The 144179-nt window shown below is 34.8% G+C and overlaps 2 protein-coding genes across 2 annotated transcripts; one reads left to right on the forward strand and one right to left on the reverse strand.

The window, feature by feature from the left end:
• Positions 1-17333: 17333 nt before the first annotated feature.
• Positions 17334-115143, forward strand: LOC132548965 (acetylcholine receptor subunit alpha-1-A-like). The gene is made up of 5 exons (XM_060212867.1): positions 17334-17516; positions 67039-67083; positions 103703-103812; positions 104956-105491; positions 114626-115143. The coding sequence occupies exons 1-5, from the start codon at positions 17334-17336 to the stop codon at positions 115141-115143; spliced, it is 1392 nt and encodes a 463-aa protein (XP_060068850.1).
• Positions 115144-131754: 16611 nt separating this feature from the next.
• On the reverse strand, positions 131755-142189 carry LOC132548966 (location of vulva defective 1-like). Its single transcript, XM_060212868.1, has 6 exons — positions 142061-142189; positions 141708-141874; positions 141106-141226; positions 140811-140977; positions 138373-139563; positions 131755-131875 (listed from the first exon to the last, which is right to left on the reverse strand). Exons 1-6 carry the CDS (start codon positions 142187-142189, stop codon positions 131755-131757), a joined length of 1896 nt encoding a protein of 631 aa, XP_060068851.1.
• Between the last annotated feature and the right edge of the window lie 1990 nt (positions 142190-144179).

The raw sequence follows: 144179 nt of genomic DNA on the forward strand, positions 1-144179 counted from the left end.
TTTTATAAATATTTATATAATGATGCTATTCTACAACAACTGATCTGAGAACATCTTGTCTAAATTAGATTTTCTAACCAGACGGGGATACTGTACAAAGTTTACTTGACAAAATATACGTTATTTAATTCAATTTTTAAGACGTCAGCTCTCTAAGGCCCGCGATTATTTTAACAAAGAGCTTGAAGTATTTGGTTCATTACTTGATTATTACGTGATAACTGGCTACTTTTCCTTCTTAATTATGGATGAAGGGTTCAAACCTCAGCAGAAACACTTTTTTTATTTTTATTTTTTTTCACGAGTCTAATATCAATATTTATCTCCAATTAATTTGTAATGTCAATAAAAAAAAAAGAAACACGGAAAAAAACATGCCTCCAACTTCGTTTGAGTGACTTAATAAGTATAATAATTCAAATCCGAATTAAGATTCTTCATTCCTTTGACGTTTCGGCCAATCAGATTTTACATACAACATGATGTTTATTCATTACTGATAAAACATTGTGGTGAGTATCAACATATTACATGAATGACGCATTACTTATAGTGAAAGAGTCAGTAAATATAATATTGACTCATACTATAAATACAAATGTATACATGTAAGTATACTGTAAGCATCAACGGCAGTAACAAGAATATATACACATATATATATATATATATATAAGTAACGAAGTTAGTATCCCGTCAGTTTTAAGCCAGAAGTAGATATTTTCCCGAATCGTTTAATCCGAATACATCAGCAGAAAAAAAAGAAATGAATGTAAGAGTTAAATCGTGTGTTCAATTGTTCCTTTTTCTGTAATAGGGTTTTTGTATTTTGTGTACACTTGGTGTTTTTTTGTTATAGGGTTCGAGTAATTTTTGTTAAATATCTAAGTAATGCGAAGGGATAATCATAAAGGGGTATTCATCTTTGATCTCCAGATTGGTACATTTGCCCACATCTCACACAGTATTTTTGAGTCGGCCACTTTCTGTATTGAGAATAAACAATGACATTCTAATTCTGTAAATGTTCTTTGACATGTACTGTCACTTCTTTCATCATGTCATTTTGTAAATTAAACACATTTGTTAAGGAAAATATGACATTTTGGAGATGACGTCATAGTTTCTTGACATTTATGTTAAAAGATATCATATAATTTATTTTTATCAAATCAAATTAAATAATGTCGCCAATATTTCACCCCTACATCTGTCGGGGCCAAACTTATTTAATTCTTGTCTAACATTCAATTACTACATATCGTCGTTCTCTAACATATCATAATATCATTTTATAATGCAATTGTCTGCATGCCTCATTTTGTTCCAATATTTAAAAATTACTTATAGATTTAGTTGTGGCATGTACTTTTTAACACCAACTTTTCTTTTACAAAAAACTGATATGATATTTCTCAAAGTCGGAGTCTTCAGAGAATTCCCAAATTTCAGAAGCAGACTTTACAACGCTTCTTACAAATGTGTCAAAAACAGATAATTGGGTTTCAATATTAAGACTGTTAACTGTACATACTTAAGAAACAGAACACAAGGCTTTCCTACCTTGATCCGCGACCTTTTCTGGATTTATCTCAATCTAACATTATAATTCATAAGAAAACTTAAGTTATCGAACTCATTTACGATTTCCATTCTCCGTCATTCTTTCTCCTTTAGAATTTCTATCAAAATGAAACTTATCGATATTGACCGTTAACGCCCACTTATGTGTGTAATTTGATTGATATTCTGATAAGTTCTGTAGATCTCCTGGAGATTCAGCTAAACTAACAGAATCAACAGCGTACATAAGGAGAAATATGTTTATTTCTTGTCGTTCTCATTAATAAAAAAGCATTTCCAAATCGTTAATATGTAAAGAGCATAAAATCGAGGGACACAATTTCTCACTGAAATGATTCGTTCAAAACCTTAATTCAACCCATAGCATTTTACACAGCTGACTTTTGCCTATAATTCTATGATAATTGTTAACATTTTCTCTTCTTTGATTAATTATAGCAATAGACTTTGTTTATTAATGAGGTCGAAACCTTTCCTATAATCAATAAAGCAGCAATACAGTTTTTTTCTCAATTTTCAGTGTTCTGATAATTAAAATTTGTAACGCGAAAATAGCATCATCAGTAGACAAGTCTTTCCGGAATCCAAACTGTGCGTCTTTATAATACTATATTTCTATGGGATGTTTATAAACGACGGTTTAATATCGATGTCAAACTTTTACTAAGGCAGCTTACTGATGTAATTCATCTAAAAGTATTAGTATCATCAATATTACCTCTTTTATAGACTTACACTATATATCCAACTGGTCAGATGCATTGACAATATTCAGGGTTAAGACATTGTTAAAAAGTGTCTGTAGATACGCAGCTAAAACCTCCATGAAATTAATTATATATGTAATTATTTACAACTATTATTTTTTCATTGACTTATGACAGTCGATTTTTATAATTAAATTTCCACATGTTTAATGACATTAGAGTTTGTTTGTAGTTTTGAGATTAGTCTTCTACATACGCTGTTAAACCAAGAGTTATCTCCCTTGTCAGGCTTTGTTTACCGGTTGACGCATTAACAAGTGGCAAAGGAAACAATCAAGACATTAAGGTATTACAAAATTCTTCGACACATAGACTGGTGTTATCTATCACTAATATCAGTACAGTGACAGAGATCACTCAATATGTTAATATGTTATCTTCAATCCATTTCTACCCAATGGTGGTATTGTCAGTGTTATCAGACAAGGCCAGGAAATCGGATCGGGGCTCTTATGTACATTTATCAAGTTTCATAGAGAAAGATACTGAAGACATTTGGTAACGCTGGGGTGTTGAAGCAACACTAGCGAGCAAGGATGCAACAGCAGAGGTAGTGCAGGAAATCGATTTCAGTGTAAACAAACCTTAACTACCTTTTTCGCGTTTTAATTTTCTGCACCCTTCCGGTCACGGTAGACAATGTCAGCCAGACAATGTGTCTACCGTTTATACCATGTACTGTCTTAACGTTTGTTTATACAACAGTTGTCGCCCTTGGAGTTGAATAACACTCACCTGGTTTGGTAGAAATTTGAAATCTACACTGTTTGCAGAGCATTAACACTTATTACGTAACAATTTGTTACTGCACGCGTCTAATATGGCTTAATGAGCTGTGATAAGCTGAAGGTTTCAATCATGTTCAGTGTAAAGTGATACATTGTGTCATCCTCCCACCATATGGGAATGCATTTTCACCAAATGAAGAGAAAAAGAATGTGAATACCGACAATTTAGATTTTGTGTCAGTCTATTAAAATGCTGTTTTCTCAAATATTTACGAATGTATTTAAATTATGTCATAAACAGAATCGCACAATCATTTTCACTTCCTGTGAAATCTATTAAACGCGTCACGAAATTTTCATATAATCTCCCCAGACGCTCGTCAAGATGAGACAAATACCAGGCACATTTCACGAATCTTTAACGGATGATAACTCATGATATTTACAGCATAATTTGTGCAACACGGTTGATAATGTCATGTACTTTTTATATTCCGGAAAGGTGAACCGTCTTCCAATGGGTTTGTAACATTGTCTACACTGTTCGGTGTAATTAATACAAGAACGATGGGCAAGTTGTCGACGTTCTAATCAACCCCATGACTGTGTACATACTGGTCCTAGTCTAAATGGTTACAACTTAATGGTGTTAATAAGCAGTACATGCTCAACATAGCTTACAGATGAGGAAATCGAGATAATCTACTTTTACACATCGTATTGTAATTAAAACTAATGTTAGGATAACGTATTTCATCAAATAAAAACACATTTTATTCGGTTTGTTTGGTATTTTAACCGAAATGTGAATTGGCCATATTTTTTTTATTAAGGTTTAAATGCTCTTGATTAACATGGGAATTTACACGTACATAGAATTGAACGTACTAGAATACTCAAATGTGTATGCCTATCTTTGATTTTCCAGGGGTTATGGTCACTTCGTATCAAATGCTCAGGGTTTGCAAATACATCCTGTTCAAGACTAATATGTCCTATGTCAGTTTTTAATGGCGGATAGCTCAAAATCCTACTACGTTTTCATTTTGAGGCTGGGGTATGGAAATGTCTCATGTGTTGACCTCATGTTACAATATTGTACAGTTATGTAAAGTACCATGCTATGACTAAATTCTATTTTTATAACGTTTGTCGAAGGTGTGATGGATATAGGAAGCTTGTGAGTCCTTTTTGTTTCATCTTTATACAATATATAGATACAGAATATTTTACATCAATTTTTTAAATCTGAAATTAATTTTCCATTTACTTAGAGTAGTATAGTTCTCAAACTTATACAGATTTGATGGTTTCGACTCTTAAGATACTTGGTTGATACGGGTAGCCAACGATTGCCGGAATGTAAATGTTTTGGATGCACCAAACACGCAAACAACAACTGCTTACATCAAATGGGCCTATAGCAATCTCTGGGGAGGGCTTGTATGGTGTACAATAACTGGTAAAGAGAAAATCACTCGCCGCAGAACAGTCTTCGGTATTCCGCCAAATACTTGTCGATTTTCACATCGTTGGCACAGACACTATTCAAGGGACGATTTGATTGGTCAATAAATGAAATCGACCAATCAGATTCATCATTTAAGGGGAGAACTTGTTCCGTTCCTTTCTTGGTTAATTGAGGAACGCTAGCTATGCGAATGATCTCCGGAGAATTAAGTACTACACGAAAAAGAGGCCTGTTTTCTGAGATTATTTTTTATTTGGACACTTGACAACCATTTTCTAGTTTGTGTACCTATACATGTATATATGACAAAATATATCACCTTAAAGTGATTTAAACACATCCCAACGGCGGTTTCATTGGATACCAGCCTTATTTGACATAGCTACATCGGGGAATACGGCCGTCTTTCAGAAAATGGTTGAGTGAGACTTTGCTGAGTTTTGTTTCTTGTTTAAAGCCCATACAATAATGATTCGTAACACATATGGATAGTTAAGCAAATATGCTGAATTTCCGTCCTATACGACGATAAATACGATAAAAAGTTTAAAATCGTCTCACATTACATATTTTGCTGAAGCACACTTCACAACAAAAATGGCTTTAGAATTACATTTCTGTCAGTTTACCCTGATTTCCCAACCATAAAAAATTACAGTTACCTTTGCCAAACTCTATTTCATTTCAAACAAGTACACCTATCAGACAAACAAATCTACCTGTGGACATCACACAGGCCACACCAATAATATATTAATTAGCCAAACCGAATTTCACATTCAACAAGCCTTACATGTACAAATTACATTTCCATTAGCCAAACCGAATTTCACACCCATCAAAAGCCATTCAAGTACAAATACTTCACCCAAACGACAAACCCAACTACATACCATACAGGCAATGCAAACTGCAAATCAGTCAGTCCCACCGGAATTCATGTCAAACAAGGCTTACAGTCTCACAATTTACATATCAAACAAGCCATGTAAACTGCTAATCAGTCAGCCCCAACTCAAGTCAAACAAACCTTTCAAGTTACATATCAAACAAGCGAAATAAAATACACACGTAGCAGCCAAACAGGACCAGATAGCAAACAAGCAATGCAGATTACATAATGCCTCATGATTAATTCGAAATCGATTCGTAATGAAGCTGTTGCTTCAACAAACGATCGAAATTATCGATACATTTCCATAACCTCTTGCTTTTTCATTATAATATATTATCCCTTTTCGGCACATTTATTTGGCAGTTAAGTCAATATATGTTTTTACACGGGACGATTTACTTCAACAATAAACATCGTGTGATTACCAGTGCCACGTTAGGTGTTTTATATAGCCATAAACACGTCCCTTTAGATTTGGCCTAAATCGATTTGTCTGGTGCTGCCGTCTACTGGGAAACGTTAAAGACTTGCCACTTACACTACCTGGTTACATTAAAGATGCCCCCCTCCCTTCGTTTCAGATTAACAAAGGACATAGAGGAAGTTTATCATATAAAAAAACTACAATATACACAATGTAGACAAGTGCATACATTTGGCTTACAGAGTCTTTCAGGACGTTAGATAAAGCTCATCGGATAATTATGGCAGATTTATTTCGGAGAGGCATGATCCGCAATCATAGTATTAAAAAAACTAGGACGATACAAATGTGATTACCTTAATGATTTTCGGTACTGATATTTAGGTGTTTGTTCGTTGAGGCAGCCGATTGACATCATTATTTTTGACAATATATTAGAATTGGAGTTGGTAAATGAATGCTATTGGAAGTGATATTTTGATACATTTCTAGTTGGTAATTTGGTACTGCTTGAGGTGATGATTTGTTACTTCGTACCAGGTCAATTGGTACATTTTGAATTCGTGATTTGGTATATTGTATCAAGGGAGATTTGGTAGTTTGAATTCGCGATTTGTTACAGTTTGGGGTGGTACATGTAAATTGGTATACTGTATCAAGATGAATTGGCACAGTTTGAATTCGTGATTTGGTACAGTTTGGAGTGGTAAGTTGGTATATTGTATCAAGGTGAATTGGCACAGTTTGGGGTGGTAAGTTGGTATATTGTATCAAGGTGAATTGGCACAGCTTGGGGTGGTAAGTTGGTATATAGTATCAAGGTGAATTGGCACAGCTTTGGGTGGTAAGTTGGTATATTGTATCAAGGTGAATTGGCACAGCTTGGGGTGGTAAGTTGGTATATTGTATCGATGGAGATTTAGTTTAGTTTGGGGTGGTAAGTTGGTATATAGTAATAAGGGATATTTGGTACAGTTTGGGCTGGTAAGTTATTGTATCATACTGATTTGGTACATCTTGAGTTTGTGCATGTAATTTGGTACAGTTTGGTATATTTTCAGTGGGTAGATTGGTACAGAAATCTGAGGAGGTAGGTCTGACTAGACATGTTGCTTGTAAACCCCACAGCAGAATAATCCGTAGGTTAGTACAACATCCTGTAACGGGACTTACAATGTAGATTGGAGGAACATTTGATTAGGTAAGTGAAAAGGCCGATTAACATTTTGCGGTTGGTTTGGAGCGGTTTGATTGGAAATTGTACATTTTTATTGGAAGGTTGGATAAGTCACTGTACAACTGATGGTTGGAAAACATATCAATATAAATCAAAACGAGACTGTGATCATAACGTTTCAAAGGCTTTCAACTGATCTACAAGCTCTATAAAGGAAACAAATATATTAGCAATACACATTTATATTGGATAATGCGTAGTATCTTGTATTTTTATTCCACAAGTTTCTGTAGTAAACATCTAGTGGTGTGCTACCTAATTTGCAGGAAGAGTATACCTTCGAGATTCTCTGCTGAAATATCGATGCATGGCTTATCAATAATTCCACGAAAAAAAATTGAACGGCTGCATTGCTGCACTAGTTACATATTACCTAATTTGGTTATGAATAAGTAAAACATCATACTTTCTCAGAAGGGTAGGAATCCTACTAAAGGTGGGATTACATCGATTTCCTCAGGAATAATGATCTGTAAGTGCTAATTCGTGTAGAGTCAGGTGGGGGGGGGGGGGGGGGGGGGGGGGGGGGGGGGGGGAGTGGGGGCTCGTATCAACATATATGCATACATATTTTGTTGTGAATTCTCAATTATGTGTATGATTCAAGGTCTAGAATTGTGTCCGATTGAATAAACAGGACACGTAAACACCATCGGTTGTGTGTTGGTTCCTTTGTTCTATACAACATTGTTCTTATTTGTAAATTCCATTTATTGATATTTTGCCCTAGTGTCATTGAATTTAAATTTGGATTTTGATAATGATGCACATTGTTATTTTCTTGTTGTTTATACCAGTATTTCAAGCGACAGTGAATATTTAGAATCAGTAAAGACAGTCGTGCTTTTGGTTGTTGATCCAGTGATTCATTGGAAAGATCTTGATTTATGTGCGTTCCGTATAAAACGTGAACCCATTGGTCAGTGTTGTCCAGCATGATATCGGGTTTGATTTTCCCTTTCCTTTCTCGATACATCTTCATATATTGTATCATTTCTAAGCGTTCGTAGTTAAAGAAAGGCAAATTGTTTCTAGTTCGAATCAAGACATATTCATTGCAAACTTTACATGGTGTTTATAACGTTGTCCATAATAGAAATCATCACGTTTATCATTCAGCTTGGTGGCAATCTGTTGGTTGATTTCGTTGTTGTTCAATTGAAAACGTGACATTACTTACTTGGATTGACCAAGGAATACATGGCGAATGTCGTTGTGAAGCTGCAGACGTTCACGCCTTGTAATTTTGCACTAGTAACCGTGTAAATCTTTCTTTTGTTCAAAGTTTTACTATAGTTGTATGGAATTTGTGTTTGGATTACGATTATGTTGAAATGCTGATATTTCCTTGGTGTCATTTGTAGAAAAAGATCGAGATAAGCGGCTTATGTTATCAACCAGAAACTCAATCAGTTTTATAATTTCGTCTTCCATACATTTCTCCCTCGATCTGGACGAGATATACTACTATGTAGTGCACAACCTTTTATTTGTATTAACACTCACTTTTCTTGGAAAAGAAAGCTCCTATAACAAGAGAAGAAATGTTTTCCTTCAGTTTAGAATTGGTGGTGTACAGAGTAAAAAATGTCAGGTGCTCTTGTAGAAGTAATCGATTTGAAAGAGCGTCAAATATTAGCTTACATGGCTTTTTGTGAAGTTTCTAAATCCAATATAAATGGGGGAGGTCCGTATCCTTATCATGAATAGTAAATTTTAATTATCGTAATACTGCAACATGATTAGCCTAGTTTTGCTCTATTATATCTAACTCCGTATTTGTATTAAAAGGTGTTATTCACTTATGTGTCTCTTGTACAATCTCAGTCTCTGCTTTTTACTAATGTGACCTTGAGGCTTGCAGATATTTCTATTGCAATAGTGGTAATATTCACCAAGAAGTTGGTGAGATGTCTTGTACATGGCATATTGTTTAATCAATGATGATCACGATTGGCAGCTTTTAATACATTTCATTGATGTACATGTAGGTGTTCTGCGGGGAGGAAACGCTTTAGTAAAAGCGTCTTTGTGATAGGGGGCAAAGGTACTACAGGTTAAGTTTTGTTACGTGCGCACCATGCATAAAAAGCGCTTACTAATGCAAACTTTATTTCCTAAAGCGGAATCTGTATAAAATGGTACCAATAATATCTGTCCCCATGCTGAGCAGAGCCCTCATAAAAAGTAAAATGTCTTCAGCTCTTAAAATCTGGGAATATTGTCAGGATGCTTGCGGCAGAAACTGTTAAAATGTGGTATGGCGAGAGAGAAGGCAATAACTGCTTCTCGGCTTGTCTAATAATTGTCCTGGTCTTCTGAAAATGTAGAAAATGTCATCTAGGAGAAAGAAAATTACACAAAAATGCAATATAATCGAGCTTCGTATGTCTAATGATACACAGAAAGGTAGTTATCAAAGGAATAGAGTAGATCACCGTAGTGGGAATGTCTGCTACCAGGGAACAATGTCCTGATCAAATCTTGTAATCTTCCAACAATATTTCAATTTCATGTATACTCGCGGAAAAGTTTATTTTTGATAGTTATTATTTTTACATGACTCATTAGCTCATTGTTTGGGTTTCCCGATTAGTTTATCATTACTTAATATATTTTGATGATTTTTGTTGACGAAGTTGGCGTGAATGGCGTTTAAAGAAGGGTACCATACGCCGTTTCCGATCCACATCAGACGCATGTCTGCCTACCCTTGGCTTCAGTCGTTGATCTTACTCTCCTTTAAATTGACCCCATCAAGGTATTTATCGTTCTTTTAGGGATAGTATTCCACTTCTGAATAAGGGCCTGCGTGAGTTGAACGACGTTATATGGGACGTTACGACAAATTCTATCAACATAGGGCCTTGCGTTGCCCTGCTGCAACGAGATATGTTAGAAACACATCACTGATTGCGTACTTGTTCGTAATAAACCCCATACCAAATAAATATTCTAGTGTTTTGCTATTCGATGACATTTTAATTAATATCTGATGGGCTTTTCCTTCATTAACTTTCCCGTTTGATGAGCTGTGTTTTCGTCCACCAGGGGTTGCATTTCTGTTTTAAGGTTTCCTTGTGGTTTTGGATGCAATATTGACATGTGTCTGATTGAGGTTTTCTGTGTATTTGTCGATATCTGTTTTGCATGTTCTTTAAGAAAATATTTCTGCAGATTCTTTAAACAAACGCAACCAATACGCTAAGTAACGAGCATCAAACCTGTCCAGCTTCATATTGTACAAAGAAACACAATATTTCTCAATTAAATTATTATGACGACCATCTCCATAATGTTTATCAACTTGCATTTCCTTAAATTTGAAATTTGTCAGTTGACAAAACCGTGAATAGCGGATCACTTGCGATATGTGTGTAATCTATCGGTTAGGGATCTAGGTGGTTGCTATCCAGAAATATAAAATTTTTAATTTTAGGGAATTTTAAATCGTCATGCAGCTTTGTCGATGTTGGCTTCGTTGTATGAAAATGTCTTTTTTGTTATGTACCTTCCTATCCTTTTGGGTATGTACAATGGACGTGGTGATTACATCTCTTGTTATTGAAAGACGTAAATAATAAATCTGAAAGTGAAATTGAAAGACCTTGCAAGGTCTTTGTGACTTGTCCTCATAAGCTCTTCGATAAATTGAACAAAAGCATGCTAGCCTATAAAGAAACACAGTAAGTTCCCATAGTATGGTAATAGTTTGGTACATCTTATCAACTAAACTCTGTCCTTTAGGGAGACTAGACTGTGGTGGGTATTTTTTTCTATTTGAGAAGACTGCGTTTCTAACTTGAATTGACCAAGAATTAAAAAGCAGTCGTTATCAATTTAGCAGAAGACGCCTATCTTTCCGGAACGTATTGTTGAAATGCCACTGAACTTATCGAATGGTCTCCGTGTACTTATTATTGTTATTACTGTATTTGAATTACGATTTTGTTAATTTTTCAACGCTTTCTTATTATTCCAATGACTTGTTGCGCTGTTGTTGTTGTTCTTTAACTCAAAGAGTGATACCTGATGTCTACAGGTGCGCCGAGGTACAAATTGGATGTAGTCACTGCACAGTTCTTTATACTAAATTCAGTGCAATTATGTCTATTGTGTAAATCGCTAGAAGATACATTATAGTTCTCATTATGTTACCGCCTAAAAACATAATTTGAATGTCATCTTTAGTGGAGGATTTTTGTAAATATATTATACATTGGAATCGTATTTAAGATAAACGTCATTTATTTAAATGCAGAGCCTGTCAATAAATTAATTAGATACGCTATGTTGCTGAAATATTGAGAAATAATTCAATAAGTGGGCCATCTAACAATAAATATCAATAAAAGCTGCTAAGGAAACAAAACTGTAATCTTATATCACGATATATAATGAGTTTCTTCTGATGTACGATATTACTGGGGGTTGTATTCAGTGTATTAATATATAACTATCTCTTAACTGTAATAATATTAAGGATTGAGCACCGCTGCCATTTACTCCATAATTCGTTCTTGTGTCATATTTTATTTTCAATGAATATGCTGTTTTATCATTTCAATTTTCATTTTATTCTGTTGTATTCTGTAATGACATATCTGTTTTCTAACATATTTTCTTGATAAGGAATACTTTAAAATTTGCTTTCTATTGTCATAGACATTCTATACAAATACACACGGCAAAATCAATTAACAATACTGCAGACATATCAGAACACGTAAAGTACAGTTAGTGTTTTCCCTCTCAAATACCTACCAATTTACCATGGTAGGAAAACTACTAATTTGTTTATCGTAAAAAATCAATTAGCAGAGAACCATAACGATGTTTCTAAAATATTGAATTAAGGAAGGTTTGATGGATGAGTTCTTTTGACGTTCGTGTCTCCAATACCAACTTCAACCCTATGTCACGAAAATACTTGTTGGTTTATTATGCTTGTTCAACACAGTTCTTCCCTTGGTTGGTTATGTATCTGTTTAGCGAAATATTTTCAATTTGGTGAGCTTATCTGTGGACTTGTATTTGGCCTCATTGTTATATCGAGAAGAAAGTTAAATTACATTTGAAAATTGCATTATGGGATGTGATGTAAGATTTATAAATGAGGATCATCAGACTTGGAATGGTAAATAAAAACAAGCATTTCATAAGTATGCATCTATACATGTGCTGCTATACTATTATATATGATAGTGTAAATAATGATGATAGACAGATTGTTCACTTTCTGTACATATATTGATATCGAGATAAATTCCACACGTAAATACAGTAATGCTTCATCACGAATGAAAAATTATCATCTGATTGATTGACCATAAAGGTGTGACATCCTTATAAAACTTCGCTTCTGTTACAATGGTACAATGATGCCGATAAATCTTAGCTTAATACGTTTTCATCAACACCAGTCATTGTCAGAAGCGGGCAGATAAATAGGGGGAGATAAATTCAAAATTGATGTGATCCTAGAGTCACATGTAACTATAACCTGTAACAAGATACTTATATCAACACCGAAGACGTTGCTTTCAGATAAACAATTTTATTTATTATCAAAAGAAATGTCAATCTAAGAAAATGAAATGGAAGACTTGGCAAGGTATTCCTTTCAAATGTAGATAAGTTCTTTGATAACTGAAATCTCGTATGAAAACAAGCAGGCAAGAGTGGGGTACATTTAGTTAGCAGGAACATTATAGCTGTCTGTTGTAAGGACTGTTTCAGCTATTCCAACAGGTGGACTGCAATCTCCATTCCTTTCTCTTTGTATCTTAATATAAATGTTATGAGGAAATTCCATTATTTTATTTTCACAATACTGAAGAGGTACGGCCGGGTATGGTAACTTTCAAGCAAGGGCATACGATAAATTAGACCTTAGTGTGAGGAAGAACACACCGCAGACAAGAATGTGATATAAATACATGCAAAATGGTGTTAAAGCGATTGTTGTTGTACCAAGAACTAAACTGTATATATCTATATAATAAAACTAATAGGTTTAAGAAAAGCAGAACTAATATCCGTCTCATTGATTTCTGGCTTGAAAGACACGTAACTTAACAGATAAAATATACACGTGGCTGTGTAACTATTTGTGTTCTATACAAAACTGAACGTTTATCAGAAGCTTGGTCTATTCCTTTAATGTGACCTTTTCATGATGTCCTTTAATTTGAAAACAAGAGATTGTTGAATTGATACCAACCATTGTATATCTCACCAGAAGATGGAATGAAAGTCGAATCCAATTTTTGTCTCATCAACTACACTGTACAACTCAATCAGAGGAGGCAGCTTCCGCTAGGCTGTTTAAGTGATATAACGATTTCAGTGGTACACTGAGCGTTGATATCGACAGCTAATGGGTAAACATACAACCTTAGGTATCGAGATCTGCATGTTGAAGATGACGATGGTGAACTTTCATGTCCGCAAAAATGATTGACTTAGGAGAAAAGGTTATTCCCAGCGCGAGATGAAGTCAAACGTAAATCTAGTAGTTTCATTATGGAACTACCTCATTGGTTAGTTCAAAGTTTGTTAAAAGTAAAATATTTATACTGTAGAATGTACCGCCATTTAATACAAACAAGTAACTGTCGTCGACATTTGATGGCTGCTGATTCTATTTGAAAACTCAGTTCGTTGGCATCATCATCATCATCATCATCCGTGAATTTTAAGATACAAAATATAAATAAACGGAATACTACAGATATGTTTTCTTTAGGGTTTGAAGTAGAGTAACCCTAACACCCAAGGAGGATTGCCCTGTATTGATCTAATATCGATCCGAAGTTGCGAAAGCCTTTTTCAAATGATATTTGAAGACCATGTGTCGGCTGGCATGCTGTATAATCTTGTGATATTGTTCGGCACACCTGTTGTCCAAATACCATAGACGTGTAATGTGAGCATAATGCACATGAGAAAGCAAGATCAGACAACGATTGTATATTAAATCTGGTGAATATAGAAAGGTTTTGATTAAAGTGCCTTATAAACGTCTTGTTTTAGACCATTCATATGATGGGAGAGACATTGCTATGGCTTGATGAAGACAATAATACGCCGACATATTTTCACTAACCGTTTTTTTTTTAGATACATTGCACTTCTAGGAACCCATCCCTTGCTCGCCAATCAGAACTTGATAACGAATCATGTCTACCTTTTTATAAATATTTTACGGTATTGTATTACAAATATATATTTCATTGTTTTTAAGGATACATTAATAATACATTACAGTTGTAAAGTAGGCTTATTTTGTTAAGGAACTATATAACAAATATCGTATTTGTTTTGTAGTTACTAGGGTGCTTGATTACATATATATTATCAGAGTTGTTTTGTAATTACCAGTATAATTATAATTACATATTAGATTTGTTTTAGTTACTAGGATAAACTATCACAGTTACAATGTACAATATCGGACTGCTTTTTACCAGTATAATTACAATTACATATTAGATTTGTTTTAGTTACTAGGGTAGTCTATTACATTACAATATGACTGCTTTTTACCAGTATAATTACAATTACATATTAGATTTGGTTTAGTTACTAGGGTAAACTATTACAGTTACAATGTACAATATCGGACTGCTTTTTACCAGTATAATTACAATTACATATTAGATTTGGTTTAGTTACTAGGGTAAACTATTACAGTTACAATGTACAATATCGGACTGCTTTTTACCAGTATAATTACAATTACATATTAGATTTGTTTTAGTTACTAGGGTAAACTATTACAGTTACAATGTACAATATCGGATTTTTTGTTGTTATCAGTTTAGTTTTTCCTGTTACGGAGGTACTATATTATATGCACTACTAATTGTTTAGTAATTGCTGGTATAATCACAGTTACTTGTAAGATTTGTTTTCTGTTACGAAGGTACTATATTATATGCACTACTAAACTTCTGTAATTGCTGCTATGATTACGTGTAATATTTGTTTTCTGTTACGGGGGTACTATATTACGTATAAGATATGGATTTTGCTTTGTAGTTACTACTATAATTAGTTACGTATATGATTTGTCGTTGGTAACTTATACAATTACAGTTACATAACACATTTGATTTGTAGTAACCAGGGTAATATATTACAATTATAATGTAAGATTTGTATTGTAGTTGCTAGTATAATTGAAGTTAGATATCAGATTTATCGGTGAACAGGGTAATACACTACAGTTTGGAATCGTTTATAGTTAGGAAGAAGCTTGGAATGATGCTTCTGTCGTCTGTTTATTAGATAATTTCTTATCTACATCTAAGGTTCATTCTTTGTTAGATTACAGGACAAGCAACGTCAACGCGATAAAACACATTTGATTGTTATTCTTTTACTCAACCTATCGCTGCTTCCGTTTGGTGATATTAGTTTTGACGATATCAGGTTTGTTAAAAAATATCAAATCATAGCTCTGCTTCAGATTGGTTTAGTATATATGCTAGACGACACATGAAGTTCTGTATACGATTAGGTTCATATGTATACTAGGTTATAGGTAAACTGATGATAGAATGTAATGTTATCAGGGAGATAAGTCTGTGTATATAGACTGAAAAACAGGACGGTATAACATAAATTCTGCAATAAGATGGAAGATATCTCGACATCTATGTTGGGTGTCCTGAGATACAGAGGGGTTTTAAAAGTTTTACCCTAACCCTACCTGATCTATGTAAGGATATTGTGCAAATTGGAAGCTATTGGAGACTGCAGTGGCATGTGCCCTACTATCAGTATATGATTGTATCAGAATGGTTGTATATTGACGTCCGCACCAGGGGACGTGATAGCGTGTATATCGACACATTATACTTATAACAGTCTTACCCTTCATTAGTATGTGGTATTTACGTGACAGCTGAAATCTAGACATAGTCATCTGAAAAAAAAATAGTGAAATGCATTTTTATAGTATTATTTTTCTAGGCAAATGTAACCATATACAACACGTGATTGTTATCCATGCACAATATAGCTCACATGAAGGAAATGAAATATGATTTGTTGCACAGACACGATATGCAAGCACTGTCCATGAGGAAGTATGTAATAATTTCCTCATACGCAATGCAGTTCCAAATATCCAGCAATAGGTATTGGCCTTTTCGAATCGATCCTTGCTCCACCGATATCACGGAATCAGATTACATAATCTTGTGTACATTTATATATATAAGACATATTAGATGTTGATTGCTTCGGTGATGACCGTTTCAATGGTTCCCCAATTTTAACCTACAGTAGACGCTTTTTTCCTCTCCAATGAACAATAGGTAATTTTCAATTCACCATTACTAAGCCTTGTCCTCGCCGTATTACTAGAATGGATACAGCCTATCGCGTGGCTGAAAGGCGCGCGCGGGAGAGCCGTATGTTGGGTAGTATTATGTGTCGCCGAGCTCTCTGGTGATGAAGGTGTAATTCTTAGGTCTTCTGTGAGATGGCAGAAGTCGAGATTGAAAACACGAGGAGCGGTATATCAGCGATAGTGTTAATTTGAACCCGGGATAGATAAACACACTGCTTGATTTGTAAAAGAAATCGATAGCATATCGCATGTGTGTTTTCTAATATATAACCATCAAACTATTTTATAGTTTTGTCAAGTTTTAAACATTCTTGGCAAATTCTCTTTTTTTCTGTTTCGTGTAGACACTACCTACTCTTAAGAGACGATCTGATTGGCCATTAAGACTCGCTCTAACTAGTGACCACGTGCTGAGCCCACTTGCTAAAATCTCTACTGAGACAAGCAGCTGTCTATCAAATATTGGTAACAAGTATCAAAGATAAATCTGTTCGTGTGCTGCTTCTGGTGGTGCCGTTATACAATACGGGTTTTTATACTATGGAATATACGTGAATGAAGTCCAAGGAGGTGTTTCATATTCTGAATGGAATATAAAAACACCCACGTGTAAAATGGGTTCATTGCCGCGCTATTAGTATACGTATCGTCAGGTTGCTCACACACAACGAAGCTGGCTTTAACACGGAGAGGCCTTGTGTGAAGTTGTCCTTTATTAATAACAACGTGTTTTGAGCGGAATCTAGTGTATACATTGTGCAATGGTTCGTAGTTAGTACTATACGGATGTGTAATTCTGGCTGTTTTTTTCACTAAAACAATGGAAGTTATTTAGTCAATAGGAATGAATGCATCTTTACTTGAAAATGCCTCTCCTGGCTATTCTGGCGATTTTCCTAGGAATTGAAATTCTTGCCCTTCCAACAGACGAACAAAGACTCTTGGAGACTGTTTTATATGATTACAATCAAGCATCTAGACCAGTATTTAATGCCGCTAAAACGGTTGTTGTTAAGTTTGGGATTACCCTCACCCAGATTTCTGATATGGTAAGTAAATTACTTATTAATGCAAGTCTTATGTTTGTTTCTGATTGTAGTTTCGTCCAAAAAGAACAATCACAGACTGCCAGATGAGCATCGTTTATTACAGAATATTCTTGCTCACTACGATACGGCTGCGAGACCTGTTTACAATGCCTCGCATAATGTCACAGTACAATTCGGATATACCCTTACTCAAATCGCTGATATGGTGAGTTCTTTCTTATTTTACTAGTACCGACACCCGAGACAGGTTAACACAAGGACCCCGCAATTCATATCATGCATTTTTATACACTTTATTCACTTGTGGCACTTCATTTAAATATTCACTTTTGTAAATGAAATAATAATAATATAATTATGATAAACATATTTTTTCTTGTAATAATCTTTGACTTCAGACTTAATGTTTCTTTCTCAAATCCTTTCATGTAGAATTTATCAAACTCACAGTTTTTGAAAATGAGAATCATAATCTTTGATTTCTTCTTTTTCTCAGATATTTTTTAAATATGTCCAAAAACTGAAAACTATTAGAACAAAATTGTATTTCTTAATGGGCAACGAGACGTATTTAAGATCCAGTTAGAGTCGGAGATAAAATAGTAAAAAAACATTAGCTAAGTTTCCATTGGCTCTCTATGTACAGTATCTGGTTTCATCGTCATAAGAATGTAGACGACACTTTATGCTAGATTGTATCCCTAATTACCAGACATCGTGATATTATAGGATATAGATATTTGCGGGAAGGAAGGATTGTGTAGTCCCAGCTTACATCTGTGTCTGTATAAAACAATGCAATATCAATGGACTAATAGCTACATTCAAATAAAGAATTCCGGTGCTTTGAGATTAAACAATGACAAAAGCAAATTGCCGAAAACAAAATTTATGGCGAACAGTTGTAAATAATGCACGGAAAAAACCGCTTCAACATTGTATAATTTATCACTGATAAACATTAATGAATGCTTCAACATTGTATAGTTTACCAGTGGTAAACATTTATAAACGTTTCAACATTGTATAATTTACCTGATAAACTGATAAACATTAATGAATGTTTCAACATTGTATAATTTATCACTGATAAACATTAAAAAATGCTTCAACATTGTATAGTTTATCACTGATAAACATTAATGAATGCTTCAACATTGTATAGTTTACCAGTGGTAAACATTTATAAACGTTTCAACATTGTATAATTTATCACTGATAAACATTAATGAATGCTTCAACATTGTATAATTTATCACTGATAAACATTAATGAATGCTTCAACATTGTATAATTTATCACTGATAAACATTAATGAATGCTTCAACATTGTATAATTTATCACTGATAAACATTAATAAACGTTTCAACATTGTACAATTTATCACTGATAAACATTTATAAACGTTTCAACATTGTATATTTTATCACTGATAAACATTAATGAATGCTTCAACATTGTATAATTTATCACTGATAAACATTAATGAATGCTTCAACATTGTATAGTTTACCACTGATAAACATTAATAAACGCTTCAACATTGTATAGTTTACCACTGATAAACATTAATGAATGCTTCAACATTGTATAATTTATCACTGATAAACATTAATATGTCTTTAAACGTGTACAGTTTACCACTGATAAATGTTAATACACTTCTACAGCGATGATTTACCACCTGTAACCATAAATAAACGCTTCAACATTGTAAAGTTTACCAGTGGTAAACATTAATAAACGCTTCGACATTGTATAACTTACCACTGGTAAACATTAATGTAAGGCTTCAAAAGTGAACAGTTTACCACTAACAAATATTAACACACTTTAACAGCGATAGATTACCACTTTGAATCATAGATAAATGCTTTAACAGTGTATAGTTTACCGATGATACATGTTAATAGAAACTTCTAAAGTTAAATGCATTGGTCTGGAATGTTATCAAACAATTGAGCGGTAAATTACTTAGAAGCAACACAATAAAAGATAATAAATGCAAGATGTTCGCCGTTATAAAGAAATGTAACTAAACAATACAATTGAGCGGTGTATAGTCATATTATTACATAAAACAAAATTTTGATACAAGACAAATTTTCACAATAGAATATATGCCGTTATGTAAAAATGTAACTTAAGAAAACTGCATTGTTTGGTGTAAACATGAAGATCAGAAACTCTGAGATAGCCTTCAGCGTCGATAAGAAACTAAACCATGCGAATTGCGTTTGTTTAGTTTTTTTCCTATATATACATACACGATACATTGTAAAGATAAACGTGTTTGCTTCGATAATAGTTAATACGCAATTTTGATTTTAGTTTTTGAACATTATGGTGTAAAAAAAAAGAATAGTTCTTGTATTTCTATAAAATGAATTTGTAATCAGAAAAAACGTGATTTCCAGCGTTGTTTGTTGAATGTTAGCGTGGCATTTTGACGGATACTTGCAACTCACACACACACAGAAACAATGTCGCATGCAACACGCAGAGAATTAGAACGCAAAGCTGCAAGAACAGGTGGGAAGCCAAACATCCATAAGATTTATTAGGTCATCGACATCAAGATAGTGAAACAGCGCCACATACATGTATGTATTACACGGCGTACCATGCAGTGATTGTATATCAATAATATATTTAAAAGTGAAGCAGAATATTAAATAATACATAAATGATGAGATTTGTATTTAGATTCTATTATATCACAGCCGTTAAGAGGCTAAATAGATAGTAGTAACCTACAGGGATACATCTACCGTTAACTATCCAGTGCAGATGGGGGAACAGCAAAGACTGCAGGTACGATTACCTACTGTGTCCAAGGCTACCTACATCATTACATATGTCATACTGGGATTAAAACTACCAACATGTAGGTTGTGATGTGCTTTACACTGAGACTATAAATACACGTACCTACATGTAGGCTGTTATTTCTTTTACACTGAGACTATAAATACACGTACCTACATGTAGGCTGTTATTTCTTTTACACTGAGACTATAAATACACGTACCTACATGTAGGCTGTTATTTCTTTTACACTGAGACTATAAATACACGTACCTACATGTAGGCTGTTATTTCTTTTACACTGAGACTATAAATACACGTACCTACATGTAGGTTGTTATCTGTTTACACTGAGACTATAAATACACGTACCTACAAGTAGGTTCTGTTTTACACTGAGACTATCAATACATGTACCTACATGTAGGTTGTTATTTCTTTTACAATGAGACTATAAATACACGTACCTACATGTAGGTTGTTATCTGTTTACACTGAGACTATAAATACACGTACCTACATGTAGGTTGTGATGTGTTTTACACTGAGAGTATAAATACACGTACCTACATGTAGGTTGTGATGTGTTTTACACTGAGACTATAAATACACGTACCTACATGTAGGTTGTTATCTGTTTACACTGAGACTATAAATACACGTACCTACATGTAGGGTGTTATCTGTTTTATACTGAGACTATAAATACACGTACCTACATGTAGGCTGTTATTTCTTTTACACTGAGACTATAAATACACGTACCTACATGTAGGTTGTTATCTGTTTTACACTGAGACTATAAATACACGTACCTACATGTAGTCTGTTATTTCTTTTACACTGAGACTATAAATACACGTGCCTACATGTAGGCTGTTATTTCTTTTACACTGAGACTATAAATACACGTACCTACATGTAGGTTGTTATCTGTTTTACACTGAGACTATAAATAACATACCTACATGTAGGTTGTTACCTGTTTTACACTGAGACTATAATACTACCTACATGTAGGTTGTTACTTGTGTCACACTGGGACTATAAATACATTACTTAGATGTAGGTCGTTACTTGTGTCACACTGGGATTTAAACTACCTACATATGGTCGTTACTTGTGTCACACTGGGACCATTACTACCTACATGTAGGTCGTTACTTGTGTCACACTGGGACCATTACTACCTACATGTAGGTCGTTACTTGTGTCACACTGGGACATTACTACCTACATGTAGGTCGGTACTTGTGTAACACTGGGAACATTACTACCTACTTGTAGGTCGTTACTTGTGTCACACTGGGACCATTACTACCTACATGTAGGTCGTTACGTGTGTCACACTTGGACCATATCTACCTATTGGTAGGTCGTTACTTGTGTCACACTGGGACCATTACTACCTTCATGTTGGTTGTTACTTGTGTCACACTTGGACTATATTAGCTCATGTATTTAATTCTGCCACTTTGCAATTATGATACATTGTGGATTTTTACATTTGTTACATTAGGACAATAACCTCCTACATGTATATATGGAACTTCTGTCACCATGATGATGAGACTACCTTGGTAGTTATACCTATATCGCACTGACACAGAATGACTACCCAGGTCGTTATCCTTTTTTTGTCACACTGACATAGTGACTACATAGGTCGTTATACGTTTGTCACACTGACATAGTGACAACATAGGTCGTTATACGTTTGTCATACTGACATAGTGACAGCATAGGTCGTTATACGTTTGTCACACTGACATAGTGACTAGCTAGGTCGTTATACGTTTGTCACACTGACATAGTTACAACATAGGTCGTTATACGTTTGTCACACTGACATAGTGACAACATGGGTCGTTATACGGTTGTCACACTGACATATTGACTACATAGGTCGTTATACGTTTGTCACCCTGACATAGTGACAACATAGGTCGTTATACGGTTGTCACACTGACATAGTGACAACATAGGTCGTTATACGTTTGTCACACAGACGCAGTGACTAGCTAGGTCGTTATGCTGTCGTCACACAGACGCAGTGACTAGCTAGGCCGTTACGCTAGCACAATGAAAGTGAACATTTTGAGTATTGATATATTGGAGCTGATAATGTGATTTTTCACAAAGGCGGTGAAAAATACAACATACACATGTGTGTCTCCGTATTACATGTCCAAGTAAAGTTAAACGTATTATCGGTGGTAAATATCATCCAAGTTAAAATACATGTATTATCAGTGGTAAATTACATCCAAGTAAAAATACATGTATTATCAGTGGTAAATTACATCCTGTAAAAATACATGTATTATCAGTGGTAAATTACATCCTGTAAAAATACATGTATTAACAGTGGTGAATACCATCCTGTAAAAATACATGTATTATCAGTGGTAAAGAACATCCTGTAAAAATACATGTATTAACAGTGGTAAATAACATCCTGTAAAAATACATGTATTATCAGTGGTAAAGAACATCCTGTAAAAATACATGTATTATCAGTGGTAAATTACATCCTGTAAAAATACATGTATTAACAGTGGTGAATACCATCCTGTAAAAATACATGTATTATCAGTGGTAAATTACATCCTGTAAAAATACATGTATTATCAGTGGTAAAGAACATCCTGTAAAAATACATGTATTATCAGTGGTAAATTACATCCTGTAAAAATACATGTATTAACAGTGGTGAATACCATCCTGTAAAAATACATGTATTATCAGTGGTAAACAACTTCAAAGTAAAAATAGATGTATCCTCAGTGGAAATAACGTACCACGGTACTGCAGATCATTTAAAGTACACATGTATTACAAACACAGGTACATATACACTATTAACGAGAACACGTGGGTGATCTAAATTAGAATATTTTGAATACACCAATAAATGAGATTCCATTTTCAATTTGATTGAGAAACTTATCATCAACGGAAAATAATTATTCAACCAAAATATGATGTAACATATTGTCGAATGAAAATTCCGTTGCTAGTTTACATTTAAAACAGTTTGTGATCCATTAGCTGGACTACCTATTTCAATTTGGGTGAAATATTTATCAGTTTTTGAAGTCTCGCTTAATTACAATGCATTCAACATTTTACACTGTAGAAAATGTAGTCAATTAATGTTCTACCACTAAATGTATACGTGTAGAACTAGGCATCATCTGGCTTCAACGGGACTTATCAAGAGTTCAGACATTGACCAACAGAAAAAAAATATCGACTTAACTGTTAGGTCTTCCCGATTGGATGACAATAACTGAAACATAAAATTGCTACAGCACTTTTAAGTCCATAGAAATGTGTTGAAAGGCTAGTACCTGAGGGAAAGGCTCCTTATATCGCCCCCACATGTCTCTTCGGCCGGAAATGTCAGACCAATATAGTGGCTCTTAGTAGCGTTGTTAAGACGGAAATCTACATACGATTGTCCAATTGTCAAACAGAATTTACTTAATTCCTTTTGTCATTCGTGCGCTGCTGACTGTCTTATTAACACAATCATCTTCGGTTGGAATTGTAAAAAAAAATACAAATCCAGAACCAGGCTTGAACTCCTTGATCAGTTCTTTCATTCTAGGGGAAATGATAATTAAAGCGTGAAACAAGTGTAGATTATTAAAACAGTTATTAATCTGAACAGTTCTTGTAGTGTTACAACTCAAAAGCTTAATACATGTCCACATTTCGTCAAAGATGTTCCAAGAATCTGAACGGTGACAACAAGATAAATTTACTAAAACCAATGTAGTGAACTACTCCGTGGAACCAGGCAAATACAAACTGCCAATAAGATGGTTTAAAAGCCAGAACTGAAAAAAAAGATATATATGAATATTACAAATTTGTGAATGAATATTTTAACATTTGAAATCGTATGTGAATATGTTGTAAATGATATATAAAAATGTTCAAGAGAAAATTCGGAATAGTAGAATGCCAAATAATAAAGGTTACAACATGACGTATACAACACAAATGGCAAGCGCTCGATATGTAAAACATCACCTGAGTTCTCCAAGGAGATCTGGCCATGTCTCCCCAGACAGCTGTACCAATTACAGTGTGTGTTCCACGGTTCGATCTCTTTTGTTTTATCATTGGTTATCTCCTGACCACGCTTTCCCTGTAACCTCGCGAATCATGTCATTACAAATAAGTTAAGTGCATATTGAAACTTTGATGTTTTCACTCATGCGTTGTTATGCTTAAAGTGACAAGAAATATTCGATGAATATAAAGTGTTACAACGTTCCTGCTGTTCATTCATGTCAGTTTAAGTTGTCTAATCTTTCGCTTTCGTTTGCATGCTCTGTTAAGATTAACCGCCAGATAATCCACATGTACAAATCCTCAAATAATTTCTTACAAAACGAACGATTACAACAAGCGTAACATTTCGATGAGTAAACTGAAAATGGTCAGAATTAAGCGTACATGAAAAAATGTCTCCCAGCTCGTATACATCCGGTAATAATACAAGGCTGAGGTGTCATGGAAGCACTGCGGATGGTCAAAACATTGGAAGTATCAAAATGTATTTAATCAACTCAGTAACATTATGTTATATGTATCAAAAGCGTAAGATTTTATTTCTTCCACTATTTTCTGTATATATTGATATTCATTTCTAGATATTTGATTTCCAATAAGACCATCAGGGTTGAAGAACACTGGTTTCAGATCTTAAGAAATATGTTGTCTTCTTATAGGAGAGTTTGCATACATCAGTCACCCTCCATTCCATTTATATAACTATTATGTATATAAATCACGACGCATTGTACCCGAACAAAGTCTTCTTAGTGTTCCAAGAGAATTCCTACACTTACCGACAGGTCGAGGAGAAAGCTAATCAGTTATATTCAATACTCATAAATTAAAGTAATGTTGCATTATTTAGAAATATTATGAATATACGAATAGATATCTACATATATGAAAGCTCTGCTGAATTCGGAATGACTGTCTATCATGCTTTGTGTTTAGTAGTTTCAATGTTCTTCATGTAAAGTGTATATTCGCCATCGATATTTTGTAATTCCTTTCGAAAACAAGAGGATGGCAATAGCTTTGCCATCATAGATGATATCTATGTCTTTATAAGATCACTCAGCTGATTACTTTACTTGTGTGGCTCTCACGGAAGATTCGAAAGCTTCCAAACAGGAAAAAAAATGTTAGGAAGATAAATTGAGTCTGTTTGCCTTTCTCCGGGATTTAATATTACAAATAAGCACTGTAATGTGCAACACCACGATATTCAATGAATTCATTTAACAAGGCACAGTTAAAACAAGCACGGCAACTAAGGAGTTGAATTTAAGAAACATTAATATTGTGCTACATGTATTTGTACTTTTCTCTTGGTCCAACTCAATTACCGGAAACATTGAATGAATACGTGATGACAGTCTCATGTAAATATGATAATAAAGAACATAACATACACTTCCGGTCTAAATGTGAATGGAGCTTCAACACTTCCCGTCACGAACGAATGTTTTACCATCATCGGAAGTCATCCTAGCAACATCGAAGGCATTGGATGGTGAAATAATGGATACAATTTCTCATTCTTTAATGCAGCGATAACTTCGTATTCACGTGCTATCTATTGTACCCTAGACGATAAAACCTCTTGACTTCATTGACAGTTCTGCATGCACGATTTCAGTATTGTTTCCATTGTTTAACGACACTTGTTAGTATGATGTATGTAGCTTAGACAGGGTTGGGATTAACTGCACACCCAAGTCATTCATTACACTCTAACATACAATCGCTAAGGATCGATCATGCACGAGTCATGGAGATCAAACCTCCCAATCATTGTAAGTAGGAAACAAATTATTTGGACTTATTTAACACAAGTAAATAAAAATATTTCTTCACATTCAAATTTCACTTTTCACACCCGGATAAGCAAAATTCAAGCTTATATTTGCACTTTAGTTTAAATTTATCTTAAATCAAAGCCAAGGTATGGGACGATCAATATTCACAGCATCATTTGACAAATGCTTCTGTAACATTCGGCAAAATGTTTACTTTTTGTAGAACGTTTTGCCGATATCTGATGTGAAAATATAATTCCATTACAAGATGACATTCGCTGTCAGTAAGGTGCATGGCTGGCTGTATGGGGAATAATTTGAAATGACACATCGATCACAAAATTAAATGATAAAACGGTCGTCAGTAGTCTGAATAAATCATTTGACGATGGTGAATTATCTCAGCAAAATTCTGTCTTCTCTTTTGGACGGTTTGGCAGAACGCGATTTGTTTTCTTGTCCATGATGTCACAATAACTTTGATTGGTGTTTATTTGAAATGCACGTAGCAGCTAACAAGTTCAACCAATTAGACTGCTCGTCTTATTGAATCAGATTCGTTGCACGCTATTGGCGTAGGCGGAAAAAACTTCTACATGAGTGAAGACGAAAAACGGGAAACTGGAGAAGGGGACTCCCACACGAAATGCTTGGCTGTGTTGGAATGGCTGATGTTAGTTATCTTGCAATAGTAGAGTTCCCTACGGGAAAATAGAAACTGAAAATGTCCATAAAAATGTACTAGTAAATCAGAACAACTTTATCTACTAAATTGATTTATTGTCAAACTAAAAAGAAAGCCAGAGAAATAACTGTTCTGCATAGGGAACGTTTACACCTAGGTCCCGCCAGCTAGGTCTCTAACCAGACCAATTAATCTCTCTCTTCCGGTCTTATACTTTCCGAACCCCTATCCATATCACATGTTCACACATTATAGCATGTACACATATTCCATTCATTTTCATGAATATTTATTGCATTTTCGTAAGTATAACAATTGATGTCTGGGTCGGTCGTCATTGTTCCATAACTTTCAATGCTGTGATTAAATTTACAGTAACTGGCATTCATTGTATTATTATGTAGTAACTGACACGTCTCGAATATTGCTGAACGAACATTTCTCGGTAAATCGTTTTGACAATATGACTAGCAATGATAACGTATTATCCATCAAAAACTGATTACTTCCTTATATCATATCGTTGTGTATTAAATATTTGTGTAATTAATATTTTCAATAAACTTTGGAGCATGTATTATAGACTATATAACATGAAACTATAAGTGTACTAATGTAGCCAGCAATACCCCCATCCCAGCCCACCAAACAAAACAAAGAACAGATAAAATAATAATAATGATGATAATGATAATGAAATGATATAAAATGAAACAAATGATAATAAAATAAATTTTAAAAACAATGGATTGTTGAGGTCGCCTAGTGATGGTGATGATTCCCCAGTCACATATTAGCAACACATCCCTTGGTACATGGCGAATTCCCTTAAGATGCACATCATATTCAAAGGAGTTATGAGAAATAATATATTTTCTGATACAATGTGCAGCTGAACGTGTTTGAAGCTCGTTAGTTTGCTTGTTGGTTTCGTTGCTGTTTGCTATTTTTCGGATGTCACGCTACTTATTTATTTAGACCAGCATTTACGTACCACTAACCCTTCAAAAACACCTGCTCCTTTTCTCCCTTTACTTTTTCTCGATTTTTCGAGTAGGTCTTCCTTTTGTCCTAGTTCCATCGAATTTATGTTTGAACTAAGACTTCCCATGTCGGTACTGTCTTGTTTTTGTACCTAAACGAACCGCTTTTGTAGTTAATGGAAAAACATATTTTATTTCCCATATAAAGTAAATAAATTTAAATAAATTCAATGAAAACGCATGTTGTTGAAAAGAGAACGGACTGACAAATCGAAGTCCTTGACATCCGTCACTGTTTGTTATCAAAAGTCAACATCAAGCCAGAAATAGATCATGCATATGTCAAACTCCGGGTATTTCCGTACGCATAATAATAAACGTAGCTATTTTGTTACATTGAGCTCTAACAATTTAAAACTGACAATTAAACATCCATGCAGGATATTGTCTCAGTCCTCTCTCCTGGGTCAGTAATGTGTATACGTACAAAGTGAAAAAAGACAGTTAGCGACATCTTGCGGAATTGTTCCATCCATCACCCCGTATGGCTTTGACTAAAAGATTAAGGGTCTTGATGACCCCGATTGTTCCTTGATTAATCTCAGTGTCAACAGCGCTTTGCAGCCTGATGAGAACGTGATGATCGCCGAGTGTGGTATTCTATTTATTTCCTGATTATCTACATCTGTACTTAATAGTGTAATTGGTCTGTTTAAGGCTATAACTGCACGGTCGTATGGGACGGGTGTTTACAGAGGCCTAAATACCACTAATTTTCTATTCAACACTATCATTTATTTGCATGTGGAATCGATGTTTAACGAGCCAAGGTTATCACAAGAAATAGCAAAGCCCCTGTTGCTGTGTTACGGTGCGGAGTGTTGATTATCGTTAGCTTCGAAAAGACTTTCCAATAGATAGGTTGAGCTGTAAATATATTGATTTTCCTCTCTTATTGAAGGGCTGATCGAATAATACTGACGCAAATAATTTATAAACACCAGACGGATTTCGTAAAACTGGTTTCGTAGGGCAAGAGTGGGGGCATTTTCGATAAACTTGCTTGTGGCCTTGAACTGCAAATTTGATTTCGATAAGGATACGTCTGAGTCTTGACTTCTTCTCGGGTCTTTGTTACATCACATACGGCCCCAGTGTAAATGACAGACTTCTCGGCACATTTTTATAATCGAATGCCCGTTACGATGTCCAATTTAGTGTCTCGGCGACTGGAATTGGAATCCTCTACGTCAAAACGGTTTCATGGAACGGGTTGTCAGCATGGACGATTTTCGTGTGATTCCTCGTCTGCCGTCCATTTTGCGGTTTTTTTGCTCTCTGTGTCTTGCGATTAGAGTAAACTTATCTTTATGATCAGTGTTGAGCGCTGCAATCTGCAATATGTCAATGATTTCTATCCCCAAAATGGCATATCACTGACATTTTGAAAGGATTACATTTCTCAAACAAGTTATTTAATCCTGATGTATACGTCTTACATACCGTTAGCCTATGTAATAACTTAGTTAAGTGTTCATAGATATGAAATCAGCATGTATGTGTTTCTTCTTTGCGCTATTTTTCTTTCGGGGGGATAGAGGCGGGTTTGGATGGGTAATGATTGGGTGATACAGTAGTTTACTAGACAATGAGCTACTACGTTGGGTTGGAATATGAATTCGTTGACATAACGTCCAATACAAATTTTGTTACTTCCCAGGCAAATGTATCTATCATCTATTATGTAACTATCTGGGAAATTTTGGCTTCTGATATTTGCCTCGTAAAATGTCATGGTGTCTTTGTTTTCTTTTCAACTGGCATGGTGTTGCGCACGCAGGTGTTTTTTTTTTTTTTTTTTTATTTTCCTTAAAGCTGACTTTTAAACGCTGCCCTTTTTGCATCTTCTTTTCTTGTCATAATGTAAGGTGTTTGTTTTAATTTTTTCTTTAATACTCGCAAGAATTAATTTATAGATGTATGTGATATATTTCTTTTATCACATATATTACGTTTTACGTCTAAAATTGTTGATATGTAGGTCCATGCATATCTTTGATTTCTGACCTTTTGATGTTTTTGTATCTATCTAAGCTTGTAAACAAACGTTTCCATACTTATCAATGACATCTGACACGAATTCTGAGTGATTGGTTCAACTTCCATTCTTATTGGAGACAGTTTCCTTGTTTTTGTGAAGGTGCATATTCAAGCATTGTTTGTGCCTGTTCTGAACCTTTCTGCCTATCCCCTCCCATTACTATCACTGTTTAAATCATACGCAACTTTCTGTAGTCGTCATGCTGTCTTGTATATAACGCTTCTTACGATACGGAGTAACTGTAAAAAGGTAAATAATGCGTTGTCATCGGCGAAATGATATCTTTAAGCACGATCATTGTATGGAACTATTTGATAAAGAATGTTGTCTTCGTGTATTGTTTTGGCATCTGAATCGAGTTTCGATAGAGCGCATCATATCTTCTACAAAGTGCATTACATTGATGAATTGTTTTGAATAAACATTTTTTCATGGTTCTGAAACACTTCGCTACAAAGGAGCCAAACCATTTTCAAACACAAAGGATGCCTGGGACCTAGATCAAATTGTTCCTATTCAGCTGCGGAAAATGACACAGAACCAGATTATTAGAGGGATTGGTTTGCTTAGACACTGAACAAAAGGGATGCTTGGCTTTAAGTGAAGTGCCAGATCCAGCTTTTAAGTCACATCTAGGTTTTAATATTATTTTCCCTCTTCTGAACAGAACGTAATCGGTTAGTCGCTTTGTCAATACTTTCACAACAAAAGTAGCTGACTACTAGCTGTTTACCATCACATCGAAAGTACATTTAAGTACATATACAGACTGTTGGGCAGATTTACATTCATTTGTACGTGCCATACGCCATATTTCATGATGCGTTTTAATGTTTTTTTTTTTTGTTTTGTTTTTTTGTTTCGTTTATGTTTTTGTTTTTCTTTGGTAAAAAATATACCGCTGTTATCTCTTAGTAATGGTCTATGTCCCAAGGACTTTGTAGATCAAAATGTAAACTAAAAACACAGGTCAACGTTCCTCAATCCTGATGTTAAACCTACACTTCAAGATTTACATGACAGGCATGTTAATATGACTACAGATAAGGCGTGTAATAACTTGATCCTTGTCTGCAAACATTACTTCATGCCCTGTATACCAGAAGATCGAGGTTTGCTCGATAACGAGGAAAACCCCATCTGTATATTATGCAATATTGCTAAAGAAATAATAAAAGGAAATTATAATTCATAATTAGAATGATTTTAAGTAACTTCACAAAAAGCCATGTAAATAACGTTGTATTGCTGGCCCGTCTAAACTACTCACTACTAATCTTATTACTATTTAATCTGGTTACTACGGAAGCGTATTCCGACCACGTTGTATTTTATTTTTAGTTAGTAATCCGAAATTTTGAGAAATTAAACCGAAATTTCGAAATAGCAACTCAAAATTTTCAGTTAGTAACTCGAAATTTCGAGTTAGTAATCCGAAATTTTGAGTTATTAAGTCGAAATTTCGAGTTGCTATCTCAAAATGTTGCGTTGCTATCTCGATATTTCGGGTAAATATCTCGAAATTTCGGATTACTAACTCGAAATTTTGAGTTACTTTCGAGTCCCGTTTTTAAGCTGATTTGTTTTTTGTTTTCATGCGAGGCTGAATTTATCGAAGAGTGTATCAAAACAGGTTACAAAGACATTGTTAAGACGTTTAATTTCACTTTCATATATATTGATAACATCTTGTACTTAAATTACAAGAACATCATTGACAACGTCAATCGTATATACTTATCATAATCAGAAATTTAGGACACAACAAAATCTTCTACATCAGCAGCTTATCTCGAACTTTTCATACAATGACACCTAGATACAAAGATAGCATTCATTAAGCTGTATGATAAAAATAAGTATTTTAATTTCCCAATTGCAATTTTCCATTCCTGCAAAACAACAGCCATACATTCCCAACTTACAGTATCTACATTATACAGTTTATTCGATAATCATGGGCATGTTTCTATTATCACTATTTCGTACAAGAAGTCAACTAACGTAACAGATGGTTTTAAATGTTGAGGGATAATGACAAATATGGAGTTCTACAGTCATTATTATTCGAAAAAGTGACATTACCTACTTGGATTGACCTAGATTTCCATATCTGGTGCCTTCGATGAAGCAGAAGACGCTTACTCCTCTGAAATACCCTGTATTATACTTAGTGCATATTTTCAGGAGCCTACTTGTAAATCTTTGTTTTGTTCATATTTTGCTTTAGCGTTATTTTATCCGAGTTTGAATTATGATTATGTTGACATGTTGGTACTTTCTTATTTTAAGGAAGATTAGTGATATCAAAAATAGCATTTATCTTTTTTAAAAAACACACACAATCGCATGGGTTTGTCAACTTTTGTTTACTATGGATTTTTTATAAAGGGAGATGCAGTGTGATATGCCTATTCATAATTTGACGTTTAGGCCATTAGGGAACGCGCCTATATGATATAACTCGGAAGATAGGACCATGTCATTTTGGTGTATCATTCAAACCAAGGCAGCCCTAAGGCATAATCAAGAAATCTGAACAGGCCTGTACGTCTAAGCAGGCACATAATCAATTTAAATAATCCCGTTTTTGACAGAAAACGAATGAATAAACAGCGATAGAACATGGCTGTTCTCAAAGGAAGGGACAATTGAATTGTGTAGAATATAATGGTCTGGGTATTGGACATGTACGTAACAACACATCTTTACCGACGCTTGCTTTTTATAAGTAACAACCGACAGAGGTCTCTAGGTCACCTTAGCCATACTTCAAGGACAGAAATTGTTTAACAACGTGGAGAGGTGAATTTAGAGTACTTACGTATTTTCATAGTTTCAACGCAAGCGATATGATATATTTTTGGTACTCTTCTAAACATTATTACAAAGAATAATGTCAAAAGTCTAGAAAAGCGTGGAAGATACTGCAAGCGACATTAAAATATTTAAATTTAAACAAGACGAGACACTGACTGCATTGCAACGATATTGCGAGAGAATAAGACACCCAACCAGACACACTAAAAAAGAACAACTACGTGTATTTAGATGCCAGAACACTAGAGGTTTGGAGAGTAAACTATATGAAACATAATTATATTACAGTGAAAGTTGCGTGGGAAATAATTACCTATATTAGATTGCCAGTACCAGATGAGTCAGGTAACATCAACAACAAGTCAGAAAGAAGAGACATTAAACATATCACAGTGGTCATATGTTTTACAATGACAATACTAGATGTGACACCGATCTATTACAATGACAATACTAGATGTGACACCGATCTATTACAATGACAATACTAGATGTGACACCGATCTATTACAATGACAATACTAGATGTTACACCGATCTATTACAATGACAATACTAGATGTGACACCGATCTATTACAATGACAATACTAGATGTGACACCGATCTATGACAGTGACAATACTAGATGTGACACCGATCTATTACAATGACAATACTAGATGTTACACCGATCTATTACAGTGACAATAATAGATGTTACACCGATCTATTACAGTGACAATAATAGATGTTACACCGATCTATTACAATGACAATACTAGATGTGACACCGATCTATTACAATGACAATACTAGATGTTACACTGATATATTACAGTGACAATACTAGATGTGACACCGATCTATTACAATGACAATACTAGATGTGACACCGATCTATTACAGTGACAATACTAGATGTGACACCGATCTATTACAGTGACAAAACTGGATGTGACACCGATCTATTACAGTGACAATACTAGATGTGACACCGATCTATTACAATGACAATACTAGATGTTACACCGATATATTACAATGGCAATAATAGATGCGACACCGATATGTTACAATGACAGTACTAGCAGAGACATGCAGTTAGATGAAACACACAAGGATCAAATTATATGATAAATCCTATTCGACACAGTAATACATTTACCTATGTCACAATGCTAATATACCCTATCTTTTGCCTCGACCTTATCATAAAATTCATATGAAATGAAAATTCTCGGTCTTTTCCTACAGCGACAGGAACATCAAGATTTATGATAGGCATACTTTCCATTTCCTAGTTTTTAATGTCCCATTTCCGAATTACAAAATTTCTCTGCATCCCCAATCTGTTGTGTTTACATGTTGCATTTTATAGTAATCTAGGGCCTGTTCCCTTTATCAAGATTTTTGTACAATAAGTCGTCAACTGAGGGACAAACTTTTAACACAGAGATCAAAAGATGCAGATGGCTGAAAATTATGGAGAAATTCGTCAGAATGATCTTATTAAGGAACATTATATTTTGATTAGCTATACATCTGGATGTGTTTGATGCTCGTTTAGCAGTTGGTTTCATTGTTGTATGGTTTGTTCTCATTTAAGAACGTTACATAACTTACTTGAATTAACCAAGGTTTATATCGCGGGTGTCGTCGATGAAATGAAAGTCGCTTACTCTTCCGGTATTCCTGGATATATTCTCCTTGTACTTTTCTGGAGTCTCTTTTAAACATTCTAGGATTATGATTATGTTGACATATTTGTATTTTTTTATCTATTTATTTTCGTAAATAATCTCTATTTCGTCCTTATAGGACTCATCATTTATTGCTATGACAACAGAATTAAAATATGGAAAAGCATATTGGGAACAAATAAAGATATATTTCACTAAAATATTTAACAACTTTTAATGTATATATATATATACATTGCTTACTATGTTGACGTATAATTTTTTAGCTAATACCACAATATTACAGGCTGGTTTTGCACACGGGATAGACACGTCTGTCATTAAACGAGTGACTAAAGCAAGCCTTAGATTTCTTGCGGAGATATCGAACTGAGATCATACATCTGTTGGAGGTTGTTTCTGAGAACATCCTGATAACCCACGTAAGCAATTAGCAATCACTCAGAAGAACAACTACAATTCCTTTGCGTGAAAAGTGTTCTTTTCTCTCTTCAACATACCCATCTCGCTCAAAATCTCCCAATTTAAAGCCATGAAAATGTAGCTTTGTTTTTTAATGCTTCTAAATGATAGATTTGTTGTCGGCGGTCCACTTACTGATCACAGAACGGAGTCACCACAAGGTCATCCAGAGGTCACAGAGGAGAGAAATGAAACCTTTATGTAGCCTGCTAGTCTTGCCGCTTGTACATGGCTTGTCTTATTACTGTCTGATTATTACCTACAGGAAGACCGATTTCTTGCCTGGCCCAGACAGCTCACATTCACATCCCGAGGACCGTGGCAAGTTGACAGTTGATAAAGAGTATTCTGTTTGTCACAGATACCTAGGAAAAGAAATACAACATATTGGATGTACATGTTATCTGTTTCTAAGCATTCTAGATTATCTGAAAGATGTTGGTCTATATGATAGACTATGACGTATCATCTTAATCTTTTGTGATGGTATATCCATTTGACACTGTTAACATTTGTCTTCCACCTTTTAATTTGTTTAATGTTATTTCCTTTATGGATCGCTGTTTTGTTCGGTTGATGGCCCTTATAACGTTTTATGTTTTGACAGGCCGTTAAGAATGTCATAATTTGTATCTAAGCAATCTAAACGGGTATCGTTATGCAATTGCATATATCTACTTTACTGTAATTACAATCATCAAAAGTAGTGCAATTTTAAAGACGATATCAATTATCATAAGAGAAATAATCCACCACCATTGAACTGTGGTTGTATATAGAAAAGCGTCTGATAAGCCAAGTGTAACAAGACGTGAAAATATGAATATTAATCAATCATGATTCTAAATTATGTATTCTAGCTTAAGACAATTATTATAATCACATCATTCACATTAAAAATGCTATTATAGCAAAGGTTCGACCTGTTTTCATTTTGTAGTTTTATTGTCAGTTTTTCTTAAAAAAGATGAGATGAACATTTTAGCGTAATGGCTGTAATGTGATAAAATGTTAACACACTTGTATATGTATACATGACAAACATACATATTTTTTTGAAGTTATGAATTCATTGGGTTATTGATGTGTATATTTTATGAATTTGAATAATTGTGGATAATATTTTATATAGCGTTAGATAAGGTAGTGTATGTTTAGGATGAAAGTAAAGGGATGTAAGCGGGGTTACTGGTCACTGTTGTATCGGTGTGAAATTATAGTGTTTGTATCACTGTTGTATGTGAAATTATAGTGTTGTAAGTCACGAAATTATAGTGTTGTAAGCGGGGTTACTGGTCACTGTTGTGTCGGTGAAATTATAGTTTTGTAAGCGGGGTTATTGCTCACTGTTGCATCTGTGTGAAATTATAGAGTTGTAAGCGGGGTTAATGGTCACTGTTGTATTGGTGTGAAATTATAGAGTTGTAAGCGGGGTTACTGGTCACTATTGTATCGGCGTGAAATAATAGTGTTGTAAGCGGGGTTACTGGTCACTGTTGTATCGGTGAAATTATAGTGTTGTAAGCGGGGTTACTGGTCACTGTTGTATCGGTGTGAAATTATAGTGTTGTAAGCGGGGTTACTGGTCACTGTTGTATCGGTGTGAAATTATAGTGTTGTAAGCGGGGTTACTGGTCACTGTTGTATCGGTGTGAAATTATAGTGTTGTAAGCGGGGTTACTGGTCACTGTTGTATCGGTGTGAAATTATAGTGTTGTAAGCGGGGTTACTGGTCACTGTTGTATCTGTGAAATTATAGTGTTGTAAGCGGGGTTACTGGTCACTGTTGTATCGGTGAAATTATAGTGTTGTAAGCGGGGTTACTGGTCACTGTTGGTTATCTTCGGTACTGATCATAACGTTTAGTTGCAAATGCAATGTGTTAGTTGTCGGGGTTACTGGTCTTTAACGTGTTTTGAATGTTTTTTTCCCAATATTTGTTAATGGTCACTGTTGTATTGGTGTATTTTGATACTATCTGCGTGAAATTATATGTGCCTAGTAAGCGGTTATCTTTACTGATCATAACGTTTAGTGCAAATGCAATGTGTTAGTTGTCAGTCTTCAACGTGTTTTGAATGTTTTTTTCCCACAATATTTGAGTATTTTGATACGAGTTTTTTTTTCTCACACGCAACCTTACTTGAAGCGTGCTTGACTACATCAATTTTGCATGATTATGAAAAAATTATCGGGATGTACATACAAATAATAGGTTTCACCATGTAACCTTGAACTTGAGATGAAACTGTCTTGTTTATGTCGTTCACTGATGTAGATGTTGTATACTATATACAGTACGAGTATGTATTACATACGACTCGCTGCAATAAATAAGTAAATAAATGATATGAAATGCAATGAATATAGAGATGCTTGACGGCAATGGAATGCTTTTAAAAAAAGATCCACGTATGTCGATATCTACACATCGAGGTATACCGGCGCTATCTGATAACACCTAAAACGTAGAGGTTTCTTCCTCAGTTCAGCACTTTTGGTGCATATTATAAACCATATTAACATTATACTCACCAGCGTTTGACGTTCCACATCATTATATCTCTAGTAGCATTAACCAACATTGTGAACAGAATATTTGACCTTTCCCTGTACAAGTAGCGCAGCTCATATCTTACATCTGGTATAACTGCATACCACACATATTTACATTACGTTCAGATTAAAAAAATTGAGTATGGAACAACAAAATATTACTTGGTGATTGCCTATCCGTGTTCTTCGTATTTATGAATGTTGATGCTGGTCCTGCCTTGCAAATATACAGGATCTTTTCAACTTGATTTCGCATATTTGCACGCATTTCTTAACTAATGTGAAAAAGTAGTATCATCCAGGCGTGTAAAAAAGTAATATTTTTCTTATAAATATAAAAATTGTTGTCGATATTTTGTTATTCGTTAAACAGCAAAACCGAATAAAGGATACGTTAATGATATGATAAGGACTATTTTTATTAAAGGACACATGTTGCTATGTCTTATGAATGGTGGATTGTTCAAATTGTCCTTCCTTGAATTCTTCTCATTTTTCATTTGTAGGTTTCCTTTAATCCCCTTAAATTTCAAATGTAGGCTCTCCTTAATACGTGTACAATGAACACAATTATCTACTGTCAGTTTGGGACTGATCCAAGACTTAAATGCACGACTGGCGGCCATTTTGGATTTTCACAGTACAGTAAAATAGTTTCTTACTTTTAATGTATGTACTGGTAGTGTTTTCCTGATTTATGAATTGGACGATGAGGCGATGAAAGGCTTTCTGTTATATTGCTACTCCTGACCTTGCAGTTCTGACCTTTTCTTGTTTTAGAAGGCCTTAAGAATCTATTGAATCGAACAATATACTGTTAAGTCTAACCTTTTTAAAAATGTTTAGGTTTTGGGGGGTATAACTGGCCTCATTTTTTCCCTTGTTTGTCCATCAGTGGACCGATCTGGTTATATTTGGAATTGTGTGATTATTTTAAGACTCTGGAGACTTTATGTAGCCTTTGTTGTTGTATGAATTATGTATGTGTGTATTTTTGTCTCTGGCTTTGCATAGTTCTTGAAACCTAGTGGGGTTACTTAAGACATTGTATATTTATTATCATCTGTTTGGATGTATATGTTTTATTGTTGTTAGTTAATACCCTGGTTATCTTTGTGTTTGTTGCTGCAGTACGATTCCCCCACCTGTTGTTGTTTTTAAAGGCACGATCAGTACTAGGGATGCACGCGTCCTGAGATATTGATGAACTTAGCGTGTAAGTCTATAAACCTGTACAAGTGAAAACATATCAAAATATGCAATGCATGTGCGATGTGTGGTCGGTGAGGGATATAGATACAAACAAAGTACCACCTACTGAGATAACAATTCTTGTAATTGTCCGTATCACTATATTCAATTAAAGCAAAATACCGCCTACCTTGTAACTCTGTAAATCGATCCGGTCGGTGTAGGGTTCCTGCAGATTAATCAACTTAGACCAATACTGTTCTACAAAACGACATCATAATATCTATGGTCTAACGATGTTGTGTAAGGGTCTAGTAATAATAGGAGTATCTGTATATACGCAATTGTTACTCCTGTCTGATCTCTTATCGTGTAAAAGGGGCTGTCGGGACCGGAATTAAGGTATCATCTGGAACGGCGTCTTTCGCATGCAGCGAATACATTCTACGAGATTAAGACACCACCGTTGAAGTATGTAGTATACTTCAAACGAATTACACCTAGAATTGTTTAAATGATTTAAGACACATTATTTTAGTTTGGACAGGCAGCCACTGATATGACAAGATATATGAGAGCATTGGATGTGATTCCTGGATGATATCATCAGTAATTACGTTAGATTTTTAACTTTTCATGCCGAAAAAGAAAATACTCACGAATGAGGTATACATATATAAACTAGATTAGGTTTTCTTTTATTGGTCAATATTTTTGCATATTGTATAACACCAAGTGTTGCTTATATAATATCCGTTTACTCACTCTGATTCTTACGATTTGAAATTCACATGAACTATTGACCTTCTCACTTAACATCAGCATCATGATATCTTACTCAAAACTTCATTGCATTACTGCCTCTTCACTGACTCATTTATTCGTTTTTTTATGAATTTTATTACGTTGATGTCCCTGTCACAATCACAATGGATATCTTTTCTAACTTTTCCATTCTTTTAACAAATATCACCAACTCTGTTTCTCGCACATATTTCTCCGTAATATATATATATATTTTTTTATCATCACTGAATGAACGGTAACTGCCGCTTCCCTATTCACTGACATATCCTACTTTTAAAGAGAAATACAGGTACCTCCATAGTTTAAAGCAATACCATGTATCGAATTAACGGTTCCTGAAGTCATAAACACTGTAAGACTTCTCTTTTTTTTCACTGCATTTTCTCTCTCACACTCTTGGTATATATTTGTTGACACTGTCGCAGCAGTTATTTCGTAATATTTTATCGATAATATTATATTACCTCTTTTCGTTCTAAAAGAATTGCTTAAAAGAAAAAAGGAAAAGCGCTTACTTTTTTGTAATTTTTTTTTACTGATAACAGTTTTATGCGTTAATTTGCCAAAAAGTGATAATGCGCTAGAGTTTAATAGACCGAATGAAGTAAGTTTACAGTAGATGTCTGGTGTTCCATCGCTGACTGTACTTCGCTACACTTACGTAATACGTAAACATACGATAAAGTACCGGGAAGCTGATATTGTTGTATATAACAGTGTCGAAACCCATTCACGAACGTGGAAATGATGATCTCTAGTTAACCCGAACCTAAACCAGCGGAAATACAGAGAGTGGCTCTAGACTTCTTACAAATTATACCATCATGTATGCAACACACACACGGTAAATACCGAAAAGCAGAAGTTGTCACTTTCTATTCGTCAAGACATTTTACCTCACAGGTACTAAAATCCCGAAATGGGATGCCGTCTATCATTTTTGAAATCCGGGTTTTGACATTTCTTTTATAAATTGCTGAACCCTAAAGAACAATCGTTGCTATATCAACAGCGTTTTAGAACTAATGGCATTTCTTGTATCACAAATGACCTTCGCATGGAGATTTGAAATTGATTAAGACATTAAAGTCGCGTGGTGCAAAAATTGCATCAGTCTAAAGAAAACGCTTGACTTCAAGGTCGGAGTGGATGATGACAGGTGATAAGAGAGCCCGTCTACATCAACAGAACGCTTGACTGTAAGCTGATTTCGGAGAGATATCGTATCACAGAGGATTAAAAGAGATTTGATTTTTGTTAGTTTGCACCCATTAATAACACTACAAGGCGGTATACTTTAAAGAAGACAGATCCCACCTACGGGAGGTCGGGCACAATATAAATAAAGAAGAAGATTGAAGATTAAATTTAGACCACATATTGAAGTCATATCCGGTTTGTATTGTTCATGGTTGAATGGCAACAAAAAGTCATTAAATTGTAGAACAGATTTTGTTTCTCTTGTCATATTTTGTAGATATGACTGGAAATTCCTATCATTAAAACCTTCCTAGAGAGCTTTGTTACTTCATTGAAATCGCATTTGCATTCAAGTTGGTTTTAGATACTGATATAAGTGAAGTGCAGCTCTTTTCGTCTGTCACTACACTGTATGCCACATGGTGTTTATTTAGCGCATGCCTTGCAAACCTTGAGTACATATTCCAACAGAGTGAGTTGTATGTAATTTATCTTATCGTACAAGTGATGTTTTCCACAAGAATGGAGAATATTTAATTGTTTTCCTTTTAAAAATATGCACAATGTATATACGTGTATTTAAAAAGCATGATGAAAAATAGATAATTTTCACGAGTAGGAAACACGAGGGAAATGTTTAGACAGCAACTGTCGTACGATTAAAATTCATTGTAAAAATAGTATTCAGTGTAAAACGATAAGTTATTCTTTGAATAACATTCTGTGCCAGCAAAAGCATGGTAGTTAATGAATTTCATAACGAAATCATATTTTCATTGCAATTATGATAAGAAATATTATCATTGTGATAATGTGAATTTTCCATTGATGATATTTTCTGGTCATTGCATTGCAACCCGGCGATTTTGCTGTTCGAACACAGATAAGGTGAAGGTTCAATAAGTTTTTATCTCACCTTTCCTGTGAGCATTTCACTTTTTTTCTATTTCGATATATACATGTAAAACAGATATGTAATCGATATTTACCAAATAACGGTATAAAATGATACAATACAACATAAAGAAACATGTTCCTAACGCCGTCTTCTTGTCGCCAAGCATAACGTCAAACATTCTGATAACAAAAAACGCAATAACATTTCCTGAACTTTTTTCAACTGTTTAGTTCATGTTTTGTTTCCTGTTTTTAATCCTTTTCCTAGACAAAAAGAAAACATATTGGTTTCCCATTAAAAAGAAATTCTTGGCATAATACTATCGCTCTGACTAGGAAACAAATATGCATGCTCCATACTGATCAAAATAGGTAAATGAAGAGCCGTTGTAATCGGGAAACTAAAGATAAATCGATAACAGAATGATAAAAGTTAAAGCACCTCCAGTAATGATATCAGATACAAGTTTTATCAAATTCATATTTGTTTGATATCCTAGAGCAAAATAATGCAATACTTCATTGTGTGATTTAAATCGTGGTCAATCCAAGTATGAAATGACACATTCCTAAATGAGAACTTGGTAAACAACAAGGAAACCTATTAACGGGCGTCAAACATGTACACCGCTTAGTTAAACGAAATGCTTTTCCGAGGGACCCTTATAACGACTCCATCTTCCCCCATCCTTTTCATTAACCTGCATCTCACTAAACCCTCTGTTGTGAGTCAGTTGCCAACATCTTGCACAAAAATCGTGATATCGTGATAAACAAGTCCTTGAATATCGAACAAAGTGTCACATGTAAACGTCACAGGTTGGGGATGCAGGAATGTTGCTCTCCAGAGATGAAATATATACAACGGGCAAACTGAAAACCAATGTATTCGTTTTATCTGATCTCTTCTCCAGTACTTGTGTTCAAACTTTATTTTATAGATTCTTGAAAAATGTGTTCATAAAATGTTGCCTAAACCACGTATCTTATTTAACATATTTCCCCCCTTAAATGCGAATGGATTTCAGTTTAGAAAGCAGAATTATGTCGTTGAAGCAGAATACGCTTACTCTTCCGGAATACCTAGTCTTATTCTCCTTGTACCTTTTCAGGAGTCTCTGTGTAAATCTTTCTTCTGTTCATATTTTGCCATAGTTTGTATTGAGTTTGAATTATGAATATGTTGCCATGTTGGTTTGTTGAAAGACAGCTGGATATCTATTGTAAAAGACATTACGCCTCCAATTGAATGTATGTGTCATATAATAAGGAGAAAAAAGCAAAATGGGTTTCTAAAAAAAGGAATGGTTTGAAAATGGACTCTAGTTGGGATACAGATATGCGGTCATTTTGTAGCAAAAAAAGACAGCTCTCTATTTGCCTAAATTACAATCGATGTAAGTGTCATATTAAAGGGGAAAAGTACATAATATTGACATTATCATGCCATATATGATACGATTTAGTAAAGAAATATGCTTCATGATATCACCAGAGAAAGAAAGGGAATCATAACGATGACATTTGTTAGGAAAAAATATAGGTGGAACAGGTAAGTATCAAATTAACCAGTATCCGCATAGCAGCAAATCTACCTGAAAATTGTACCACCTCGGCCAATCCGATCAATAAGGCTGCGGAAACAAAGCTAAAACATCGTGATTAATCCAACTACACAGAATAGCTAAAACAGATAGGATTAACGCCATGTACTGTAATCTGCAGCGAAGAACAAGAGACGAAAATAACCTGATGTGACTTCTAACCATAGTTTATCCAAAGTTTACACGAGAAAAAAGCAAGACGAACGCGTGTAATATGCAGTACTGCGTTGTGTAAATGCATCTAATCCTACTTCGGGTTGCTTTACATGCAGAAGTCGAAGAAAGTTACTATCAATAGATCGGTACAAAGGTTTCAGTGAATGATGAGTGTACGTAAAGTAGAATAACTCTGTCTTTGTTAGTGTATGATTAAAGTAATGCCTTATGAACCTTTCAAATAAAAGTGCCGGCAGTACAGATCTGCTCAGTGCGAACATAATGTGGGTCCCACAACACGACACGTAATGTAAAGCGAAGCCTTGATGACTTACCAAACCACAGTGAAATATGTGATAAGATGACATAGCCATTAAAATGGACACTGCAGGTGATGCTAGGATGAAAAGAAGTCTTATAGCCGATAAGATATCTTCATTAGTTTAGATATATTGGATACGTAAGCATTTTACAGAGATATCGTTCTGGTGGAAATCAATCTGTCGCAAGGTAAAGACGGGTTCTATCCCGAAGGGCAACAGACCAATTGTGAAGATATAGTCCAAGATAATTGCCTTTACTTTAGAAAACTCTAAACGTGCTTTTGACGCTCACTGTCAGTCTGGCTCAAGGTATGGAGACTATTGTGTCGAGTACATGAACGTCGTAACAACATGTATAATCCATCATAAGCAAGCAACCTGTCCTTATGTCCGAAACACAGATATACCGAGAAATGTCTTCAAGAGATCGATCGACATAGGCACTTGTTATAGTACCATTGCCAGAAATCAGCCTTATTAGTGTAAATAAGGTGAACCTGAATGTCGGCCATGGACTAGAAATGTTATGGACAACACAATTTGCAGCTACATGAATCTCTAAGCTACTAATAGTAAATAAAAATTAACATTTATAGATCAAGATTGAAAATGGGTATATCCGCTAAAATGTCGACAAAAGTAGGATTTTCTATTGGTGAGAATTGAAACATCAGCATGTTTATTACTGTAATAACGTACTTGTAAGGGATGGTACATGTACTTCAACAAGGATAATAGAAAAAAGAATTGTATATTGACCAATAACTAGGCAGTAGTTGTTATATTGTAAGTAATATTTCAACCTCAAATTAATGGATTTAGGTGCAGGTAAAACATCATCCAATAAAGACTGTTAAGATTTACCAATTAAATGATGCCTCGTTACATGAAACCATTGAGCGATCAGTTCAATTCGATATTTTTTGGCGTTGTCACTAAGGTAGGGATTTCAGAGAAATAGGAATAGCATTGTTCAACTTAACAAACGTACACACGTGAAATGAACAAGCGAGTTAACTGGTTCTCTCTTTTATAAATACAAAGCATAAGTCAAGAAGGAACAACCTTCCGATGCTAGCCCTCAATATAACACACATGAATAAAAAGACGAAATCGGAGTCACGAAGGGAATGTAGAGTAATTTCTGTTAGAATTTCGAGGAAAAAAAAAAAAAAAAAAAAAAAACGACGGTTTTCAAAATATGTCGGACCTCAGTCTCGTTCGAAAATTACAACGAAACATACAATTACAATACAGTGTATGGTGAAATCAATCAAAATAAGCTCAAAACACATAATTTTAAGTAATAACACTTTCATTTCTGTATCTTTATGATGATTAACTGTATACATTGCCTATATACATTATTACTCGGCAGTATCCATGACGTCATAACAAAAGGGACTATGTGCGTAACGTCATAATTTACGTATTAATGTATGTAGATATATATCAATAGAAAAAAATCATTTAAGATGAAGATATGCAACGATTCTTCGGCGGATAGCACATATCTCTAATAAATGATTGTTCGGAAAGGCGTTAAAATATACCTGCTTAGAAGTTTGATAATATTATGACTTGATATCAAATAACATTTCAAATTCTATTTACGTGGATTGTTTACAAATAATTAGAAATAGTTCGTGTAAACCCAACAATGCGTTGAAATCTAGGAAACATATTAGATTTCAAGAAAAATGAGATAAAGTCTTCCGGAAATAAGATAAAAAAATGTTGATTTGTCAGGAAACCCCAAATACTAAAAAAGTACTTTACCTATTTGAAATCTCCTGTTTACCGATCGCGAATAGTGATGTTTTTCATTTATTTTTAACAAAATCTACCCTTAATATATCCATACACAATGTATTTTATCTGCAGATTATAAATATTTTTCAATTAAAGATAACATATCCGCTTTGCTTTGTTGGATGTCTTGAAAAAAATGACATGCACATTGCAACGTTGAGATGTTTAAAACAGAGCGACAAAAGAAGAAGAAATTCCCGAGGAACATTTGAAATAAAACACACACAAACACACTTAAAAAACGTCGTTGGCAACAGGTAAGAAACGAGAAAGACTTCATTCAAATAAGCATTTGCGATGTATTTCTTGCATTGGGTACAGCGTTATACTTAGATGATGATGCTTTCAAATTGGAAGCAAGATTAATTTAGTAAACACCATTATCATATTGTTACAAATTGGACAAAAAACTCGATGAATTACCGGTCATGCTTGTAATAGAGCACAGCTGAAATGACACGTGATTAACACGCGACGCTCCAAAACAGCCTTTTGAGTTGTTGCTATTCCCTTTTCGGGAGTATGATATAACATTTAGGGTTCTTGATTACATTAACCAAAATCATGACGTTATTCTATCATGTATGTTGTGGATGTCATATATACTTTACCTCTGAATGAAAAGATAGTGTTATCTTTGCCGATATCAAACTTAACATTAATAAAAAAAAATCTAAAACGAAAAAAAAAAAAAAAAAAACGCTTAATGGAAACAGATTAAAAAACATTTTTTTTTATTTAAATGAAATTTTCAGATGAAGTTCTATTAAAATAACAGTACTGTTCGAACACATGAATGTCGCCTAGGAAATTATAATGCATTAATAAATAAATAAGTTGTTGCATAAATATTCGCACATTTGTAGGACTTAGTGTTCGGAGGATCTTACCATGTTACCTTATAAGGACAAGATGATATAGATGACTTGTACATCACTTACTGATCTCAATTGTCATTTCTTTGGCCTAAGGCAGGAAAAAGTGAAACTTCTTATTATATCTGCACGAAAACGGACAGAAGTCTCTGCTGAATGCGAAACAGTTTCTACCCATTCATCAAGTGACTTTTATTTACAGATCGGTATTATAAGACACTTTGCCATTGACCATTAGCTAAAGATATGAAGACAAACATTGATTCCATCTTAGTAAAGTTCGTTTGGTTATGAAATTCGTATTCTGAACCTCAAAGAAACATCAAAGGGATTTGTCTTCTTGATATGTTTTTAATTTGACGTTGCCTAAAATACAAACGATATTTGTCATAGTTATGTCCTGACAGAAAATAAATGACTCTAATAATAGCAAACCACAGATGCTCGCTAAATTACAGATCACAGATGGTTGTAATCTGAAGTGAAATAAAGGCGCGTATTGTCGAATCAATATTTTCACATTCACTTCAAAAATCGAGCTGTAATCTTTATCTCGTTACGTATCCATCTGTGTGTGAAATGAAGACAAGCTACCTTGCCGTGAGTCTATTACTAATGAGATGGAACGACACAACAGCACGTGAAAGTGTAAAGACCACAACAGCTAACATGACATCTCACTGAGCAGGAAAACTTTGGTCTTAAAGGGAATTGATCAACAAGTGTTTTTAAAGTAAATATGTAACTAAGAAATGATAGGGACAAACCACAAGAGATTCTACTTACAGTTGCTTTCACTTTCGCATACATGATTGTCTTTAGATTAATACAAAACCAATGATTTATCTAATTTAGTTGATAAGTGATTCTCTAACAGCGGGTCAACGGGACCGTCCGATAGAACTTTGAATGGTACGATTAAGAACATAAACATCTATCTGACAACTTTAATATTTTCTCAGTCCCCTACTTGACTATAAGGTCCTAAACATAACTGACGAATCCTAGAAGGATGAAATAACTGCATGAGGAAGTTTAATTAATCGTATTGCAAATGCGGCACGTCTTTCTAGATTTGTATTTGAAGTCGTTTTTCATTTGTCTGCAGCTCGCAAAACTCTTTAGTTAAATGTCATTCTATATGAGATGCGTGATGAATCAATTTTACACAATTTTCGTATGATTTCTGGATTCTCTGCGTAAATCTTTCTTTTGTTCATAGCTATTGGATTTGAGTTTGGATTATGATTATATTCACATGGTGGTATTTTCCTGTTGTTTCCGTAGCAACCAAAATTATATAACATTTAGTTGTTGTTGCACCACGATTTCTATGACAGAAGTTCACTGCTAATTGTACATACCTACAATGTCTAGTTTCAAGTAATGCCAGTTGATGAAAGGTCATACATGGTTTGTAGGCACGTTTATAATCTCGCATGGATAATATTACACGTAGTAAAATTCATCAAATTCAAATATCGTAAGCATATTTAGCTTTCCAATTGATGATTTTGGTCTTTGGCACCTTTTAAGAGGCCTGGACGGTAAATGTTTAAAAGCTTCAAACTCTATCCGATGCAACACAGCACTGTTATATGGTTATATTCTAAACAAGATTTCGATTTAACAAGTCATTACATTTTGATTTGAATAGATTCACTTTCTATGCAATATAAATATGTATAATCTAAAAATACACAGAAAAAAGTAAGATAAAATAAAATGTCGACAGAACCTTAAAACTCAAATTCATTGACACTACGACGAAAATTAACAGAGAAAATACACATAGACCCCGTATAAAGCATGTGGTTTAAAGTTTAGAATTATATTTAGATATTTCATATCAGGAATATCGTTTATCTTACACAGGTATTGTGTCTATATAGTGCATCTATATGAAACAAATCGAGAAGCATTTCTACACATACATATAGATATCCATTAGCGCACTGTGGCTACTGGTAAGTAGAACACTACAGACGCATTCCTAACTACCAATTTACTATAGAATCCACTTTATTGAATTTAACGGTTAATGTATTTACGGTGCGATACCTGTACTCTTCTGTGTAAATCCTTATTAAGGTTTTCTTTTTCTTTTTTTACGTCGGATCAATTTCCTCAGAACGTTCCAAGAAAATTCAATTAATCTTACGTTAGATCCACGCCAAAATCCTTAATTAATTGCAGAATATGTTTACATGCTGGGTACAGTTCATCTTTGTGTTTTTGGCTATCAAAAGCATGGACAACCCGAAAAGGGAAACTGTAGTTTGAATTAATTGAAACGTCGATATTTGCAACATTCTGCTCGCGTTGCGTCATTTGGCAGCTGTGCTAAGCACGACGAGATATAAAACCTCTACCGAGTCAACAAGTTAAAAGGTATTTTTCCAAAATCCCGAATCTTAAGCTAATTCGTAAACGACTGAAAAAGTAAATAACATCTTTGAAAAGGAATTATATATATAATCAGTACATGTTTACGTTATGAGATGTCAAGTTAGCAAGAAAGTTCATCTGGTGAAACATATTTAGATATATAGAGGATACATCTTCTATCCATAGTAAACAGTTGTACATTGCAATCACTAAAACAGAATATTAATAATGTTATTTAGTAACCTTTGAAATTAAAAGCAAGCAACCAATTTTCCAACATGACGGAATATTACACATGTCAATTATGTATATCTGAGTGAAAGGCAAATAATGATTCTAGTGTAAATGAAATGACTTAAGGATATACTCCTCTGATCTTTGACCGGAACGAGAGTAAGACACGATTGGTTGTGTAATGAATCAACAAAATATAATGTTTTTAAGTCTTGTTATACTCTTGTTATCTATACTTGTACTTATGAACTGAAAAGTGACTATTCATATGCTTTTTAAAAAGTTATCGGCGGCTTCGTGAATCGGTTAATAGCATCAACAATTTCAACATTTTCTGGTTGATATGATACCTCTTTTGAGTATAAACTCTGGATTTCAACTACACCTTGCTTAAACTATCATCACAAATCACAGATCTTAAAATAGTAAACTCAAGTTTGATGGACCAATTGCCTTCTTTGTTAGGACCCGAACAATGTTTTAGCTTGTTTTGCTGACAATCTAGCTATTTGAGTGAAAATTGTAAAATTTTAAGCTCATTAACCCCGTCATTTATATCAAACGAATCTCTGAAAACTACCCTCAGCAAAACTCAAAGCTACTAAAAAGTTCAATATTAGAAGATTGATTGCTTTGTAGTTTGAAGCTAATCAAATCAAAATCAAAACTTAATCTTAGCATTTTCACATCATTTATTTCAATAACCAAGAATAATGATATTACCTTCTCATGAAAATGATTTTTCAAAAAAGGTTGCCGCGAAAATCACAAAAAACTATTGTAATTTGGTATGTCAAACGTAATTATTTTTTGTTTGATATATCCCAAAGTCTCTTTCGGAAAAGAAATCATACAGCAACATATCATATTTTGCTTTCGATATTGTTTCTTAAAATCTTACATTTTAAACAATCATCATCAGGAAAAAAGTTTAAATCAGGATTTGTTTTTATTTCTCAAGGGCGTATATTTTTACACAGCTGTTAAAGATTTATGAAGGTCTGCTGGCGAAAAATTCTTGCAGCTAATTTTTGCTCTGAAGTTTTGAAAGGTTTTTATTTCAGAAAGAAATTTAAACTACATGTAAACATTGAACTGCTATTTTTTACTTCAGGTATCAGAAGAACAAACAGTTTTCATATACCATTCCTATTGATTTCCCTAAATCAACAGGCATTTTATATCAATTTCGAGGCTACCCCTTTTTAATAAATTCTAATTTTCATTAAAACGTTGACGATTGATGCTTGGATATTGATAATAAATAATATATAATATGATGATATGAAAGCACTATATTTGCCAGTTAATTTCATGAGATTAAAACTGTTATGTTATCACTTTGAAAAATATCAAACATCCTTTCATTCGCCATGTTCTGGAAGACTTAATGCTTAATGAAATTGATTTTTCTCACAATCAAATACAGAAAGAGTTAAGGAGCAAGTCGAAATATAAACGTTTGGGTCAAAAATCATTGGTAGTGGTCAACCAATTTGGGAATATCGTATTTGATGTTCTGATTTGTGGTGATAATTCATGCAAAATGTTTTCGAAATTCTATCAAAACTTATATATATACTCAAAGAAGTATCTTACCACGGGAGAAGCTGTGAATTTGTTGATGTTTTACATGAATATAGGATGTTCGGTTGGGAAAACGTTTCCACTGACTGTATGTTTTGTGATTTTGTGGATCATGGGAACTTCTAGAGTACTGCACAACTAAATTTATCAACATGTCAATTCTTGTGTCAACATAATGGTTTTACTCTATTGCGATGAAACGATGAAATAATTTTATCAAAAGACATATTTGTTTTTATGTCGATAATGTTATTGTCAACAAGGAATATTATCATTATTGTAATTTCATTCTCATCATGAAATAAACGACGGCATAGATAGCAAATTGAACAGTGCGCTTACAAAACCATTTGTTTCATATCTACCTAAATGGCATTTTGTATTTTTGTTATGACACCAAACGAATTGTGAAAGACATTGACTGGTTATGATAGTTGAAAACGTTACTAAAAAACGTTAAGTAGACACTATAACGATAATTTAATCACACATTATGAAATAGTATCTTCACAATTCATGGCGTAAAAACAGTGTTAATTGCAACGAAAACGCTGTACCATGCAGTTTGATTCATTATTTGGCTATTTTGTATCGGATGTTTAATTTGTATTGAAGGCTGCTATTCACCTGGGTGCCCTTTTAACAGTCTTAGAGTTTGAGGGTGGTAGAGATTACTAACGGACTTTTAGTCCCTGAGGTTTCCAGGCATGGCACGTCTTAATTCATTTAAATTGCGGACGAATCAGAAAATCCACATGAACACGTACTTCTGTAATTATCAGATGAAAAAAAAAATTGATTTAATTATACTATTTCTCTTGTGTATCTTTTGTACAATATGCGATATTATTCGACACAACACCATCATGTAAGACTGAAATCCATTAACACTTTTGATAGACCAAAACGGAATCCAGAAATCTGTAGCAAATTGAATTAGGAATGCTTTCTCTCAAATTGCATTTGCACATATCTATAAGGTTTTAGTCAACATGCTCCTGTTTTGTATACACCGAAAGATTGCACATTATAAATAACCTAAAATGGCACTAAAGAGTACACCGTAGGCCTATCAATGTTTACCATTTATACACGAGATAAGTTGTGTTAATGTTTCAAACTAAGCATCAAATGTCCTTATATACCGTATCATATATACTAAATTTGATTAAGTTTTATATTTGTCAGGCTATCTGACAGGATGTATTGTTTTGCATGCGTTCTAACTCGTCAGTGAGACCGTGCATCGTCTGCATTTGGCGCCAAATATTTTCTTTTTGTGATGAAAGATAGAGCTTGGGAGACAGCTATCTGCAAAAGTATATCTTATATACATTGGTGTGCTGTCATAGTTCACATAAATATGATAGATCGTACATCCAACAATTTTGTTAACTTTAAGAACGATTGTATGTCACCATTTTGTGTGTCTAATAACAAGTCCGTGTTAATACAAAAACCTTAGTACCGAAACGAGCTATCGAGTGAATGCAAAATATGATATCAATATTGATAGGTCATTGGGAAAATGAGACACGCCCTTTGAACTTTGAACTTTTAAAGTGGTATATACTAGGAAGCTGTGAGGTCGGATGAATTGTGCTAACGTCTGTATTAGACTGTACTAAATCTAAATCTTAGTTTGTATTAAGACGTGTTATTCACTTGTGTTCTTGTTCAATCGTTTGGATTGCAAGTATAGACACTGTTCTTGGACTTTTTCCGAAAGTTTCCCTAATCTGCACGCTATTTTATTCATTTATTCGGCAAGGCAAGGTTCAGAATATACATATGTACTTGACATAATGTTAATGAAAGTTACTAAATATATTTACTTATTCCGCTGGTACACCAATTAAGATGATGACCTTTCTTTCGATCAATTTTGATTTTTTTCTCATAATTCTCCTAGGTTTAAAGACCCTTAGCATCACTAACGAGTCATAGAGGACAAAACAGCTGTATAAGTTATTTAAGTGTATCTAGTTCGGAATTTGTATTGAAAGGTATTGAAAGGTGTTATTCCAATGTAGTTTGTGTGACATATATAACCGTCGATAACAGATGGTACACACTGCTGATAAAGTATCAGTAGCTCAGGTTTGTCGTAACCAACATGCCAGCTTACTTTCTGCAAATATAATCGTTTTTTATTGAGTTGTTGGGCTAAAGACCTCCCCTCCAAGGTTTCACAATTTAGGCCCTTTGCACCACTAACGTGTCATTGAAGGAGAGAACAGCATGACGCAGTTTCATTCACCATATGGCTTTACTGTTTCTATCTCTAAATTTGTATTGAATAATGCTGTTCTTTTTGTGTTTTTGTACAATGTTCGGGTGGAGACATTGTTTGCTCTGTGCAAGCGTTCATTATGAATATATTTCAATCACATGTACGGGCATCACATTTCAGGAGCAGAAACAACATGACGATGTGGAGTATCGCAAACTGAAGTCCGATAATTTCTCCCTTAAGCATTGTAAAATAAAAATAGCATTTGCATTGTGAAAAACATTCTTATCTTGGTTACTTTTTTCGTCGCCGTACGTCAGGCCATGTACGAAGGTACATTTCATTGTGCAAAAACGGTGTCTATATAGGGAAGCATATAAGCGATCAACGCAGTCGTCGCTTCAATAACACTTAGTCAAACTGTTAGGTATTTTACTGTTTCCATATAAACATTCAGAAGGTACAGTTGATAGAAAAATATATCCTGTAGTAAGAGAAAGCAGGAATGAATTACCATGTCTTCTATCTTGCGTGGTGCGTTAAGAAATGGGATGTATTTGATGCTCGTTTGTTTGCCTGTTGGTTCTGTTCTTATATATCTAGGTTGACAAAGGAGCAAAAGACAGACACTCCAGCGAAACACATGGTCTCATTGTCTTTTATATATTTCAAAAGCCTCTTCGTATATCTTTCTTTGTTCAGATATTGCCAAAGTTTTATTTAGGTTTTTGTGTTGTATTATGATTTTGTTGGTATATTTAAAATTTGTTGTGTTTCTTTAAAGTTATCACAACCCAAACGTTCAAGACTTCCGAATGTTGAAACGTAGATTATAATCTAATACGTTTTGGCAATTTTCATTACTGGAAAATGATTTTTCAAAAATTATAGATAAATAAACATATACTGAGTCATGCCGCTAGTTATAAGAATTGCAGACTTGAATATGGAAATATCAACATGAAATCGGGATTGAAATAATTCCGTGGTCTGCCTCTTAGACGTTACGGTTAAAAATAGAACATAATCAAAGATACAATATTTGAAGTAAAAAATGCATTGCTAGAAATCGGAAAACGGAAAAGATGTACCTTATAATATATATATCTTAATCCATGTCATACACACGAGAAAACCTTAAAACATTAGGTACACACGTTTAAGTTGGTTCAGATATGTACTGACACAGTTACGTTTACTTCATTTGCATTTTAAAGACTGCAACGCCAACTAGCATATCTGCAAATATTTTACCTTTTGAGGTTATTTTTCAGTTGTGTTATATCGCTGTATGTATCTACATCGTTAATAAAACTGTTGGTTCTCTGAATTTGTTAAAAACCAAACCATGTACAAGAAGCACCAACAAGCTTAAATCATGTTTTTTATATTATGGCCCTCGCCAGCTAAATATTCGTGATTGTCGTTTGAGAAATAGAGCAAAGTCACTCAATTATGACTTATTCAGAGCCAATCTCACGAACACTGCAGCTTTCTCCTGTGGGCATCCCTCCGAAGACTCCTTTCAACTGCAAACTCGCTTTTAGCTAGAGCTGTTCAAAAATTAATTGATGCACGTGAGCGATTTGGCTAGCTATCTGCATTCCCCATCTTTCCTCCTTTGTACTATATACTCCCTTCTTCCCTCCTTACCTACCCTTCTTCCTACTCTTCAGTCCTTCCCTTTTGTTTCAATCAAAAATTATTATTATATATATGTTGTTTCATTGCCTGTTGTTTATACAATGCCATGGAGAGGGCTATATAATTTGGTAAAGCGTTTGCCCCATCCTGTTGTACGAACTTTCTGCACTAAAATAATCATTAAATGAAATCGTTAATATAAAAACAATTTATCACGCGTGACTATAAAGCGGGAATTCGGCTGAGTGAAACAATAGCATGCTGAATTGAACATTGAGGTCAGTTTCATTATACAAAACAAATTAGAGGAGACCACTTATCCAGAAAAAGTTAATGACACATTGATATGTATGGAATTTAGCATTCCAAAATAACCTAACGAATGATTAAAATAACATTTAACGTTCTTTGTAGTAAACCTACGAACTGTAACATTTGTTCACTTGTATACGTGTACCCTATTTTCTATGTTCCAGATGAAATAATATCACTATGACTGCGAAATCACATTCTATTTGAAGCTTTATGTGGTGCTAGTGACTTCCATTTGATAATTAGATAATAATATCACCGTAAGTGTAGCGATTAGGAGCTCGTGTATGATGTGGGTTCAAGATAAAGGTTTTTTTTTATACTGGAACGTAATAGGGGCAGTTATGAGAATTGGTCTAGAAATTTTCCGCTGCTTATGTAATCGGGAAGATCAAATTTCTGATGCCCTTGTTATGAATACGTTATCCTTTACATTCGGAGGTAGAAAATCTACAGCAACTGATGTATATATTTCCTGGTCAGTAAATGTCTTGTTTCCAGTATTGAGAGTTACCGCATTAGATGTTCTTAGACAGATTGCTCTCGGTTGATGCTTTGACAGCCCGTCTTGTATGCAATAAGGGAACTTACATTGTGAGGTTTACTCGGAAGCGAGTTGTTGCACCAGTACTTCGGAAACAGACACACGGTATTGTGAGTTGTTACACCAATGCTTAGAGAACAGACAGACGGTGTTGTGAGTTGTTACACTAGTGCGTAGAGAACAGACAGACGATGTTGTGAGTTGTTACACTAGTGCGTAGAGAACAGACAGACGGTGTTGTGAGTTGTTACACTTGTGCGTAGAGAACAGACAGACGGTGTTGTGAGTTGTTACACTAGTGCGTAGAGAACAGACAGACGGTGTTGTGAGTTGTTACACTAGTGCGTAGAGAACAGACAGACGGTGTTGTGAGTTGTTGTACCAGCAGAGCAAGAACTGACATACTGTGTTGAGAGTTGCTGCACCAGTACATCAAGAACTGACACACGGTGTTGTGAGTTGTTGCACCAGTACTTAAAGAATAGACATACTGTGTTGAGAGTTGTTGCACTAGTGATTCGAGAACTGACATACGGTGTTGAGAATTGTTGCACTAGTACTTCGATAACTTTAATGCGATGCTTCGACTTGTTGCGCTACTGATTTAGGAGATGACATATGGTGTTGCGAATTTTAAACCGGTATTTCCGGAGTTGACACATCGTTTTGTCATACTTTGTGTTGTGGGAATTGATATATGATGTTAGAGTTGAACTTTGTAAACGTTTGATCTGGAGTATTAATATTCTTTTCTGGTGATCTGTTTGTTTAATTGTTGATATGAGAACTGAATAATATGCCTTTCTTTGGAATCTGAACATTCTGATGATCTTGTTATTGAGGGCTAGACTTGGAGTAAGTTTTTAATAAAGACTTCGTAGAAGAAATGCCATTTTATGTTCGTCGATTTAAAAGGGCCTTCTTAGCTTTTCGTTGGAGTTTAAAAAAAAAATGGTTGTCTAAATAAAGACACCTACGCATAGTCTAGGTCATTGACCATTTTATCAGCTATAAACTTGGTGACTAATTTTATCTACGCCTGAACCATACTTGAATCCCTATTTCGTGTCTGCTTGGTATGTTATCGGGTATCCCATCTGTCGCATTTGATGGTAGCAGCGACTAATACTTGCGAAAGATTCACGTGACACATTAGCCTTGTTAACAAATTGTTATCAGAAATGGACAAAAATGCAAATCGCAGGGTTGTTGACATTTTGTATGTTGTGAACTGCGTGCCGTTCGTGCCGTTGCATAACAGCAAGGTATTATATCTATCTCAAATAGTGATGTTTTTGCAAATTCTTCATAGCATCATTGTGGCGATACCAGTTTTGTCTATATTCATTTTTGTTCACCTGCTGTCTAGTGACACAACTGATAGCGTTTGACGTCAGTTAAATTCCTCAGTAAGTTCAAGGATCAATGACTTGAAAATATTCTTAAATCGAATAGGGCAAATAGTAAAAACGCCAAGTATGCCAATGAATCCCAGGAATTCGAAAAACGTGTAAATGTGTGTGTGGTTATTATGTAATTTGAATAGATTGTAACCTTATCATTTATAGGTTTTACACGGCTAATTGTATTTTGTATTAAAAAAACCCTTTGTGAGCCGCAACCCATGATTAAACTGATATATCACAAACCTGCAAGCAGTTCCGTATCTTTATGGTGCCCCAAACACCTTGCAACCCACCAGTATTTTCTTCAATCTGATGTGCAGTGTATAAAAAATGGCAAAGCCGGTATTTATTATGTCGGTTACGCTTTGAACCTCAACTAGTCAACATCAACTCTACATCAAATTTTAACAAAAAATTAAAAAGTTCGTTAAGGAAATATCTGATGATGGCAAATCTGTCGTTTTTTAAAAAGCGTGAAAAAGGTTACTGTAACTTGGAGTGAGATGTTACTACGACTAGTATACCATGTTTCCATAACGGAAGAAGATCACGAATGTTTGCACAATTCTGTTACTCAAGAAAAAAAATAGGAAACTTTTGAAAACACGTGCACAGGTAGTACAATGAAAACAATATCACGTCTTACGAGAGAGTAGGTGTCAATTGATGCACAGACAACTCCCGCAAGGAAAATTGAGGTTACACAGTATCAATATAACAATTTCAAATAAAAAGTAAGGTGCATGTTAAAACTATGTATGCTAACGAAGATGACAAACCTTGCATGAACCATAACATCGTGAAATCGTTTGAGATGTCAATGAGATTATGTAGATGACCATGAAACATCACCGTAGTCGTTTTCTAAAGGCAACATACTTCGACGTAATTATAAAATCGAGTCAGTTTTGATATATCGATTTGTATTCCATTCTTACCTTCGGCAATTGTGAAATTATGACTAATGATACAAGCTTTGGCGTTCAAAAAAATATCGCCACAACTAAGTAAAGTACAGATAAGAAGTAGCAATTATGTCAGTCATGTTGGAAAATGGTATTCATCGATTGTTAGTCAACAATTCATACTCCGAAAGCCAATATTATTTCTAAATAGGATTCTCGATATTGTTCAATATTGCATAAAAGAAACTCGTGTAAAGAAACATGGTTTTCAAAATTATGAGTGTTCGTTATAAATCAGTGAGAAATATCGATTTCTCTGTAATGATCCAACACGGAATCGTTCACTTTCAGCAAAATGAAAGTGAAAAGATCTGGTAATATAATTATAACAAGTTATTTGCTTGTATGATACATGAGGGGAAAAGGATGGCCTATTCTGTTACATAAAAATTAATCATGAAACATAGTTCATTAATCAAATGAAGCTGACATGGTGCAATTGAACGGTGTTCAAAACCAAGGTTCCATTCTGTCTTCTTGGGTAGAATCATGAAGTTGTAATGAACAAGTAATATTACATAAAAAACGAACGCTTAAAATACATTTGTCTTTCTGAAACCGTGTATTAGAGATGGAAGCATGATATTCTAATTATTTCTATTTTCTATTAGTTCTCAAGTATTGCAGAGAAATCAAGGTACTGTGTAAGTTTGAAAAAATACATATAGATTTGCAATAGGTACTGTAACGCAATGTAAGTGCATATCTGTAACGATACTTGTATTTTAATCGAACTCTGTTTGTGGCAAATACACTGTGAAACAAACACAAAATCTCATAACAAGATGTATTTCATCTAAAATCAACAGTCGGTTTGGTGTTTCTGCAACAAACTAATATTCATGTAAACTCGGTATCTGTGATATCTGCTTAGTAATGGTAACATGTTTGCTGCCTTTCAATTCTATAGCATATTCAAGTTGAAATCATCGTTTAAGTAGAAACGCACACAGGTATTTTTTTCGCTTACGGAACATGAGATCGGTACCTATTAAATGATAAAATATTCACCACCCACACCCCTTCTTTAAGATAAAATGAAATTGTATCATTCCAATTATATCATTACTTACGGTTTCTGATCTGTATCTGAAAAAAACTTTTCTTTGATTTGGATTTCGAAAATCAGGCTGTGAAAACATTTCTTAAGTGATGTGATGTCAAATATTTGACATCTTTATCATATTTTTATCATAATATGATAATTCATAATACATAATATACTTTATACAGAAATAGATATAACACATAATATAAAAAATATTGTGTGTGCACATTTTTCGTTCATGGTTAAAACATGTAAAAACGTTCGTAGATAAACGCTGTGAGCCGTATCAGCATTGATTTGCTCATAAATGCGCCGCTCCATCTAGGCCTTTATATTCCTTTCGACTATTCTGTTTCTTTTAAATCACCTCCTAGACCTACTCATGTTAGATCGTACTACTGAATGAAATACTGTAGGATACAGTACATTACTAGGCGATACTGCATGTCATTTTAACTGTAAAATTGTAACTTTGTCATGTAATTTATTGTTCTGTTATTTGCTTTTTTAACCATCTTTGAAGAGATTGCAGGTAGTAGACTCTGAAATTGGACTTTTATACTTTTATCTGCGATAGTTAGTGTAACTACATGTCCCGTTTGTTCTCTTACTAATAGTGACACGGTTCAGAATAAGCTTTACTTAATTTTCAAATATGCAAATTTGAAACAACATCGAATTTATTGAATTGATGTAGGTGTACCTCTCTATGTTGGTGTTGACATTTCCTTTATGCCAATTTTGATTTGATTTGTTACGATTTAGACTCTTAGTATCACTGACCAATCCAGGAAAATTGTACATGGGGAGGGGGGGGCATTATAGCACCATTTAATAAAGATTTAAATAAATGTTGTTGAGCCTAACAGTGAAATATACTGAACCATACAACTACTTCGTCCTTCTAGGATTTATCAGTGATGTTAAGGCCCTAAATGTTGATGGACGAAACAGCTGTATGATGCATTTTAATAAACCATTATGATATTATGTAATACTATATGTTTTCCTAGTATTGTTGATATATATGTTTATTGCGATTATTTGTTCTTTGTCTACAGCTTTTTCATGTCTTATGTTCTTTTGATGTCCATTTTGTATTAACTTTTATTATCTTTAATTGTCTTTGTCAAATTAGAATTTTAAAAGTCGTATGTACCAAGCTTATGCAGCATTAGATGGACATTAAGTCGTCTGAACTGCATGTACCCCGTTACTTAAATTCAGCACGAATGTCATGGTCTATTCAATATGGTACCTTACACTGTGGCAGAGCTGTGGATGTGACATTATGTATGCAAGTGACGAACAATTATTCATTGTGCTTTTTCCTGGCCTTTGGTTAACCTACACTAACTAGATATACAGTATAGTGCCGTGACATTCAGATCATCTTCGTGATTGTGTCTTGCTGAAGTTAATAACATCCCCATAGAACGAATGAAGGGTGTCCCCCGAATGCTTTATGATACGCACAGATCCAGATGTCTATGGAAAGTGATCCTTCTTCAACAAAATGCCAGGACAATGGTCTTTATAAGAAAGTGGACATCGACCTGCTATTCGCAATTATTTGTTTACGTGACAGTTCGTAACTACGTTACCTCGCTTTATCAATATCAGTTTGGTCATCACTTGTGTGGCCCAAGGACTTTGAGAGTGAATGCACACCCGAATAATTTACGTGCTGCTTTGCTGGAAGTGAGAAAGAAACGTCTATGGCATAAAAATAGGGTTTTAGTTCATGAATAATTTAACTACGACTCCTGTCAGTTAAAGATTGTGGTGATTGTGGTTTTATTTGATGTGGTTTTAACTGTTTCTGATACCAGAGATTTATACAGTCATTTTAAAGGCACGTACGTATGTGGACACATGAAAATCACACCAAGTGGAGTATTATAAGACAAATTAATATCATATTTAGATAGATAAATATTGATATGGAAAAGATCGGGATATGAAATAGAATTAAGAACGGGTCAAACTGGGAACACGAAATTTATTTTGTAGTTGTCACTTTTGGCCTCCTTTCTCTTGATCACTTTGAATGTTCTTAGTCGCCACCTAGGCTTTTTAAGTTAGGGCCTTAGCATCACTGACGGACTCTAGTAGGGCGAAATGGCTGTATGATGCAGTTTACTTCATTTTTTGACTGTACTGTATCTTACTCTTATTTATGAAAAGTTTACCATTCACTTGTGTGTCCATTGTACAATCTTTAAGATGGAAAGTGGTAGACACTGCTGGTGGACTCTAAGTTTCCAAGGTCTGTCATAACCTGTACTCTACGTTTAGTTCATTCGAATAGTGGCATGGTTCAGAATATATACATGGTATTGACTTGTTCTAAAATACCTGATAAATGACAATTACGAAATTTATTTGATTATTGGATTGCTGCATCTCCCCGTCAAGATTTTGACCTTCTTTCTTGTGATCCGTTTGGATTTGTCTTAGTGACTTCCTGGGCTTCAAAATTCAGGCCCTTAGTATCATGTCCAAGAAGGACGAAACAGCAGTTCAATGCAGTTTACTTCATTGTTTGGCTGCACTGTATCTTACTCTACATTATGTATTGTTGCTATTGTACATTACCACTGACATGCCTTCTTGTATTCGTGCCATGCAGAGATGACATAATCGTATATCATGTGTCTATAAAACATATTTGAAACTATTTACACATTGAATCATGGATACGACTAGGCTTGATTGCTGATCTAGGTATACCTTTATAAGTTTCAATTTACATGGATTGCCCAAGATTTTCACTGCAGGTGTTGTCTAATCGGCTTATGACGCTTACTCTTCAGGAACACTTGGTCTTATTCTTGTTTATTCATGAGTCTCCATGTGAATCTTTCCTTTGTTCATATGGATTATGATTCTGACATATCTGTATTTTCTTAGTTACTTTCTCTACTGTACCTAAAGTTAAGGTTCGATGCTTCCGATTATATCTAATAACAATACCACTGGTATTACAGAGTGATCAATTACTCTGTCGTGTATTTCAGAGATAGGTATATCAGTGAGTGTTTATTTACTTTTTTCCATTGGTGAACAGACTGCTGTATTTCCATCATGGTACGTCTGACGACTATATAAAAAGATACATATATATATATATATATATATATATACTGTAACAAAGAAATTATTACTGAGTTTGACAAATAATGCATTATCGCTCCACTCCACAAAGTCACAACGGGTAACACTTTACCTTCACAATTAACACAAAATACTGCTTCGCAGATGAATTCACAAAGGCAAGTTGCCTTCTGAATTTTTCAACGAGGTCTTAGTTATACAAGCTAGATTCTTTTGTCGTCTTCGCGAACAAAGCTTTCAACAAGTTATGTAACATGTCCATTAGAATCCCATTTTATGTCCATCTTAGAACATTTATTGACAGGAAGATAGAGAAAATAAAAGATTAAGCATTCCAAAGATTGCGATTGATCTGTATCTTGCTATCCCATTTGCTTTAAGACCGAAAAAATACTGGTTAACACATTATATTCCCAAGGGTCGAAGCACAAAAGAGAGAAAGTAAACATGTTGTGATAAAGTCGGTAAGTCGGTTTAACCAATGTTGAGCATTTGTCATAGCAAACCACAGTATGAAGTAAATCAATGTTACTGCTTTCATTTTGTCCTTCTGTTGTAGACTTGCCATGTAACATTTAATGCTTTGGTTTTACAACACAGACCATCTAAATCACACCCGTTTATTTTCTTTTCTGTTTGTATCTGTGTTTCCCAATGGAATAAACATATAATGCATCGTGTAATATGCAGCATAAAGTTTCCCCTTCGGAGCTATCGCGTGCCTGTTTGGATGCCTAACGTCTTTAATATGTATTTCCCTTTGTGCATTCTCCAAATATAAGCATCATAACCGCGTAATGCTAAATGGTTTTATAACTGTTAGTCTACGAATGTGTCACTTAGTAACACCAAAGACTGCTTTGATTAAACTTCTCTTTAGTCACAAATACAGTTTCTTTGATATGTGTTGATTACCTTATGATTCCATCGAGTTCTTAACTCTAAGACAATGTCAGTATTTGTCATTCTAGGTTCGGTATGTAATAAAAATAAGTTTTCTTTTTTTGCGCAGTGACGCTCTATGTGACGACGCGGTTTGTGCGTGTATTATTTATGACCCGACATCTGAGACATCTTTCACACAGCTTGCTTTCGTCTAGCAATGCTTCCCTTGTGTCATTTTCTTTGTCCTGGCAGCCCTCATCATGAATCCGCGTATCCTCGTTACATACAATATGTCAGTTTCAACTTTTCGAATAGACATGCCCTTTATTTATCTGTACATTGCCAAATATAGCCTCGTTCATCCTGATAATGCGTAAATAGGTTATTAAGATGTTGTCGTCAGATAGAAAAAGAAAACGTGTCTAAACCTTGGTATATTGAATGATCATCACCTACACCCTACTAGGTGACGTGTACATCTTTTTATTTCTGGTTTGGATTATGATTACGTTAAATTGGTATTTTCTTGTTGATGTTGTTGTTATTTTTTCAAGTCTAGACAAAACTACACGCATTCATGTTTTACATGTAAACAATAAAGTCGTAATTACATGCATGTTCATATATCTTGTTTGAATAGCATAAGGCATTTTTTCCTTTTGTTAATAAAATTCATTATATGAAGATAAAAGATCAAATGTGTGTCATGCATGCCATTTGTTATACGCAACTGCGCTTTTAAATAAGTCATTTACTGTTAAATCTACGTTCCTTCTAGGTTTAAACATTTTTGTCCCAGCATCACAGAGGAGCCTCAGAAAGGCGAAACAGATGTATCATACAGTGTAATTCATTATTTGGCTCTACTGTATCAAATGTTAAATTTTCTAAAATTGTTTTGAAAGACGCTAAGCATTTGTGTGTCTTTGTACGATCTTTTAGCGTTATTGTCAATAGTGGGATTTCTGCTTTTTTTCATTATAACCCTTAAGTGACTTCTTGATAATTGTCACATTTTTTCTATTTGTCAACAATTTTTCTTTTCAAATTAATGAGGTTTATTGATCTGTACTTGTTTTTTCCGGTGCAAGTTTTTTCACTTGTTCTTTCACAGACATATACAAACCTCTTTCCTAGAGCCTTCGTATGCGAGTATGCGTATGCTGGCCTCATATGCTTCCATCCCACTGTTCTTTTCCCTGGTATTTTTCTATGCGAATTGCTTTTTTATAAATCAGGACGAATGAGTATCATCCATGAACATGTCATAACTCGACTAGATTATTCAACCAACTATAAATGATAAAGGATAAAAAAAGTCTTCCTCGATATCAGTTGTTTCTAAGAATACCCCTGAATCATTCAAGGTATCATGAATATAGTTTTGTTATAAGTATGATTTAACTATGAATTTTCAAGCAACTTAACATCGATTGATCAACATTTAGAGGGACCTGAAACTTCATAACTTGACAAGAGTAGAACGAAATGTGTATATATTTGTGCGTTTGATAGCGATATGACAATGTATGCAGTGTCTGATCAGGTCTGAGGGTAACGTAAATATTCTGCTCGTACATATCCGGTAAGTCAGACGAAGTCCCTCCGGATGGAATCTTATTCTTCCTTGTGGAAGTTCGCAGACTAAATCGATCAAAGAAATTGATCTACCCAATGATATTTGAGAAAATATGTTGCTTCAAAACCATTAACCCTCAATAATAAAAACAGAAAGGATCATATCACAGGTACAAGTCTACCTGCCTAGGAGTCAAGGGGCATATTTCTATTTGATCGGAAGTAGTGGCTTTGGATATTTTAATTTGGTTAGGAGATGTGGGTGGAGGGTCATTTATATATGGCTATGGTTTAGGGTTAAGAGTATTTCAGTGATAGTTATGGGTTATGGTAAAAAGTTACTTTACTGATTATTTCTATGTAGTTATGGGTTGAGATAAAGAGTTACTTTATTGGTTATTTCTATGTAGTTATGGGTTGAGATAAAGAGTTACTTTATTGGTTATTTCTATGTAGTTATGGGTTGTGGTAAAGAGCTACTTTATTGGTTATTTCTATGTAGTTATGGGTTGTGGTAAAGAGCTACTTTATTGATTATTTCTATGTAGTTATGGGTTGAGATAAAGAGCTACTTTATTGATTATTTCTATGTAGCTGTGGGTTGAGATAAAGAGCTACTCTATTGGTTATTTCTATGTAGTTATGGGTTGAGATAAAGAGTTACTTTATTGGTTATTTCTATGTAGTTATGGGTTGTGGTAAAGAGCTACTTTATTGATTATTTCTATGTAGTTATGGGTTGAGATAAAGAGCTACTTTATTGATTATTTCTATGTAGTTATGGGTTGAGATAAAGAGTTACTTTATTGATTATTTCTATGTAGTTATGGGTTGTGGATAAAGAGTTACTTTATTGATTATGTCTATGTAGTTATGGGTTGAGATAAAGAGTTACTTTATTGATTATGTCTATGTAGTTATGGGTTGTGATAAAAAGTTACTTTACTGATTATTTCTATGTAGTTATGGGTTGAGATAAAGAGCTACTTTATTGATTATTTCTATGTAGTTATGGGTTGTGGTAAAGAGCTACTTTATTGATTATTTCTATGTAGTTATGGGTTGTGGTAAAGAGCTACTTTATTGATTATTTCTATGTAGTTATGGGTTGAGATAAAGAGCTACTTTATTGATTATTTCTATGTAGTTATGGGTTGTGGTAAAGAGCTACTTTATTGATTATTTCTATGTAGTTATGGGTTGAGATGAGATTAAAGAGATAAAGAGCTACTTTATTGATTATGTCTATGTAGTTATGGGTTGAGATAAAGAGCTACTTTATTGATTATGTCTATGTAGTTATGGGTTGAGATAAAGAGCTACTTTATTGATTATGTCTATGTAGTTATGGGTTGAGATAAAGAGCTACTTTATTGATTATTTCTATGTAGTTATGGGTTGAGATAAAGAGCTACTTTATTGATTATTTCTATGTAGCTGTGGGTTGAGATAAATAGTTTCTTTAGTTGTAAACGTTGTTACTTGATAGTTTAGTTTGTAGCGTATTGAGAGACATCTCTGCATGGCTGTAGAGTGAGGTTCAGGGGTATTTTTCTTTGCCGCAGAATTGTTGATATATGTGTTCATGGATGGCAGATTACACGTATATTGGTCGGGAAATTTCGAGTCGAATTTCGGGGAAAATGATAAAACGACTTACCATTAAAATGGCTAGTCCCCTCGACAAAATGAGCTGTCGACAATAGATAGTTTATTCATTGGCTGGTTGTTATAATAACGCATTCCTTGATGTGTCTTATACATTTGCTTAACAATATTTCAAAGGTTAAAAAGGTGCATAATTCTCTGTTGTTGTCATGAACAACCCTAACACCACTGAAATATATAGAAAAGGTTCACAGATATGACGCATATTTCATACATGTTGTTTTCGGCTGCATTATATAATCAACTATAATTTGAAGAATAATAAGCCTGCTGATTCACACCAGTAGATTTGAAAATCATCTCTTATATTTCTACAGTATCATCGTCATCATCAGTGTATGTAATTGGAAAATTATTGTAAATTATCAGATATATGAAGACTGCCGCATTTATTGGATTATGGGGTTGGTGCAAATCCCGTTGTAAATGTTGAAATTTCTATAAAGTATGTTGTTTTTTCCTTAATCTTATCAGGATGTAGTTTAATTCATTTGACTTCAATGTATCTGATTTTAAATGTGTGTCTGTTTTACAATCTGCATTTTTACGGTGTTCAGTGTGGAGGTAAATAATTTAATTCATATCAGGTTAAAATCAGCAACATGTTAAGGATGTAAATTTACAGGCATTAAACTGTTATGATGTGGCATTCATAGTCGCATTAAATGACAGAGCCTTCCAAGCAAATATCACATTGAGTGCAATAACAAAATAAGATGCTTGCCTGTAAATTCATTTCGGTGTTTTAGATGTCATTAATCCGTTAAACGTAAATAATCTTTTTTACACACATCTGTCTCAATAGTTCCCTGGTCTACACGGGATCATGTACAGTCCACACAATAGTTCCCTGCTCTACACGGGATCGTGTACAGTCCACACAATAGTTCCCTGGTCTACACGGCATCATGCACAGTTCTCTAACATCTAAACGTGGTCATTATAAATTATAATTTTTTGATATTATTATTGATTGATTTGTTGTAAACGCCACGTCTTGTGTCGCCATGATTGTTTTTTCATACTTTCTGTGTATTTCTATATAAAAATAAAAAGCTAATATATGATTTTATAATTTCAGGATGAAGTTAACCAAGTATTAACGACTAATGTTTGGCTGGAACAGGTATGTAATATATATAATTTTGTCTATAGATTAATACTCAATGTATCACTACTGTACAGCACAAACTAGCTCTTCAAACCATCAATCAATTAATTCAATGACAATTCATGCCCATTAGTGAAAATATTTGTTCTGTAATAACTACCAACATTAGAGCTATTTCCAATGCGTGAGAAAAACAATTACGGGGTCACGAAGTTTATATAATTTTTTTTTAATTTTTAACTTGTAAAGCATTAATTTCTTTTTTCCAATAATAACTGTAAGGGATCCCACATATTCTATAGTAAGGACGAGTTATATAGTTACTAAAGAACCGCACAGTTAACGGTTATTTTCCCATACCGTCAAACAAATGGTAATTTTCTAGACCAATGACTGCTTCCGATTTAATTCTGTCCTCACTTTTACAACGAAATGTCCGTATTTACATAATTGTGCAGTTGTGAGTACTTACTCTTATTACGTTACCGAAGTAATTATAATAATGGCTGGGGATTAGGGAACCTCTTTTCTGATCAAGGGATGCAAAGCAACGTTACGGTTATAACCGAGGGATTTGGCAGCAACAACCATTCCGTTTTATTTCTTCCATTAAGTTTATTTATTATAGTTCACTCAGCTTTTAGCACGAACAATGCACATTTCTCCTCACAAATTTTGACATAGAGTAATTTGCCGGTCGATTACATCTGCAGTTTGTGAACTGAAACTTTGCATGGGCTTCAAAATGCATTCTTGCTTAAACACCGTTGCCTCTATGCTGCAGACGAATGAGACATTTATTCGACATAAATTGACTTCCGGGCATTTCAAATCATCAAAAATGGTTATTTTAGAAAGATTTTACAATGCCGTGCATTATAGTGAATAATTCAATATTCTATCGATTTTATTATTCTGTGTAAATTAAATCAATGGAGCTTATATGGAAAACCTGATATTTCTTTTCCAAATAGTCTGTTGAAATCTACCTTAAAATGATGCCGGCCATACATCGAAACACGCAGTCATTTATTCATTGACATAGTATCACAAAAAGATTACTGTCTAACCTCATACAGAATAATGTTCATTAATGTTGTCACTGAAGAGAAATTCATTACCTGCTAAAAGCATATGTATGACCTCTTACAGATTAGTGGACACCCGCAGAATGACACCCCCTTAAACATACACACTTATTATTAGTGTGTGACCCCTGCAAGATAATAATTGATATCTGTGATAGGTGACCCCTTGTAACAGACTAACGTATGACGTACGGACCCACTCTCCCACACACACAAACCCTCGATGCACACCACACACACGCACGCACACACACACACACACACACACACACACACACACACACACACACACACACACACACACACACACAACACAACACACACACACACACACACACACACACACACACACAATCCTCCTCCTGACCAAGATCTCATTAATGTCTGAACCTGTAAAGACATATAGACTTATACGTGGACGTCAACAGACGTCTTGTCGACTGGTGTGTGACACGTTGCAGACTGTTTTATGATCATGCCCCTACTCCTCCAACAGGTCTAGATTAATGTGTTCTATGTGACCTCCTGCAAGACATTGAGGAACGAACGTGTGACTTCCTTCCTATAATTATCAACACGTAACTCCCTGGGTATTACTATATATAACAACATGCTAATTCATATATAACCTTGGAAGAATGCTATTGGACTGCTTTAAGATTATTGCTTTACATATTGGAAATTGAAACTTGACCTTATAGACTGGGAAATTTAATCTAAGATTGTACGTATGAAACACAATAAGAAACATACTTGAAAACAAATTAATTTTGAATCAGATAGAGAAGACTCTGATAATTAATTAACTGCGTCATACAACTGTTTCGTCCTTCTTGAGCTCGTCAGTGATGCTAAGGGCAAAAACTGATCAAAATGAATCGAAGAAAGGTCAAAATCCGAAGGAGAATTTGCACTAGCCTAATACTTCCATAGATTTTTTATCATTTTCATAAACATGTCACTGTTCGACAGAATTAAAAAGTAACATGCAGATTACGGTATAATCACAAGGACTAAAAAGTCCATCAACAGTGTTCATCACCTGTAATCTGGAGGATGATAAAAAATGAATATTTCATACAAAATTTGAATTACAGTAGAACAGCAAGGTTAAGATCATTTGGACATTTTCCTAATTATGATTAACGAAAATAGAAAAATACATCTCACCAATGACAGTATTATGAATATGAAATCGAGGTTTTCAATCGTGTTAATATTTCTGTACTTATTTGACATATAGTATATATTCCTGTCGTCAAACCTTTGTGTTCTGTCACACTTAAAAAAACACTTATTAAGCAGTATTGTTGACCTATATTGTAAAGAGGTAAAACAATAAAGCGAGATTCCGTTGTTGATTCCTTCTACTCTGCTTCTTAATGGTAAAAAAAAACCATGGAAACAGCATTGTCTATTGTCATAGTGTAACGACAATATGACATCATGTCTGTGTCATAGTGTAACGACATAATAACATCATGTCTGTGTCATAGTATAATGACAATATGACATCATGTCTGTGTCATAGTATAACGACAATATGACATCATGTCTGTGTCATAGTATAACGACAATATGACATCATGTCTGTGTCATAGTATAACGACAATATGACATCATGTCTGTATCATAGTATAACGACAATATGACATCATGTCTGTGTCATAGAATAACAACAATATGACATCATGTCTGTGTCATAGTATAACGACAATATGACCTAATGTCTTTGTCATAGTATAATGACAGAGATATGTCCTACTGTCATTGAAATTGTACATGTATAACAACATATACATGTCAGTATGATCTACCATCAGCGACATTGTAAAACAATAGAGATATGACCTACTTCCTTGAATAATTAGATTGAACAACGCAATTTCATGATGCCTTCGACATTATGTCACCACAAAATGACTTTTTTTCTTTGAAATAAACTGATTCTCTTCTTTTAGCGGCTTTTGCAGCGGATTTATTCATGGTAATATGATTTCGGTAAAGGAAACAAAAGGAAATTAAGTTCGTTCCCACATGCATACATATTGTCTTGGAATAATCGAACATGGCATTGTCAGTTTCATTGAACGAAAAAAACTTATATCATATTAAAAAAAAAATGTTGGTCTCAATTACGTACATTAACATGGACATTGGACTAGTTTGATGCAATTATTAAGGAAACAGAATCCAGAGAAACATTGTTGCAATGCCACAGTATCTGTAGGAGTATTGCCTCTCTGTTGTATGTTCAAGGTCGTGCTGACATTGTGCGTCTTCATGCACTTTAAATCAGCATACATGAGACATCAAAAACCGTTTTTTCGTGACACGAAAATGTGCTCTGTAGAACTATAGAGCTGCAGGCGAATAGCTAAATGGTAGAAACCATCTAACTTAAAAAAAGATCTCTGATAATTTTAAAACTTGCTTCTGTTCCACGATGGCTGATCATCTTGGTGTGAAATTTCATAGGATTAGTGTGACGATTCCCCATACCCATGTTCATCACTGAATGTATTTGGAATTTTGGAATATCCTTAGCGCAAACACGAAATAAACTGATCTTATTCATATTCAGCTCACGACTATGAGACAGGTGATGGACCTTCTTTTAATTAGAACATCTATAATTCAGGAATGGCATACTGCACAGTAGTTTCGAATGCCACCGTACGTTTTAAAACCTTCGTTGGTAAGAAATCACGTATTGCAAGTAGGAAGCGTCATCTCCAACACTATCGGCTTTGTATCATCGGAAATAAATCGTTTGGTATAACATTATATGCTGTAATCGCCAGACAGATAAGAAATCGCGTCATAAGAGCTGATATGGGGAGTATGGTGTATTTCGATACTGATTTTATCTCGAAAAGTTAAGCTATTCTTATCTCGGTTATCTGATCAATCGAGAAATTAAGTTTGTTTCACCTGTCAAATTGTCTATTAGGGGCAAAGTCAACAAAAACAAAAAAAAAAAAAACAGTGTGGAAGACTTCAAAGTATAAAGTAATATTAAAGGAGCACTGCGGCTTGCAAAAAGGCTATATATGTGAGAATTTGCTATATACTCAGATGTTTAGTCAGATGTATCAACACACAGACCGAAACAACTTCATTAGACCAACACGGAGTACGAATACGTGGGGGTTGACTTGAGACAGAATAAGGTGTCGGCTGTACGTCTTGATGAGCCCTCCTCCCACTCCTTTAGCCGAAATATACGTACACTTTATTGCCGTCTTACTATACGAGCCTTGATTTTCCTTTGCACTCCCTTCTTTTATAAGTCGCCCACCTTATCAATTGTGTTCAGTCGTTATGTAAAACCCTTTCTGTCTGTCCATGATATTCAACTTCAGAGGAAATGTCAATGGTATTTTTAATTATGCAAAACAAGATAATTCGACGAATCATAGCTTCCCATCGGTGTTCCTAGGACGAGAAATGGCTACGTACGTGTAGGACGAATTTTTTTATGTAGGTCAAGGTATAGGCTAGGGTGACCTATTTTTTATTTATGACACACGGCCTACACTAAGTTTGAATTGTAGTGAGAATCAATAAGAATAATGCCGGATATTGTTTCTTTGAAGTATATGAAAAGTATAGATGAAGGTAACCGTGATCCACTATACATTACATGACACAATGCCTCGACAAGATGAACTCATATTCCAAGTATGAAGGTCTTGTGGTTTGTAATGTAAGAAATGGAGCCTGGATAATTATTTTCTTCGACGTATGTCAAAGGTCAATATATATATAAGAATGACCTATGTTTTTGACACGCACCAACGTAAACCTTTCTCCTGAAATTCCTGTGGTTAGAAGGGAGACAGGGTGCGGACAAACTATTTCTTTGAGAAAGGTTCAAATGTCCATGTAAGCCTGAGTCATCTAATCTTCATGCGCTACACACCGTTTCAACAAGCTTAAGGGGGATCTATATCCTTAGCACAAAGTTCCTGTGATTAGTAGCGTAAGAGATCGAGCCTATAAAATATTGATGTAAGTCGAATGTCAAAATGAAGAAAGGGGTGACGGACGGAAGGTCGTACGGACGGACACAACACTAAACTATAGTCCCCTGTGGTTCCCGGCGGGGGGACTGTTTACCTGTTCCTTATTAGTCTTTGCCTGTTGCCCTTTGTTGTGCTAATGTTCATTGTTGGTTTATGATAGATTTTGTTCGATATTGGTTTATGAAAGAAGCGATCATGTTGAATGCAAATTAGTCAAAAAGATACAGATAGGAGAGCGTTACTGTTTATCATAGCCAGAAGAGAGTTAACAATGCAGAATGTAAGAATTATAAAGATAGCGTACATTTAGACGCAGAACGTGGTATTTTCTACAGCCAGGGTAGAAGATACAAAAACATATTAAATGATCTTAAATACAAGGGCGGCAACAATATAAAACATAAGTCAAATAGAGAGATGCACTTATAACTATGCAGAGAATTCAATCTGATAGTTCGCCAATATAATTGGTTTAGTTGGAATGCATACTAGATAAAAAATAGATTCCGTGTGTAGAAATATAGTGCCGAACTCTTTAATTGAAATGCTTCGGCACAATGAATTGAAAATAGAATCCAATATGTTGGCTGATTCTAGCTATTGATTATTGCAGTCTGTGCTCTCTAGATGGCCAGGCAATATGACAGTATAGGCAGCACTCCAAGTGATTCTGCTTGCCCGCGGAAACACCCTACAGTAACTAGATTTGCCGAAACAAATTCAAATTATGTTTAATTTCAGAACATCAAATTAAATATTTCAATGACTCAACTTGATATTTAAAAAAAAAATTAAAAATTCAACGGTAAAAGCAATGCTACAGATATTTGAATTTTTTTAACCATATTTTTTTCTTTTTCTTTTTTCTTTTACTTCCTGTTCCTTAATAGCAAAAAAAACTCAACAAGAATATTCATACATTTTAAGGTGTTTATATCGATTCGTGGACTTATCCTACATCAGCGTTAAAACAGCAACATTGCAGGGGCATTGACACAAGTATAGACGGGGCATTGACCAAGCGCTTGCAGAAACGTGGTATTGGTAAAGAATTTAAGTACCTTTCGTTATCTAGAGATTCAATGAATGTTTGTGTCAGTGTTGAAGCACACATCTCACATGTTGTTCAAACGAAAGTCAAAAGTTTTTAGGATCCGTTCAATCATCAGAAGTGCAGATAATGTTGCTCGCTCATGAATGTTATTAAGCGTTTGGTTCTCAGAACGAACACACAATGTAGTTATTAGTTGTGCCTTTTTCTGTGTTCAAAGTCGGCATATTTGCTAATGGTTATTCTAAAGATTCTAGTTGTATGCAGGACAGTGTGGCCGACAGCATAAAGGAAATATTTCTAAACAGCTAACTGTTGCTTGAGTTTAATTAAGTTTATTTAATTACGTATTTCAACCAACAGAATATGAAATATTCGGTGGTTAGATGTATAATGCACTCAAGCATAAACAATGATCAATAAGGGGTGATAAAAACGAACCCGCTGACGTCATTGATGACTTCTGACTTTGCCAAGCATCCTTACATTACATGTTTGTCAATCACTCTGATACTACTGTGTTTAAAGACATTAAAATGGGAAAAAATACGTTTAATTTAGAATCCATCTTTGATAGAGTTGATAAATTTGTTTTTAACTACAGGTTCGCTACTACTGGTATGAAATACTACTATATAGTACTGTATGTGTTTTCTGAACATTCAGCAAATGTTCTTCAACACAAATTATTTTAAACAAATTTCAATGTTTAACAAGACAAACATTAGTTACAATGTCAATCCTATTGGAATTTTGTATTGACTTATGTGTTTGTCCTTCAAAACCAAGTTTCAGCAAGGAAGAGTTATCCAAATGAATTTCTACCAATACGTATGTTGGAAAGTGACATACATCAGAACAGTTTCTGTGAAATATATTATTGGGTGATATAAATAAGTTTCACATAAACAGAAAAAAAGATTATCTAATAACCAGAGTTTATATTCGTTCGTTATTTCTTCAATAAGGACATGAAAAAGAGAATCAGATTTTACAAATGGCAATATTTCTTTTTTTCATGTTATCAAATCATATATATATATGTGCACGAGACGCGATTGATTTTCCGATATAAATCTTGTGATGTACGTTTAAAAGAATTTCGCATACATATTGCATTAAGAAAATATAGATATCATGTACAATCCAATTGCAGTGTTATGCGTTGTGATAATATCAGTCTGTGTACCGCTAGCCGAGATCCAGTCACGTGACGAGGATCATGCTTCTAATTGATCTACGATTTATATCCGGTTTATATAACACCGTCAATAAACTACATGCCGTTTGAATAAAACTGTTCTATTTCTGATAATATACCAAACATTAAATTTACATGATTTGATCAAAAGTCTACCGATGCTACATGTTCGTTTATTCAGCAAAACCTAAACCTCTCATGCCATTTTATTGTTTGTTTATTTCTTTATTTTATTGGCTTGCTATTTTCAGCGATCATTTAACACGTCAGTCGATATGTGTTAACTTGTCGCTGTTGTATCAGACCTATCAAAACCAGTCGAAGGTAAGTAAAATATCCACTCGACTGATTGGTGACTTGTTTATTACGGGCACGTGAACAATCTTCACAGTCGTGCAAAAAAATCTGCTGACTTGGGTTTATACAAACAAATAAAGAGCAGTTGAAGGATATAACCGGGAGTTGAAATTAGCAGTGCATTCTATTTTTGGAGATATCATATTCGGATAACGAACCTACCATTAGAATAAGGAATCCGTAGGGGATTGAAGATTGGAAATTCGAATAACGATTCCACGGCTGGCAGCTGATTCGTTATTCGAATTCCCAATCAACAAAATATCTGCTTGCAGTGGACTCCTTATTCGAATTTCCAACCCGCTGCTGGTAGCGAATTCGTGATTGAAAACCCCGAAATGCTGTTGAAATGATGAAAACAATCATAATAATGAATATAGGAAAAAGATCAATTGACAGAAACATACATATTTAAAGTCTTGAATCTCTTGTCTGGTTTGTCGTTCGAATCTCTAATAACGAATTCGATGCAAACTTCAGTCCCTTTAAATATTTTACTTCTGTTGCGTATCCGTTGGTCATATGAGGAGATTATTCATTTGGATTGAAGTGCAAAAGATAACTGCCTTCTTTAATAACCCACAACCCAAGATTTGCTGAAGTGGGTAAGTTTGAATAAACATACCCTCTTGCCATTTCATAACATACCTTTCGAAAAGTTTGGGTCTAGATCAGACAAGACCTGGTTGTTCATTTTTCCTTGAACAAACGACAGCGTTAAATGGAACGAGTCATCAACTTTTGATGATACGTCAGTAAACTATTGTGCTAAATATGATTTTCAAAGATATTTAATGCAGTCGTTAACTAACACGAAAAATTAATCACTTAACCATACAGGTTAACACTGACGATACTCAGTTTCGCATTTTCATTTACTTTAAAAAAAAATCCGTAAATCATATATGATGTTATATGCATGTATATACACTAGCATAATTAATTATAAGATAAAATTTACACGATATCTATTATATTATATAGTTGTGTACCTCCTATGCCCGATATCATGTACAAAAGGGTGATAATGGTATAGAACATTGCATTCTGATCAACTTGAATGAAACTCCCTGGACGATAACTGTTGCAATAATGAAGCATTGGTCAAATTATAGCACGTGACATTGAACACAAAGCTGTGTATAGCAACAGAACAAAACCAATATATTAGTCAGCGTTATGATGACTAGGTGTTAGTTATATTGCTCAAACAAACACGATGTATTGTACGATAGATATATATCACGGATACATCTCTGATAGCTCAGCACCCATTCTGTATGTCTACAGTAATTCAAACAAGGCGTGGGTGTGATTATACAATTCTCACAGGTATGACAGGTGTTTGTGTATGATTATACATTTCTAACAGGTATGACACGTGTTTGTGTGATGATGCATTTCTAACAGTTATGACACGTGTTTGTGTGATTGTACATTTCCAACAGATATGACACGTGTTAGTGTGATTATACTTTTCTAACAGATATGACACGTGCTTGTGTGATTATATATTTCCAACAGATATGACACGTGTTAGTGTGATTATACTTTTCTAACAGATATGACACGTGCTTGTGTGATTATATATTTCCAACAGATATGACACGTGTTAGTGTGATTATACTTTTCTAACAGACATGACAGGTGTTTGGGTGTGATTATACAATTCTCACAGGTATGACAAGTGTTTGTGTGTGATTATACATTTCTAACAGTTATGACACGTGTTTGTGTGATTATACATTTCCAACAGGTATGACACGTGTTTGTGTGATTATACATTTCCAACAGGTATGACACGTGTTTGTGTGATTATACATTTCCAGCAGGTATGACACGTGTTAGTGTGATTATACATTTCTAACAGGTATGACACGTGTTTGTGTGATAATACATTTCCAGCAGGTATGACACGTGTTAGTGTGACTATATATTTCTAACAGGTATGACAGGTGTTTGTGTGATTATACATTTCTAACAGGTATGACACGTGTTAGTGTGACTATATATTTCTAACAGTTTTGACAGGTGTTTGTGTGATTATACATTTCTAACAGTTATAAAGTAGGAGGGTATGATTTTACTTCTTAAACAGATACATTGTATGACAGGTGTTTGTGTGATTATGTATTTTATAACCGTTTTGATTCTCGTGGTTCTGATTATCCATTTTAAATCGGCCTTGACAGATGTTAACCCTTGAGTTCATTATATAGTGCGATATCTATGTGTGTGTATATATGTAAACGAAATGATTAATCATTATCATGGCGTTTTCAAAAAGGACTAGTAGTTTCTAAACACTAAGTGTAGTGATTCAAGCAAATGGCTATGACCTGCCTCCCGAAGAATGCACAGAATGACATAAATGATAAAGATCGACGCGGGTGGATTAAGAAAACACCTGTGGAGTGATCCGGTGTGCATGGTAAGTAATTACAGTCATGTCGCGAATCAAATTAATACGCCACAAAGTTAATACTCATAATAACGTAGCAAATTCATGGATAACTATAATGTTTCCTTGCCACTTGAGCATGTATCTATGCGCGCATACCTTCATCATCTCACACTGTCTAAGGGTTGATGATTTTCTGTATAAAAAACTCCACCGACACCTCCAGTGTAACACTACGATGCTTTAACTTATTCGAACGCGTCTGCATGAATTATACCTCGGATAAGGAATACGTTTCTTTATCAAAACTGACAAGGTCAAGTGAGAAGTTTCAGTTTTATTACATGTAAATAAATAAAACAGTACGTTATCAGCTGATCAAACGGTATCGGCAATCGGTGATCACATGGGACTAAGAAGAGGTCAAGTACCTTCTGTAAAGCTGAAGGGCAGATCGTGTAGGCTTTGAGGGACTGTTGCGCGGGACCTTGAGATAATGCTGGTGTTAGAGAAAATGTTAGCTCGGAACATTGCAATACACGATAGATCGGGAACTGAAATACAGAATTGTTTGGTATCAGGTGCTACTTCAAAAACGATGAATTACACAGGATATATCGAGAAATTGTAATCAACGACATAAAGTGCTAGCTCAAAATATTGAAATACTTGATATCAAGTGCTTGCTGGAAACATTGAATTTCGCGATAAATCGGGAACTTGGGATCCCGTGGTATCACGTGCTAGCTCGAAACATTAAACTATATGATATATAGGGGACTTGTAATATCAAGTGCTAGCTCGAAAAATTTCTAATACGTGGTATTAGGCTATAGCTCGAAATACTGAAATACACGATAGATTGGGAACTTGTAATACATGGTATAAAGTGCTTGCTCGAACCATTGACAACATCTTCGTCGAGGTTGGTGGTAAGGTCTCCCAACAGACTATTCGCATAGTTATAGAAACTGAATGTGCCATTCAGTTGGCTGACTTGGTTTTTATTTTCATACATTGTGCGAGGCTGAATATGTAAAGAGCAAACAGGTTACAAAAAAAAACTTGCAAAGTCTTTTAATTTTGCTTTCAGATGCATTGATGACGTCTTGTGTTTAAAAAAACAAGAAATTTATTGACCACGTCCATCGTTTAGACTCACCACAATGACATACTATTCTACATCAGTCGCTTAAGCGTATCTCGACCTCTTCCGTCAACAAAACCAACATATACAGTTTTCCACCAAGCTGTAAAATGGTGATAATTTCAAATCACCTATCGTGATTTTTCTGTTTCTGGATAGCAACAAATCTGCATCCCCAAGCAATGGTGTTTACATGTCGCAGTTGGTTCGAACTACAGGACACTGAGACTGGTAACTTGTAATTTTACTAGAAAAACATGTTTACTAGTGACTTGGAGATGCACGCTCGTACATCTTACAAATACTTGCTAGAGTACTCGAACTCGAAAAAGGAGACACATGGAAATATCAATACGCATTTAAACTAATATATGTGTTGTATGCTTCTATTTATATTATTTTGTCGAGAAGAAATCATGTAAAATGGATGTCACGGGGCTTACAAAGCTGGAGGTCTTTGTTGGAGAGTCCACGGGAAAGTGTGTTGTGGTTGATGTTTTAACGAGGTTGTTATTGTGAGAACGTTGCATTCCTTTGACTGACTTCTGTAACCGATACAGACTAAAACGTTCTATTAAACATACCTTCTGTCTTCGATTTATCAGCCTTGGGAATGGCGATTTTGTTGCCATGTCTCGCTTTGTCAGTGTATAATGGGCGTGCCTTATCATAGTTTATATGTTCCTATCCCGAGTTGTGTGTGTGTATTTGTGCGAATGTTGTTGATGATTTGCAGGTAGTTCAAATAATAATACATTAGTTTCTGGTAATTTTTTAATCAAACCCATTTGAAAAGTATAGCATGTCTCAAGATGTGTGCTTTGGGAAATTCTATAAGCATACTTATGAACCAAACTGTTTTACTCATTTGTATTCATTTTTGCATATGTATCAAGTGTATCACATTACAAATTATGAGTTGAATTTCTCTGAAATATGCGTATAAAAAGGATGATTAACAATTATCGAAAGGAAACCTTCATCTGCTGATCAACAGTCTGGATTTGTAATTTTATGAGTCAAATACATTATTATGATAAAGTATGCGCACAGAACACCATCGCCATTAAATAAAAATAGCTTTCCGCATGAATCGTCGTGGCAATATTGACGATGAAAGTGACTTATTTCGTAGTTCTAAATAAATTTTGAGTTATCAAGTAAATTGTGCCACACACAAAGCGAAATGCAGTGCTAAATCACCGCATTTTACTTAATATGTTACTACTATCGTTGTCATTTTTCCCACAATCACGTGTTATGTTTAAAAAATGAACTGCCTCGTTTTCAAAACTATTCCATAACGTTATCAGCTCTAAATTAGTGGTCAAGATGGACATTGGAAATCTACTGTGAATATCGGGATAGAAACGTAACTGGAAATGTATATAACATGTACAATTAATAACAAAATTAAGTTAGCGTTTTTAACAAATGTTCTTTTGTTCATATACCAATTATTCTCGCTGTGCTGTGCACTCAGAGGAAAACGAACAATTTTTTAATTCATTATGGAAATTTTTCTAAAGGTAATTTTTAAATGGTATGAAATTAATTGTTATAAATTGTATGGTTATAGGTCGTGATCTTGCTTGATATATTTCTCTGTGTAATGACCACAGATGTGTACTGGTCAGTTATCACGTGATTCTCTCATGAAGTTGCAAATTATTCAACATTTCATCTTTATTTGATTAACGTGCCGATTACTTCCGACATCCAGTTAAAAAATCTGAACTCAGTACGGTATTAAAAATATATTTCAATAAGATTTGAGTATTGTGTACACTATTGACAATATAATAATGCACCTATACTATTTTTATTACAAATTGCATTATCGTGTATCTTCTCACGCGCATTTCCAATTGAGTATGTTCCTGGCCGTAACTACGAGATCGAGTCTTTTGAATGTATGTGGTTATTGATAAACCTATTTTTAGAAAAGCCAGACCACCACCTGTCCAAATAACAATTACTAGCATTAACAGTAAATTATCAGTTTGATTTAAATTTTGGCATGATTATAAACCCAGGACATGAATCTAGCTACTGTGATGTGTAAAGCGTAGGATGAGAGAGTTATTACCCTTATATACGTCAATGCGATATACCCTACGGCTTAACTTATTCTGGAGGTAATTTTCTATGTTGACGGTAATGGTTTACTTCGGTATGGAAGGGAAGAATAATGAAAATAAAAACCAGACAAAAGATATACAGTCTAATTCGAGCGTTTTTGACCCAGCAACACATCGGTTTTTATCTAAGCAGGTCAGTGTAGATATTTAGGGGTGTGGAAATATTTATTTTTGTAGGCTTTAAATAAAGATTCTTAATAGATGAGAGGGCGTTCTAAGATGTCATAGTATAGTCCGAAAATAGTGTTTTCTGGCAAACACAATGGGCGTTACTTCATAGGAGAAACACACCACCACACACGTATAACTAGCTATACTTAACTGGCAGGTTTCTGACAATAAACTCTCGTCGTGTCTCCAAAATAATCATCATTTGCTTTGAAATTCACAATATTGGGATCCTTTGAAGCTAGATACAGAGGTCGGCGTGACACATTTTCAAACATAAGCGGGAAAACAAATCTGTGTACTAGGTAATCTGATACATGAAATACATACCAGTTTTATGCATAAACGATTGCAGAGAAAAAATGAAAAAAAAAACATAGGAGTCCAGGCTATTTTCAGTGCGCCATTTCTATCAGAAATATGCTTTTTTGGCGAATGGTTGTTATATAATCTTGTCATTAATGCATCTCCATTGGATATCATCAGTAAGAATTATATCACACATTTGAAACTTCGACGAAGTGAAAATACTTCTAATCAAAATATTTCTTGTCGATTTCTTTATATTCATTAAGATGATTTTTTAATGAATTGATTAAGGAGACAAAGAAAACAAGAGTGGTAAACGTTCGACGTTATGCTTAGAAAGTTTATCATAGGTCTACACGTTGATGGGAAGGCATCGACATGATACCTGCCAAGGAACCTTGAACAATTCTGTGTTAAAGGAAAGGTAAAAAGACATGTTTCGATATTTGTGCATTCCTAAAAGAGGATGCCTGTCGGTATAGCGTATCTACTTGAAATGCATGAATGCAGATGTTACAAACGTTCAATATTTCTTTGTGATAAATAAAATGTGACGTGTTTAATGCCCATCTGTGTGCCTAGTGGTCCAGATGTTGCCACCGCTGTTCTCAGTTAGGAACGTGACATCGCTTAGTCATACATACGTATATTTGGATTGATCTAATTTTAAATTGTTAGTGAAAGCGATGAGTAATTTACATTGCTAGTGTTATTTCTCAAAAGAAGGAAAAATTAGAAATCTTTTACTCACGAAACAAAACGAGAAACAGTGTAATAATAGTAATGGAACATGATATATCAGATTTGCCCTCTTCGTGTACTTTTGACTAAGAAATACTTCTGACATTAATCTACATTGAAAGTATTATTGAATCATTACTAGGCAAAACTGAAAAAAAAATACTTGTATAGATTGACATTGTGTACATAAAATCGTCCACACAAACCCCATTAAGCCTTGCCACTTTCTAACATGTAGCCGGCACAGATTGCTTTTCGTTTACAAATGACAATGATTATGTCTCACTAAAGACTAACATGATCAATTTAACTCAGAAATAACAATCGACATAAACAAGGAGATTAATTTGTAATTTTGCATAATCGATGGTATTTACATGAACAATGAGGTGTAGTTGACAATTTAGTCTTTTACCGATGTGATAAAGGCACTGTTGCGTCAATATCAAATACCGCGCGCTCGTCATCGCTGACAAATGATCAAAGAATTCTGACATTACCCGGCCGTGTGACTTCCGTTTGCAAGTGACATATGTAAATATATTTATAGTATACAGTTATATAATGTTTCTAATGGAAATGTAGGTCCCCAGTGAAGTCTTATAGTGGACATTGGTTTTTTTTTCAATAATCATCGCAGACTTTTATAACCGCCTCGAATATAGACAAAACAACGCCTGAAACCTGTCGTGAATAAGCTTATATCAAACTGATTATCTAAGCTTATTTCATACACATTTTTTTAGCCTTATATATGTGCGATATCAATTTATATGTATTTGGTGCTCGTTAGTTTGATTATCAGTTGAATTAGCTGGATTAACCACGATTTTCATGGCAGGAGCAGTCGATGAAGCAGAAGACGCTTACTCTTCCGTAACACCAGGCCCTTGTACGTTTCCATGTAAATCTATCATTTGTTTTTCTTATTATGATTTTCTTGACATGTTAGTTTTATTGATTATTGTATTAAAATGATAATATTTGTTCATTTCAGCGATCTGTCTGTGTGCTCTAGGACACCTTAGCTCAGTAAATCTAAAGGTTTATGCATGTTCTTCTAATCGTTTCATCACTAAAGTGCTTTCTAGATTTTTATTGACGTGCATTTGGTTCACAGTGAAACAGATAAAGTAACATTTGAAAGCCTCTAAACATATAGTTTTATGTTTGAGGATGATGAACATGGCTGTATTTTACAACTATTCATTAGTAAAGTCAAGTGCGTTTCTTTGTTGTTTCTTTTACTATGTATAATTGTATGATGAAGTGTAACTAATTACGGAACATTACATTCTTTGTTATTTTTTTCAGACGTAACTAAACCTTTGTTTTCTAAAATGACATCAAACGAATTGTTTGGTCAACGAGGAAAATGCATCACCAATGTTACAAAGCGATGATTTGCACATCTACACAACTGGGTTATAAAACATATAATTGGAAGTGTTAGCACAGAGACACAAAATTAACTGTCGTCTAATTTGAAATAAACAATTCCAAAACGGAGTGCACTTTAGTCAATACGACTGCAATGAATATAAAATTAAGCAGAACTCTATCCAACTCAATAAGGCATTTTTTCACTTAAACAGATACTCTATCGACAGATAACGGGTGTCGTCGATGAAGCAGAGGCCTGTTAATCTTCCGGATTATCTGGGCTAATTTATTTTATTATTATTATTTTTCAGGAGTTTCCGCGTAAATTTTCCATTTGTTCATACTTTGTGCTAGTTTCTTCGACTTTGTGTTCGAGTATTTCAAAGGTTGACTTGTTCTTATGTCGTTGGTACTGGTGGCAGACATTTTAATGTTTGGATATATATGTGAAAGTATAGTATTATATATACTATATATGTAATATCATTTTGAAAGTGAAAGAAACGAAATGTTCTGATACGCTAGAAAACTTTTTTTTTCAAAATGTGGTACTTTACTTTTTTGTCTTTGAGTTTCAATGACTTGTTACAAAGGTTAAGGCACGGCTTTACACATCACGTAATTATATAAACCGTGTGGTACAAGTCGGTGAGGTCTTTCGTAGATGCACGTGGATAACCTTTTGGGAATCAGGCGCGTCTCAATCTATCAGTATTTGGAGGGCTTTATGATCTCCGCTAACTAATATGGACAATTTACAGTCTCTCGCGTATGTGTCGACCAGTGTAAGAGCGATATGGGCATTGCTTAATAACCAGGCCAGAATTTGGTTTTACATCTTTATCGTCTGATTTACATTATTGACCGGAATAAGGATAGGAAAGAGTTTGCTGTCGGTCAATCGAGCGAATCGAAGACTACTAAAAAGGCTTGAAGTTTTAGGCAGAGAATAATACAGTTAGCTGACAACAATTTTTTTCTACATATTCTAAAGAAAGGCTATGTTTAGAATATATTTAGAATATTATTGCTGGAGAGAAAACACCGATTTAGAGTAAATATCTCGCGTGTTTTGCACAGTCGCCTTCATTATGATATGTCACATACATGTTACTGAATAGAACACAGTATTTCTGTTATATATCTGTAGCAACAGACTATTAACGAATGCTTTATAGGTCGGATGAAAGGAAAGGCAGGTGCGCGTGAAGGTTTGATAGGTGCTTACCGTCAGAGGAAACTGGGCATCAGTAATCGAATAATGCTACAGGGTTTGGCAAGTGACTGCTCACCATTTCATGTCCGATCAGGGAATCGAACCAAGGCAGACTCGCTGAACTTTAAATTGACGGATGACATGGAAATGTAATCGAATCCAAATGAAGACTTCAGTTGGGTTTGAGAGGAATTAAATAAGAAGACTGCGTCTGTCTTCGACGGTTTTAACAATTTAAAGTTTATCATACAAAGTGCATATAATTATACATCAAAGTTGAATTATAGATTGGCAAAATTTCAATCGGCGTTTTATAAGAGATACAAAGACATTTAAACACAAGACAACCAACGTTTTAGAGTGCAGTGTAATAATAGTTAAAACAGACTAATGGGTCAATACCCACGGTGATAAGATTAAACAGAAGGTTCAAATGGACCAGGAGACATTATGAAACAGAGGTATTGACCAGAGCCCAACAGATTAGAGAGATTTGAAATTGCCAAAAGGAGCAAACCCCACTGCGAAACAATCGTTTAGACCAGTACCCACCAGTAAAAAAGAAATCGGGAGGGACAAGTAGACTAAAAACACACTATAAAACAGGATTTTGGACTAAGAGGGTACACGTGTTTGGAACAGTTACTTTATATGTTCTAGAGCCCTCCGGGAAAAAAGATGTCGACCAGAGCCCACCCTGGGACAGCAGTTTGAGACGGTCAAATAGACAAGAATTTACCATGAAACAGGATATCAGATAAACAAATGGACCATAGTCAACCTCTAAACAGGAGTTGCCACAATGTAGATAGCATCCAAAAATTGATATCTCGCAATTACATTGTAAATTTGGTGTATTGTAAAAATTTATACTGCGGAGATACTGAATACGGACGGGACCACATCTGTGTGCATGCGTGTAGTCTGTAAGGTTGTTCCTATCGTAATAGATATATTAATTCTACTGAGCGGTTAAAGGCGGTGATATTATACAAGGATTCGTCACATGTAAGGATTAAATGTTTCAAATGTAAACATACATTTAACCGTGAAATATTAGTTATACAAATTCTATAATTATTTTAAAACATATATGTGATGATGTCTCAACATAAACATACGATACACCAACACGAAGAGTCAGAGACATGATTAAGTCAAGATCGAATAGCTACACTTCAGTTGGTGTCTTAAAGTTATTTCTCATCCTTCAAATATACTTGATATATAAATACACATGTATTTGCCAGATTGGTATTATCAGCTATAGTCCCGCTGACAACCCGCATCACTACAAGCCTCAGAAATGTTAACGTGATTCCTATCAACTGAAATGGAATTTCTAGAGCCATTTTTATCCCCAAGATAACGACTTGTTTGAGTTTTACTCAAGTGTAAACATAAGATATTTTCTACGTCAGTTTTAACGATGTTGGAAATGAATACGATACTGACATCGATAACCTTTAATTGTGGAAACTCTCCTGTGTCCGCAGTGCTGGATAAGATAACGCACGTGGGTTTAACACTCTCATCTGGTATAGGGTCATCTTACATTGTTTTGTTTAGGTTAATGAATGAATTGGATTACAGGTACGTACATTACCTGAAATCTAGAAGTATTTATCTGGTCAGCCAAATAAATAGCTGGATATTAGACATTTGTTGGGTCAGGTATACAGATATTATCTAGTCTGGCTATCTTTTTATAGGTTTTATTACACGATCAAGTACTAAACCTACCGGGATAAGCTATATAATGATACGCCGGGTTACGTACAAGGTCACCATGGACTGACTTATCTAAAGGTTGGGATTACAGGGTCAGTGGGGACAAAGGTTGTGTTGCCTACTAGTTACGGCTGCTGAAGATATACTGATTATACGACAGCTCGTTCAGATAGGTAGAATTTCTAATATACCTATTAATCACCAATCTCTTTCAAAGTTATCTCCAAAAAGTGAAAACTACTTTAAGATAAACAGAACATATCGTTTAACTGATTCAATGAGATTCAACGGGTTTAAAATGGAAAGCGTTTTTCGCAGTTGGTGATGTAGGTTACACTTATCAGATATCGGCGTTACAGTTGAAAGCGCCTCATAACCAAAGCATCAGAGAAGCAAGTACTTTGAATACTGATACGTCATGAATTTTGAAAATACTCACTTCTTGAAATTACCAATTCAAACATCATATAAAACGTCACTTGTAACTAAATCTATAAGTAACATGTTTACAGATGCTCATGACATCAGACAGCTAAAACCGGAATCAGCTCTTACGTTATCTGCTTATCTCGATCTTTTCCTACAACGAAACCAGCATTTACAGGTTTCTATCAAGCTGTTTGATAAACGTGATGATTGCATTTTGCTATTGTGAATTTACCATTTCTGGATAGCAATATTCCTGCATCTCAAACCTGTGGTTGATCTTTCTTTTGGTCATAGTTTGTACTTGTTTTATGGAGTTTGAGTTTGAATTATGATTATGTTTCCTTGCTGGTATTTTCTTGATGTTTTAGTATACAATAATTATCCGTCGTGCATCAGTAGCAGCGGAACAACTGTTAGGTACGAATGTCAACAAAACAAATACTAAATCGTACTGTGATGGAATCAACTTTATTTGTTTTTGGCATTGTAAATGATCACAGACCTCAAGAGAGGGTGAAAAACTGCAAAATACAGACTAAAACAATGTGTAAAAAAATTAGGAGTAAATATAAAGTGTGCAGCTTGGAATTTAACATTTTATACTAATCACACTAATCACATCTATTAACTTTGAGTGGTTTCATATACATGCATATAAATATACTATGTAACCCCGTTACCGTAATCGGGGGCAAAAAAAATAGCATCTATGTCAACCTAATCTAAATTGTTAAACTAAATCCACTATTTGGAATTACACTTTGTTGAAAGAAACGAAATTATGATTAACTTTTCCAAGCATGTTATAAAAAATAAACGAGCAGTGTATGACGGACATACCAAATGGATTTGACCTGAAGATCTATTTTTAAATCTAGGTATTAATTATCACATTACAGTGTATTACTAATAAGTTGAATTAAACTGGAATCAAATATTTGAGTATAAACTTGAAACATACATGTAATCAAAATCGTCATTCAAACTCAAATTCTTCATAAAAAGGAATAATCACACAAAGGCACATGAAAAAATTAACATGTGTTTGTGACAGACGAGTAAGTGTCTTTTGCTTCATCGACGATACCTGTCATGTAAATCTTGGTCAAATACGAACGAGGTTAACGCTGACAGAACCAACAGACATTCTAATGAGCATACAACACGTCCAGCTTCATATTACATGTATAACATTTATAAATGAGATCATTATGGCGACCGTTCACGTCCCAGTAATCTCCATTTTCGCTGATCACTCCAAATCCTGTGTAACGAGTTGATCTGTCAGCTGCCGATATCTTTCACAGAAACTGTAACAGCGATATCGTAACACCAATGTATGGAGAATCACGATTCATTTTGCTACAAACGTATCTAGAAACTGAAAATTAACAAGAGAGAAATAAAAATCATCACGTTTGTCATACACTCATTAATGATCTAATGAATGTATGCATAATTGTAAAGATATATATGGAATAAAATTACTATAAAACCTATGCCAAAGACGCTAATAATAACATTAATCCTCATAATACGTGTTATTGGACGGTACTAAAAACCCTATCAGGCCCCAGTTTCAAGACTCTCACGCAACAAAACCTTAACTATGTAACATCAATCTTCATAATACGTGTTATTGGACGGTACTAATAACCCTATCAGGCCCCAGTTTCAAGACTCTCACGCAACAAAACCTTAACTATGTACCAAAGCAAACATTACAATTTAATAAATGAAATTTAAGGATTTTTTAAAAAAAAACTTTTGTAATGATTTCCTATGGGCAGTCTCAAGTTAGGGGAAGTTGCTTAAGTTAAAGAAGATTGGTGAAACTGGGGCCAGTTCCCAACCTATTTACCTTTAACATATACATTCTTGCGAAGCTACGATGACGTAATTGAATCCATTATTCGGCTCTATCGTATCTAATTCCATAGTCATCTTGAAGAGTGCTAGTATTTTATTTGTCTCATGTATATGCCGGATAGCTACTCCAGTACGGAGTAAGTGTATTTGAGTATAAGGAATTCGCATGGACACATTAAATGTATATTCTAACCAGTGTATATATGTCACTGATGAATAAGAAAGAAAAGTCAGTGCCTAAAGACGTCATCTTTCAGCTGATTCGTCTTTCTCGAATTCAATTTACTAAAATTATACAGAAAACCAGAGGGAGAGTTAGAGAAAAAATAGATTCTGCCTAGAATAGACATAGATGTAAAGGTGCTTTAATCGCATAGGTCGGGTGACAGATGAGACCCAATCATTACTGTTATATCTATCGCAAACTAATCGTAGAGACATCCGATGACTTGCCTTAGGTAATACATAGATAGATAGTTCGGCTAAGATGTTATCTCTGCGAATATCTTTTATTACCGTAAACCCGACTATCCTGTCTCATCACACTCTCATTCGACAATTCTCCTCAGCTTTAATAAGATAACTAACAGCTACATGACAACCCTGCCAATTGCCAGGATATGTCTACATCACTATGTAGTCTCGTGAAATCTATCCAGATCTATTTCCTTATTGGACATCTGTTATATTAGTCCTTGTGAATTTGACATTATATAACTATATGACATTAGTAAGACCTATGTTAACCTTTTATTTGCGCACGTGATAGTACTTTTAGATATTTTTGGCATATAAATGCCTCATATGTTTTTTTGTGTTACATACATTGTTTGTAAAAGTTAAGGGTGTGTAGGTCAACAAAGTGGTATATCCCCCTACAACCCAACAACACAGCCATAGCGCATCATATTCTCAATAGATTTTTTTCCCTTTTCTTTTCTTTCATTTACTTGTATTCATCGTAATATTGGAAGCATTTAAGTATACATATGAATTAAATGTTTCATTGACTGTTTGGTTAAACTAATGTTGACCTCACACAAAACACGATGCTGCACAATCTAGATCGTGTCTCTATCTTTGTTAAAGTCACTAAATTGTACAGTAAATTTAGCTATTTCAATTACCAGCATGAATTGTGTGGAACAAAGACACCAAATACTTTTTTTTTCTGATATCGGAGGAAGCAACGCATCCAACATATTCCTCTGCAGCCAGAGTTTCTCGAATGAGTGGGAAAATGGTCTGAAGTTAGTCACACACTGTCAGTGCCTCAGCGAACACAATTTCCGCGTCACCAGAAGCTTGTCAAATAGACCTTTTCATTTCATTGTGGTAAAATACATGCCTTTATACCTACAATGATATTCTCGATGAAGCGACATTCGAGATGCTGTTCAATACAGCTCTATTACCGTGTCTGATGTCGAACTGACAAGTTTATTATATTGAGAGATTCCGATTGATGGCAAAGTCTCCGTTATTTAATGTCTTAAAGTCGATCATAATTTTTCGTAAGCAACATTGTGATTGATGTCCTCGTTGGTATGCTATAACCGATTTTATTCTTAAGAACGTTGAGATAAAAAAAAACAAAGGATTTACATATACTGTACGTCGCGGACGAGATCGACAATTTTATTATCTTGTTGCTTTCAAGGCTTCCTGTGTAATTCTTTCTTTGTCTGCATGCTGCCCTTGTCGAAACGATGTTGAGCTAAGAATAATGGTTTTATTTACTAGCCGACAGTCGTCTGTGTATGACTTCTTGTATATGTTCTTCATCCAGCAACCCACCATCTTGTAATTGTCAAAACATAGATAAAACAATTTTTACATAGTTCAGGATAGTTGTAAATGTTTCCATCACGTTTCCCAGTTTCGCAGGTTATCAGTGCCGACTAGGTATTTTGTCAATGTGTTTATACTCCAAAACACATACACTGCAAATTCACAATATTTCCAAAGCTGTCATTTTGTAAACAAAATCTAATCAATTCGTTCTAAACCGCCACCAAAGGTCGTATCTGAAATCACCAGCATGAACAAGGAACACTGTATATTAGAAGTTGCCTTAAACGTTTTTATGCTTGTATCTTTGAATGACTGTCTCACCTTTCTGAATCCCCAGACAGCCGACATGCTGTCTGGTGCCATTTTCTTTACACTTGTCAGGTTTCGATTACGGGTTGATACGTAATCCAGATCTCAGATTGCGTCTACATGTATATAGGCAAAGTATCCACCAACATCAACGTCACCCGTCTAGGTTATCTCCCGTTAATTGTCCTCAGGAGACCGTAGCTTTAAGCCTTTCGTTGACACGGATCATATGTTTTCGATCGCTTGGACATCAGCTGGACGCTTGATAAATGTGGTGACAAACTATAAACCCGTTTTGCGATAAAATAATGACGTCAAGCAGATTTCCTGACCGGAAATTGATCAGTGTCAACCTGATATAGCCGAGAGATGCTCGAGCTTAGTCACGTGGTACAGTAAGAATATTAACTATTGGAGACAGGAGTATCGTACTGCATATTATATTGACCTTTTCCCTTTCGTTCAAATTGTCTAACTGTATATTTTCAAGGACCTCTGTAATTTTTTTTCAATTAGTCATAGTTTTCTCTCGTTCCCCGATATTGAGTTTTACAACGATTATACCAAAAAATTGCTGTTTTCAAATTTTCCTATCTTATTCATTATTGAGACACGCGAAATGCGTGTAACATGACGTCACTGTGCAGAGTAAGCACTTCACGTGGCCGGCAAAAATTGTAATAAAGATTGTTGTATCACACAACGCATAGGAAAATACATAGGAAAACTGGACGAAATAAACTATCGCACACACCTGTGCGCACGTTGTGTGGTTCTATTACACAGGTGTACGGAACTATCATGATTGATACAAGTTTATTTATATTCCAAGAGTATAGATTAATATATTTCATAATTAAGCAATATATTCATAGGTTAGACACACGTACATTTATCAGATAAACACAGAATAGTTATATACACTCGTGATTAAGAGTAATTTGTTTATAAAGCGCCACACGTGACCAGTCTAAGTGTCTAGTGTACATTATATGTACATTACTGTACTTTTTTTTATGTAAACATTAAATGGAATTTACATCTCAACAATGAACTATCTAAAATCCTACATCGTCAGAAAGGACATTTTATTTTTATTTCTTCTGTATTACTCTCATTTTTAAAAAAATTGGTAAACAAAAATATATTCAGATGAATTCTAAGTATTGAGTTTGTTACACAGAAGACTTTGCGTGCTCGTACCCGGAATTATATATCCGTATACAAGTACTTTTTGATGCCCGAAGTGCATCACTCGTCGCTCCCTAAGGTGTGAAATTATGTGTTAGAATAATTTATTAACGTGGGATTCAGCGTTATTTCGACAACTGTTGAATAAAAATGACCTTTATAATCAACGACCAATATCTAAATACGCCTATGATCGCCATTTAGTCATAACTACACGGGTTTTCTGTTTAACTTTTGATCCGTAATATTAGTCAACCATTTTTAACAAAACCGCACAAAATGTACGATTCTGTCGCACAGATGTGCGCTGGATATTGTATGGCATGGTGGACGATCTATGAACGATGTTCGTTTTGATGCAGGATGTGCGCACGACGTTTTTACTGCGTTCTGCATAACCACAACTGTACATAATCGTATATTGTATTAATGTGATACGGGATGAACACAGAAATATCATAAAACAAAGATGGTTTGTGCAATACTGATAAACATCTTTTGATTAATCAAACGTTTTATGATAGTAGCTTTTAGCAATGGTTTATCCGCAGAACAATTTTCTTGCGAATTCTATATAAAACCCTTACATACATTACCAAAGGTACATTTTACACTAGATATCCATTTAAAATGTCCTTTTCTCATATCATCTGACTTACATAATTAGATAACTTATTTTCTTCAGCGACGATCCAATACATGTATTAAAACATTGTCATTCTAATTTAACCATAAATGCAAGTTAAAATCTTCCAAGCTCGCTATAAACCACAAAAAAAGCTGGTAATACTTCCTGTTTTGCGTATTCATAAAAAATCTATTTTCTCGATAATATCTAGATTTTCCAAGCCCCATACTTTCACCAACTACATGAAGCTAGAGTAGCTAATTTGTCGAACAGTTGTAAATTAACAGTGAAAAAAAAGCTTCTAACTCTACGACATAGAGTAAAACTGCTTTTTGTGTCTTTTCTGCTGTGCTTCAGTCAAGTAGTAGAAGTCATTTACTTCCAGACAGCTTTGTTTTACGGTTAATTAACCTTATTTACCCTGACAGTTTTTTTTCCTTTTCCAATCAAACCACAACTTTTGATAAATTAACTTCAATCTGTCATGAGCGACCAGTAAGTTTGTAGATATCTTCTTCTGTGCTTTTATCTTTGGTTTGTTTGTTTGTTTGTTTTGGTTTTTGTTTTTTTGTTTTTGTTTTTGATTTTTCTTTTTTTTTTTTTTTTTTTTTTTTTGGGGGGGGGGGGGGGGGGGGGGGGGTTATTTCTTTGAAGTTAATCCATATCTGCATTGTATAAAGATTGTACAACATTATAGAAATCAAGATAGGTAGAACACAAATGTAGAGGTAACTAGAAATCTGAACAGAAACTACAGATTACACTACAAATACTTACATAGAACATCTATGTGGACGTGTATGTACAGTTGGGGAGAACTGAGACAGCGCTAGCACATATTAAAACGTAGTAGTAAAACCGGTATAATAGTGTGAATATGATTACAATGTAATTGAGTTATGGTTGACAAAGTGGTTATATTCCGTTTTTATCTTCCGAGTTGTCAATTGTGTGCGAGTCCTGTGAGCAGAAATCATATATTAATCGAATGCGCCGAATCGTCGGCACCACTTGATTTAATCACAGACTCCCAATCGAACATGCCTTTCTGTCCTAGTGTAACAGGTTCTGTGATCGTAATTCCCTCTCAAATACACGAATCTAGTGGCTGTAGCCATTTCTGCAGCTTCGCCTAAGGGATAAGTTTTATGTACTTCTGATCCAGTGTAGGTGCTGTATCTACAACTGATAAGTTGTTGGTAAATCCTTCCACAACAGCAGGTTTATCCCAGCACTCTTCATGGATTTCGTCTCACAATTGTAGGGTTCAAATTAATGCCTTATACATTGGGTGACGTCAACAGAGCCGCCATGACAGTGATAACAAACCATTGGATAAACATATACTAGACATAAAATGGAATCCAACTATTCGATTTTAAACATTGTAAACATTGGTACGTACAGCAAAAGTAGCACTGCAGAGAAATAATGCATATGAAGACGAGCTGCAGCGTTCAAAGAAGTCAAATATGTACCTTATTACATGGACGACTTAAGATAAGCTGTGTCAATATGAGCTTCTTGGTTTCATAAGAAGCAGGTTAAACTTTGGTTTCATATTTCGAACTAATACACGTATCACTGAGCCTGTGAACCACATGCCTTCAGATGTCTTGATAAGATTATTGGCTCAGTGAACGACCTATCTTCAGAACGTTTGTCCTTAGATGTCGGCATAAGATCACTTGCCTCATGGAACATTTGTCCGTAGATTTCGACATAAGATCACTGAGCATGTAAACCACTTGTCATTAGATGGAGAGTTAGGATCACTGGGCATGTGAACCACTTGTCATTAAATGCAGAGTTAAGATCACTGAACATGTGAACCACTTGTCATTAAATGGAGAGTTAGGATCATTGGGCATGTGAACCACTTGTCATTAAATGCAGAGTTAAGATCACTGAACATGTGAACCACTTGTCATTAAATGCAGAGTTAAGATCACTTGGCGTGTTAACCACTTGTCATTAAATGCAGAGTTAAGATCACTAGACCTGTTAACCACAGATCGTCAATATAACTGTGACGTTGTGAATGAAAAACTGTGCAATGCTGTAAGAGATATGCCATTTAATGATTTGCAATGAAAAAAGCTAGTGCAAGCGAAGTGATAGCTGTATAGTAAATGCACTCTGTCAGCAGAGTCAGGAAGTGCAAGGAAGCAACGCATTGAAAATGCATAAATAACCTTGCATTTGTTTCCGTTGTGTGAGTTAATTCCAGAAGACTTATTGAGAATAAATTTGAAATGACATTTAACACCGCATAATACTGTTTACACTGAAGACGTGAGTGTTGTACACCGTAATCGTATGACAAACACTTTTGTTAAAGTGCAGATTTCAATTATGAATGCTGGCAGTAGCACCAGGAATCAATTATTTGTAAATAAATTAATGCAATATTAAACCGCCCGCCTGTTTAATGTTCTGTAGTAATACTTTGCGTATTTAACATTAGGTTTGTTCTAATACCATCCAAGTCGTTTAGTTGTTTGATGCTCGGTCTCTCTGCATGTATCTACATGAGTGTTTTGTTGACGTGGTTTGAAGTAGAAGAATATTGAATGAGGGAGGGATAAGTGATAATTATTTGGGAGAAAATTATGGTTGTATGAAGGAGGTTAAGCAATGTCTAGATACGTTATGTTAAGGCAGACCGGACATTTTGGAATTTAATATTCATGCAGTCTCAGCCTTCTTGGACATGGCAGTAGTGATCGATGTTTTAAGTGTTGAAAGCTGCCTGTAAGAGACGACTAAGGAAAACGAAAATTGACCAAAATAACTGTTAGGATTAACGAAGAGTGCACTTAACCCGCGATACAATAAGTACTAAAAACAATAATGATAAAACCCAATTAGAGTCATGTATTAGGAGTCGTGCTATAATTCAAGTTAATCAGAAGACCGCAATTTAAGATCAGCATGCGATAAACATTTTGTTTGATATATGTTGTTCAAAGTAAAATTCGTAACTCATTCGTATACCGATGAGTTGAGACATATACAGTATTTCATTGGTACAGTGCTTTATACCATCAAAGATAAGAAGTGAATGGTTCAGGCCCAAGTAAATGATAGCATTAACTAGCGAACTGCATATATAGGCCGGTGATTTAGAGAGGTTGGACATCAGACATTGAAAAAAACCAGTACATCAGTAGAATTTATTGATATGATGATATAAGTATTTAGATATTGACTGAATTTTATAAGTAGATTACTTAATTTAAAATAATTCATCTCATTATTTCTTTTTTATATTCTAACAATGTTTACATCCACTATTACGGTATGTTTCCTTTCAGCGGATGCCTATTCAGGAAATATCGGGCATAAAAAAACATTGTGCTAACGTAATCTGACATTAATTTGATGAGCTTCATTCGATATTTTGGATCTCACGTCAGTTTCATGTTTGGAAAAACTGTTAGCACAAAACAACCTTACAAATGACATTCCTTTCTATTCTGTATGCGCTTGGTTTACATGTGTTAGTGTCGGTAATATCCAAAACGGACCTTAATATTAGGCTAAAGGACTTAACATTACATGTCTATTTTAATCCTGATAAGATACACTTGAAATAAAGGCTTGTGAAAACTGCTTTTCTTTACCAAAGTGCGCATGTTTGTCATAAAACTATTGAGCTTCTTTAACAGATCATGGCTCGCTACATTTACCAGTCATTTAAATTCCCCAAGCAATGTTGGAAATTTGTAAAAAGTCGAAATATAAGAAATATCTATTCCTCTATCTATCTATTGATGTTTGCAATTCAAAAGCTTGTCATATTGCAGAACTTCACTACATTCTATGAATCCTACTGTATATATTTGTGATAAATCATTTTTTGTGTAGTAATGTTTTCATTGACGTAGTTAAAATACCAAAACAACCATTAAGGATGCACACAAACAGATTTTCCTTTTGATAAGAAAAAATTAAAAAAAAAGATTGGCCAGATAAGTTGTCAGTGGAAAAAATGCAAAGGAATGTAAGGGTTTTATATTATAAAAATGACTATACGGTTGATATAAGGGGAAATGCGTTAGTCTTATATAAACAAATATAAATCCCTATCTATTCTCTACACTTTGTTCCAACAGTAACATTTTGTAACACTGATTACCTAAATATTATCGTTCTATGTTGAATCACAATGTTTTATTATAGGATGAACAAATACGGCCAATCTGAACAAGTTGGACGTGATTATCCTCTTATTTAAATACGGGTGACCAGGTCTGTTGCAAGTGTCCATGCATAATTCTAGTTTTTACTAAAATCAAATCGCATCAGATGAATTTTGTGTCATATAGAAAGTTTTTCTTTGTACAATTGTACAAAGATGTGCAATGTGTTCGTTGACAGAATAAAATATTACGCGGTAAATATTTGGATGTTTCCACTTTATATGGGCTTATTAAATGCATAAAGTAAACATCAAGAAAATACAAACATGGCAACATAGACATAATCCAAACTAAAAAAAAACTGGGGCAAAATATGAACAAAAGAAAGACTTGCATGGAGAATGAGACCAGATGTTCCGGAAGAGTATACTTCATCGACGACATCCACCATGTAAACCTTGGTCAATCGAAGTAAGTTATGACACGTTCTCAAACAAGAACAAGGTATACAAAAGAGCATAAAATACGTCCAGCATCATGTCATACAAAGAAATAGGATATTTTTTTTATATATTTTATATTTGATTTTCATCAACCTACATCTTTCGAACTCCAGTTTTTGGCAGTCAGCTGACGACTTCTTGCAAGAAAATCGACTTATTTGAAACAGGTCCTTGAATATCGAATCAACTGGGACTTGTAAATGTTGGAGATGCAGGGATATTGCTATCAAGAAATTCACAATAGGGAAATTAAAATCGTTATACTTGTCATACAGCTTGAAAGAAAGGAGTTAATGTTGTTAGAAGAGATCGAAATATGCAGCTGATGTAGAAGAGTCTGTCATATCATTGATTTCCAGTTCTGATGGATATAAACGATGGACGATGTCAATAGATTTCTTGTTATTTAAGGACTTCATCAATATATCTGAAGGTGAAATTATACGACTTTGCATGGTATTTGTAAACTGTTCTGATAAACTCTTCAATAAATTCAGCCTCGTATGAAAACATAAACAAGCCAGCCAACAGAGGGGAGCAGTTGGTTTCCATAGGTACGCCAACAGTCTGTTTTGAAGATCTTACCACCAAACTCGACGAAAATGTTGTTAACCAGAAACTCGATTTTGTTGATGATTTCGTCCTCCATATACATCTTCTTCGATTTGGCCATAATTTTACGAAATACGGTTCAGTATACTTCACAACCATACATTTATACCACCATTCATCTCCCGTAACAAGAGAACGAAGATGCTTCTTCAGTTTAGAATGGGGTAAAATGGTGTGTAGGATGGAAAGAAATGTTTTTAGATGAAGTAGTTGGAGATTAGACAAAATCTCTTTTGAGTTCTTCAGAATCCACACATTATTAATTCCATTAGAGTAAACAGTATCAAAATAAGACTGTAACCCATATAAGATAGTAATTAGAATGGTGATTAGTAGTTAAGGCAAAGGCTTGGTTGAACAGTTAGGCGCGTCAGCCATGAAATGTAGTTTATATGGATTCTTGTGTTTAGGGCTCCAGTATAATCGGGGGAGGTCCGTATCCTTATCATTAATATTAATCTAAAGGATTGTAAGACCGAAGCATGATAAGCTATTACTTGAGAAATTGCATAATGTCCAGGTAGAGTTTCATTCGCTATCAAGCAAGACAATTCTTTTTGTAAACAGGAAATATGATAATGTTTGCAGACAAGGATCACGTGATTTGACGCCTTATCTGCAGACACAATAACATAACTGTCATGTAAATTTTGAAGTGTGGATTTAACAACATGATCGAAGAAAGCCGACCTGTGTTTTGTTTTCATTTTCGATTTCAAGCTGCAAAATATTTTACGAATGATGGGCCAGGTGGACTTGACCCACTCAGAAAGTGAATCCAACGCCGCATGTTCTAATTTCGCACATTCTCTAGCATAGTTTTCAGCAGAATTCAAAATTATCTTGAAATTCACATTCCAATAAATGGATGGGGTTTCACGATATATAAGACCCTACATGAAAAGTACTTTGAATTTTGAATAATGCTTAAATGACTAGTTACTATGTGCCCAGTTGGACTATAGTTAAAAACAGAGATAGAACAAGAACAAGCTGAGGAAGGACACGTTCCAAAGTAATCTACATTCAGTCGCTGCTGCGTTTGTTTGTAGTTAAAAAGTTTAGATACAATAGGATTGAAGTAACTGTTGGAAATTACAGGGGTGTTTCTACTTTGACAAGATGGCGGAATGTTAGCCCTAACAAATTTCTGGTGTAAAATATTGCTGATGTTTATAACATCCACTCCCTTATTTACAATCACAACATTCATCAATTGGAATCCGCTTGAATATCACGTAGCTCGAACATGATGTGGTGTCTGTGAAGTATCCATTAGATTTTCAAACGTAAACGTATATTCGCTAGATTTATTATAAAGCCCATGTCTGTGGCTACGATTACGTCTAGTTTGGGGAGTGAATACATCCATAACGTTAATGTTACTGCATCCAGGACTGGACAAACTTCCTGGAGAGTCCGCGCGGTCATTGCATCCATATGGCGCAGCAATGCCGAGTAGTCAATATAGTGTTCCTCACATTGTCTACGGAAGGGTGTGCTCAGCGTGGGATAATTTACAAGATGGTAAATGTTTTCCAAATTAAGGACACTCATCGACAGTATGACATGGTCCGAGAGATGAAATGTTGATGCAGACATTTGTTCTCTCCGCGGTTCACTGCTGAACCAAGACCATCCATGCGTTGTCGATGCTGTCCTTTAGATTTGTATATGTTTGATGAATCATTGCAGAAATGTTATTTTTAAATCTTCGATATATATGTATAATATATTTTTTAAATATGTCAGAATTTAGATAATTGACTAGAGGGAACGATGCGATTTTTCCGTTTACATAAGCAATACCAGACTTCAGGAAATGTAAAAATGATGAAAACAAATCAAAGTAATTTCTTTAAAAGATCATATTTTTGTTAAAGATAGTTAAAAAAGTAATATCACTTGGATTAGGCTTACAGTTATTTGCTCTTGTTTTTGTTATTGTTTTTGTTTTTTTGTTTTTTTGTTTTTGTTTTTTGCTCTTGTTTTTTGTTCTTGTTTTTTCGTCTCTGAAGCAATATAGGAATACTCTTCCTGTTGCCTTATATAAACATATAGTACCAGTATCAGAGAAGATTTAAGTTTTAATCGATATGGACTTTAAAAGCTCTATATTTTGTCGTGATATATACAATTTGTTTTTCAATAATCACATTTTAACATGAATCTAATGATGTCATGACCTGGTTAATAGGAACAACATGGCTGAGAGTCACTTCAGAGTAGACAGTCGTAGTTTGTTGCAAAGATCTATCGTAAATGCGTGCTTCCTTTGTCGAGTATAGCAGGGTTTGTTTCTATTTTTAAGGTTCTAAGCAGCTATACTTCTTATCAACACGGGATTGAATAATCAACTATTTAGGTATCTGATCTTATTTAGCAACTCCGCGTTTTACCTGAAGATCACCATTAATAGCTTGACATTCAACTTTCATCTGGTAGTGCTAGTCCTTGAATACTTAAGACTCTTATTGGAAAGCTCGTGTCGTTAAGACTGCAAATGATGGATCTGAGGCTCAAGACTGATGTGCCTTGATTCAGCGTTTGAAAAATAAAACACATTGTGGCGCATCTTAACGATTGCATTTACAATGCAAAAAGAAAATATAGTTTCCTTGAGTGTTTATTGAAATATCACCACGAACAGATCTTTTTGTGATAACTGTTAGAATCGAGTTAGGACAGGGCGGATATAAACTTAAATGTTTCCAATACGTAGAGAGTTTATACATAGTTTAGACCAAGCATTGAATGCGGTTGGACTGTTGTAATATCTACGCTCACGACTCTGATAATGCCTCCTTTGAGATCTAAACCAAAATCTTACAGTGTATGAATGAGACGAGGGTGACGCCGGTAGAAGCGTCTTTATAACCTGACTTCCTCATTCAATAATGGACCAAATTGGGTAGAGATATTGCCATTCTGTCTGACTGCTTGTATTTGATTAGAGTGCACATTGAGAATGTATCTCGATACGATTTCCACTTGCAATTCTACCGACTCAATTCACTGTTGTTTTAGAGCACTATGATCAGTATATAGAAAATACTTAATTAACAATCAAATGTTCAAGTGTTCACCAAACATGTTTGAAAGGTATATGCGTTCAAACCTTAACACGTATATTTGCATAGCCTGATTATAATCTTATAAACTGCGTTATATATACACAGATGTTTGCTGGTGCCCAAAGTGTATGAAGGAAAGTCGAAATTTACTTTGAGAGTAAGAACTACTGCATTTTGTGCCATCCGCAAACAAACATTTCGTACGATCCTTGAATACCGAAAAACATAATGACTTGGATTGATACAACGCCGCAAAGAAACATTACCTCAACATAATTCCGAAATAACTTTGATTTGTTGATATCATCGATCAATGGTGGATTAACTTTATTCCGCGATCCAAGGAGAAATATGCAAACATATCAGGTATAATTGTTTATTTTGTTTTCTTGGCAATTTTAGAAAGAGAAAAGTCCATTGGAGGGATCCATTGAAACGTGTAAATAGTGTATGGCAATTGGAATATCTTCTATATCTTTGCACGAAATGAAGCTGGACGTGTTTGAATCTTATTAGTTTGCCTGTTGGTTCCGTTGGTGTATACGTTGTTCTCATGTGAGAACGTGACATTAATGTTTTGAATTGACTAAGGATTACATGGCGGGTGTCGTCGATTAAGCAGAACACACTTATTCTTCCGGAACACCTGGTCTTATTCTCCGTTAACATTTTCATGATTCTCCAGATGAATCAGTCTTTTGTCTATATTTTGCACTAGTTTGTTTTTTTTCAAACTATTACAAATGTAATAAACAGTTCTTGTTATTAATAACATCTTCTGTTATTTAGACTCTCAGATACATTTGTTGTTTAAATACCAACCAAACTGGGCAATGTCATCAGACATCTCGAAATAAGAAATCGTTATTTGTATTGAGGCTTCTCGATCCCTAGACACACAAGCCATTTATGGAGTTGAAATCTAGGCAAATCGATGTTGCTAATTTTGACACAAAAGTCACCACGTGGATTTGCAGGATAACAAACCAATTCAGAAAATTGTATCATTCTATTCCCTCTAGCATCCAATGAGATTTCTGAATGAATTAATTGAGAGAACAGTGGATACAGCAGAGCTTTATCTCTAAACAACCTTTTCTCCAGATCGATATGCATTAGGCTTTTTTTCACCTTTTTTAACATGGTACTCTCCAATATCGGAAAATCAAATTGGTCAATCGTCGACACAGTCATTACACAAGTAATCGAGTATTACATTTATCTATCACAGACCTCAAACCTACCTCATTATTTATTCATACAAATAAAATATTATAATGGAACAGGAGCGTATTATTTTAAGGACTGCTGCTTTTCATATCCATTTTTTGGGGGACAGTCACATTCAAGTGAAAAGCTTGTTTTAATATGCTGTTTCAATTCCACGTTTCGATCTTGAGCATCTCACATTCTGACTGCCAAACACGGAAGTTTGCATCAATTAGTCTAAGGACATGATGATCAAGCTAAAATGGCATTTGGTAGAATTAATGAAAGGCGATGACATCCAAAAACACATTTGCCAATAATCATTTCTTAAAGTAAAGTTTTCAAGTTTACGTTTCAAACTGTGAGATGATGTTAAATGAGACATTTATATATACAAGTATATTCTTGTTCTGTAAGTACAATATTTAGTTTTATGATGTCAAAGTGAAACCTTCCTTTAAGGCAGGCTATTTCGTTCATTCATCTACATGATATATGTATTCAAGTAAAGAGTACGTACACATGTGAAACGGATATCATTTTTCAGTATTACACGTATAATTGGAATGAAACAGTTGAAGGGTGATGTATTAGACAGTTAAAAATATGATAAAAATCGAAGTTTAATTACTTCTGCTGCTCTGACGGAAATATTAAACAGACATAGGATCAGTAAGGTCATGAAGTCTGATTCAACATAATTTTAATATCAGATGTTGTCACAACAAGCGTCATGGTGATAATTATTGATGATAAAATACAATCATGCAGATCATTCATGCTGTTTTCCAACACGATTAACAAGATGAAGGGCATTGATCAACAAGTGAATGGTTGTAAAACACAAAAATCAGACGAATGATCCTCATTCATAAATGTGATAACTGCGAGCACTGCGTTATGTTTTGAATAGAATGCTTGAAACACTGCATGCATGTTGATATTTGAGAATGATTAAAATTAACAGGTATTTAAATAAACCAAGATTACACACTGTGGAGTCATTTGTACACTTAAACACTATTATTTGGAACGTTACAGAGCAACCGAACCATTAAACGTTTTGCCCAAAGGACGATATAATATAAGAAATGCTGGTGCGAAGTTGCGACTAAGACAATGAATGCATGCTGGTACATACACAAACACACTGCCACCCACACACACCACTACACACACACACACACACACACACACACACACACACACCCAATACACATATCACCACACAGACAAACACACATAAATACACACACACAATCATGATGTTTCAACCTCTCATGCATTTAGTATCAATGGCGAGTCCTAGATAGACAAAATATATGTCAGATGTTTTTATTTGACTATACTCAACCAACTACAGATCTGTACTTAAATGTGCAATTTTATAGAGTTTCTTTTGCACACTCTTTGTTACAAGAGAAAGTTTGATACAACAAATGTTAAAAAAAGGAATAGTTAATATTTATATAGTTAATACAAGATTCTTCAGGGTTTTTGCTAAGAATAACACAGAAATTTTCCAATGGCCAATACTGATCACTTATTTGTTTCGGTGGTTCCAGAGAAAATATATTTATGTAACATCGAATGTATAAGAGAAAATAATATTGAGAAAACTACGGGTAAGCTTTAACACCACTACCATGATCTCATTTGAAAATAATACATTCTTTCTCCTATTTCGATAAAAAAAAACCCACCCTGTTTAAGGTTTAGCATGCCAGTTAGATTTATTTTGACTATCTTGTTCTCATAAGGTTACATTTCTTCAAAACAAAAGCAGGGGAGTTGTTGCTTACCCATCTGGTTTTGTTTTCTTTTCACTTTTCTGTGTATAAAAGCATATCTCACAATTAATCATATTGTTACTCTGAGTTATACTTTACAATGCTTGTTGTTTTTAAAGGAATGGACAGATGAGCGTTTAAAGTGGGACCCAAGAGACTACAACGGTTTGGTTGTGTTACGTATACCATGCGAAAAGATATGGCTTCCTGACATCGTCCTGTATAACAGGTGCGTAATAACATTAATCAAACTTCATTTGTTTTGTTTATAATGCTTTTCTCGAAATCGTTATGGTCATATAAACAAACTTAACATATCATTTTCCTATGCGTCTGTTACAATAATGGTCGGTGTTGAAAATATATCGACATCGTCACCCACTACTGTAACCCAAACGCAAATGACAATAGTGGGCGAAGATGAAGACATGAGATAGGGTTACGAACGTGGGCGTAATACCCAGAACAGTCTCGTTTTATTGACAATGGGTGATCCAGGCTTTACATTACAACACTAATGAACGTTAAACAAGGATCAGTTACTACCGTTGTAATAATCTATGGTACGTTTCGGCCAGGGGTCAGAACCGAAAGCCTTCCTTTCAGGGACGAAATCTCAACAAATAAATGTCAAACGTGAGACATTGTTCAGAAGGAAAAAGAATTGATTAGATTTTTATTAGACGATCATGCAACGACGACAAGTACAATTATTATGCCTTCACCTGTAGACAGATTTCTCTCGTCCAGTATAACAGGAAAGTTATCATAATATCCGTAAAACAGATATCCTTGCTCCTGACGCTTATTTACCTTCCCGCAACACCTGATAATAACCCCCTCTCCCCCTGTACTTTTTCTGGTGTTTTTAAAACCTTTCCTTTTTTGATATTTTGACCTAGTTTTATGCAATTTGAATTCAGATTCTGTTGACATGTTAGTGTTTTTAGAAATGATATAAAGTTCAGATTTAATTCCTTGGAATCTCTGATACAAGGACTCCTAGTCTCTCGGGATAAATTCTATAATCTGAGTTTAATAGTTGTCATTAAATCAAGGGAAAATGTTTAAAATCAGAGAACAATATCTGCTTTGTCAAGAATAGGCGCCGATTACACAACTTTTGAGGCTTGAGGGAATCACCACTATCATGGAAATGAGTGCGCCTTCCGTTAGTTTGAGCTAGGGGCTTAATTGTATAAAGAACGTTTTCACCCTCATTGTTTTACGTGATCCATTGCATTCTAGTTTTTATATAGAGGAGAGAAATGATTTATAGTAACATGTGGATATTCATATTCGATCGGTTTTATTGGAAAACTTCGCATACTCCAGTTACAAGTTAGTATTATAGATATTTTATTTATTATAGCGCTGACGACTTCACTTCCGGATACATGCAAAGCAAAGCCATGGTCAACTGCAATGGAACAGTGTTCTGGCCACCTCCAGCGAAATTCCGAAGCTCGTGCAAAATAGACATCACATATTTTCCATTTGATGATCAAACCTGTAAGATGAAATTTGGGTCGTGGACGTATGATGGATTTCAAGTTGACCTCACAAACAGATCAGCAGCAGTTGATCTCTCAAACTATGTATACAGTGGTGAATGGGAACTCCTCGATATCAGGGTAGTTAGAAACGAAGTTTATTACCCTTGTTGTATAGAACCTTTCCCGGATGTGACGTTTACGGTAATAATGCGCAGAAGAACTCTGTATTATTTGTTCAATATTATATTTCCATGCTTATGGTTGACCATATTGAGTTTATTGGGATTCTGGCTTCCTCCTGATTCCGGAGAAAAGATTACGCTTGGAATAACAGTGTTACTGGCTTTTTCTGTGTTTATGCTTCTGATAGCAGAAAATATGCCAGCTACATCGGAGTTTGTACCACTTATAGGTAAGTAAATGATTTTTATCATAAAAGCAATCGTATTCTTGATATGCTTTCATCGTAATAATATCAAGAATTGTATTGTCTGTTACATGAATATAAAGCTTTAGAGAACGACGTGCATTTTATCTAGCAGTAATTGACATTACCTCATTATCCATTACTAAATCTATTATACTAGTAATTATCGATAACCTTAATGGATCATAGAACATTCAATGAACTGGATCTAGAGGACATTCAAGTGCTTCCAGTATGATTGTAAATTTTTGCATGAGTTAAGCCGCATGTGAAAACAAAACCTAATCGACTGGAAAAGGCGCATATGCTTGCATTCAATGCCATGTTCTTGTATACGCGAGTATGTCGCAATCCCGTTGGAAACGAAGTTATCACTGAACTGAAAAAAAAACACTATCAGCAAGAAATGGTTTTCACGATTACAACAAAAGTGAGTATCATTTCAAATTGTATTGCGAACTTTCCCATAGTGTTTTTTTATTGTAAAATAAGGCACAAGCGAATAGCATATTTCATAACAATGGAATCAAATAGAGGGAAAATAATTGCCTCATACAACTGATTTATCCCACCTAGGTCTCGTCAGCCATGCTAGACCTAGATATTTGAAACAAAGAATGGTCGAAATGTCAAAATCCAGAGACGTCGTGCACTTAACCCGAAATTCAATCTTTTTTTTTCAAAATTGCAGAAAACCATATACGTCTACATTTAAAAACATGCCACAGTCTGAATGAATTATCACCTGGCGTCCGGATTAAATTGTGTATCTGGAATATTACCCTACAGCAGTGTCTACTCCCTGCAATTTCAAAGATTTGTACAAAAGTGAAAAAAGATTTTGCATTACGAATTAGTAATCAAGTTAAGCAAATCCTGAGAATGAACAAACGAAACATTAAAATCCATATTAATCGAAAAAATATTCAAAAGCAAATAGGAAGAGGTGCACTGGAATAGTTCACGACTGTCGTTTGTTAGTGAAAGATATACATGTACGTGTTCTATATAAGTTTGAACTTGTCTTTAGTTAGACCACAAAAGACAAAGAAAAGATTTATGTCGAGGATGCATTCTGCATGCATCCTTTTATATTAATTCAAAATTTGGCACGGTTGATCATTTTCACGGATATACTTACGTTCTTCTGAAACAGATATATGAACATTTCGAAGTTTAATGAATTGGTGGATAAGGTAGCAGTAAACAGTTAATTTGCATTTTTCCTGAAATTATTTGTCATGTTTGAGATATACAGGTATAGCAGATTGGTTATGAAAAATACATCATTACATGTATATATATTTATAAACTGTATAACAATTACATTAACAGTAGAGAGATGAAATTTGTGTAAAAAAAAAAATTCCTCTGATTTCTGACATTTGATTGTCATGGTTACCTACTGAAAAAATGCTAAAAATGCAAAAATACTGCTAATTCCAATCCAACACTACAACTTTCTAGGAGAAATTTAATTCTAATCACCTATCTTACAATCAACAACACTGTCGTGGTAACAAAGTACTTACATTTCAGCAAATTCCAACTCGGAAATTCTTCATAACATGACCACATGTAAACACTATGAAAATTTCACTTCCTGTAAAGCTAGTTTTTGGTGCGTAGACACAGATTCGAGACTGCCCAAATAGTAATCTCCAACACAAAGCTAAAATATTATCCTGAAAAAAATGAAACCCCACATTGTCCACTTTAACATGACAGGACCAATTTTAGCAAGGATTTTTTTTTTCATTTTTAATTAAAACCTTTATAATGGGGTAATCTAATGAGCAAAAAAATCACCCATGGCCACACCGAGAAACTGTGTACTGCTACCTTATACATCACAATTAGTTTTTTTAATTTCATTAAAATCCCTCTGAGTGTCTAGAAAATGATCACACGAACAAAACAATATATCGCTTTACTGTGTATCTTGAATAGCTATCGAGTAATATGGATTTTCCCGCATGGTGTGTTTTGACCAATTCTGCTCTCAAATTAGGAAGAAAGGGAGGTAATTTGAAAAATTAAAACCTCAATAAGTCTTAAATTTACTTGAATAAAGTTGCAATTGAAACTGAATCAAGTAGTTTGTGCTTCTGTGAATTTAGATAACTGAAAAGCAGATTGATACTACATATATAAAGTCTTATGTTATGACGTCATGGTAACAGCTGATGTCATCAGTACTATGACGTCATCAATTGCTAATGATGGCTTCACCAATGCACTGTGATGTCATAGTGAAGGCTAGAAATCCAACAAAAACTTCAAATTAGCATCTGACACATTTCTCGAAAGTAATTAACAGTGATATGACATAAGATATTCTTAAATGTCATGTGTATGACATCACAAACACCTATGCTTACTGCCCCCCACCCTTCTTCAAGTGTAATATTAGAAACCCTATTACATTGCAATATTGTTCGCAAAATAGTCTTTTTTACAGCAGTAACTATGGAAATGTAATTTTATGACAATATTGACATGATTGTATGCCCAATCTATGAGAAATACACACACATTATTGAGTAAAAATCATCAAAACAGAGAATTTATCCAAAATTCAAAAACTCATACTTTCCTTCTTAGTTACTATGGATACCACACCTTAAACTATTGGAATTGCCCTATAATGCAGTCTAAATACATTCTAAGGTTGTTACTGACTTATTTCATACCTGTTACCTACTGTAGAACAGTTTTCAAACTGATACCAAGCCTTTTGAAAACAGCTGAAATTCTCACCCACAAGAGCACCCAAATTACCTCCCTTTATGCACCCCTGATGAAATTAAAATAAAATCATTATGAACAAGTTTCAGTGTGTTTTTTATGTATTTATAGCAATTATGGAAAGGATTAAACTTAATTAAACATAGTAAAACACATTTTAAATAGATTAATTTTTTTTAATGTGCTATAAGGTAGCAGTAAACAGTTAATTTGCATTTTTCCTGAAATTATTTGTCATGTTTGAGATATACAGGTATAGCAGATTGGTTATGAAAAATACATCATTACATGTATATATATTTATAAACTGTATAACAATTACATTAACAGTAGAGAGATGAAATTTGTGTAAAAAAAAAAATTCCTCTGATTTCTGACATTTGATTGTCATGGTTACCTACTGAAAAAATGCTAAAAATGCAAAAATACTGCTAATTCCAATCCAACACTACAACTTTCTAGGAGAAATTTAATTCTAATCACCTATCTTACAATCAACAACACTGTCGTGGTAACAAAGTACTTACATTTCAGCAAATTCCAACTCGGAAATTCTTCATAACATGACCACATGTAAACACTATGAAAATTTCACTTCCTGTAAAGCTAGTTTTTGGTGCGTAGACACAGATTCGAGACTGCCCAAATAGTAATCTCCAACACAAAGCTAAAATATTATCCTGAAAAAAATGAAACCCCACATTGTCCACTTTAACATGACAGGACCAATTTTAGCAAGGATTTTTTTTTTCATTTTTAATTAAAACCTTTATAATGGGGTAATCTAATGAGCAAAAAAATCACCCATGGCCACACCGAGAAACTGTGTACTGCTACCTAAGTGTACCTCCATGTCCAGATTGTGGAATACCTTTCGATCAGGTTTGGTTTTCCTAAGTTGCTTCATAGGTTTAACATTTATGTCCCCAACATCATTGATGAGTCACAGTTGAACGAAACAGTTGTGTAATGCAGTTTGATTATATTTAGGTTTTACTCTATTTAAGTCTTAATTTGTATTAAAAGGTGCTATTATATAATGTGTTTTTTGTACAATCTCTAAGCACAGTTGTGTCATTTACAACTTCGAAATTAAGACGTTAAATTAGGCGATCCAGGTACTTTTACAAAGTATTCGGCGATTTCAACTGTTCGTACTGTCCGTTATTGTTGATATTAATGACAAATACAGACTTGCCGTCAAGCTCGTGACATTTACAAAATGCCACGGCCGTGGAGTTTCGTGTGGCTCATCATAAATCAGTTTATATCGCATGCAAGCCAAATTACAAAGGTCATTAGCAGCAGTTTCAAATTTTCTCACGACGCAGATATTGTTCTTACGGATATCAAATGGTTCTTCTAGAGTTCCCATACAGTCTTGGCTTAAATCGTTATTGGTTAGACTGTTGTAACGTACAGGATAATGTTTTGTTGTAAGATCTCTTGAGAAAAGAACAACAATGCAGTAAAATGTTATTTATTTGCATGGTTGACTAAATGCTGAACCTACAAAAGAGCGATGTTCATAGCAATTACCTCGCGCATGCGTGTATACTTGTAAGTTGAGTTTAATTGATTGAATCTATTATGCTGTATTTATCAATGATAACAAAGGCTCGCTTTGAACTTACACATCAGAGAGACTAGTTTTGTTCATATCCTCCAATAGGCAATGGGGAATTAGAAGACAAGTAAAATTGATAATATCACATCAGGATTTTTTCCTCTTTTACGAACACAAAAGTTGCACTGTGCTAAACTCATGTAAAATATTATTAAAGTTTGATGGAAATTGTTTGTTAATTTCATAGATTATCAAACATCAATCAAAATTAGCTCTTTCTTTCAGAGCGTCTTTACCGTGATGCTGCATGTAATTTTATCAGTTATTGTTGTGGTTAGAGTTTTAGTGGCAATTAGATACTATTTAGATATACTGAAAATTATACCATTAAAAGTTCCTGAAATCATAACTAGCGTGTCAAATCAATCATTCACAATCAGTCAAATGTTACTTAAGTGCTTTTGTCATGCTGTGCTGAATTATGTTTTAAATCTTCTTGAGTAAAGCCAAACAGATTCCCATTTCAAACTCACAGCCAGCCAGACGACAGATTGACTATACAGTCTACAACAGACAACCGCTTAAGATCGACATTTATTTTCACCAGACTACCTTTATAACGTCACTAATAGTGAGCGTGATATTTTCAAAACGTTTTTACTTTCGGTGTTGGTAGATGTTTGTAGATGACCATTGAAACAAGTGATGCAGAGCCAGCAACTCGGGTCAAATAATTTTTGACTATAACATAAGAAAGTATGAAATATAAGTAAAAAACAAAGCATATACATAAAAACAAGAAACATGGTATAAAATATCTTTCAAGTGAATAAGATCAAAACATGATCTGATCCACAAGAAGGCAAAAATGTATCTTTTATAAAGTGCTGTGCGTGAAGGCCCAACATAAAAGTGTGTCTTGACCAGCTGTTTCCCTGCATTAACAAAAGATTGAAGTCGATTTGTTGGACTTAACACGCTGTCAGAATCAAAGTCGCTGTGATTTTGATAACACTTTATAAATGTATTCACACGCAAATTTTCTCTTATCTGTTTACTCCCCAACGGAGTTGAGATGAGTTTTAATTGCAACGCCCATTACCGAAATCCGTCCAATATTCTGTACTGTTAAACCATCTTGTGCACTCTACCAACACACCTAAACTGACGTCATCTGTGCGTCATAAGGTATCAGAAGCTTTTTAAAAAGACATTAAAGGGATCCCTTTTGATCCAGGCCGTTAATAATCAATCCTTGATGAGGGGCACAGGTATCAACAATTAATTATCTCTGTATATTAAGAGCATAAGACTGAAGTGAATGCGCTGCTCTGTGATATTATAAAGTTGAAATTAAAAAAAATTAAACCCAGAATATCACCTACCTGAATAGTATGGTAGAGGACAGAAACTAACAGATGATAGTGGTTCTACGGTAGGTATGTGACATTAGAAGATTGATGGTAGAGGACAAAATCCTTCGTAGACAGCGATGATATGGTAGGTAAGTGATGATAGATGATTGACGACAGAGGACAGAAATCTTTGTAGACAGCAGTGATATGGTATATGGGGGGATGGTGGATGTAACCCTTAACCCTGACTGTTATAAGCTATTCCATTATAGGAAATAAATAAAGGAGGATGAATATGATTAACAAGAAACCAAGTTGATTGAAATAAGAAATAACGCGCCATTAATGAATTAAGGACATAAGAGCTGAGGTAATAACGAGAAAACAGAATGGTATAATCAAAATTCGCCATATGCATCTTGTTGTATTAATAACGCTTCATTAAGAATGCCAGGTGTATTAAGTATACAAATATATGTATGTCCTATTAAATGTTGACTAGCAATGCTTACGTTTGATATCACAGTGTACACGTGTAATGCACCATATTAACGATGAACTAATAGTGATACAAAGAAGACGATACGAGCGAAGTTAGCTTACGACGTTTAAAGCACTGTACTACATTAAGTATCTACTTACCACTGTTGAACTGACGACACCAGTGTATTGATTTACACCAGTGTAATTTGGTCCTGTACTTACCACTATTGAACTCACGACACCAATGTCAAGATGCCCTGTACTACATTTGTACTAGCGTTGAATTGACGACACCAGTGTTTTGTTGTCTTGTATTTAGCACCATAGAACTGACGACACCAATGTATTGTTGTCATGTACCTACTACCGTAGAACTGGCGCCACCAATGTATTGTTGTCAAGCGTATACTACCGTAGAACCGACGACACCAGTGTATTGTTGTCATGTACTTAGCACCGTAGAACTGGCGACACCAATGTATTGTTGTCATGTACTTAGCACCATAGAACTGACGACGGCAGTGTATTGTTGTCATGTACTTACCACCATAGAACTGACGACGGTAGTGTATTGTTGTCATGTACTTACCACCATAGAACTGACGACACCAGTGTATTGTTGTCATGTACTTACCACCGTAGACCTTACGACACCAATGTATTGTTGCCATGTACTTAGCACCATAGAACTGGCGATACCAGTGTATTGTTGTCATGTACTTACCACCAGAGACCTGACGACACCAGTGTACTGTTGTCTATTCAAAGGACTAGAATGACGTAACAAGTATATTGATGACCGGTACTTAATACTACTGAACAGAAGACAAAAACATGGCTGAACTGACAACATCAGTACATTATTGTACTGTCCTTTCCGACTACTTAACTGACAACACCAGTGTATTTATGTAATGTACTTTCGCAGGCTGAACTGATGGCATCAGTACATTATTGTACTGTGCTTTTAGACTGCTGAACTGACAACACCGATTAATTGTTCTACTGTGCTTACACTCTGCTGAACTGGCAACACCAGTGTATTGATGTATTGTATTTTCGCATGACTGAACTGGCAGCAGAAGTTCAATCTATCTGTATTTACGTACTTACAAAATGTACTGTACTAATGATGCTGTACTTATGTAATGTCCTTATATAGACCATTAATATATACTGAACTAACGAAGCTCTCCCATGTCTAACAAAGCTGTTAGAAATCAACGGAGCTAGAGAAATGACTGTAACAACTGATGGATCAGTGATATTAAATAAATACAGTTTAAACGCGAACGAACGATTGGAAAAGGATATATATAAACAGACATATATCAGCAATGAATGAAAACGGGCCAGGTTTAGAAAACCAAAGCATTGTACTTGTGACATGAAAAGTGCTGCTTCGAACAAAAATTTTAGCAATTTACTAATATCAATCACAATTAAGGAACATTTCAGGAACAGTGTACTTTTAAACGTGTACAACATATTGCTTACTTCCTGGCTGTACTTGAATATAATAAAGAGTGGAAAAAGCAGTAGAACTTTTAATTGCAACATAGTGTTAAACAAGTAAAGGTATGGTATAAAAGGTTTTCAACAAATCCTCGTTAGAAATGGTACGAATGATTGATGATGATGGCACCAATTAACTTGATAAAGTCATGGATTTGGTAGCAGCTACATTCAAAGGGATTAAGGAGGAGTACAGACGGATACAATGTTTTGTAAGGAAGATCCAAGGGAGACGACCATCGCAGAATTAAACTTTTAAGCGCACAGACACGTAACCGAGAACACGTTTAAAATAAACAAATGAAGACAATGGTTGAAGACAATATATCATTTCTATCGATAGCTAACAATAACATGCGAAGAAAACTTTCTAAAAATATCCACTGCAATCCTCGCCTGTAACAGGAATGCTGTTGGTTTTTTACATTCATATGCATCTTTAAATGACAATAAGTAGATTTTTATGAGAAAAGAAGACGTGAGCAGTGTTCTGCAGATAAGCCTGTCATAGCCCACGGTGGGAGGCTTGTTGGATCCTGTCAAGGAGATGAATTGCGTTTCTCATCAACTGTCAGATACACAAGCAAGACAGGTCCTACACGCGCATAATAACACTCATTATAACGCACATGATCATTTCTGTCGATAAGAGAGACCCCATTTTGAATCGCGTAGTGACACATTGAAATCTATGTAAATTATTCGTTTTGCTAAAAGATTTTCTGCGGTGGCATTTCTTTAACCAAACTTTAAAATGTTTTGTTTCAGATTAATGCTTCTAGTGAATTAAATCTTTACACCTCGCCATCCAGACACAAGCAATCCCGTTTCTTTCTATTTTCTCATATATGTTTACTTAATTAAAAAGAAATGTACCATCTTGTCCTATTTGGAAGTATAGAATAGCATGAATTTTTTTCACATTACCCGTGTTCGCACTCTCCATAGATTGTACTACAGACAGATGAATATAACTTTATATTAGTTTAGAATAAGATATTAAAACTCGTAATACAAGGTTTCCAAAGATAAAAAATGATCAAAAAACAGAGAAATAAATTTCTTTTCGTAATTAGGAGCTGGGCGGGTTTGATGCTCGTTAGTGTGCCTGTTGGTTCTGTTGTTGTATACGTTGTTCTTATTTGTGAACGCTAAATCACTTACTTGGATTTACAAATATTTACATAGCGGGTGTTTCGATGAAGCAGAACTCTCTTACCCGATGCACTTTTTTGGGAGTCTTGGTGTATCTCTTTCTTTTCTTCATATTTTGTCCTCGTTTTATTGAATGTGAATCACAATCATGATTGTTGTGACATGTTATTTTCTTTTATATACAGTAGTTTCCAATAATGAATTAATTTGTTCCATACACAAACGTTTGGAATGTTGCATATTTATATCGTACACAACATAAAAATAAAATACAATCTTTTCATTGTCTGTTTTAGGTATATACCTGACCGTAACCATGGGGATGACATCTTTATCAATAATTCTAGTGGTATTCGTCCTTCAACTACACCATGTAGGACCACATCAACGACCCGTTCCAAGATGGCTGAGGTTTCTCTGCGTAGAAATCCTTGCGCGCATCATGTGTATGCGAACTTCGCAGATTCCTGCATCCTACAGCAAGGACTTTCGAAAAGATGATATGTGCCTCACAACGTTCTTTGAGAACGTTGACGGAAATAATTGCAACGGAAATCTTCCTCAAAATACTTTGAAATATCACGATAAAATCATAGACGTCGAAAGGGATAGCACACATAGAAGGATTACTAAACATCTGAAAGTTTTAGTAGAAAAACAAGACTTTGATGATCATCACCAAGATATAGTAAACGAATGGCGGTTTGTGGCGTTAGTAATGGACAGGATACTATTCTGGGTGTTCTTATTCGCTTCCTTAATCTCCTCAATAATGATACTAGTGGTCGAACCCATGCGAAAACCGCCGGTGTGATTGATGCCGTAACTGCTCTTTGTGTGCATTACTTCACTAACACTAATTAAAGCGCATTGCATACAAAGAATAACGAATTGAAATATATGTGTATCCTTGTAACATCAGTAATCTGTCCATAGTGGCTACAGCAAAACATTGTTGGTTATTGTAAATGAGGTTCAGTGGTAAAACGTAAGCTATTATCGATTAATGAAAATATTATAATCGTATGATGAATAATAAAAAAATAGGTTTATGTACGAAAGAATATGTACCAGAAGAAGATGCAAAGCTGTATCGAATAACCCATTGGTTGAAAAATAGATATAAAAGTAACTTGAATTATTCGCATTAGCCACAACATTAAGATAATATTGTAATATATATATTATTATAATATAACAAACTATTTTATTGGGTGATATGTTAAACACGTTTTGTTATAAGAAATAAAACGATCTAGAATGGGGGTGGGTACTTATGATGAAAAACCCGCTGACATGTCTGATAAAACAAAACATTTTAGATTTTCTTTTTTAAATTGGTATAGAAAATTAATCCTGTGTGATGTTTTTTCTTGTACACATAAACATGCTTCGCCTACCTCGGTAGAGGTGTCCATAATATAACAATGACGTCAGAATCACAGATATGCATGGTTAGCACAAGTGGCGAGACTGAAAACTGGCTATAAATGAGTAAACTGTCGATTTGTTTAATGAGTTGAAGTTTATGTACACAAATCTAAAAAATAATATAGTTGTGACGTCAGCGAAAATGCTGTCCTGTATGTAAGTGTGACGTCATACGTGAAAGCATCGTTTGACTGTTATATCCGTCAGTTGTGGTTGAATCAAGCACGACTGACATAATCCCAATAAACAGCGGATGTAAAGTTTTGTACGAGGTAAGGATACATGTAAGTATGTTTTGTTAAAATATTCCACTGTTCTTCTATCGTTTTGATGTATGCCAATAGTACGTTATGGTTGAATGTGTCATCGTCATTTGTAAATAGTACACCATCGTGTCGTTTTTAAGAGATCACTTCTACAATGCAACACCGAGAGTATCAGATTAAACGCTGATCCACATAAGTATACCTTCTATTTTTAAGTGTACGTTCGGCACAGTCAGATTCGTCTTTTGCCAGTGTATAAATGTCAATGTGCGTATATTTTTTTCAGTTCAGTTTTATGCAAATTTACACCTAATCATGAACAAGGATTGTAAAAAACCACTTTGACAAGATCCACTTCTTGATACTTCAATTTAAGCTAAATACTTGAAAATAGCCGATCTTATATTGCTTGAAGTTATATATCTTAGAGTAAAGAAAAAACATGATAACTGTAGATAGAGGCATGCAGTATTGACAATAAATGTGTAGGAAAACTTATTGCACTTTCTCATCCGCGTTGAACAGAATCTGGTATTTTACAAAATATTTACGTTCCGTTTTTGTTATTCAAATCAAATGTAACTTCAAAATATACAGTTAGAATCAGGCCATTTTTATGTGAAACCAGGGCTTGTTTACACGACAACAATGTCTTTGGTCGAGAAAAAAGAATCATGAAATGGTAAATGTGTTGGATGTTACAATTTTACAATGATGTCATGAACAACGGGATGGAATTGAAAATACGCTGCATTAATATGAGGTATTCGCACATGATGATATTTCGTTTTCGTCGACCACATGATAAGTAAGTTAATTTATTCATAAATAATATACAGTACATGTCATAATCTATCAATCAAGAAATATATAACAGTGTACTATTCGATGAATGCATCATATTGAAGCGTATCTAATTCAACTAATCCGCTGTACCAGATTAACGGGCATACATTTCTATTGTGCTTTTATATTCTTTCAATTGCTCTCTTTGATTACTTTGATCATGGTTTGGACTCTGTGGAATGTGTTTAATGTGTATGGCTTGAATATGAGTGTACGGTTGAACAAGGGATATAATTTGTTTGTCTAGTCGGCCCTATCATATTGATGACTGAGCCAGGACAGCAACTTGATATTGTGTACAGCCCTTAATGCAGCTGCATGGACGATTTTCAACGTGTTTTATTTTCTTATTGGGTCTCCTTGCATTCAGACTAGCGGGTGTTATCTCAAGATTTATCGCCTGGGATTGCTTTCTTTCTTGACAAAAATCTATGTGAAATGTTGATGTAGACTAGAACCATTATATAAACAAATTAATGTGGAACAAACTGCGCCTTGTGTGAGAATCTTGTTAGTAAAAGATATCGCAAGAGGCTGTGTCAGCTGAAGGATACAGAATTGTAAAAATAATGTTCTTAACAGGAAAACTAAGTTACCGATTAAGTTGTCATCCAGTTATTCTAAATGTGCTCGGGTGACTGTGCTCTGTTACCTAAAAACACAGGTTATTGACGATTATTTCTGCCTATTGGATTAAAGTTAAATAACAGCTAGACTCTCAGAGCTGGTGCCGCATTATGGAGCTTACAAACGCATATATCACAGTGTTTATACTGTTGCAGAATATATAGTTATTGTAAATATTACGGTCAATCAGTTTGTTGCAAATTACGTTATCAGGTCTCTGGTAGGGAGGATCTATTTGCTGTCAATCGTACTTTCGAAAACGCAAAAACATTTTCTTACCGGTATTCATATTGAGTAACGCTGCATAATTGCCTTGTTATAATCCCAAATATTTGCATACGGATCACTAAAACTAAACACGTGTTTTTCTCTTTAGAAAATTAAGAGAAAGGTATTATTTGACTTTACAAACGTGTAAAGGTTAATGTTTTGAGGATGTAGTACCTTATGTTCTGCCAAACCTGATTGTGAAGTGTGTTAACGTGTTTCCAAATTCCACGGGTCTTGTACAGAATAGAGCTGACATCATATGCATGTGTCTGAAGGTGCTTCTTATAACCGGGGGAAATGATGGAACACTTGTCAAAAGATTATTAAAACTGCTGTTCGCGTTGTATATACAGCATCTCTTCATTAATTTATGTCTTGTTTTGTTATATATCACTAACGGGACATTTACGTGCAATTGTTTCACCTCAGAAAATGCATTTTAAGCAAGTAAAGTGTATGTGTGTATGGAAAAATTTATCTGAGTTTGATTATGAAATGTACGCTAACATGTTCATACATTTTTGTTTCACTGAGACAATATATAATTTTTACGTAGTGTCATATACCCTGTTTGTGTCCATTTTATCATTTACAGATACAGTTTCCGATTTCAGCCTTGTCTTTGACAACTTTTATGATTTTGTAATGTATTTTCCGATTTTCAGCCATATCTTCGACGCCATTTTATGATTTTTGATGTAGTTTCCGACTTTCAACCATATCTCCGATGCCATTTTATGATTTTTGACAACATATTTAAGATGTTTGCAGAATCACATAATTTGATTTAGGACATGTTTACGAATCTACCGATCCCATTTGTATGTATATCTCAAGAACGCAAAGGAAAGAACACGTGTTAAATATTCATCATATTCATCCCAGCAAGGTTTCCATGAAATGCATACGTAATTGTATGAAAGTATACATACTTCACTGTAGGTAGATCAAACGACAGTCACTGTATGTGTACCCCGAATAAACACGTTACACAGAATAACATCATTGAAGAACACGACCGAGTGATTGGCTAAGGCTAAACCTAAATAGTTAATGGTAAGCAGTATTTTTGATAGAAACAATATCATTTTAACAACTGATTTCAATATCATACATAGAATATTTTACGTTGATTCTTTAACTGGAAAAATTACTATTGCGAAATTTCCTTTTGGTAATTTCTTTTAGATTTACCTAGTTATATGATATGTCTGTATTTAGTGTATTCTAGCTGTGTCGCAAGTCCTTATTGAACTGCAAGGTATGCCTGAATTCACATAAATAATTTATCCTTTATGGAAAGGCAAAACAAATATCAAAGCGCAGACATTGTAAAACGCGCAACACATACCGCGAACGTCTGAGACCAACACAGGCCGAACGACAATTTCAAAGATCCCATAAGTGGTTTGAACAAAATGGCAGTGATATTGCTGGTGTGTCTTGTATCATGTATCTATATCTAAAACAGATATAGATAATATATACTACAGACAATATACAACATTTAAGTGTAACTGATTTATATGTTAAGTACCATTAAAACAAAAGAACAAACAACAACAAAAAATAGAATAACGAAACGCAGGAAATTAAAGAAAACTTGTACTTTTGAACATACATTACATGTAGATTAACTACTGTGCAATGGTGACTTTCATTCTTTGTTCATGTCCTTTGAACATTCGGTAATGAGATAATTGATAATATCAACCAAACATGTGTTAAATATACACAGAGACTGAACAATTTTGAGATATAAAATACATCCTCAAACAAATCGCTGTTTTTGACTTGCAACTTCAAAGCGACTGTTAGATATTTAACACTTTAGTAGGGTTGTTGGATGTAGTGTTAAATGTTTCGTAAATTAATTTAGAATGACACTAAAAAGGATAAACCCAGATTGTCTGATAATTACCTCAACACGGTGCACAATGAAGCAGAGTTTTTACACATGTGGGACACAGATTTAAAAAGTGGAACGTCCATTCAAATCCGTTTATATCACAATGGCCTTGATCCTGTGTTTTGACATACCATTTCCTGTTTTAGTCTTGTATCTACCACATCAGGGTCGTATCTTTAAATAGAAATACAACTGTCTTTTATGTTCATTTACACGGAAGGCAGAAGTTAAACTAAGAAATTACAAGAGAAATAGAACAAGGTTCATCTTCTTTTAAGGAAACACAAACGACATTCTAACACAGATTTAGGACAGAATCATGTGATTTTACAAAAGACACACCACAAACGTGAAAGTAGGCTTTTAACTTAAGTTTATCCAGTATTACCGATATATTCGAAATTTACCCGGGGTTCAATTAAGCTTTTATTGAAGACATGTACGGACCTGTTTGTCGATTCAACATCATACTTATATGAGGTCATTCGCGATTTTAGCTAAAGGCTCGCCGAGACTAAAGTATTTCATGTGTCTTACTCGAAACAACCACATTTGAATTTGAATATCTATACGAGATACACTAGAGGTGCGATTTGGCTGTAGGCTTACACTGACTTAACACAACAACATAAAGCCTTTCGTCGTAGGCGTATGTTTACACGAGAGACATGCACGTTGCGGATGTATATTAACACGAGAGAAATGGATGAATGATTGCACGCGAGACACCACGTGTTTCGGATGTCCACGAGAAAGACCAAACGAGATTAGAACGTAGCTTTAGAACGAAAACTTATCGGTAGTTAACTGTTTACAGCAGATACATTACACGATAAATAAATGTTTACACATCTAGAGTTTTATTTTTAGTTCACGGTATGTATGTGATATACCCTAGTATTCTTATTATTATTTTTAATGTGTTGTTAATTAATCAAGTGTGTTCTAGTTAAGATTTCTGTTAAAGTTTCAATTCCGTTGTCACTTCACAAACAATGCATGTCAAATATAAATCTACATATATGTTTTTCTGTTTTTATAAGATTGATTCAATAATTCTTTGCCAGATGCGTTCCATTGATGAGAACGTCACCGGTCTGATTAACACAATGCTTAGTTACATTCACCTAATAGTGGATACAGATGTTTTCATCAGTTACACAATCATAGTTATTTAAGGGAAACGGCACACCTTTCCACGCATGACAAAGATATTGTTTCAACTTTTTTGTTTAATAGAATTGAACCACCATTGTTTCCGTTAATTAATTACCCTTCATAGAACTTTATGTTTAATGAAATGCGGATCATGCCTAAAAAAGGCAAAACGATTGTTGGAAAAATCAGAATTATATATATACAAATAAACTGTCATACTTTCATAGTACAGCGTTGCGTTGTTTGTGTCTAAATATAACCAGATCGATTTAGGTACAGCCACTCCCAATTCGGCAAAACCCCTTAGAAAATGCCCCCTCTTATATTTTGAATATTAAATCAGTTTCCTTGAGCGCATAGACAAACGCAAGCAAATTATTTTTCCTTAAAATTTAGCTAATAAACCACGTTTGGTAGAGAAACTGGAATACAAACACTTTCTGTAAGATCTGGACAGACACTTCTACATAATCTGTCAAAGTTCCAGACAGGAGTTACAATGGTTTTTACTGCAGACTGAGGGTAACGTCCTTTTATTTTTCAAGTTCGACCCACTACACGCATGAATCATTTGACAGAATTCGTAACTTTTTTATTCTTGAAATCACAATAGAAATATACTTAAATAGAAGAGAAATTAGCAAAGGTTTTCATAAATTATATTCTAGAACTGTAAACATGTTTAGTAAACGCAGTCGTTCACCAAAGTCGTCCATGATAATGATATTAAATAACTACCAGCAAATTTTACAACATCAAATTTACCATAGCCTCTCCAAAAATCCAGGCAGATCATGGAAAATTACTTCCTGTAAAATTTAATTTGCCTTTCCAAAGGTCTGAGCAGAACTTGCAACTTCCAGGTAAAATGTTCAAATTCTCACCTCATTTTTTTTTTCTTCTTTATTTTCAAAAAGGCCGACATATTAAGAGATCCTTACTCAAACTCGATGTAAAGTATAAACAAAAGAACAATTTGCATGATGACCCCTAAAAATGTGCAAGGTGAATCAAACCAATTGTTCCGGAAGTTTAAGCGTCTTCTGCTCCATCAGCTGCACTGAAGTTCTATGAATCTCGGTCGATCCAAGAATATGATGCATGTATCACGTTCTGAAATAAGAGTCATATTTACAACAATGAAGTCACTAATATATTTAGAAAACATACATTGTACATGTAATAATGAGTATCACAAGGAAATAGACGTTTCAACAACGAGATCATGACGACGACCGTAACACCTTACCCATAGTCTGCCACAACCTGCTTCTCTCGAAACCTGTTTTCTTAAATTCAATTGACAACTAGCAGTGTCTTCGAAATTCTGGATATTTAGAACAAGTGACGTGAAGATTTTGATATTTTAAAATGGGAATTCCCTAACACGGGTATCTTAAACATCAATTCTTATCATACACGTTGATGAAACTGCCCCTGCCGTTCGCTTTTTTAGTAGAGGTCGAGGTCAGTAATACACCAAGACAATCGGTCGTAGCCATCTTTCCAAACTAGAGTTGTTATATACAAATGACAAATTGAATACATTTCTTGATACATTGTACTTAATATTCAAGAGAATATTGATGTATTCAGAATAAAATGGAAGATATTCAGAAAGATATAGAGCAAAAAAAACGAAGGGAACAGACTTAGGAACCAGGAGTTAGATTCACAAATCGATCGTTTTCGGGAACCGCGTGGATCTAAATTAAGAAAAGACATTGGAAAGTTACAATAGTATCTCCTCACGGCGCACGGAGAAGAAACAGTAGTGAAAATCTCTGTAACGACTTTGTCACCACGCATGCGTAGCATGATTTTCCTCGACATTACTGGAGTAATTTTTTACTTGATCTTACATGAGGGATCAGTATGGTACCACAACGCAGAGAGCAAACGCATGCGCTGAATAGTATTTCCACTGATGCAGTCCTAGACGAAAAAACTTGTGCCTTTGGTATTCATTGTTACAATTTCTGCAACGTGTTTTTCATTCAGAATACACCAGATAAAGTATTGAACTGTGACTGATGTGATCCTCTTTGTATTGATGACTTCCAGAACAACTAAGACCGACGTAAAAAAATACAAGATTTTTAATCATGTAAGCGCATCTGCAACATCTTCGAAAAATATTAACAGGACCGGTTTACTCTTTCTTAAAAGTTATCGACGATGCACCGAGTGTTTGCATAGCAGAATGCGTGGAGTACGTACACCGGACGGACCAAGTAAATTAAGGGGCGTGGTGAACTCATCGGGGAACGTTGTTTGATCAAGTCATTACAGATGTGATATAATCAGTGCGATTAAATCAGTTTGAGATCAAAAACTATCCATACAGTCATTAATTACTTTTCTGAAATTTTGATTCAAAACCACACGTTTTAGAAAGCACTCGTTAACCTCCCCAATGACTGCAGCCGTTGAATATCACTTTGCATTCACATCAACTATAAAACGTTATATAACTTATAACGTAACGTAAGTAGTGTTAATTATTGGGGATTTAAACCTACGTAATCTACACAAGGTTTAACACGTACATCAGGTTCAGGAAGTCTCGGAGGAAATATTGAGTAGGAATAAAAAAAGAAAATACGATCAAAAAGACGATTAAAGATAATTTTAACTGTGGTGATGTTTGATTTACACGACTTCTATTGATAGTAATTCAAATGTTCATTAATATTTACAACGTAGAATACGTGAAGAAGTTTTCCTAGCCTCTTGTGACGAATAACGGTTCATTCTTTGTTCTTGTTAGCAACGAATAATAACGTAACGAAGTTGAAATAGTAATTGAATACTCCCATAGAGATTTTAAAGGCTGATTAGCTGTCAAAGCCAACTAACATCAGCAGCTGCTCATTAAAATACCAATTGTATTATGAAGGGTGAGAATTAACGGAAGATAATTTGCCACAAACATGCTCTCTGATAGTGATTTTGATTACTGAATGAGTTTAATGATGTTCACATTCCTTTGGCAATAAAGTCCTTGGTGTATTTTCGCAAGATACAATATAAAAAGAGGGTTTATGTTCTCAATGAAATAAATCCTTATATACACGTTCCTTTAAATGCATTAATGTAATCGAAAATATGACCATCCTGTAAGTTAGTTGAAAATAACATTCTTATCCCATAAAAAATATACTCAGCCTATATTGTTTATTAAAACAGCCCTGTTCTGTCTACTTTATATAGACTTCGTTACTTATACAATATCAAGTTAACGTTACCTATCTGATATATTCCTATACTTAACAACATCCGGGTGATATTGCACATTGCTTTCCTTGAGACTAACAAGGATGGGATGATAGTTTCTCCCATCATTCACAGGCTTGTCATCCGTTTTACTTGTTCAATATTTCTCTGTCATCCCCCAGGGTATGATTTCTCTGTCAACCCCTAGGGTATGACAGATAGCGCGTGCACCGGAAGTGAACCGGAACTTCTTCTACACACGTCGTCTGCTACATGTATGTTTACAAGTTGATTATCACCAAAGCTAAGGCTCTCTGAGGAAAAGTATGACGGGAGAAAAAAATCATAGCCTCGGATTAGACAACCAAGAGTATCACCCCGAGGGTTGGAGATTTCTCTGTCACACCCTCAATGTAGGGGAAGATTCTATTACTCTACTAATGCCTCAGTATCTCAGTACACCTGTCACTGTCAGTAACATATAGTCACTGGATATTACTTTGTATCCAGTAACAGTGATACTGATAAATCTAACTGAACCCTAACATGTCTCACTTAACCTATCACCGCCAGTAACATATAGTGACTGGATATTGAACTGTATCCAGTCACAGTGATACTGATAAATCTAACTGAACCCTAACATGTCTCACTTAACCTATCACCGCCAGTAACATATAGTGACTGGATATTGAACTGTATCCAGTCACAGTGATACTGATAAATCTAACTGAACCCTAACATATCTCAGTACACCTGTCACCGCCAGTAACATATAGTGACTGGATATTGAACTGTATCCAGTCACAGTCATACTGATAAATCTAACTGAACCCTAACATATCTCAGTACACCTGTCACCGTCAGTAACATATAGTGACTGGATATTGAACTATATCCAGTCACAGTCATACTGATAACTCTAACTGAACCCTAACATATCTCAGTACACCTGTCACCGCCAGTAACATATAGTGACTGGATATTGAACTATATCCAGTCACAGTGATACTGATAAATCTAACTGAACCCTAACATATCCAGTCACAGTCATACTGATAAATCCTGTCACCGCCAGTAACATATAGTGACTGGATATTGAACTGTATCCAGTCACAGTCATACTGATAAATCTAACTGAACCCTAACATATCTCACTTAACCTATCACCGCCAGTAACATATAGTGACTGGATATTGAACTGTATCCAGTCACAGTCATACTGATAAATCTAACTGAACCCTAACATATTTCACTTAACCTATCACCGCCAGTCACATATAGTGACTGGATATTGAACTGTATTCAGTAACAGTGATACTGATAAATCTAACTGAACCCTAACATGTCTCACTTAACCTATCACTGTCAGTAACATAAAGTCACTGGATATTGTTTCTATTTTTAGATAATAATATGATAGAGGTATAATCTGACGTCAATCAAGAAATGATGAAATCTTAGTTATCTAAATTCTAGTCAGTTGAATTCGCAACAAGGTGGTAGTCTTGTCTGTGTTTGTGATTGTCCAGGAGGTTCAACATGTGAAGTCACATTTTTAACCAAAGTGGAATGCTTTCATTGAAAAAAAAATCGCCATTTTGTTAGACATGAAGGATGTGCAGTATAACAGAAATTTGTTTTAACTATATCAATTATTTCTTGATACATCCTAACAGATGTAACATCTGAAAGTTGCTGAAACAAATCGCATTTCAACAAAATGAACCGCTTTCGATCTAATGGCATTAAGTATGCGCAGTATTACGTCAACTCGATATTCACTACACTTCATCACGCACAAACTTCACCTACTCTACACGCGTGCATTCAAGGTCGTTTATGTGCTTGAAAATACACTGAAGTAAATTATAGTTTGACTTACCATGAACATAAATCATACTTCAGGATATAAATTCAATTATCAGCACGGCAAACCGAGTCTCTGGCAAATGAACATGTTATATTCTCCCGCAATTTGGGGGCATCAATATTCCAACACGTCACGTCTAACAATCTGACGTCCAGGTGATTATGAAGCTGTACAGTGAAATGATTCATGTACAATTACATATCAAATGGTTGTTCTACATACAGTTAAATTAATCTTTGTGATTGTTCTGTACATTTCACAAAGCTGAATTTATATCCGTATGATTGTGCAATATACATTCAGACAAGTTAAAAATTTATACATAATTATATTCTTAAAATATTGATCTGTGTTGAAGTTTCTCCCGGTTAAAATTATCCTATGTTGATGATAACTGAATTATGCCATCTTGTGTTTCTACTGATACATTCAATTATCAATATATCAAACTATGAAACACTCTTATGAAAACAAACACGTCTTTTCAATTATTGTATTTCATAGAAGCTGTTGGCATCATCATAGTTTTTACGCTGAGCAACGGTGCATCTGTTTTACTACCGAAGCTGGGATATTCATGTGCCCTATCCCTTGTTAAACAACTGTCATGATTCAAATTAAATTTATCATCTAGGGAGGTTAAAGTCACTGCCGATTGGGCGTGAGGATAGCTCTTATTGTCCGTATAAAATTATTTGTAAAGATATTTACTTGATAAGCATTTCTTCTGTTCTGCAAATTCGAAGAAATGTAGATATAACGTTTCTGCCCATTAATATCGAAAAGCTTAGTTACTGTCATTCAATATTGAAAGCATATAGTTGTACTATAAGTCAATATTGAGATAACTAAGATTTTTTTGAGAGCCTGTATTAAGATTATTAGGTTGTTTTAGTCAGTCAAAAATTAAATTATAATATTTTTTTATATCAATTTTTATTTACTGATTATCATCATTTTTTTCAATTTTCTAATAAACACACCTCCCGATACGGTTAACATATAACTGACCAATAATTGATTTCCATGAGTGTCGTTCTGGTTTCAACGAGTCAGCTCTATAACATTGCTGACCAAACAGCTGTAAGATGTCCCCTAATTCCCTATTTTATTCTTAATTCTTATTTTAGCATACTGTACTTGAAAGTAATTCTAATACTGTTTTGAAAGATTATGCAATTGTAATATACACACAGCACAATACAGTACATAGTGCTGAAGGATTTAGATATAAATGTGGGCGACCATTAGTTATAAGGAATATGCTTTCCATTGTTTTAAACACTATACAAACGCATTGAAACGCTAATTCAACTCCGTGCAACTTCCGGAACCGGTTTACTTGCGATTTGGAAGACAGAAAGCCATTTCAGAAATGATAATTTGTTTCAGTTCAGTTGTTCTATTTATCGCATCGGTCATCATTATCATTTTATATATAAAATAAAATATGAAATTTATTGAGTAATTGGGCTGGAGCGCATTCTTATCTGAGATGTGTGTTGAAGTCTTCAATAATGTTTTTTCGAGCAATTTAAGTAAACATCAACAATCTTCACAAAGCATTCAGGAGTTTTATCTAGATGTATTGGTTAAAGAAAGATAACTCATGTTTCAATTCCTGCTGCGGTCCATTTCCAATCACGGCGCCTTTACTATGACACATTCATTGAAAACTTCGATTAAGATAAAGTAGTTCTTGACTGTTTGATATTTATCTATGTGTGATATTTATATATATATATATTTCACTATATGTGGACGGGTTCACACAGATTAAACAGTAAGTAACTATAGAAACTATGAAATATCTTACAAATTGATCCATCGTACCCTTCAATTCTACACGAGGAGAATGTATAATACTGCACGTAACGAGGCGAATAGTAGAAACATACGTTGTCCACGTGAGAGTTGTTAGGGGACGCCTGAAAGTAATCAGATTTACAGGTAAAATGCGAGTTGTATAGCAGATAGCAGAGATATGAATAAGGCTACTTAACACCAGTGACTTTGGTGTCAGTGTTTAAGATTACAAAAACAGAATGGAATTTAGGCTTGGACGTGATAGACGGCGACATTTGTAAAGGAATAATGCAAAACAATCTTCATCTACCGGATTAAAATTTTACCTTATTGGTAACTTGTGCAGGCGCTGAATGTAGGGATAGCCTTATTGTAGCTAACTGTGTCATGTGTGTGGTTGCAATGAGGAGTATGAGACGATGGTTTGTGGTCCACAGTAGTAGGTCGGACTGCTGAATGCTGTCATTGAGATTGTCGAATGATATCAACAGTTTGGTGTCCATTTATAGATTTGATCAAGCAATCAGTGTCGACGTTTAGTCATTTTCAATGTATATGTAGAGGTACATGTGTGCAAGTGGAACCTCAGTTCAAAAGTCGTCCAAACACAAAAAATCTGATTATCAGCGTTTTGTAAATCGTTTGTTCCTGGTGGTACGAGTTGGGTGTTAGGTGGAATGATGACGGTATAAGTCGGGGAGTGCATTTGTACAGAGAATTTAACATGTGATAACTAGTCGTTTAGGGTATAGAGAGGAAAACAAAAAATATTGTTAATGTGAGGGCCACAAATTGAAAACTCATCTTTATTACGATTTGCTCTCTTGGGGATGCTGCTGATAGCCGTTGTGGTGCTTATTAAGTAGAGTGTCCCAATTTTATTAGTAGCCAGCTCTAACTTATGTCATTGCTTAATTCATTAATTTATTATCCAACATATTTTTTTTTTTTTAAATGTACACGATATTTGCATCTTGCTTCACATCCGATTAGTCGGGAAAGTCTCTACACACTTTGTTTAAATACGAGGTCTGAATGATAAATTGAGAGCCTCAAATTTAAGGGTTTTACTTTTGGTGGGCATACTGCATTATTTTTCGACATCATCCTCTACAATATCTATACACTTTTGCCGGCGATGTTTTAAGGACCCCAAAGCCACTTTTAAAGAAGTCCTTTTCTTTAATGTTCAGAAAGAAAGTCCTCAACTGCATGTATGGCGTCATCATCAGACCAAAAGTGGGTGCCGGAAATGACATATCTCAATTTCAGAAATAGATGGAAGTCTGATGGCGCGAGATCAGGCAAATAAGGCGGATGCTCTATCATTTCAAACCCACAATCGTCATTGGCATCCATGGCAATGACAGACTTGTGAACAGTGGCAATGTCCTGGTGGAACAACACAGCTTTACTGAGTTTTCAGCGGCGCTTAAGTTTAATTATTTTCGTTTACTGCCAACGAAGCGATCCATAATATGTGCCATTTGTTGTTTGTCCCTTGTGCAGATTATCTACCATCAGAATACCATCAGCATCCTTTAAAAACCGAGGTCATAACCTTTCCAGCTGATGGAACAGTCTGTGCCTTCTTTGGCGGGGTTGAACCAGGGTGCTTTCATTTGGCATCTGGGGGTGAAAAAAATGGACCCGGGTTTTTGTCCCTAATCACAAACTTCTGCAGAAAGTTAGCAGGATCTGCCTCTAAAATATTCAGATTAGCACGCGAGAAAGCCCGCACTGCCTGCTTCTGATGAACTGTCAGAAGTCTTGGTTCCCAACGGACTGAGAGTGTTAACATTGCAAGGTCTTCTGTATAAATGGAATGTGCTCTTTCCTATGAAATCCCATCTGTACCGGCTATACATATCTCTGTAACTCGCCTGTCAACCATATCAATGACTTTATAGACGGTTTCTTGGGTTGCAACAGTGACAGGCCTTCCAGGACAGGCGTCATCCCCAAGGCTCTGCCTGCCACGCTTGAATTCCGCTACCAACCATTTCACGGTGGCATATGAAGGGGCATTCTTCACCAGTGTTGCTACCGTATCAGTATGGATATCGTTAGGTGCTAAACATTTCTTATGCGGATATTGAATCACGTCTCTTTCAGCGATTTTGCAAAGGTCATACGTCTTGTTACTTTAGAGTTCCACTTCTTCAACAAAAACGGACCAAATGACACCAGTCTGCGGGTAGACAAGCTTAAATAGTCAGAGAATAGCAAAGCTGTAAAAATGACATTCCTGCTTAACTTCTTCAATACAAGGCTTATCAATCAGCCCTCGTATATATATGTATATCACATTTTATCTAATATCTATCATTCATGTTCAAAAGTGTATATTTTACATAAAGTATACTTTTCCTGACTATTTAATGTCTTTTTTCGGCTTTTAGGAAGGTCCTGTGAATTTGTGGGCATTTAATTTGTCATGACTGAAACTGCGAAACATATCTGATTGTATCACTTTATTGTCAACAAGTATGAAACTGTCATGCTGTGGCAACGAAAAAAAGTCGTGTACCTCAAACCTATGTAACATAATCTAAAAGACACCATGTTATATTTTATTTTACAGTACTTTGACTTAACGTATAGATATGAAAATCATTTAAATACTGACTAACTTGTTTATATTTATTCCAACAGTAAATATACAGCAAGCCACGTATCTTATGAAAAATCGTCACATACAAGTCATACGTCAGTATGTTTTTATATAATTTGTTAAACATCACCGTGTTCAGTGTTATATGTTCAGAAGATAAGTTACAGACAAACAGTAACAAAGAAATAAAGAAAATACAGAGTGACGCCATAAAAAGTGTTTATACTTTATCAAAACCTTCTTTGTTGTTTTCAATACCAGTGACAAGAGAGTGAGATAAATACATACATGTACATTTATATGTTAAAAGATATGACAGATATCAACATTGCATTATTTTTTTTTCAAAACAATATTATCGATATAATGTAAAGAGCACTTAGATATTAGTAAAGCACTTTAGGGAATATAAAAACGCATCAACAATACTAATACAGTATTTCTGATAATCAAAATGAAATCTGGGTTAATTACGTTAATTACCGGAAGTACTTACAGTATGGCATTACAATTAAAGTACATACAATGATTGACATACCGAGTGAAATATATATAACATAAAACATCGTATGACAAATAAAGGTATTGATCACTAATCTGACTTATTTGTAAGATGTGAATTAAGTGATAATTTCATAAACTCACATATTACTAAATCCACGAAACATCACGACAACCACAAGAAATAGGGAAAAAAGACAATTTGTTGTAATTTGGTATCATAACATGCAGATAGAATATACAGAAAAAAGGGTTTTAAAGTACACTTCTGTGCATGCTTTCGTCAACCATGATTTCGTTACAAAACATATTGCTCATAACGACATATTCAAATGTATGATTTGAAGATCTATACAAGCGACTAATTGGTTTGTACATGTTTTATGTAGAATTGAATCTTGATGATACGTTGCTGATATTTAAATCAACCAAAGTATCAGGTTTATATTTTTTGTCATAATACCTTCTTGTTTCCATCTTGTGATCAATTCCTCCGGAATTATTCATAGGTGTTTGATGGATGTGATTGTATAATGAAACACGTCCTTACGATGAAAACTTATATGTAAATTGCAGCATTGTCACAAGTGCATCACTTCCTCCGACAAGTATTTTCTCTTGAAAGTCTCCACCAATGGAGAAATACAAGACACCTATCAATATCCCTGATTGCAACCAACATACACGTGTTTTACCTCTCGACATATTGCCAAGTACACGGACAATGTACTGTAGTTTTAACTTCCTCGTAATACAGGTGGCATTCGCCCAGGATCGGATGAACAATTAAGTCTTATATGTTTCAGTCCGCTCTTTAAAAAAACGGACAACGAATGTAGCAGTAGGGTTAAACGAGGTAGTCAGGTAATGGATTCCAGAAAAAAGCCAGCATCCGACATCCTCTGTCTCTAAACCTGTTCTGTTTCCAAGGCTACCTCTGATTTCTCTGTCGTACCGTTTTCTAGAGGTGGTTGTAGAGCCCAGCGTTTTGGGTTTACGTTGTAGATGTCCTGTCTCTTTAGCAGAGCCCTAGAAATAAATTGTTGAAGTAATGAATATGTGGGAGTTACTTCCCTTACAACGTCTTCCCACAGTCGCATGTTCAATTAATCAATTTTGATAGACGTTATCGAATTTTGATTTAAAGTTTATATTATATAGCTCAGAAAGGTGCTGATACATTGAATATTATTTATTGATATTGCGTATAGATATGAAGTGAAGCCAGTGTCACTGGTTAACATTGGTGTATACAGAATATTATAAACAACGTATTATTCTCCCAGAAACTCTTCTGATACAAGCGTTTTCGGTACATCAGAAGTATATCTAGGTAAAACAGGATAATGGTAGCAACCAATAAGTGTTTAACAATAATTGTTGTACAGTGATTTTATCATGGTTTAATCGCGTCACGTGGTATGGTATTGAATGCGTGCTGACACGTGCATTACAAATGTGTTCCGTGTATACACTTCTGTATAGCTTCTAGATCTTTTGTCACGTGCGAATAACACAGTGGATATATATGACGATGAATTGCAGACACGTGGTGCTTATCGTTTGATAAACACGTACACGTATACATGATATTAGTGAAGCTAGGAAACACTAAGTATTTCATCTTCTTCTACGTGACGATCAATAAACAATCTTTGTCTTATCACATCAGTATGGGTAAAAGAATGTCTATCCTACCAAAGTCATGCTTCTTCAAAGTTGTCTCTCATTCTCTGCGGTCAGTGTTCCAATAACAGTAATACTAGATAGTCACTATTACCTTTAGAACATTACTAGATTGTAAGTATTCCTCTAACAATAATACTAGATAGTCACTATTACCTTTAGAACATTACTAGATTGTAAGTATTCCACTAACAATAATACTAGATAGTCACTTTTATCCTTAAAATAACAGTAGATCAGTATTACCTTCACAATATTACTAAACAGTCTGTACTACCCTTACAATATTAATAGATAGTCTTTATTTCAATTAAAACAGTATTACATATTACTATTACAATAATACTAGATAGTCAGTATTGCCCTTACAATAATAAAATAAAGTCAGTATTACCTATTACTATTACAATAATACTAGATAGTCAGTATTGCCCTTACAATAATAAAAGGTCAGTATTACAATAATAAAAGGTCAGTATTACCTATTACTATTACAATAATACTAGATAGTCAGTATTGCCCTTAAAATAACAGTAGATCAGTATTACCTTCACAATATTACTAAACAGTCTGTACTACCCTTACAATATTAATAGATAGTCTTTATTTCAATTACGATAATACTAGAAAGTCAGTTTTGTCCTTACAATAATAAAATAGGGTCAGTATTACCGACTATTTCAGTAGTACTAGGCAGACAGTATTATCCTTACAATACTACTAGGTAGTAAGTATTTAATTTAAATAGTAGCAGGTAGAGAGTATTGCATGTACAAGAAGCTGCTAGTCAGTATTGCTGCCTTACTCTCTATAAAACTATCAATATGACTCCATTACCATGGTCACCCTTACAATAAAACTAGTTTGTCTGGATCACCCTTATAATATAACTAGGTTGTCTGGATCACCCTTACAATACAACTAGATTGTCTGCATCACCCTTACAATAAAACTAGTTTGTCTGGACACCCTTACAATATAGCTAGATTGTCTGGATCACCCTTACAATATAACTAGTTTGTCTGGATCACCCTTACCATATAACTAGTTTGTCTGGACCACCCTTACAATATAACTAGTTTGTCTGGATCACCCTTACAATATAACAAGGTTGTCTGGATCGTCCTTACAATATAACTCGGTTGTCTGGATCAACCTTACAATATAACACGTTTGTCTGGACCACCCTTACAATATAACAAGGTTGTCTGGACCACCCCTACAATAAAACTAGTTTGTCTGGACCACCCTTACAATAAAACTCGGTTGTCTTTATATTCACCCTTACAATAAAACTAGATTGTCTGGATCACCCTTACAATATAACTAGTTTGTCTGGACACCCTTAGAATATAATTAGATTATCTTTATTTTCATCCTTACAATATAATTAGATAATCTAGACCCCCTTGCAGCAGTACTAGATTGTCTTGATCATCCTTAAAATAGAACTAATTTTCCTTCCTTTCTAGATTTTTCTCATTGTTTATAACAAATATCTCAGCTCTATACAATCAAGGCCACGACATACCATCAGACCGCCCCCGGTTCGTTACATACGTGCGGGGTCGAGAATGAAATCACTCTACGACATTCATTTCAGGTTCGACCGTTATCAGCTGTTCCTGTTTACCTTTCTGTGTGTATCTGGCCATAATTATACAATCATTAGCCTCATTTCTGGCTTCCGACAGCGGAACAAATACATTCAGCTATACACACAGACAACGCATGATAGATTTGAAACTAAAGTGACATTGTGAACGCCTAGTCTTAAATCAACCAACAGCATTTCTTCAATTGAAGATAAGATGGAATTCTAATTCTAATTAACATTTATAATTGCTGATTGCAACATGCCCGTTCTCTCGGAACTTTATACTCAGAAACGTCTTCTACTTCATGGAACAAACTGTTGATCAAGTTATTCCGCCCAGGTGCGCGCTTACGTCACAATTCTACTGTAATACGTTACACACTCATGATAAGCGATGTAATTAGCTGAATAGGGATAGGTTCTTTTCAATATAGAACCCTTAATTATAGGATTAAAATCAAAATCAGGCTCTTGGAGGATATTTTCTGTAAAATTATTTACGGATATTTATTTTTTTGGGGGATTCATTTCACTAATTTGATCATATCATTCATTATTATGTAAGGAAAAGAGAAATTAAGGACACCAATGTGAGTTAAATGTACTGGAATCGTCAGCTAGGATTAATCAAGACTTTCTAATGGTATGGCGATTACCTACATTGACAAGAAAGTATTAGCTATATACACTGTAAATGTACTGTAAACCAATGGTATCTACCGAGAATGAGAATGTGACGCTTGTAATTGAATAGAAAAAAATGCAAGAATGAAAAAACTAACAAAATATATAGTCCTTTTTCAAAGTCCCCAAGAAGATTAAAGCTAACAAAGCTGAAAAAAAGATGGGAAGGATATATCGGTCATAGCTAATTGTCTAATGTAAAAACATTGGAATTTTATCACACTTTAGGATGGGGGAAAATCGGTTCTTAAAAATAGGACTTCAATTAATTGTATTCTCAAACAAAACTGAAAGGAAAACACATTCTATAGACTTATTACATTTCCTAGCAAGTACAGCACATTAAAACATAGATCTTACGTGAAGATAGAAGAGAAAAGAGAGAACAGCACAACATGTATGTAACAATCGCAAAACTGGCAGGGACAATGATCGACCCCAAAGATACTTCAGACTAATTGTCTGAAAAAATGTTGATAGCAAGTTATATATCATGAAAAGAAGAACCGAAATGAGAACGAAAAGAAAAAACAATTACAAGAGTAAAAAAGAAACATGCAGCCTTCAAACATGGTACATTTGTAACAACACTGATTTCTTTTACTGACCAATCCCCCTCCCATCTTAATTCCGATACGTTATGATGAAATCGATCTGGGTAACCAACATAGAATCTCGGACTAACTTCTCTTTAATTCATAGTGATGATGACATTCTACATTTAACAGTATCAAAACAAGAATGAGAAAGATGAACTAGAATCGGTTATAACAACAATCGAGCCAGATATACGTGTAATGTGTCGATTAAGTCGAGATAGGCAGATCCATCACGCCGACAACTATATTCCACATTTTTTGAAAATGCAACAAAAAATATCCATAGTCCTTGACATATAAGAGACTCAAGATTTGATGAATTTACAATCTCTGTAGCGTTAGAAAGGAAGATATGTTGGCCATACGCTGTATATATAGAAACCTTATAACAAGAACCGAAAGATAGAACAATACAAAGTATGTAGAGCACAACTTTGCGATAGGATCGCACGTTTCGTGCTGTATGGTAAAAACAAAAACTGATGGCTGGTATTATGGATTGAGAATTAAATGTAAAACACGTGTAATTCAAACTAAATAGCGATCAGAGGCGTATCAAAAATGATCGGTAATTATAAAAGTTATTTTTAATTTGACAATTTGACAGTTTCGAAATAACACTGTATACTGCAATAATTAGTCTTTTTATCATATATAGGGTTAACATCTATGAGTACGGCGAGTGTGTGCCTCGAGCAACAAAAATACCTATTTACGGAAATATACGTGACAGGTCCGGATCCATACTAAGTACTTCAGATAGAGTTATACAAAAGTAACGAGGAAAATAAATTGTCGTATCTGACGTTATAGGATTTTAGACGATTCATTGCCAGTACATAAGGAGTCGTCCATTTAATGTTTATATATGATGTAAGGAGATGATCGACATGTTGTGAACCTTTTATTGAAGAAGTTAAGCAGGGGTGTCCCTTGTCAACTCTACTCTTCCCTGACTAAGGCTGTGAACTCGAAGTCTGGTGTCATTTAGTCAGTTTATATCGAACAGGTATCAATCTAAGGAAACAAAGCAAAGGACTTTTGCAATATAGACAAATTGCTGAAAGAACAATGATTCAATATTTGCTTAAAAAAGATCTAGTACCTAAGAGTATTCATACTGATGTGGTAGCAACACTAGGGAATGATGTCCCTCATGCTTCAGTGGAAAGGTGGTTGGCGGAATTTAAGCGTGGCAGGCAGAGCCTTGAGGATGACGCCCGTCCTAGGAGGCCTGAAACTCTTGCAACCACAGAAATGGGCAATACAGTCAATGCTGTTGTTTTGGCTGACAGGTGAGTTACGTAGAAATGTATAGCCAGTACAGTTGTGATCTTGCAATGAGAAAGCTCTCAGCCAATTTGGTACCAAGTCTGCTCCATCAGCTGAAAAGGTTATGACCCCGATTTTCTGTGATGCTGATGGTATTTTGATAGTACAATATCTACAAAAGGGACAAACAAATGGCAGCACCATAATGGCTGCCATTAACGATTGTGGCTTTGAATTGATTGAAAATCCGCTTTATTTTTAACGGTTAAGAAAAGGACTTCTTTAAAAGTGACACTGAGGACCTTAAACATCGCTGACAAAAGTGTATAAACACGGAAGGGGATAATGTTGAAAAGTAATACAATATGTCCGCCAAAAGTCAAACCCTTAAATATGAGGCTCATCACTTATAAATCAGCCCTCGTATATACATGGTGCATTGAGTGTCTGGTACACTGAAGTATATAGCTAATCAGTTAGTATTTGCTAGATCTATATATGTCATACTTATAGATTAATGACTTAATCAGGAAATATGCTTAATTGGATTCTAATAAATTTGGAAAATAAATAAAACCTATTCCACACTTACTTATAAATTATTTATAAATCACGATAGAGTTACACATCTGTGTGGTGTGCAATAGCCTATTTCGTCCAGTTTTTCTATCGTGTGCACGTCATGCAGACATCTTTTGTACATTGTGTAACTTTATTACTCTACAAATTTACGTGGTTAATTAAATTATATCCCTACTTTATGTTTTTCAATTAAAAAAGACGGTAAGACATATGATAAACAAAAACAGGTGTGATTCGCGTCAATCTAACGAGACGTGATGGTACATGTGGCGGAGCGTGTTACCGAACGTGCAAACAATGAGCAAAAACACTTTCTGCAAATACGTGCCTTTGGTTACATTTAACATTTTGATCCCGAATTTATTCGACTACCGAGGCATTACGTTATATCCTCCCGATGCTTACACTATTGTTAAATTGTTGTATTAATACTGGCCAACAGTGTGGAATTCAACTGTTCCACACATCATTGTAAATATTGGGATGATTTCAAGTGTCGACTTATAATGTTGAATCTGTGTATAAACGTCTAGTGTTAATGGGATGATTTGACTTCTCCTGTCGTATAAGAGTAATGTCTGTTAGCTAATCCTGCAGACCTTTGTATACACAAACACTATGTGATGACTGGCGATGAAGTCTCCCTTTGTAAACACTGTGATTAAACGGTTATACGGTTTTTCATGATCCGTTTTAAGTCTCTTGGAAACTGTTTACATTAGCAATGTTTACAAATCGTGAAAACTACACTTCTAAATTTTGTGTGTAGACTAGTAGTTTGATATGTAAACGTTGTGTAACTAGCAGTGCTTCCTAATAAAGTTGACTACAATGTGTGAACTTAATGTGTAAATTTTGTGTTTAATCTAGCAGTGATAACTGATACAGTTCACTACAATGTGTAAACTTAATGTGTAAATTTTGTGTTTTTAATCTAGCAATGATAACTGATAAAGTTGACTACAATGTGTACACTGGATGTGTAAATATTGTGTCTTCACTAGCATTGCTGACTGATATTGTTGAAAAAAGTATTAAAGACTAACAGTTTTAATACTTGTATATACTACATGCGTTAACCTTATTTGTAGACTAAAATGACTTACTTCTGTTTTCTATAGTAGAATATGAAGGTTACAATAGCCACCAGCACTAGAGCTCCCAACACGCCTCCTACAATGGCTGGCCAGTAGTCCATAGCATCTTTGGAAACTGTTGGATTCAAACCAGCATCGGTCGTTGTTTCTGTTGTTATTTTGTAGTCTATGGACGGTGTTACGTGTCTGATGTCAGCGCCGTCCTTATTGGTACTGAGTGTGCTACCACTTAGAATGTTTGTTGAACTTCCGTTGCTATTTTCAACGTTTTTTGGACTGGTGCTAATTTGACTCCCGATGCTACTTTGTATGTTAATTTGATTTCCGGTGCTACTTTGTATGTTAACTGAACTTCCGGTACTTCTTTGTATATTACTTGGACTTCCGGTGCTACTTTGGATGCTGACCTGGGTGCTGCCTCCCAAATTCAATTCGTTTTCTTTGGTAGCAGTAGTAGTTGATGAGGAATTCAACACGTGGATATGAGATCCTGTACCAGAGTCTACTTCATGCATAGTGTACGTAGGCTGTTTTGTACTGATTTCGATATTTTCTCTTGTCGAACTATCTATATTCTGGACTAACGTAGATGTTAATGAGATATTCGGCATTGATGTACTTGTCGTATGCAAACTATTTGAGGTAGATGAATCATGAATGTTTGATGTTCCCGTCGTAATCGCTGATAAACTTTCATTGACATTATTGGGGGCCGAAGACGCTGTCGTTTTGAAGTGATGTATGATGGCATTATTTGTTACGGAGGACATGCTCTGTGTTCCTAATGAATCCGTCGACTTTGTGGTTACGGATGGTGGCGAGGTAGAAATGGTTATATTGTCAGGAGTGCTTAAACTACCATTAGTAGTGGTTCCTATACGCTGTGTTGTAGAGCCTCCGTTGGCTTCTACAGTAGTTCTATCAGTAAACGGTGTTGTATCATTTTCGCATAACTCGGATTGACTTCCGTTGTCGTTTCCGTTCCCTGTGCTTTGCGGCTTTCGAGTAAATCCGCATTGCTTGTTCGTCGTTCCCCTCGGTGTTGTCGTCGACAACAACATCCAATCAGTGACACCAGTATGTCCAGGGTTAAATGGTGTGTCTGGACATTCCTCGTTATTAGGGTAAACTAGACAGTCGATTGAACAATTTTGGCCATAATAGTACGGATCACAACCATACCGGAACACCATCCGCAGTCTGAAATACAAAGCACAATCTCAAAATATCATTGATTGGACTTCATGACGAACATTTCAAAGTGTAATTAGTTCGTGAAGAAATACATAGAATTAGGCAAGATATAATTCGATGAACAACAGCATACGTACATAGAGCTCAATGTGTTACATATGTAGATGTACCTTACATTTTGTTCTTCGTCACATTTACAAGTTTCGGGTGGGATTACATGTTATATGTATATGTTCAATCGTCTTTATTTACAATAACCTTCTAGAATCACAACGTGGTGTACTTTGAAGTACATGTACTAACTACATTTTACCACATATAGGCAACACATTTAGTTTCTTTAGCTTGATTTAACATAGATTATAACATGCACCAAACGTTTGGTGGCGTGTACGTATACAACACACACACACATATGAATACAAAGCATTTCTGTATCCTGAAACTAAATAAGTGATATTTTCACATTCATCCCAACGTGATCGCTAGAGTACAATGGGGAACATCATATCACACAAATAATGATTAGGTGGCCTAGCTATACAACACCCGCTGTACGATAAGAACTGAAACACTCGCATGCTTAACCAAAAATCGGTATTACTTCTATAATGTAAAACAAAAAATTCATTTGAATTCAAAATAAATATCTTGACAGGAAACAGGTAACTCTTATCAAAACAGAAGGGGGAAATTGTCTGGATTCCGTTATCTGATCTGGTGTACAAATATTTGCTTTCGTGCATTAATAGGCAAACATGGCGAACATGCCACGACCGTGAACCGAGGTTTCTATCTAGTCAGTATACACAAGCGGTTTATTTTCACAAGAGGCATGTGCCCAAATAAAAGGAATGTGAATGAAGCACAAGAGTATATAACGATACAGACGATCAAATGGTGACGATATATAGACAGTTTTAGGTTTAAATGAATCAAATAATATATCTGTAGAGTCTTATCCATACAGAAAAATATTTTACCGTCGAGTTCATTTCATAACATGTTCACGAGGTTTCTTCGATGAGCCGAATTCGAGTGTAACATATGGTAGCAGGCTAGCGCATTTGTAGTTACCGGCCATATTAAACATCGTTACATGTAGTGTTGTTCATGAAATGTTGGCTACATTTGGCCGAAAACGTCGTTATCGTCAATAACAAATACTGACAACAATGTGTTCCCTTCAATAGATAATCAAGATATTTACAGATCTGTTTTGATTGTAGGACTATTACATGTTCTATACTTACTTGGAAGGATTTTTCGATCGTTGACCAGTCTGTTCCATGTATATGAAATCCAGGGATGGACCATCGTGACTGAAACTAAAATGGAACTTGTCAACAAGTTCCGGAGCTGCGGTCTCGGCATCATTTTCATCAATGTCATAGACATCGACTGTTATGTTTACATGTCCCTGGAAGACAACATGTATCAGAGCATAAAACTGTTTTGTTAGATACATGCACATTTGTTTTGGTGTGAAATTATAACTTATGCTGTAACACAGTAATTGAGACATGCACTTGGTTTAGGCTGACTTACCGTCCACTTGCCGAAGTCAAAGGTCATGGGATTAATAACTCCTTCGTAAGACGTTGGAAACAAAATGGCGTTGTCGTTGTCTATTGGAACTTCAGATGGACGTTTCCCACTGGAAGGGTCACTGGAACAAAAAAAGTTTTGTTGACTTACTTAGTAATCAATTAAGAGATGCAGTAACAATGTAACTATAAGACAATGCCAAAGTCACACAATCATATATTAGTACAGTTTTATCTCAAACGGAATCCGTCAAAATCCAGATGTCACGTACCGGGTGGTACAGTATCTTGTCACGGCTTTACCATAATCATATATCGTTCTCGAATACAAATATATCAGATGCACAATAGATTATCTTACATAAGAATTTCTTACAGCCATGTGAATACTTGTTTTACCTGGTCTGTTTGTAAGAGGGAATCATTTTAACACCCCCCACCACCCAAACCCCACCCAGTTGTGTTATATCCTTTGATCTCCAAATAAACTATTCGTTTCGAATCTAGTCCGAGGGCACAGACACTCATAAGGCTTGAAAACCTTTCCAAAATTTAACTTAATCAGTCGAGCATATTTCAATATCGACCCAACACACAACTTACCTGTCAATTCCTTTAACCGAAACCTCGAAAACAAGATCGCAGAAGTCCAGACATCCTGTTTCTGTCATCCGTCCGTCACAGCATTCTCCGTTGTAGTTGAAATTTTGTAGATTGGCAAAACCGAGAAAGCCAACAAAAAACTGACCATTTGGGGACACAACTTTCACCTGTGATTTAATAGTAATAGACTATTGTTAAAAAGCATTAAATATTATATATATCTATTCTTAATAAACGCAATGAGACGGCATAAGACATGTACATTATTCTCCGCAATGAGAGTATGATAACAATTGAAATCCCTGTAGAGGGGACATATATTGCTGACTAATTCAGATACACAAACTACTTACGATTTTGCTCAGTTTCATTTTTATTTTTGTGCCAACATTCTGTATAGAAATTCGTAAACATCGACCTACATACACCAAAAATTGTCTTTTCAGACCTCGCAGCTTGATTCGAAAAACGCGAATCATCATGTTCTATTGGTAACTAGTATTACATATATTGATCATAAATCATTAAACACACAGAAACCATAATATGTACATCACATCATAAACTTTAACTTTATCAACACGTGAACATTTATACATCGTAGGCCTTGTTTTTGGATTATATATGCATCATGGAAGAAAAAAACAAAGGGGAAATATTTGTTGGAAGCCCTATCGGCGCCTCAAGTTCAAGAGATCCGACGCTAATTCGCTAAGCCAGGAAAAACTACCTTTCTACAGGATCATAACACTTGACCCCGCCACTCCAAAGTTTAAACTGCTCAACAAATGTCAACAAGGTGTCTATAATGGAAGTTGTTCTTGGTTAAAAGGTGTTGAATTATAGCGGTTTTATCGTCTGATAAAGCAATAATTCAATCATTATATTGACAGTGGTACTCATCAACATCTTATGTGTGTAGACAGTATTTACGTATATACCTGACAGAATTCAAGAGAAGCCAACTCCATTTAAATACAATCATTATTTTCTGACTACTTGGGCACTCTATAAACTTGACTTGTTCTTCCTAATTATGGCAGTCGATTATTTATGCCCTGAGCAAGTTCAAACTTCACCTATACGTTGTACGTCGTAACAACTGGGACATATTGCGTGTTTTGAACAAGAAGCCCGTCACCAAAAATCGTTGACATGTCTACCGTAGATACCCGTTACCAGGAACCTATCAGATATGGTGTCATCCCGCGGGCTGTAGCCTTTGCAATGGAGACTTTATCACATCTACTTCTGATAAATAGTCAGGCGACGACGAGGAATGTTCAGTGAGGATGATGACGAATTTTCTAGGGGGTGTGATTACTTGGTGTGAAAGAGTCAATTACAACGGGCAGTGACGATAGATTCTAGAGGACGTGTACCGTAACATGGATTCTAGGGTAATATGAGATACAAATGTATGTCATACCAGGTCTGACTAAGGTCGGATCCCTAATAACAAGGCTGACTCAGGTCACTTCTCTAATACCAGGGCGTGACTTTGTCCGTTGAATATCTGACTCATACAGATATTGATACTATTTAATTAAAACACAATACACATATCTTTTGTTTCCAATAAGACAAACCCTATAGATAATTATTTATCAAACTGCAGCAATATCTCGGATATCAACAATGACTACTAGTACTGAAAGTCAATGCCTTGTAACCATTACAGCAAAATAACTCCAGGTAATGTCAAATGAAAACTACGTGTTTGCTACATCTTAGTGTTTCTGTCGTATCGTGTTACGCGTGATTGATTTGATATATCAATATATAGATGTGGGAATGTAGTTAAACTGTCAATAATACAAGAATAGAGCATGCCAGTTCAGTGTAGCTTACCCCTACTGCTGGCTGATAAACGCTTGCTAGATGTGGTCACTACTTACTAGCTCTTGCTATATACTTACGTAAATAGCATACCAGTCCGCTATTCCCTCTCAACAATATATAATAACGTTTCGCTACTTTTATAGAGAAAATATGGCCAGTATATTAAACCTTAAGTTGTATTTTAGCGAGGTTACAGAAAGAGAAAAGTTGTATCCTGAAACACTTTAAAATTCAGATTTCAATAAGCTGTTGTTAAATCATTGTTTTTTTTTTTCGTTTACTTCTACTGGGTGTTTCCTGGTACATACGTCAAAGCATAAGTTTCACACTTCAATAGATACAAAAAGCAATTTCATGAATTTTCGTAAATAAACTTGTTTGTTACAAGACATGAAAACGTTTATTTAGACAGCTATTTATATTTTCAAACTTAATACTTTAAAATAATCAGCAAGTCATTCTGTTGAATTAATACGCGTGCACAATCATTATAAAATACAATCGTTTTCCCGTCACTTTCAATACAACAACGCTGTATGTGGTAGGAACGTTCAGACAACGAAGATGTACACGTATTATGTTTAATTTTACTGCTGGCAGTCTGCTGCTGAAGCTGCTAATCACTCCATC

The sequence above is a fragment of the Ylistrum balloti genome, unplaced genomic scaffold (assembly GCF_031769215.1).
Source record: "Ylistrum balloti isolate Yb309-2 unplaced genomic scaffold, AGI_CSIRO_Ybal_v1 Utg370038, whole genome shotgun sequence".
NCBI lineage: Eukaryota > Metazoa > Mollusca > Bivalvia > Pectinida > Pectinidae > Ylistrum > Ylistrum balloti.

Excerpts from the sequence above, each read along its gene's own strand:
- LOC132548965 (XM_060212867.1), top strand. The coding sequence starts at position 17,334 with ATGCCTCTCCTGGCTATTCTGGCGATTTTCCTAGGAATTGAAATTCTT. Across the intron at positions 103,813-104,955 it reads GACATCGTCCTGTATAACAG|CGCTGACGACTTCACTTCCG; the intron begins GTGCGTAATAAC and ends TATTTATTATAG. Across the intron at positions 105,492-114,625 it reads GGAGTTTGTACCACTTATAG|GTATATACCTGACCGTAACC; the intron begins GTAAGTAAATGA and ends TGTCTGTTTTAG.
- LOC132548966 (XM_060212868.1), bottom strand. The coding sequence starts at position 142,189 with ATGATGATTCGCGTTTTTCGAATCAAGCTGCGAGGTCTGAAAAGACAA. Across the intron at positions 140,978-141,105 it reads TTGACTTCGGCAAGTGGACG|GGACATGTAAACATAACAGT; the intron begins GTAAGTCAGCCT and ends GTTGTCTTCCAG. Across the intron at positions 131,876-138,372 it reads TTCTACTATAGAAAACAGAA|GGCTCTGCTAAAGAGACAGG; the intron begins GTAAGTCATTTT and ends ATTTATTTCTAG.